Source organism: Scleropages formosus, chromosome 21, assembly GCF_900964775.1.
Source record: "Scleropages formosus chromosome 21, fSclFor1.1, whole genome shotgun sequence".
NCBI lineage: Eukaryota > Metazoa > Chordata > Actinopteri > Osteoglossiformes > Osteoglossidae > Scleropages > Scleropages formosus.
The window spans coordinates 4892187-5033666 of record NC_041826.1 but is presented as its reverse complement, the minus strand read 5'-3'; the positions used below and the strand labels follow the sequence as shown (position 1 = coordinate 5033666).

General features: G+C 43.7%; 10 protein-coding genes across 17 annotated transcripts in view; 5 read left to right on the top strand and 5 right to left on the bottom strand.

Annotated features, from left to right (window-relative positions):
- The window catches only part of LOC108924267 (ORM1-like protein 1), a 4307-nt gene extending 3592 nt beyond the window's left edge, over positions 1–715 (top strand). Inside the window, exons 3-4 of the mRNA XM_018735518.1 lie at positions 54–205; positions 326–715. Coding sequence (XP_018591034.1) covers positions 54–205; positions 326–461 — 288 coding nt within the window. The 3' untranslated portion in view covers positions 462–715. The remainder of the gene's footprint in view (positions 1–53; positions 206–325) is intronic.
- A 121-nt stretch (positions 716–836) lies between these two features.
- adat3 (adenosine deaminase tRNA specific 3) lies at positions 837–4068 on the bottom strand. Its single transcript, XM_018735511.2, has one exon. The coding sequence runs from the start codon at positions 3678–3680 to the stop codon at positions 2598–2600; it is 1083 nt and encodes a 360-aa protein (XP_018591027.2). The 5' UTR covers positions 3681–4068; the 3' UTR covers positions 837–2597.
- A 255-nt stretch (positions 4069–4323) lies between these two features.
- Positions 4324–7037, top strand: LOC108924215 (uncharacterized). 2 transcript variants are annotated; one of them, XM_018735436.2, is made up of 9 exons: positions 4324–4360; positions 4556–4722; positions 4828–4917; positions 5506–5585; positions 5860–5975; positions 6133–6230; positions 6401–6469; positions 6555–6613; positions 6701–7037. In XM_018735436.2, exons 1-9 carry the CDS (start codon positions 4351–4353, stop codon positions 6819–6821), a joined length of 810 nt encoding a protein of 269 aa, XP_018590952.1. In that variant the 5' UTR covers positions 4324–4350; the 3' UTR covers positions 6822–7037. The 2 variants fall into 2 exon arrangements, with proteins under 2 accessions (XP_018590952.1, XP_018590951.1); XM_018735435.2 differs by lacking the exon at positions 4324–4360 and having other exon boundaries at positions 4367–4722.
- On the bottom strand, positions 7009–9142 carry asnsd1 (asparagine synthetase domain containing 1). The gene is made up of 3 exons (XM_029247600.1): positions 7732–9142; positions 7412–7593; positions 7009–7304 (listed from the first exon to the last, which is right to left on the bottom strand). The coding sequence occupies exons 1-3, from the start codon at positions 9127–9129 to the stop codon at positions 7058–7060; spliced, it is 1827 nt and encodes a 608-aa protein (XP_029103433.1). The 5' UTR covers positions 9130–9142; the 3' UTR covers positions 7009–7057.
- On the bottom strand, positions 9110–10015 carry asdurf (ASNSD1 upstream open reading frame). The gene is made up of 4 exons (XM_029247601.1): positions 9870–10015; positions 9625–9678; positions 9383–9458; positions 9110–9227 (listed from the first exon to the last, which is right to left on the bottom strand). Exons 1-4 carry the CDS (start codon positions 9942–9944, stop codon positions 9187–9189), a joined length of 246 nt encoding a protein of 81 aa, XP_029103434.1. The 5' UTR covers positions 9945–10015; the 3' UTR covers positions 9110–9186.
- Positions 10016–23685: 13670 nt separating this feature from the next.
- Positions 23686–33218, top strand: slc40a1 (solute carrier family 40 member 1). Its single transcript, XM_018735430.2, has 8 exons — positions 23686–24012; positions 24121–24188; positions 26375–26534; positions 26678–26793; positions 27309–27435; positions 29246–29491; positions 29699–30352; positions 30654–33218. Exons 1-8 carry the CDS (start codon positions 23979–23981, stop codon positions 30965–30967), a joined length of 1719 nt encoding a protein of 572 aa, XP_018590946.2. The 5' UTR covers positions 23686–23978; the 3' UTR covers positions 30968–33218.
- Positions 33219–34654: 1436 nt separating this feature from the next.
- On the bottom strand, positions 34655–46022 carry wdr75 (WD repeat domain 75). Its single transcript, XM_018735448.2, has 21 exons — positions 45929–46022; positions 44581–44710; positions 41758–41823; positions 41554–41653; positions 41171–41295; positions 40768–40838; positions 40371–40487; positions 40194–40282; positions 39920–40078; positions 39733–39792; positions 39531–39646; positions 38358–38533; positions 38054–38205; positions 37737–37917; positions 36983–37077; positions 36797–36892; positions 36209–36378; positions 35895–35954; positions 35602–35748; positions 35298–35389; positions 34655–35027 (listed from the first exon to the last, which is right to left on the bottom strand). The coding sequence occupies exons 1-21, from the start codon at positions 46012–46014 to the stop codon at positions 34802–34804; spliced, it is 2514 nt and encodes an 837-aa protein (XP_018590964.2). The 5' UTR covers positions 46015–46022; the 3' UTR covers positions 34655–34801.
- Positions 46023–47784: 1762 nt separating this feature from the next.
- stat4 (signal transducer and activator of transcription 4) lies at positions 47785–67797 on the top strand. Of its 2 annotated transcripts, none has more exons than XM_018735563.1 (23): positions 47785–47980; positions 48656–48784; positions 49056–49191; positions 50359–50457; positions 50545–50637; positions 50745–50823; positions 50957–51042; positions 56743–56894; positions 57404–57562; positions 58963–59055; positions 59220–59279; positions 60040–60060; positions 61234–61327; positions 61498–61539; positions 62035–62118; positions 62219–62317; positions 62874–63009; positions 63373–63425; positions 63780–63874; positions 64576–64712; positions 66566–66757; positions 66952–66997; positions 67096–67797. In XM_018735563.1, exons 2-23 carry the CDS (start codon positions 48657–48659, stop codon positions 67250–67252), a joined length of 2241 nt encoding a protein of 746 aa, XP_018591079.1. In that variant the 5' UTR covers positions 47785–47980; position 48656; the 3' UTR covers positions 67253–67797. The 2 variants fall into 2 exon arrangements, with proteins under 2 accessions (XP_018591079.1, XP_018591080.1); XM_018735564.1 differs by having other exon boundaries at positions 47969–48041.
- Positions 67798–70540: 2743 nt separating this feature from the next.
- Positions 70541–90237, top strand: LOC108924273 (signal transducer and activator of transcription 1-alpha/beta-like). Of its 2 annotated transcripts, none has more exons than XM_018735524.2 (24): positions 70541–70560; positions 73101–73232; positions 76413–76557; positions 76877–76972; positions 78675–78764; positions 78877–78955; positions 79681–79772; positions 80382–80533; positions 80752–80910; positions 81603–81695; positions 81924–81983; positions 82113–82142; positions 82224–82314; positions 82453–82494; positions 82705–82788; positions 82892–82990; positions 84382–84517; positions 85429–85484; positions 85845–85936; positions 87102–87241; positions 87333–87521; positions 87666–87741; positions 87909–88005; positions 89329–90237. In XM_018735524.2, the coding sequence occupies exons 2-24, from the start codon at positions 73105–73107 to the stop codon at positions 89350–89352; spliced, it is 2250 nt and encodes a 749-aa protein (XP_018591040.1). In that variant the 5' UTR covers positions 70541–70560; positions 73101–73104; the 3' UTR covers positions 89353–90237. The 2 variants fall into 2 exon arrangements, with proteins under 2 accessions (XP_018591040.1, XP_018591038.1); XM_018735522.2 differs by lacking the exon at positions 70541–70560 and adding an exon at positions 70826–70970.
- Positions 90238–90617: 380 nt separating this feature from the next.
- Positions 90618–131612, bottom strand: LOC108924274 (glutaminase kidney isoform, mitochondrial). Of its 5 annotated transcripts, XM_018735525.2 has the most exons (18): positions 131141–131612; positions 120921–121017; positions 119948–120069; positions 117616–117745; positions 117387–117466; positions 115207–115370; positions 111313–111371; positions 106259–106291; positions 106097–106155; positions 105798–105864; positions 105449–105499; positions 105095–105271; positions 104110–104241; positions 103054–103146; positions 97571–97632; positions 95229–95305; positions 92806–92869; positions 90618–92458 (listed from the first exon to the last, which is right to left on the bottom strand). In XM_018735525.2, exons 1-18 carry the CDS (start codon positions 131431–131433, stop codon positions 92311–92313), a joined length of 1908 nt encoding a protein of 635 aa, XP_018591041.2. In that variant the 5' UTR covers positions 131434–131612; the 3' UTR covers positions 90618–92310. The 5 variants fall into 5 exon arrangements, with proteins under 5 accessions (XP_018591041.2, XP_029103054.1, XP_029103051.1 ...); XM_029247218.1 differs by lacking the exons at positions 90618–92458; positions 92806–92869; positions 95229–95305 and adding an exon at positions 96174–96600; XM_029247219.1 differs by lacking the exons at positions 90618–92458; positions 92806–92869; positions 95229–95305; positions 97571–97632 and adding an exon at positions 100389–101613 and having other exon boundaries at positions 131141–131611.
- Between the last annotated feature and the right edge of the window lie 9868 nt (positions 131613–141480).

The window sequence follows — 141480 nt, the reverse complement described above, 5'->3', positions numbered from 1 at the left end:
CCAATAGCTGCACCAATGTGTTTTTTCCAGTTTCCTGTGTATTTTACCTGCAGGGCATGTATGTGTTCCTGCACGCAGTAAAAGGAACTCCTTTCGAGACACCTGATCAGGGAAAAGCCAGGCTGCTGACACACTGGGAGCAGTTGGACTATGGTGTGCAGTTTACATCTTCCAGAAAGTTCTTCACCATCTCGCCAATAATCCTGTACGATTTTCTTCTCTTTTAGCAGATTTTATTTCACATACACACATATATGGGTGTAGTTATTGAAACTGTTCATTGTTTTATTGTCGCTTTTAATGATTTTTCTTTTTCCTCTTGCAGATACTTTCTTGCAAGTTTCTACACAAAGTATAACATGGTGCACTTTGTAATAAACACCTGTTCTCTTCTGACCGTGCTCATCCCCAAATTACCGCAGCTGCATGGAGTTCGGGTCTTAGGCATTAACAAGTATTGAAACTGAAGAGCAGCCACCAGTGCCATAAATTACCATAAATCACTTTACGTAAAGCGAGGTAAACCGATAACTTGCTGACCTTTGTACCCTAGTAGTGTGTGCAAATCAGATTTGTAAAGAATGCACAATTGTCACTTTCATCATGGAAATGGTATTTTAAGAAAGACCACGTGTGCATTAACTTTTGTAACTATTTGATGTTTGGCGAGTGAGGTGTGTTGGTGCAGTGGGTTTGACTGGGTCCTGCTCTCCGGTGGGTCTGGGGTTTGAGTCCTGCTTGGGGTGCCTTGTGATGGACTGGCGTCCCATCCTGGGTGTGTCCCCTCCCCCTCCATCCTTGTGCCCTCTGTTGCTGGGATAGGCTCCTGTTTGCCGTGACCCTGCTCGGGACAACCGCTTTCATACTGTGTGTGTGTAATGTCTGGCGTACTCCTCTTGTTGGAACTGGGCAGGCCCAAGGCTAACGTGAAGTTTTTTGACATTCATATAACTGTTTGAAACTATTTCAGTTTTGAATTCTGTACTTAAAATGGCACAAATAAAATACTTATTCGAGGAATACAATGTAATGAAAATAGTTTTTTGCTGACTGAGTAAACAGTAAGGGCCTACCAATAAACCTATTCCTATTTCACTGACCGCCGAATCGGTTTAGGGTGTCATTACTGAAACGATCCGTGTAGAAAACGACTCCTTTGGTGCAACGTCCAAGGTGAAATTGATCATTTTGTATTACTCAGTCAAGTAGGACTTATCCTTACAGTGTAAGTGTTGTTAGATATGCAGTGCATCTGTTTTTCTTCTTTAAAATGTTTACTGTTTGTATTTGTAAAATAATATTAACTAAAAAGCCTGAAGATATGAATTCGTCTTACTTCAGCATTACTAGTGAGATCTCCTCATTGACAGTATTATTAGCTTATGTACCTAATGTAATATAAATATTTTGTGCCACTCAATACAATCTGCTATTTTCATTATAAGCATAGTCAGTATTGTTACATTTTCAGAGCCTGCAGTGATTCGGAGTATTTGTTTATCTCTCAACCGGCAAATGATTTAAAACCTCCAGAACAGAGAAGGTATTTCCCGTCATATTAATTAACCTGTTAAAGGAACGTTTAAATCCTGTGGAGGAGTCACAAAATTGTTTTTTTTTTTTTTGTTTTTAATTATTGTTGGAAAAAAGAACAGTGTATATGTTTGCTTGCTCTGAGCTGTACAGTGATTGAACTGTTAACTGAATTCCAGCTGGTCTGATCCTGCCTTGAGATCTGGAATTAATAGAGTTACAGCACAATGGCACAATTTTGATGTGTCTGCATTTATAAAAGGAAGTGTGAACTGGAAAAACAAGAGTGGAACAGGATACAGTGACACTTCAGTGATTCCATGTATTTGTGTTTCCCTTTGGTATAATTCTTCCATCCACAGAGCAAGTTTTTCCAATTTTCATGGTTACTGTGGTACTAAACAGCATCCAGAAATGGCTAAATCAGATGTCTGTTCATTTCCCCGCCATCAGACTTAATGACTGTTGGAATATTGTCTTTTTTTAAATTGCCTTCAATAAAATATTTATATTACAAAATATTAATAGTCTGTATGTTTCCTTCCTCCTGTCCTTGAGAGGCTCGCAGTAAATACGACATATCAGCCAGTAGCTATAAAAGTTTAGATGGTGAACAGTTTTAGATTTCAAATGTATGACTTGCAAATACAGTACTCCATTGTCACAAAAAGGGAAAGTTTACTGAATTTTCTGCTCAGGCTGCAGTGGAGCTGTAGAGCCAATAATGCATGCTGAATTTTATGTACACCTAGAAATTTGTTCTTTAATAGCAGTTCAGGTCTGGTGGTTTGAAGCAGTGTTACAAAGAAATTATAACGTCCAACAGTTGGTCAGGAACTGCTGTGTGGTAACAAATGTTACATCCCTGTAGTCAAACAGAAATACTGGCCCATAGCAGGAAACACTTGTAATAAGACACAGCATGTTAGTATCCAGGCAGTATACAAAAATAAGTAAATTTATTTTTAAAAATTCTAAGTGACTGGTCATCTGTGCATTTAATGACTATTTGGATTTGAGTCATGAAGTGAATCTTCACACTGTTAAATACCAAACAATCCATTTTAAGAAGGCTTGCTGATGAGATCCTCACATTCCTGCTCCATAACTCCTTTGAAAACGTCAAAGTGGTGGTTCAGTCCTTTCTGAGTGTGAATTTTGTATCTGCTGCCTAAAGCCCCGTCCAGCGAAGCTGCTCCATAGAACACCCTGCCAATCCTCGAGTGGACCAGCGCCATGGCGCACATCACGCATGGCTCCCGGGTTACGTACAGGTCGCAGCCCGTACAGATGTACGGCAGCGCGTTGGGCTCCAGCTCGTCCACGTTGCCCTTGACTTCCAGGCCGAGAGCACTGCCGTTCCTCAGGCGGGGTGGAGAACCGGCCTCTGAAAACTTACAGTGCGCATACTTGTACTGATGGGCCCCCCCACCATGGGCACGAGCAACCAGATCAATGCAGACCATAACGGCATGCTGCAGGGGATGGGCACCTTGACTGCAGTCATGGCCCACGGCGACGATTCTCTCCGTTTGTGGGTCAACGATGACGCCACCAACAGGCTGCATCCCTTCTCGCTGTCCTGCTCTTGCTGCTGCAATCGCAGTTTCCATGAATCCCTGCATTTTGGCTTTTTCGCCAGGGGTGAAGAGATCCCCCCGGAGGGCGACGGTAACCTGCTTGTCCTCGTGGAAGGAAGTGGGCCAGTGCTTACTGGCCAGTTCAAACTGAGGTCTCGTGAGCGGGGGGGACGCTGGGATTTTCACCAAGAAGGGTTCCCCCAAAGCGCTCGTGTCCACGTCGGCGGAGGACAGAAGCTCGGCGATGGATTTCCCCCGCTCGTCGCCCGTGGCGGGCAGATCTCTGACGAGACAGACGATGATCTCTAAAGGATGCGGGCTGCCGGGGTCCTTGCGCGCCCTCACCCTCTTGATGTGCTGGAGGCCAGCCATGGGGTACACCGTGGCCAGAGCCCTCACGAGGCGGGAGGTCTGCCTCTTATCGGCGATGGGGGCGGCGTAGGCGTCCAGGAGCTGCGTGTCCTGGCACTGCTCATCCGAGAGCACTGGGAGGACACGCCAGGACACGGGCTCGGTGTCTGCGCTTCTCCTCCTTTTGCACCGCGGCTCCATCATGGCATGGATCATGGCAGGGATACACGTCACGTGGTCTGGGCACCAAACACCACAGCCTCTCTCTCATTTGAGCACTTGCATGTTTCCCAAGCCAACAAATTCCATTTTAAAATGCTTGATATCAAGCTGCGGAACGCTTTTACTATTTATATTTCACGTATAAAAGGTGAAAGTGAATAAATTGTGCCGTTACAGTCCAGTTTGCTTTCAAGTTTTCCGTTCTAGACAAGCGTAGCCATAGGAAGCATCAGCAAAGCCACTTCCCATTATGGGATGTAGCACGAGCCTTTGAGTCGTGGAGGAAAACGAAATAAAAATGTCCAATAAAACATAAAAGCAAATGAAAACGAAACCTCACAACACGAAAGAGTTCTCCGAGGTACCACGCCGACACCTCTGCTCCGACGATGAAAAGAGTTCCGCGAGAAACGAGGACTCACTGCGCATGGTTCTCACTTTATTTTGTTCTTTTTGTACGTTGAAATAGAGTAACGCCGTGTAAATCTCAACTAAGAAATGATCAATTATAAATATGAAATTGCATTCGTATTTTTATTCCTAGAAAAATTTATTCGTGTAGCTATAAGTAAAAAACGCGGAACTCTTTATGGGCATTGCAGTTGCATGAAGGGATTGTTTATGTGTTGCACTCTATCAAACCAGGAAGTGGGAGGGGAAAGACATGGAAATGAGTATGAAGTCGCCCTTCTTCACTGAAAAGTACATTTGCTGAGAAAGACGAGACTTTCTTGTGCTTGCTTAACAACAATCTGTTTTAAGGATTAGTTTTTCTGCTCCTTCACAGTTTTAAAACACTTTTATATCAGAAGAGCCTGGGTTAGGGGTGCTCTTGCATGCAACCATGAAGGCCATCATCCTGGCTGCAGGTTATGGAACCAGGCTCCGGAGGGATATAGAGAATGACCCCACAGGACGCTTCTCGCACCTCAGCGGGATCCCCAAGCCACTCCTCCCAGTGGGGCCCACGGCCCTCATTTCGCACTGGGTCCGGGCCCTTGGGGCCACTCAATATGTGGACACGGTCCTTGTGGTTGTGAGTTTCCTCCAATACTTCGTGCAACAGCCTGGTTGAGTTAAACCCAACACACACTGTCAGAATTCACACTTCAGACTTAATGCTTTTTTTTTTTTTTTGCAGACTAACAGCCATTACCTTGAAGCTTTTGAGAAGTGGGCGGCGCAGTTTCCAAATGTCAAGGTTCTCAGTGACGGGACCACAAGTAATGAGGTAAGTCATCATTAACTATTACACAACTGTCTCCTTCGTCCTTCACCTAAGCAACCTTGCAATGATTTACCCTGTGTGACGTGGGGTATTCTTACAGGAGCAGCTCCGATTAAGTGCCTTGGTGAAGCGGTGAACTGCAAGCTCTGTACGGTGTTTGCAGCACTTCTGCTGCTGAGAAAAAACATTGTACAAACTATTAATGGAAGCTCTGTTGGTCTGTTACTGAACCAGATGCCGATATCTTACCACGCAGGTGGCATGTCCAAGATACCCAGCCACCAGGCATGGCTTCAGGGGTCCCAGTAACCCCAAACAACCCTCTTTTGACCTTTATTTTGTGAATTGCATTTTATCTGACCCTTTGTAAGTTTTAAAAGGTGTTTCCCAGAGGGTGATCCCATCAGGAGCACAAAGTTCCACGTGACATAGCACTTAGTATCCCCAGAGCACTCAAACTTCATCACCACAGCATAGTTGTGATTGTGAGAGGGGACGATGTGTGAAATTTGTTTTTTTTTTTTTTTTTATACTCTATAGACAAGAATTTGATTCTCTTGCTTTGGTTACAAACACAGCATTGTCTTTCAGGAACGTCTTGGTGCTATTGCTTGCCTTCAGCTTGTAATCAAACATTTCAAAATAGAAGACCATGTAATAGTTATTGGAGGGTATGTATTTAAAAATTTGTACTTAACTCACTGTTCCACTGTGGTTAACCGCTTGTCCAAGTCAGGGCTGTAGAGCCTATCCCAAAAGTGCAGGGTGCAGGGCTCAGCAGCATACACCCTGCAGAGTATGCAGATCCATCACAGAACTCTAATTTAGATTTCTCTAATACAACTGAAACATAGTATATGTGTACTAGGTATACCAGTGTTCAAATAATTACGATGAGTGTTAAGAACATTTTTTATGCATGGTAACATTTTTCTGTTCCATCAGGGACACTTTGTTTAAGGAAGATTTCAGTCTTGCCACAGTCATTACTGAGTTTTCAGATCTGCAGGCAAAGTGCAATGAAAGTAATTTGGTGCTTTCCTATGAGTGCAAAGATGATGGTGAGTGTTCATATATATTATGCCAAGTCCTTCACCATTGCTGGTTTGATCGTTTATCCTCACTAAGTCATCCAGTGTAATGAAAACAATCAAAACCTCTAACTCAGTGTTTTCCTTAGGTCATTTAATGTGTTATGTTCCCATTGCCTCCACTCAGAGACATCCAAGTATGGCATTCTGGAGGTGGATGCAGACCTGCGGGTGCGCTGCATGAAAGAGAAGCCACTTCCTTCTCAGACTAACTCACGGAGAGCAGTAAGCTCCCTCGCTCCCTCCCCCCCCCGCATCACATCGGTAACACACAGTTTAAGACTACAGGCTTGTCATTGACAGGCAACACTAACTCATCAACGTGAGAGGAGTAACGTTCACATTCACCAGTCCGCAACAACCTATTAAGTCCATTCTGCCCATTATTCCTGCAGTGTCCCTGCTTCTATTTGCTGTCAGAGAGCACTATTCCCCTCCTGGATAAATTCCTTGAAGAAAAGAAGGTAAACAGGTTGTTCAACACTGATATAGATCTTGTCTATTGCGTCACACTGCTACTGAACACACCCTGGGGTTTATTTTCATTAGGCTGCACCTATTGAAGAAAGAGATGCACCAGGAAACTTCCTTTCATGGCTTATATTAAGGTACATATTCAAGTAATCCAGTACTTGTCATTTAAAATGGGAACAGTATGAGCTTTTTCTCAAATTTTGTATCATTTACCTTTTCAGAAAGCCTGTCTACATCCACCAAGTGTCTGGCCGTTTTGACGTGGGAAACCTCGCTGCTTACATTGAATGTGACAATTTTTTCAAGGAGAACTTTTTGCAGTTGAAGTCTTACTTAGTGTAGTATGCACCTGTGACTAGTATATATGTATATTAATCTTAATTTTGCATAAATCAAGACCTCATAAGCCAAAATTAACCCTCTAAATATTACATTTTTCCTGAAGAAAAGAGAAAGTGAGCTGTTAATTTGTCTTTGATTTGTAAAGAAACTGTCTGTGCAAAGGAGCTGAATAAACATTGCATCATTCATAATAAAAAAAGGGTTTATTGGAAAGGGCGTACATGTCTAAGTGTGGATTATGCCATGTACAGCCTGCTGCACTTGTCGGAGGCCTTTTCCTGATGGTTCTCAAGCTTGGCAATCCTGGAGCCGAACTGCATGGCTCTCTTGGGCAGCATAGCCGAGGGTCCCAGGCCCAGCTCTCGGGCAGCCAACCGCAGCAGTAGCTTCTCCCCCAGCCCCCGTGGCAAGGAGAGCTCGGCCTTCTCCCAGACTGGTATGCTGTTCAGGAAACTGACCACCTCTTCATCTAGATAAGGGAACCTGGAACAGCACCGTGTTCGCTGCATTACTGTTACTGTAAGGTGAGTGAAGTGAGATACAAGAGATGTTTGGGCTTTTGGTGTATAAAAGAACAATTTCCCACTTGCCTGGCTTCTTTCCCATGGTCTGTGATGACTCTGTCATCCCTGCCAAGGTTTCGGGAGGAAATCCTTTCCAGTTCCATGCCTAACTCCTGGACCAGACCCTCAATCCCAGAGGTTCTGTAGCGGACTCTATGTCGGGAGTACCCCGCCAGTTGCTCATCTGCCCCAATACCTGTCAGAACCACCTAAGCAAACGCATTCTCGATGAGTATTTCGTGTAATTCTGTGCTGTGGCAACCAACATAACCACAGTACTATGCATCACTTTATATTTTTAAAAATGGCTAAGAAATGGCTATGCTTGCCTAGATATAATGTCATACCTTTGCAGGTGAGGTGAACGGACTGCGCTCTGTGCCATCTTGTACCAGGCCAACTCCCCGGGCAGCAAACCACACCGCACAGCCAATGCTGTCATCTAACACAGTGTCCAAAGGATGTACCAAATGGCAAATGTGTTTTTGTCTCATATCATGAAGCTCTTCTTGGGTGACATTGATTTCAACAAAGTTCCACTTTCGCTCTGGGTTTAACACTTTCAACTCCTGTAAGCCAGCTCTGCCAGTTATTCTGTCAGGTACATCAAATCTGCTTAATTCAAGGGACTCTTCTGGACAACTGTTGATGGAACCAGTTTTCTTCTTATGCATCTTTTTTGATTCTTTCTGCCTCTTTGGATCTTGCAGTTTGAAGGCTACATTTAGAAGGTCTATTGGCTTTCCAAGGGGAACATGACTATCTGCTAATGCTGCTAGAATCATGGAGTCAATCCCACCAGAGAAAAGAATCGCAATGTCAGCTTCCTCCTTGTGTGGTTGCAGTGAAGGGATGTCGCATGGAAGACACTGCACACGTTTCTGCACTGCATTGCTCAGAACATCTAGGAATCGGTTAGCCAGTTTCTTCTTGTGATCACACTTCAGCAGTAAATCCAAATCTTCAACAGATGGCTGTGAGCCAAAGGTGTGTGCTGTCTCTTGGACAGTCCTAGCAATAGTTTTGTTCAGGGGACAAACGGGAGTCGTCAGACAAAGCCCAGAACCATTCATTACTACAGACATACAGCTGGAAAGATTCTCCTCACTAAACTGATTTATAAGTGGTGGAGCATCACCTGGATGAAGCCATGGGTACAATTCCAGTTTCAGAAAATCCAGATGAAAACATGCCTCCAGATCAAGTCTGTAAACCCCAAGTGCTGGCAGTTCCTGCCATTGCGGGTGATCTGTGCCTGGTAGATAGGTGGCTACTGACGTTAAAGCCAGCGATTTCTTCTCAGCACCACATCGCCACAGCAAACTACGCCGACCAAAGAAGTCTCTGCCGAACCAGAGCCAGTGCTTAGCTGCCTGGTAGTAAATAAAAGCCCAGGGACCTCGAATGCAGGACATGACAGACAGAACATGTTCAGGGCTGTCCTGTGTGGAGAGATGCTGAAATAGACACCGAGTGTCGTTTTCCTGGCAGCCCACATCCAGACCACCGAACACCTCGCCATTCCAGAGGAAAACATTTCCATTTGCATCTTCCAGCGGCTGTGGGGTGAGATGACCCCTCATATGAAGGACATGGGCTGAGAAAAGGCACTCGTAGCTCAGGTGTGTCACCGTTTTCTTAATTTCCCGACTTGAATTGGGTCCTCGTCTTTTCAAATTTTCAGCCACACCTGTCTCAAACAGCTTTGAGGGGGAAAAATTCAGCACGCAGCAGATGCCACACATTTTTTGATATATAGCTAATATTGATCTTACTGCTAGTGCACTGTCATTCAGACAATTTTACAGGTCCTGGTACTCCTTCTTCATGTTGTCCAAAGTTCCTGGTGGGAAGAAAAACTGATTTTAAAAGATCTGGAATTAAGATCCAGTGCCAATGGCAACCAAACTGAACACTACTAATAAATAACTGTACATAAAATAAGCAAGCAGATTTGATGACACTGACAAAGTAACCCCATTGAGAAGATGTACTTACTCCTGCATGAACCTAAAGTCTCTGCTTTGTCTGCCAAAAAGAAGATGTTGCTGTTGGGCTGCTGCACGTAAACCCTCTAGGAAGGAAACATTAAACATGACACACACAAGGTCAGTGAACACAAATCCTAACCCACATAACAATTCAAACAAACACCCTGTCAAAAACTCTGACGCACGTGACGTCCTGGTTCCTTTAATTTAAGCATTCATGCTCTCAGCAGCCCATAAAGTTTCACCCACCCTGTTTTTCTTCAGGTTGCTCAGCTCGTCCACCACCACCTTCTGCTCCTTGATCTGCACGAACAGACTTATTATTGTCAATACCGCAAAATGATGCCACCGGGCCGTTACACATTCACTCCGCGTGGCTTCCGGTGTCCACGAGACCAGGCTGAAGTCGAACGAGCCCGGAACCGCTCTTCGCGAGGACTCACCCGCACAGGGTCGCATTCTACACAAAACACAACGTAGTGAATGTCGTTTACCTTCTTATTGAGCTCCTCTTTAAGAGAAGTGTCTCCCAGAGAGGCGCCTTCCTTCTCTTGCTCCCTCACAGACATGTCAGACGTCTACGAACACACACCGGTCGCCCGCAAACCAGCAGTGCTCGTGGAAGAACAAATTGTCGAGTGATGATGACGTAACGCGCTTTAAAAAAAAAAAAAAAAAAAAAAAAAAAAAAATCTGTCGTGCGGACATGGTAACACGAACACTGGCGACAACGTCATGTTTCCACTTTGTCGCAATATGATGACGTGCGCAGGGGAGGGAGGGGTTTGCAATAAAAACAAGTAAATTTTAGTAAAAAAAAAATCTGCAGTTGACTTCATTATCATATTAGTGCGTTACTACAGGCACAAAACAAAAAGTTCAGAGAAAAGTCCTACCTTAAATTACACATAAAGGCCTATTAGCAAGTCATTTAGCAAAAATATGAAAGTGAGGCATACACATACATACCTTATCCTTATTTACTCAGTTTAATTTTTTTCATCTTTGGTTTTGTTCTAATATGTACCCCTGATTTTATTACTTTTTATTTTTTTCACACAGTTGTGGAATGCTATATGTACTCTTGTTTGTATTGTGTTCTCGATTTGTTTTTTTTAAAAAGTTAAACATAAATACACTTTAGAGTGTGCATTGCTGTTCTCTGAGAAAAGCGCAGCCTGAAAGGCTACCAAGTTACTTGGAAATACAGTATTCGCCGAGGACTGAAGTAGTAAACAGCTGCCTCAAAACACTTCTGGATCCCGGTGGACACATGGTGGCCGTGTGCACAGCAGATCTTAGAAAATTGGAAATGAAACCCAGGAGATATCATGTGGCTCTCAGGTTCACTGCAAATTCATTAATGAGTCTGTGTGTGTGTGTGTGTGTGTGTGTGTGTGTGTGTGTGTGTGTGTGAGACAGAGAGCGAGGGTGGGGGGAGGGCGAGCTCATTGCTGACTAACATTTCCCATTGTTTTGGAGCATCATGACTCAGCAGTTAAGTGTCAGTCCCCTTCAGGCTCCTGTGCGGTAAAAACTGAACTGAACTGGTTTTACGCCTCAGCAGAGTTAAGAAAAGTTGACATTGCCTGCCTTTACATAGTAGGCAACTTCACTAACAGGCAGACGTAAGTTCAGTTCAGGTTTTGAGGGTTAGCAATGTCTCTGAGAACTATTCTGTGCAGACTCATTTACTCAGAGCGATAAAAACGGAACAATTTCCACGTCACTCAAAACAGTATCACGGACCGTTTGGATAATTCAGCCCAAGAACATTTTTCATAGTTACTTATATCGATTTTTGCATTGATGATGATTAGGTAAAGTTTACCGATTACAAAAATACCACCGGTTTTTCTAAAGTGTCACTTTTAGCCACAGATACTCGCTTTCACTATTTTTACGACATTTTTGAAGAATTTCTTTTTTTTTCACTCACACATATATGGAACACTTACTGATAGATATTCTGTACTGCAACATAACAGCCACTGGAAGATTCTAGAAGGCAGCACAACATCCTGCGAAGTACCAAAACATTCTAGACAGCCTCAGATCCAAAAAGGTACCGGAGTATTCGGTGCTTGGGACCCAGTGGTAAAATTCACCAAAATGTACAAATTTCAAGAGTGTGGAATATTTATCTGAAAACTGATGTACAGTATGATCTAATGCCAAAAGTATGTTTAATCCAACAAAAAATGTACAGAAAATGCAATAAAAAATCTACTTAATAACATTTCTGTTACAAAGACACCTGTTCTTGGGGTATTTTTTGAATTTAAATGTATCTTTTATACTTCTAAATGAATTATTTTTATGAAACCCATAAATTTAACGCAATACTTGGTGTGATTTCCTTTTTGAACAAAACAGATATTTATGTATGCATGATGATGCGCAGACTATGGTGTGATGCTTCCAGACTGCTGGAAGATCACTGTAATTTGGCCGCACTTCATGTACACCGACCCGTACTCAAGGTTTCTCGTACCCTTCTGGTTCGCTGCATAAATGGTGATCCCCACCCTTTCCAATACACTGTAATAGATTATACTCGCAGTCGAACCCCCAACCTGCCCTTCACGGTCATGAATAAATGAAAATCCTAGAGACTGATCCATTGCAATCATTTTGACAATTAGCCTCAGAATTTCTCAGGTTTCGGGGAAGCAAAATCTCAGCAATGGAGAGAATGAGTAGCAGCTGTCCACAATGTACAGGGTGTGAGATATTAGATTTGACTAAGTCTTGGAGGGGACACCGTCCTCACCACCCCTGTCATTCTGGCAATATTAGAGCCATCCTGGGTGCTGTAAAAGACAGCTTTTCTTGAGTCAGCTGTTCTCAGTCATGATGCTGGAAGAATGAAGAAACTCTATACGAAAAAAAACTGTACATACTTTAAAGTCAAAGTGGCTTCATTATCACTTTACCATACAAAGCTGGTACAATACACAGTGAAAAGAAACAACGTTCCTCCAGGACCACGGTGCTACATAAAAAAAAAACAACACAAAGCTACCTAAACTAAACAAAAAACAATAAACACAGTAAAAACAGATGATATTACAATTTAATAATAAATAGTATAGATGTAAACATACTAATTAGCAGCAAAAAACACAGTTGGTCAGTAAAGTAGAAGAACAGTGCAAAAAATTGTGAAGGGAGTGGAATGGTGTTCAGATGAGTATGAGTGTGTGTGTGTGTGTGTGTGTGTGTGTGTGTGTGTGTGTATGTCTGTGTATGTGTGTGTGGGTTGGTGTCAGTCCAGTCCCTGGGTACTGAGGAGTCTGATGGCTTGGGGGAAGAAACTGTTATACAGTCTGATTGTGAGGGCCCGAATGCTTCGGTACCTTTGCCAGACGGCAGGATGGTGAAGCGTCTGTGTGAGGGGTACGTGGGGTCATCGGTCATTCGATCTCCACTTTTTTAAGTACTTTTAGATGAGATTACTGGCACTGGGACTGGCACTACAAATTGCACTTTTTTGAAAAAGACTGCACGTGTAAAATTAAATATTGACAATGTTGTTTTAATGTTCATTCTTTTTCATAGGTTGTCAATTGTGTGTGAAAAAGCATCACTACGATCAATAATAATAACCCAGTTTTATCTGTCAATAGAATGGGTTTCACAAACAATCTACAGAAGCACCAAAAAGTTGACAAAATATCCATCCAGTTTCAGGAACCACTTATCATAAGCAGGGTCACAGTGACACACATACGTGCGCACACACACACACACACACACACACACACACAGAGTCACTCACTCATTCACGCACTGAAAGCAATTTAGTGTCACCAGTCCACCTGAACTGCATGTCTTTGGACTGTGGGAGGAAACCAGAGCACCTGGAGAAAACCCAAACAGACAGGGGAAGAAAACGTTAACAAAATACACACACACACACACACACACACACACACACACACACACACACACATTTTCAGAACTGCTTGTCCCATACGGGGTCGCGGGGAACCGGAGCCTACCCGGCAACACAGGCCGTAAGGCCGGAGGGGGAGGGGACACACTGAGGACGGGACGCCAGTCCGTCGCAAGGCACCCCAAGCGGGACTCGAACCCCAGACCCACTGAAGAGCAGGACCGTGGTCCAACCCACTGCGCCACCGCACCCCCCCACGTTAACAAAATAATTACACATTAATTACAGATGTTAAAGTTTGCAAAATATAAAATTCCTTTGCAGAACAAAATAAAAAGCACAAAGCAATGACATTCTTTCACAAATATAAGCAGTTACATTTACATTATATTTACATTCACATATTTAGCAGACGCTTTTCTCCAAAGCGACTCCAGTGAACTCTATGTAATGTTATCAGTTAATCTGGTTAAATGCAAAAATTGTATTTAAAAATCTTTATAACTTTTCACCCTTTAAAAGAGGATGCCGAGTCCCCGACACAAGGAAAGACTGCCCCAAAACAAAGAGAGACTGATCAATCAGATGCCAGGGACTTTTACAAAATGCACATTTTCAGCTACTGATATGCTGTTTTCTGCAGATGGTTATTATCACAAATGCTGAAAGGGTGGCAGGTCAGTCATAGCAGGAGTCTATGTGAAGGATCTCATTATCATGCTTTGTGGTGAAAAACAAAATCCTCTTAAGAAACATACCCTACCCACAGAGCAGAGGGTCACAGATGGGGCAACAGATCATACACAATAGGACAAGTCCTGAACTGAGGAATGACATTGTCTTAGTCGAGCTTTGTGAAGCTTTAGTTCACTGTATTCAGTTATATCCCAGGGTATGTGGGGTATATCCCAGTATTTCAGCGAACCTACGCTGGATCATGTGGGATGACCTCACATGTGTCGGTAAGAGCCAATCACAAACACACATTCCATTCAGGATGACGTAACCTTTCACACCAGCCGATGTTTTGGTTGTAGCACACACGCACATACACACACAACACCTCTTACCCAGGAATGCTGGCATGGTACCATTTTTTCAAACGGACTACTCACCAGGAAAAAAATAGTAGGTAACAGCTGCTGTATGGCAGTTTGAAGAGCTGGTGAGTGAATAGAGGCTCAGATTCACATAATGTAGTAAGTCATAAGTTTCTTACCTGTGTCTGCAACAGATTTGTTTCCTTTACATTTATTTATTTAGCAGACACTTTTCTCCAAAGCGACTTCCAATGAACTCTATGTAGTGTTATCAGCCCACACGCCTTATTCACCAAGGTGACTTTGCTAGATACACTACTTACACTGGGTAACTCATCCATACATCAGTGGAACACACACTCTCTCTCACTCACACACAATGGGGAACCTGCACATCATGTCTTTGGAGTGTGGGAGGAAACCAGAGCACCCAAAGGCTTACACTGCTAGATACACAACTTACAATGGGTCACTCATCCATACATCAGTGGAACACACTCTCTCTCTCACTCACACACTATGGGGAACCCTAACAGAATGTCTTTGGACTGTGGGAGGAAACCAGAGCACCCAGAGGGAACCCACACAGATACAGGGAGAACATCCAAACTCCACACAGACTGAGCAGGGATTGAACCCACGTCCTCTCGCAACACCCGGGCGCTGTGAGCCAGCAGCGCCGCTCACTGTGCCACCTTTAGAGCAGGCCACTTCTGTCCTATGAACACAGATTTTTTTTTTTAATGTGCAGTTTATTTGTTTGAAACTATGAAAAAGACTGCCACCTTGAATTCCTGCTATGCCAAGTTTCCATTCAATTCTCAGACACAGACAAAGTGTGATGGTGCAGCATGTAATGGCAGGTAATGTGCATTACTCTTCACTCTGTGGGACCTGCATTTATCAACCCAGATGGTCTTTCAGATGCCATTCCAGCTGCTGTGTCTTTCCGCTGCTGTGTTCTGAGTTGTCGTTAAGGGTCGATGTCCGAGAACTCGACCAGGAGAAGCTGTCAGCTGATCATAAGCAGATCCCCACTGAGGGCTGTCAGGACATGAGCTTTTTCCAGGGACAATCTGCCCAATATCTGGGCAATGAAAACACTCTAGTCTTCTGTAAATGTCAGTTGCTCATCTGCATTTGTGAAACAATGGCGCAATTATTACTATTGTGAAATGTCCCTGTTAAAACAACAAGGTGGTTTCCGATACCACGTGGCTCTTAAGATGCAATTTTGCAGCCATTTGCTGTAGCCAACTGTCCCGAAAAAAAAAAAAAAGCTTTCAAGGACCCCTTTTAAAAGTTGAATGTTTTTATTATTGCTGTTATTGCTGATATTATTATTCTCACATTTACAGCGGCATTTCAGTAAATGATTAATTGACCGTTATTTGGTTCAGAATGTGACATGAAGTAAAATATGCAAATAATGTCTTTTAAACATGTGAAAGCAGGTACTGCAGTGATCAGAGCTGTCGCCTTTGAGCTTGAAGAACTTGAAGGGTCAAATTCCACCTCCTGGTGTAGTAGCTCAGAGAAAGGTATTTACCCTAGGTATTTACTCTTGTGGAGAAAAAATAGCTCTGCACAGTAATTGGGGAAGTTGTGGTGAGTAGCTAAGCGTTACAAATTGCTTTGGAGGACAGAGTCAGTGAACTGAATTGATGTGATACATATCATGGAGAGCATCCTTTATTTCCAAATATGATATAATCAATATCATCTAGGCCAGGGGTGCCAGATCCTTGTTCTACTTGGTGGCTGTGTATGTGGGTTTTTCTATATCTGGTGTCTTTGTTATGTTCCTCTTTTGTCAGTTTTACTACAAACATTATCTTTGTACACACACACACACACACACACACACAAACCACCTGCCCTGAGTGGGGTCACGCTGAGCCGGAGCCTAACCCCACAGCACAGGGCATAAGATTGGAGGGGGAGGGGACACACCGAGGACAGGACACCAGTCCATCGCAAGGCACCCCAAGCGGGACTCGAACCCCCGACCTGCCAGAGCGCAGGACCCAGTCAAACCTGCTGCACTACCGCACCCCCCTTTACTACAAGCACTATTTTGAAATTGGGAAAAAAAAAAAAGTTGCAGACAGGACTGGCACAGTGGCACAGCAGGTACTACTGGTGCTTCACAGCTCCTGGCTTTGAGTTTAGATATGGAGTCAAATCCAGTGCGCTCTGTGTCGAGTTTTCCTCCGGGTTCTCTGCATTCCTCCCACAGTCCAAAGACATGTGTTTCATGTGCACCTGAGACTCAGAAAACTGCCTTTAATGTGTGGCTATGTGAGTGATTGTGCTTGTTTGCCCTCCAGTGGACTGGCATCCCATCCAGGGTGTTTTCTGCTTTCATGATAGGCTCCAGACCCCTGTGACCCTGCCCTGGACAAGTAGTTGCTATACCAGAAGGATATAGTCCACACACACATTCTCTGAAACTGCTTGTCCCAAGCAGGGTTGCAGCAAGCCGGAGCCTAACCCGACAACACAGGGCGCTGGGGGAATGGCCACACCCAGGACTGGACGCCACTCCATCACAAGGCACCCCAAGCAGGTCTCAAACCCAAAACCCACCAAAGAGAAGGCCCCAGCCAAACCTGCTGCGCCACCACGCCACCTAAGGATATAGTCCTATTGTCAAAATCTGTAGAAGAAAATCCCAGAAAGTAGTTTTTCTCAACTTCAACAAACATGCTTGAGTTTCACGTTATTTTGGCAAAATTTATCAGCCACTGATGTGATAAATGAAAAATGTGTTGTTACATAAAACAAGTAATAAGTGAAGTCAGCCAGTTCTCAGATCGCTGAATAGGAATAATTACGTATTTGAACCTGAATCCCTGACTGACACTTAGTGACCTGTTCTTTTATACTGTATAATCATCCCACAGCAATAAAATTTCATTTCCTGTAATAGAAATGGCTCTTTACGCCATGTTTTTATCACTTCCATAAACCAGCATATTGTTTGTCAAGTTTACATCTCATAGATAAGGTAAAGATTAAGAATGGCATGTAGTTTTTAATGGATGCTTTTAAATCAAAATGGCATGTAGCGGAGATGAGGGGTGTGATGGCGTGTAACTCAGCAAGTCACAATTTCATTTTTGTTTTCCCCATTTTCATGAAATAACACACATACTTTGCCTTTTTTTTGGGTTTGATGAAGCTGGTGGATGACGTTCAAAATAATATCTTTCACACAGCATATGATACAGCAATCCTGCACTAATAAAACATCAGCACCGTCTTAAGTCACTGCAACAATACTTGGGCCAGTCTACAATTCTCCCCTTAAGACAAAAAAAAAAAGCAGCAACAGGATGATATGTCTTTAATATTGAATGCTGAACCTGTTACGTGTGAAAAGCAATCAATGAAGTTTGCATCTCACCTTGTTGGTGCAAATTTTATCTGTTTTTCCTTGCAGGTACCTGTACGTTTATAGTGTTTTTGATTTTTAAAAAGGATTTATGAAGGTTGTTTCATAAGAGGTGACTGGTGGTGTGGTGGTTAGCATAGTTGCCTTGGGCTCTGGAGGTTGCAGGTTCAATCCCTGCCTCTGGCTGGTAATTGCTTTGGTAACTTAGCTCAGCTGTGTGGGTGGGTGCATAGTTATCACCTTTTGATGGACTGGCATCCTGTCCAGGCTGTATCCCCCCTCCCCTTGTTCCCAGTGTTTCTGGGATAGGCTCTGGCTTGCCCCAACCCTGCTTAGGACAGGTGGGTATTAAAACTAGTTGGTTGTTTAATAACAGAGCTATTGAAGAGATTTTGTTCATTGGGATTCATTGGCCTGGGACATCAGCTGTGACTTAGAGCTTGACTTTTGCAGAAACTTTATTTGTATTCAACCTTTGGCCAAAAATCCCACTCAGTTTCATGAAAAAATTAAATGAAATTATTCCTAAAATTCTCCTGGAAATCTTTGAATATATGGCAGGAGAACTTCCTCTCATTTAGTCGGACATGACTTGTAAAACTGAGTGTTAGGTGAAGGTCGGATCGGGGCTGTCTAAAGGTCAGGTTTGCACAGGTGTCGCTAGGTATCCATTGAACTTCGAAAGGCGATAATTTCCACCGTTGCAACATGAAGGGACTTTGAAACTAAATTTGCAGTTGTGAAGATTTGCTCGATGACGTATTCTCTTTCTCTTAAAATCTTCAATTTGAGCAACAAAACAGGACATAGTCTAACTTTGGAAAATCAGATCTCAAGTATTTCTAACAACAGATCTGAACTTCTTCACCTCCAGAAATAGCTGCACTACATATTCCACGTCCTCCAATATTTGTACGTTGTGTTGTACCGCCTTCCACCCCTCCTGGGGCATAGGCCGCTAAGAAGGGTTCTCCAGGCGTCTCTGTCAAGAGCTGAGATGTCTTGAAGTTTCCTTGTTGGCGTTTCTGTAGCCGGCAAGGTTTTTACAGTGTGGGGTAGCTAGCCCCACGCCCAACCCTCCTCCTTTCTCAGCCGGGCTTGGGACCGTCCATGGCGGAGTTCCTCCAATATTTACCACGCTATTAATTATATGTAAGTTCTTCCTGCGCGACACGAAATTTCCAGAAATTTTTTGATCGTACAATTTTTTACACCAACTTTTATCTGTGCTATTTATAAAGCAGGAAAAATTTGTCCAAAACAGGAAATAGGAAGGAAACTCCTTCCGGTTTTTAAGGATATCGTTGGAGACGTGAGACGAGACAGAGGGGCCGAGCGCTCTGTAAAGTGTAGACTTTTTAGACTGTTGTCAAGGCCTGCACACCGCTGCCCTATCACTTATATTTTAACGTGGCTTCTGACAGCTCAACTTTCCCCTCTGAGTTGTAAAGAGGCAGCACTGATCACCAGATCCCAGGGTTGGTCCCTAAGTCATTCACCCTGTTTGTGAGCACTGTCACATTGAGCCCCATTTCGGTGACTCGCTTGAGTTGTGCTGCCAGCAAACACAGTGAGTCAATGGGCTGTGACATTGATCTCAAACACCTGCTGCATGTTTGTCCCTTTCTCTCTAAGGATTATGTGCTGCCAGATGGGCTCCTGTGTTTACCACCAGCACCTATTCATCACGCTGCTCCATCACGAAGTTTTAACCTTAAAAAGGCCTATAAAGTCATATACATTCAAGTCATTTTTGAACCTGACGCATATGCCTGCTGCATCAGAAGATGTTCTGCAGGTAGCGTTATACACGTTCTGAATTATTTTGTATTACTCCAACATTAATAAGTAATGAAAAAGAGGAGGGAAAAAAACTGATTGACATTTTTTTAATTTGGAGTTGAGTTTCGCATCACTGTTAACCTTTTCCAGATGCTGGATACTTTCATCTTCGTTTGAATTTTGGAGCTACGATGAATGCTAAATAAATAGAGGTAATGTTCTACGGGAGACCGAGTGGAAAAGAATAGCCGGTCTCAGTTGAACCGCAGGTATGACACAGCATGAACACGACACCCACATAATCACATGACTTTAAGAGCTGAATACCGCAACCTCACCTGGAAAAAAAACACAAGCCACTAATAGCTAGGGGGTAGTCTGTTTTTACAACTCCAATAGCCAGAGGCTTATACTTGGGCCTTCAACAATGTGCTTGGTATTTTCCATAAATAGTTTCAAAATAGAACAGAGCTGCTAACATTTGTACAATAGCACATTGAATAATTGCACAGAAACAGAATATCCAATAGGCACCTGCAGAACCGCCTTACGAACCAGGACCGAGAGGCAGCTTGCTGTTTCTTGTTAGGTGGAACCACATCACGATGGATGCAAACAGCCTGGTCACCAACAAAACATAACACGGTAATGCTAAAACTCAGAAAAACCATTAATTATGTGACAAACTGGCATATTACATATGAGCACCTTAACACTTATTGCAGCGGTTCAACCCGAAAATGGGGGAAAGTTGCTAATTATTATCAGACTCAGAATTTTAATTCATGTTAAAGTTTTTTTCTTCAGCTCATGGGACCGACATGTTTCAAAAACATAAACGATGTCTATAGTAAAGGAATGTAAAAGGGAAAAGCAATGTTTACAAACGTGATCAAATGCACTAAATTTTACATTTACACTTAATACACGATACCGTCTCCTGCCAGTCTACTTTCTACACTGTATTATGGGTACTTAAAAATTGGCACTAATCATTTTAATTAATTGCTTATCCTGTCTTTACTCGACCTATTAAAAAAGTTAAAAGCAATAAAAGTACATCAGTAACATTAGAGAGCACAAAATAATCCTAAGGTCATTTATATGACGGTAAGGAGGTCCATGGTTCATACATAGTGATGTTACATGATGTGAATAAAATACAAGAAAAAATAAAAAAATAAGAAAACACTATATACAAGTATATTTCATACACACACCGAGGACGCTGGAATTTTTATTATAAAAATCATCAGCAATTGTGGGATGGAATTTAAGAAGCCAAAATAGTGTGGAAAAAAGAAAGGGATTTCTATTATATATATGTGTAGAAACACTTTTAAAATAACTTATTTATGTAACTTTTTTGTAATTTGCAGGTAGAAGACAAGCTGTGAATTTCTCTGTGGGTTCATACAATTTTACCACAGAAAGACAAATCATAACCTTTTTCTATGTGTTGCATGAATAACGCAAACTGCACCTTGTTACAAAGAAGAAATGAACTAAATGACATTTTGGTGAGATGCAAATAATAACCACATTAGGTCATATTAAACTGAAGAGTATAAAATCAACATTCAATGTCTATTTATCTGATGCTTTTCTCCAAAGTGACTTACAGCGTTGAGGTTACAATTATTTACCCATTTATACAGGTGGGTAATTTTACTGGAGCAATTTAGGGTAAATACCTTGCTCAAGGGTACTAGAGCCAGAGGCAAGGCTCAAACCTATGACCTTGGGGTTCAAAGGCAGTAGCTGTAACCACTACACTCTCAGCTGTCCAGTATCATGTTTTTCTAATTATATTCTCAAGATTACAATAATGGTTCGCTATTACAGTAGCTATTTCTTTATTGTATTGGCTGAAAACATTTTTTTTTATTATTATTCAACTTAGCAGTTAGACCAAAGAACCTAAAGTTGATCCATATATTTATTCATAAAATTATTTTAGTTACATCGCCTATCAATTAGTACCGTTAAAGTTATAATTTATGTTGCCTTTGACCTCTTGGCTGATTTTATTTTGATTATGAAGGTTACAGGGTATAAAATATAGAAAAATCTGTATGAAATTATTGTGTGATATTTAAATCAGGGAATCAGAGAATCGCCAAAAATAAGGAATGACCAACAAAACGATTTTGTACAGTATGTTTCTATAATTATGGGATGATATAAGTGTGGACAGAAGACAGCCAGCATGGGGTGTTAGTCAAAGCTTCGCCGGACAAGGTGTGTTTTGTGTCTTGTGAAATTATGTGGGCAATTTGGTACAGTATCTGACACACTGCTGACAGTTGCGACAGAACAAAGGCCTTCCTGGTAACCGAAATGTCTTTCAGAATTTCAGGAAAGGGAAAGTAAGCGTATACAGTCCTCTACGCCCGTAAAGATGCTGTTCGCTTCCAGTCCTGGAGAGTCTTGGATCATCACGTTCACAGTTGTGACACTGAGTATAACCCCTCATTGTTGTAACAGGGCAGGCAGTTTAGTCTCTCCTTCACCCCAAAGTCAACAATGTTTAAAAGTCTGACGAAAAGCAGATGTCTGAAGAAAACAGGTGTACGAAAAGATGAATACAATTCTTTGTGTGTGTTTTGTATTTAGCCTTAAAGAATCATTTGTGATGGAAAGAAACAAGGGCTTTGAATTCATCAGATGGTTGTGTTATATATTCGACCTTCTTGTGAGAGCGACGGGCCAAACGCAAGCCCTTCAGGCCAAACTTGAATTAAACATTTGGATTTGGCCAGTGACACAAATCTTGTCCTGGGACCAAACACAACACTGGCAGTATGACAAAGCAAAGTTTTGTCTGGCTGCTCTTTGTTGCGCTGAGAACTTGCTTCACGTTCATGTTTCTTTGAACGAGATAAGATGTCCCTGGGTAAATCACTGTCCAGGTAAAGAATCAATAAAATATGAAGAGGGGGCTGGATAACTGGGTGGGTGTGCTTTTGGGTTCTTTCCAGAGGGTATGGTGATTGCTAACATGGTCAATGAACTTCCAGACCCATGATTGCTTGCTGTCTGCAACATGCTGCTAGTAATCTCACAAGAAGCAATGAAAATAAAAAACACATCAACAGTGAAGAGCAGCTGCAGATGGCGTGGTGGTGGGTACAGCTGTTGCTTTGCACGTGAAGGACATGGGTTTGAATCCCCTCTCCTGCGGTAGTATCTTTGAACATGGTACTTATCCTAAATGAATAGAGTGATGATTATAAAGGTGTAAGAATGGATGAATCATCATAAGGTGCTTAAGACTGCATGTGTGAGGTGTCAGATAAATAAATTTAAAGTACATGTAATCAGATACTGACATGCACTTGTGCTGCTTCCCCAGAAGCACATATTTAGAGTGTACACATTTCTCACAAAGTCTCTTTTCCCGTTACCTTTACTAAATGAAGGAAGTCAGCTTAGATCTGATACAAACGTTAAGGTTGTGGCATTTTTGGCAGACTGTTGACCTTTGGTACTAAAACACAATGCTGCCCGTGGACACTCAGCAGTAGGCAAATACATGATAGGACATTTGACATGAGAGCTAGACTGCCACATCCTTAGTCACTGAAATGTCCTTCGCAGAGGCCATGGCTAAGGGGTTTAATTCATTTTTAAAAATTTTCCATGGCCTTGTGCTGTTTTCACCTACTCGGCGCCGACTTTAGGAATCTCGTGGCTGTAAATCACAACAGCGAAGCTACGAAAGGGGACCGGTCCTTGAAAACGTTTCAGACTGTGATAGACAACTCATCTGAAAGTTACGTTCCATCTTAAGCAGCATGATTCAGCAGCGTTTTTGGAACACTTCCACACACGATCCTTCAGGTCAAGACCTCTAGTGCACACACGACTGGAGCAACGTGATCCATCAGCAGATGATGTGAGTGTGGGACATGTGAGAGGTTCACACCGCACACATCAGACACTCTGGAGGACTGAACCCCGGGATATGGTTGTGGTAAAAACTGTTCCTCTGTAGTTGTCACTCTGCACAGCCGAAACACGAGCGTCGTTAATACGGTAAAATTCACCGCAACAAACGCCACACAGCGTCAACGCACTAACAGCGTCCTTAGCGGATAGGCGGACCACGTTCAGCGCCGGGCGCCAGGCGTGGGTCACGTGACCGTGTGACGTCACGCCCCTCTTTAATCCGTCCTGCACTTAATAACCCTGCTAGTCGCGCGGGGAGCAGGGGCTGCGCTGCGGCCGGTTACGTTCAGCGCTTTTTTTTTTTCTCTTTTGCATTTGGGTTTTAAAAAGGCCCTTTTTCATTTCAGTGACGCTTTCCGACTTCAGCTACAGTGATAGCTAAGTTTGGAAAGGAGGAAAAAAAGGGGCAGTTTGGTTCTTTTTGCAAAAAAATACATAATCATCGCGCGCATTCAGATACTATAGTAATCGGAAACGTTCAACGTTGTACACAAAAAAAGGATCAATACCGCAGACTGGAGGGCGGATCGCAAACATGGAAAGCTGCGCGTCAAAGAAGTCCTGTTGTGGTACGAATGCGTCATTTCATGTCCTCTGTCACGTTTTCAGAATGTCACCAGTACGTGTGTGTGTGGTTGTCAAACTGATCGAGCTCATTTGATTTGTTTACACTACAGAATCCATTCGCGATTTCTTCACTTCGTCCAAGTTTCTCATTTACCTGGGACACGCACTGTCCACATGGGTGAGTACGCCGTACCACCAGTTGTCTTCCTTCATTTATTCACTTGGATCCGCTACACACACACACACACACACACACGCTGTGACTGCGCGGTTTGTGTGTAAACAACAAAAGGGAAACGTGTCGCTGACAGCAGCTGTCACTGTGTATTTCTGCTCCGGCGGCTCGCTTTACACTTTGCGGGACACTCACTGCACGGTCACACTTTTAATTCACAGCAACTATTTAACTACACACAAAAAAAAAAAAAAAAACTGAAAGGACAGAAAAATCCGTATTGAAACGAGCCGCGGATACTGCGTTGCACTCGCGGAATATACTCGTGTTACGGTGAAACGACGTACCCGACTCGCTCTTCACGCGAAACGTAGTAAAATGTGGCTCTGATTTTATAGTTTTTAGCTTGGGGTATGTCTTTTAGTGCCTTTAGGTCCTCATGCAGTCTTATATTAATTGTTTTTATTGACTCTGTCGTTTTATTTCTCGTTTTTTATTCATGATCGACATCAACATCATGCCGCGACGAATAAGAATTCAAAACTTTCTTCAGTAAATAAATCCTAAAAACTGTCATGCCGGGCATGACAGTTTTTAGGATTTATTTATTGAAGAAAGTTTTTAATTGTCGGAAATGAGAAAATGGAGAAATTTTTACCTGTCGAGATGGAGGGTATGGAACCAAGCAACAATCCATTCTGATCCGAAAAAAAGAGAAGAAACAAATGTGGCTCCGGTGTCCTTATATCCCCCCTCTCCAGCGCTACCCCAAGACCGCAGAGCGCTGCGGTAACGATACCCCAGAGCTCCAGTTTGTGAGCGTTCACCATGATCCTTAGAGTAAAAACGTACCAGCTTTGTGGTACCGACAAATGATGACTTCGTTCATCTGACGCTTTCAGCGACTTTTACTGTTAACTACCTACACAGCTCGATATACTTCATGGTAAATACCTTGTTCAAAGGGTAGGGGAGGTGGGACTCGAACCTGCCACTTTTGCATTTAAAGACAACAGCTCTGCCCACTATACTACTAGCTCAACAGCTTTGGAGAAGGGATTCGAACCCTCGATCAGAGGCAGCGAGGGCTCTAACCACTGCGCTAAACGTTTATTGTAATGATTTTATACATACATATATATATATATATATATATTATATATATATACACACTATATATATATAAAATGTTTAATTTAATGTCATTAATTTGTTTACAAACGGTCCCTCATTAGACATAACAGAATGCTGTGCTTTAAAATCTGTACTGTGCAGCATTTCCTTAAAAAGATTATTATTATAATTATTGAGAGAATATTAAAACGTGGATGGGGGGCGCGGTGGCGCAGTGGGTTGGACCGCAGTCCTGCTCTCCGGTGGGTCTGGGGTTCGAATCCCGCTTGGGGTGCCTTACGACGGACTGGCGTCCCGTCCTGGGTGTGTCCCCTCCCCCTCCGGCCTTACGCCCTGTGTTGCCGGGTTAGGCTCCAGTTCCCCGTGACCCTGTATAGGACTAGTGGTTCTGAAAATGTGTGTGTGTGTGTGTGTGTGTGTGTGTGTATTAAAACGTGCTTTTTATTATAAGGTTTAGGGTAAAAGTAAATAAGCACAGCTGATAATGCAATGGTTAGAGCTGCTGTCTTTGGCTTGAGGGGTTGCAGGTTCGAATCCATTTTCTGGTTCTAGTACCCTTGAGTAAAGCACTTCCCCTAAATTGCTCTACTAAAAATACCCAACTATGTAAATAATTATATACGACTTTGGAAAAAAGTGTCTTATAGCGATATGCATATTTACATCACATAGCGGTGCTCTCTGTATTACATTTGTACCCTTAGTTTCATCCGCTGAACCTGTTAGGGCTTTAATTAGATACTAAACCACTGTCATTCTTTGTATTTCAGTTTTTTCCCCCCTTCTGCTTTATTAACTAGTGCTGTTAATCCAACAAAGAAGGCTGTGTTCCCCTTTTTCGCCAACAGCCCTTCATTTGTAATGCCTCATTACTTAGTGTTGTAGAAAGGCCCAGCGCATTATTTCATTTGTCCTGCTGGAAATGACTGCACACTTTGTCCTTGATTGTCTTTGTCACTTTAGAGGCCAAAGAGAGTATCTGAGTGATCTGAGGATGGATGGAAGGGTGGGTGGGTGGATGGATGGATGATGAGATGCTGCGTTGTGCCTTGCAGGGGGACCGTATGTGGAACTTTGCCGTGGCTGTCTTTCTGGTGGAGCTGTATGGGAACAGCCTGCTCCTCACCGCTGTGTACGGCCTGGTTGTGGCTGGTTCCGTTCTGCTGCTGGGAGCCATCATCGGAGACTGGGTCGACAAAAACCCCAGGCTTAAAGGTCTGCTGGACGTGTGTTCTCATCACATTTATATAGCTATATTTTATAATTCCATGTGCTCCTGTTTCATTTATTTTTGCACTTAATTTATATATTTTTTACTCATCATTTTCAAAATATTTATCTGTTCTCTTTTTGTACAGTTGCGCAGACGTCTCTGATTGTCCAGAACTCTTCCGTAATTCTTTGTGGCATTCTTTTGATGGTGGTTTTCCAGTTCAAAGAACATCTTCAACAATTCTACAATGGTTGGTTACTTGTAAGTTCCGGATGTTTTTGCTTTTTTCTTTCCGCGGGGGGGACGGGAATATAACTTGCATTTATAAATAAACGTTTGAGATGTTCCGTTGTTTCAGGATGGCTGTAGAAAGTTTCAGGAGGTGTCAGTTTTACATTGTAAGTAGTTGGATGCTTTGTGCCCCCTGTGGGAGTGAAATTTGATCCCCGCTGATGTGCTTAGTGACTCTTTTGCACTCACGGAAATCTCAGCCAAATTCCAGCGAATGCCAAATTCCAGATCTTTTCCTCGGAGCAACAGCTGTAACACAGCATATATGAAGAACAAACACGCTACCGGTGCCAAATGTACCAAAGAGTGAAACATGGAATGTTATTTTACTGAATTTCTAAAACCATCATAATAATTTATATTATATATTATTAATTGTACATTTATAGCTTTCAGAATGTGTCAGCCAGTGAAATGTTTTAATCTGTGCAGGGTACTTTTCTGCTACCTAACTTTCTTTTTTTTTTTTTTTTTAATGTCTGCAGACTGTCTGCTATATCATGGTGATCACCATTGCAAACATTGCCAACCTGGCAAGTACAGCTATGTCTATCACAATCCAGAGAGACTGGGTGGTGGTGGTAGCAGGGGACGACAGGAGCAAACTGGCCGGTAAGTTGGGTCATCGAGCATCTTCGCGCCCCAAGTGCGTGCGGCCGTCAGAATGAGCAGTTCAGCCTTGATGGTCCTATTTCTGGAATCTTAGAGACAGTGATAACCATAACGCACATGCACATGCACATCATCGACTTGACCTCCATGAACCCGTGCTTGTTTGTCATTTATCAGCTCCATTTTACCTAGAAAGCGGTGGGAAAAAAACACCTAAATAGGGGAAAAAGTGCAGGCAACATTCAACAATCAGCTAGTTTCCTATCTTGATACGGGTTTTACTGGTCATAAAGTTCAGCTGCATGGAGAGCTGACTTGGTTGTAAACTGTCTCCCGGTGGAAATGAATCTTTATGGCAGCGGTTTCAAACTCAGCCCACTGAGTGCTATCTGCTTGAGGGTTTTTGTTGAAGTTGATCTTCTAAATTACCACAATCACTGTTTAAAATATTGTAAGTGATGAAATGCATATGGTTTTGGTCATAGTGCCTCTTACCTTATTATACTGTATTTATTTCTGGAATCTTAGAGACAGTGATAACCATAACGCACGTGCACATCATCTGAAACCACTTACCCCATGCGGGGTTGCAGGGAGCCAGAGCCTAACCCAGCAGCACAGGGTGCAGGGCCAGAGGGGGAGGGGACACATCCAGGACAGGACGTCAGTCCGTTGCAAGGCACCCCAAGCGGGACTCGAACCCCAGACCCACCGGAGAGCAGGACCCAGTCAAACCCACTGTACCACGGCACCCCCCTTTGATAACCATAATTGATAAGCAAATATGATTATATGGAGAATCTGCTAATTGCACCAGTTATCCTGGGTGAAAGTGTTGCGGTGAAAACCATTATACAAACAGCTCTCTATGGACTGTGTTTGGGACCCCAGCCCCGTAATCTTTACAGCTATATGGACGCTTGTGCCAGAAGTGTGAAATCCCTTACTACACACATTTGAAGAAAGGAGGAACTGTACTGTCTAATCTGCTTAGCTTTAATCTTTTCTCACCCATTTGCCACAAAATGCCCCCCCGAGGAATTTCCCATTTGTGATTCTAACGCAGATTTAGTGTCTGTAACATGCAGGTAAAACTCATGTTACAGACACAGCAGATCTTCAGTCATAACTGCATGGTTGCACACATGGGCATTATACTGGTCCCTTTTATCTTGTAATTGCTCAGGTTACTGCACCATTTTTCAAGAAATTTGGGGGTGTTACAAATGTGATCGACATATGGACACTCGTTGCTATGTATTTACATTTATTCATTTAGCGGACGCTTTTCTCCGAAACAACTTACAGTGAATACCGGCGTAGTGTTCAGCTGGTGCATTTTCCATCCAAGCTGACTTCCAGTGTTACAGTACCTACTGCCAATCACTCCTCCATACACCAACGCAGTGTAACGCAATCAGAGATATCTGAAATGAACAAGATGGGATGGGATTATAGTACCAGGAAGGAGTTTTCTTCAGCGTGGATTACCTTACAGGAAGGTTCATTGAGGATCTTTAGTGGTTTCGCATATACAGCTTTCTTGGAACATGATCCCAGCACAGAACGGCTTCTGATCCGTAGGTCAAACATCATGTTAAACATAGCTCCTTTCAGACTGCTGAACAAGCAAAGAATGTCTATCCTCAGGAACTAGAAGTAATAGTTTCCTAAGCCATACAGCTTCGCAGCGAACAGAATTAAGCATGTGCCTCTACGCGGATATAATTGAAATGCTGAATCTTTGTTTATTTGTAAATATATTTTCCACACAGTTTATTAATACTTATCTTCTCGCTTTGTCCTTCAGACATGAATGCCACAGTGAGGATAATAGATCAGCTGACCAACATCCTGGCCCCCATGCTGGTCGGGCAGATCATGGCTTTCGGTTCCCACTTTGTTGGCTGCGGGTTCATTTCCGGCTGGAACCTCTGCTCCATGTGTCTGGAGTACTACCTGCTCTGGAAAGTTTACCAGAAGACTCCGGCGCTGGCCATCAAGGCTGGCCAGAAAGAGGAGGATCAAGAGCTCAAGCATCTTAATGTCCAGCAAGGTATCGCAATGCTTGAAATCATGAATACGAGCTAAGCATAGCAGGTCCCCTAAACTATTCTACTGTGCATGCTGCTGAGGCGATAGTCACTTTAGAACCCTTGCATGCGGTAATGACTTCTTGAGATCTAGCAGAATGTGTAAGTGCTGAGCCGAGGCTTGCGATTTGTAGCCTCACTGCGTACCCCTTGCTTCTGTTCCTCTGCAGAGGCTGAAAATGGCCTGAAGCTACTTGATGGTTCCCAGTCCATGGGCAATTCAGTGGTGGCACAGGCAGACGCTCCAAAGAAGGAAGGTTTCTGCTACCAGATCTCAGAGCCCTTCCGCACCTTCAGGGATGGGTGGGTGGCCTACTACAACCAGTCCATCTTCTTTGCCGGCATGGCACTTGCCTTCCTCTACATGACCGTGCTGGGCTTCGACTGCATCACCACTGGGTATGCCTACACTCAGGGCCTGAACGGCTCCATCCTCAGCCTCCTCATGGGCGCGTCAGCCATCTCGGGCATCTTCGGCACCGTGGGCTTCACCTGGCTCCGCAAGCGTTGCGGCCTGATCCGCACAGGCTTTATTTCAGGCATAGCCCAGCTTTCCTGCCTCCTGCTCTGCGTGGCTTCTGTCTTTGCACCTGGCAGCCCCTTGGACCTGACAGTCTCTCCATTCCAAGAAATGATCCGGCACCTGATGGGTGAGCCCAGCACCCTGCCAGAGGCCGGCCCCACCCCAGTGAGTACGCTCAGCACTGCCATGCAAAGTCTGGTCAACAGCTCCACTTTGGTGCAGGAGATGGAGCAGGAACCACAGGTGGAGTCCTATTTGTCTGTCAGCCTTCTCTTCGCTGGCGTCATTGCTGCTAGGGTTGGTAAGTCTGCCGAGGAATTCAAATGCAAAACATGGGTTCAATAGTTATAGAGGGATTGCACAAAAAAGTATGGTGAAAGTTGTCCCATTTTATTGTCTTAGAAGGGTAAGTCAAAAGGTATTCACAATAATGTTTCAACTTTTTAAAAAAATGTAATTGCATACATGGACACGTTTTCGACTTACCCTTGTTTTTTAGCTCCGAATGTTGGGAGGACGTTAACAATAGCATTGCGAACATGAATGATCCCTTTTGTTAAGCAATAAAAATGAATAGTTTCTCTTGTGTTTTTGCTCTTCAGGTCTTTGGTCCTTCGACTTAACTGTGACCCAGCTGATCCAAGAAAATGTGATTGAGTCCGAAAGGGGCATCATTAATGGCGTCCAGAACTCCATGAATTACCTCCTCGACTTGCTGCACTTCATCATGGTCATTCTGGCACCCAACCCAGAGGCCTTTGGCCTGCTGGTCATTATCTCCTTTGCCTTCGTGGCCATGGGCCATGCCATGTACTTCAAGTTTGCCTACAAGAGCCTGAGGAGCCGGCTTTTCCTTTGCTGCTCTCCGGAGCAGAAAATGGAGGCGAGAGTTCCTTCACTTCCTAGCGTTGTTTAGGCTGTTAAAGAGCCCCCTTTATTCATGCCATTCGCTAACTGCTATGCGCCTTGACTTCAGAAGTTAGCTTTAGGATCGCGCCCACAGCATCACGATATATGCACGTATAGGTGACATTAGTTGCTCATGTCAGGGAATGCGACACTGCAAGGGTGAGTAAAACCGTCCTGAAGCGCACAGCCATTAGCATTAACTTAGCAAAGCAGGAGCGAAATCTCAGCTCCAGCCTCCGTTTTGAACCCGAGCCTGTGCTGTGCTGGTCCATCATGTTCATACCTAAAGGGGAAATCGCTCGTGGTGCTGGCAGTCTCTGCCGAAATTTCTGTTCTCTACATACACATATCTCCTGAAAGCTGTGAAAGCCGTCATTTCCCAAAGCCAAAAATTTCCAAAGCCATTAGCATTAGCGGTTTGCACATGGCGAGTGCAGAGTGACTCACGCTCAGGCTGTACTCCATACATTTTAACTGCTATAGCGGATGTGTTTTTACCGTACGTAACATACTATATAGCCACGTACTTTATTTAGCATGACATAAGCTTAGCTCAAAGTTCAATAAAAGTAGTAGTTACAAGCTTACACGAGCTTTAAGCGTATTCACATATAGGAGTAGATATAAGCTTGTACTGTGAACCTGTAGTCAGTATTGTCTAATTTTTGTTCTTAAACATAACTAATCTCCTGAAAAGCTATGCATAAAGACACTTCATACTACCAAATTGGGAACTGCTCTTTATAATGCCTAAAACGATGTAAGGATGTAAGGGAATATCCATTTTCTGCCCATGCAGTCGTTGCACTGTGCTTGGAGAAATATTGTTATACGTAGCATTGTTTGTGGTTTTTTTTACAACATGCGCACCAAAACGTGAAACAGCCAACTGTCTAGTGATGACTGTACAGGCTCCTCAACAAACTTTGACGTTGCCAGAAATTCTCATTGACTTTTAAGTGGGTTTTTGGGGTGTACCTCTCATGATTGTTTCAAAGCACTTTAATTGTACTTTCACTATTATGGTAAAAGTATGGACACTTTTCACTTTAAATAGACAGCATGGAAGGCTAAGACTCTTCATAGAGTTTTTCTTTTTTTTGTTGCAGTGTACGCTGATGTACGAGAACCTATCTGTCCAGTTCAGTGCAGTTTTAAATTCACCTTTTGGCATATATTTGTGCACAGCATATTAAAACCCAGAAACCCACTTCTTTCCCCCTCTACTTTTTCCAAAGGATGTGGTTTGAGGTCCATTGTCACTTTAGGTCAGTTTCTCAAAACTGGGATTTCAAGCCTTTCCCGGTGTGAGAAAGCTCACAAAGACAGGCTGTCATATTTAATACCTCACAGGTGTAGGAATGTGACGTGATTGTTTTATTTTTCCTCAGTGTCTATGTACATATTTGCTTAAGAGCCATAACTACGGTTGGCCCAGACTGGAAGACCTCAGAGCTCCCACATCCAGTGGTCAGGTGTTGGTGCATTTTAGAGCAATATTGGGACTGGCCAGCTGTCAACCCACAGGGAACACGAAGGCCTTACTGGGCAATTTCTCCAAACAGGTGGCACATGAACTCGAGCTGGTTATTTTATACAGTTGTGCTGATTCTACAAATTCACATTCCAAGTCTTCAAAAATATGTTCCATGGGCAAGCACAAAGTTCGAAGTAAGCAGGATTGTGAGGGAAAAGGACAAAGAACACTTTCTAGACTACTGGGGCCGTTTGGGTAATTCAGATTCATAGCCGTTTCTGTTACGATAATACTAACAAAACAATACAATTCAAACATAACAGCAACAGTGCAAATAATTGTGTAGGCATCGTTAAAAATTCAGTTTTAGGACTTTTCTACTTTTTGTATTTTGAAGGTGAGCGTTTGTATTGTGTGATGAACTTACATATTTGTAATCAAGCCAGTTAATGCATTGCATGCGTTTGTTTATAAGTAGTTTGTATCCCCAGCTGGTTCCAGTCCAAAGAAAATCTACTTAAATTCAGACTTACTTATGGTGGAATCTGAAAAAAAAACTATAAAATGGAAAACTATATAAGAACAACTTGGAATATATTTCTTAGTGTGTTTTGCAGTATTTTGAAGTGCATTTTGCAGTACTTTAATGTACTGGACTATGCGACGACCAGTTTATACATTACTTGTTTTATATCGACTGTAAGCACTCCATGGACCATTGGAGAAGTACAGAGGGGTTATTGTGTTTGTATTCTGTTTCATCTTTGAAATAAAATTATTCCTCCAATATGCATTCCATCACTTTGTTAATAGGGTTGTGTACAGGAAGACTCGTATCGCTCCTCTAGCACGTTTGAACCTCCCGACTGCTAAAATGGGTTGGCTCAGATTGGAACTGAACCACCTGAACAAGCTGAAGCACAACTAAGAGACATGATGTTGGGTGACATAGTGAAATGGACACGAGAGTGACACGGTCTGTGTTCTATGTGACCAGCCAGCTCCCCAGAGCACATGTGCAACTTACACAATCGCATCAATGCACGAGGACTGCCACACCACAAGTACGACCTAAAAACATATAAAGCATCCAATTACTTTTGCTTTCTAGACATTTCATTAGTTAAGGCAACCTAATAAGAGGACCTAGTAGAACTGGTTTCCTCTTCCAACTTCTGCACAGAAGCTAAACCACAGCAACTTTACTCCAATCACACATTTAAAAACTACACATATTCTACTTCTAAGCAATATCAACCATTATTTAGCAGATAACCTTGTCGTAAGGCAACTCACAATGTTTTATTGCTTTGTATACCAAATAAAATTTATGCATTCAAACAGCCACTTTTTTTTTTTTTTAAACTCTTGTGTGGTTTTAACCATTTTAGGTACCCATGGTGTAAAAGAAATTAAGAAAGCACAACAGGTCACAAAGACATCTGCATTCTGCATCTTTGTCCAACAAGTTTAAGTATAGGACAGAAATACTTTACCAAGGTGGCCCAGTCCCAGTACATTTTTTTAGGTTCATGCTGGACGGACAACTCATGATATCCCATTTGACCCACAAAACCGTAAAGATGCAATAACCAGTTTCCTATGGGAATGTGTTTGGGACATGAAACATGACAGGATTTATTATGATAAAACATTAAAATATATAAAATGACTCAAAATGTAATAGGACGAGTCAAGAGAGGGAAAATGTACAAAAGCAGTTCTTGAAATGGATGCTTTTTAAACAGCATAAGTGAACCAACGTCAATGCAACAGTAAAATCAACAGCACTTTTATAAACTTCATTGACAAGTAGTAAGCATATTTTCGGTACCCCCCCCCCAGTTCATTACACTATAGTCAAAGAATGCAGAAGAAAATGTATATGCATCTCAAAATTTGCACAGTATGGCAAGAAACTAGTAAAATATTTTCATATTTTAGGTTGTGTCAGCCCCCCAGAGATGGATATCTGGCACTGAAGTAACAGAGTCATGTTTGACCTTTCCTGCAGTTTCACAGCGGAAAAAGGGTCAAAAATATCAGAGGGAAAAAAACAAGCCGTTTCCTGTTTCATTTGTACAATTTAAAAGTTTCTCAAGAGAAAATGCTTACTAAGAATTTTAAAGTCATGATAGTTGGCAAATATTGCCAAGCATGCAAATTAATTACAAATAAGAAAAGTTAAAGAAAAAGCCTAAAAAAAAAAAAAAAAAAAAACCTATAAACCCTTGCAAAAGAAATGCACTCATAACTCTGAAATGTCCAGAATGTGGAGATTTCTTTAGAAAAAACATTACACTTTATTGCTGCAAAAAGCAACACAGGAACGAGTGTACCCTAAAACCCCTTCGCGGTCACATTTCAAGAGTCCAGTAGTGAGCTGAGCCAGCTGAAGTCTGCTTTTTGAAGTTTTCTTAGTTCTCTTTCCTGGGCCTTTGACAGCTGCGGTGTGGGCTCTGTCTGGAAGCCCTGAACCGCAGGACCCTGTGCAGAGACAGAGGCTTCCATTTCCCCCTCAGACTCCTGCTCCTCGGCCTCCTCCTCCTCCTCACTGCCCATCTCCTCCTCTCGGCACCTGCCATCCTCTCTAAAGACAAAAAGACTTTTAAGAAGCAAGTTCTGTGGAATTCTCACAAAGGGAGGCTCAATAGGGCTTTCCATAAAACATGACGAAGCCGTGGTAAAGCCCACAGGCATGTTCCAACTCTTAAAGCACATCTTAGAAGAGGGCCAAATTTTAAGGTGCCCTACATAACGCACAATCAAGTGAAAACGATGTCAAACTCACTGAAGTCACCATCTCTTTAAAGCCATAAGACAGACTGATCCATTGACTCATTGAGCAGCTGTCACTTACCTGACTCCAGACTTCGAGATGAGAAGAGAGTTGACAAACATGTTGCACAGGAAGGACGCAGATGGAAGGACATGTGCTGGAGTGTGCAGCAACTGAAGGACAAAGTGTTTAACAATCAGCTATACCACACCACACAGGAAATCCATGGTCCAACCAATGCTTAAAAATCTGGCACATGGCCATTAAGCAACATGGGGTAAATCAATGCCAGGAGGCATTAAGAAGGTCAAAACCAGGCATTTAACAGGTCGGTGCATTGCTGAACTATGTGTCATGCAAAGAAAATAAAAAAAAAAAAATCCACCTCTCTAATTGCTGGTGACCCTTGTGGGAGCTGGATTCTTGCTGCAGTGTGGCTCGAGACAGAGTCTTGTGTCTCTCGTTGAGACTTTCTGTGTTTGCCCAGCAACAGGTAGAAGGGTGTCACGGCAACGCTGTCGTCAATGACGAGCTGAAGCAGAGAGGCAGAGTCAGGTGAACTGGGACAGGCAGGTGAAGGCAGAAACAAAACAGTGTTATAGCATCGTTTCCTTCTCCTCATGTCATCGAGAAAACAAGACAGAAGGGGTGTTTAAATGGGGGTGATTAAAGTCATACCTGTTTACTTGAAGCAATAATTTGGTCTTCCTCTGACTTGGTACTAAATGTCATCAACTCCTAAAAAAAAAAAAAAGAGAAGAGCTTTTTACAGTTTCCCTTAGATACATATGATAAGCAGAAGGACCAGTTCCCTTAAAGGACTACGAAAAGAAAGTGCATATCAGAACACAGCACACGGAAACCTCAAAAAAAGGCATACATGACTGCCATGTGATGTTCCTGCTGGTTGTTCAAGCACAAATTTGAAGTTACACAACATGTGTCACGATACAGAGGAACACGTGGGGCCAGATGATGAGACCAGGACTCACCATGTGCTCCGTTAGAAAGTAGAGCCGTGAGCAGCTCAGCCACTGGGTACTCTCATCGCAGCCCTCCAGCACTTCCTCTCGAGGTGCAAAGACAGCACGCCTAACTGTCCCGGAGCACACGGCCTTCTGGGAGAACAGCGGTCGAGGCTCACTGGGCTTGAACACAAACACTGGAATTTTGGGGGAGGGTCGGTGCCAGGCAGGAGAGTGGAGAAAGCAACATTCCATTAAAATCACCATATAAAAGTTCATACACCACTATACGAACGGGATAACATTCAAAATAATGTTGCAACAGAGGCAGACGAGATGGATAAAAACTGGGTAATGTGCTGACAAATCGACAAAACGGGCCTTCAAAACAAACAGAAAAACAGAAAAAGAAGCCTGGGCATGTCAAGGTTTGAAGAGTGAACACTCCTGCACTGTGCTGCGCTGTTGTGAAACAAACATTTTGTAGACTACTCCAGCTGGATGACCTCACCAACCCTGCGGCACCACCGAGCCTCTGAGAGGTTTGAAAGCACATGCCACCCTGCGGGCCCCAAAGCTGTGGGTCTACGTGTCCTGAGCGCCCCTTTCACTCACAGTCGGTGCTGCCTGACGCACGAGAAAAAGCAGCCATGTTCTCAGACAGGGGGTCGGGCTGGAGGAGGATCACATCCACTGTGGAACTCCACTCCACTGTGAAAGAGTGAGCAAAGAGAGGGAATGAGAGATGGCAGCCCCATGCCAGGCCAACCAAGGTTGTGCCGAGCAGTGACTACACCGTACAAGAGCAGGTCAGCAGGTTCCAGCAGCAGAGCAGGTTCTTGGTGGTTGTGCCAAGGAGGTACTTGGAACAGCTTAGCCTCCCGAAACAAAGGTCCCTGTAGGAGAAAAGCAGCCACTTGTGGTTCAAAGTCCTTCAGCATCATTTGAACAGCAACTCGTTTCCGTTGTCACATATTTCTCAGGATTAGCAGCAAGACCCCATTAGTGCCCAAAATTCTGCTAAAATTCATGTTACACATAAATTAGAGAAGAGAGGGTTGGCCATGATTAACTTATAGGGAAGAATCAAAGTAACTTCCTTTCAAAGAGGCACTAAAGACATGCTTGCCTCATAATATGTGTGATAATTCTTTGCAGCACGCATTAATAGCTTACTAATAGATACAAAATGCATGTTTTAGCATGGCTGTCACGGTAAGGGAGGGTATAGAATTGGTTTACTAGTGTCTTCAGATCTGCAAACATTAATTTATTCATTCATTCATGTAACTGACATTTTTCACGAAAGTGACTTAAAACGTTAAACTACTTATGATTTATCCATTTAGACACTTTTTACTGGAGCAGCTGAGGGCAGGTACCTTGCTCCAATGACTAGTGCGCTCTGCCAGAAATGCTCCCGTGTGCATTTCCACGTGCGACTACGGGGGCGTTACTTTCACAATACATATTGGACTCATCCTGTTCATCCATTTGGGGATTGCACAACTCACTAGGACTCATGGGAGAGGTGGTCTAGGTCTGCTATTCCTACCTGATGTCTCCAGGTGGCTGGCTGAAAGTCACCAGCAGCTCCCAGGTGCTGGGGCTCCACACGGTGACCACCTCTCCGAAGCCGACAGCCAACAGGGACCCGTCTGCTGAGAAGCAGCATCGGGTGGGCTCTCGGCGGTGGTAGCTACCCACGTAGTCACAGGACCAAGAAGCACCCTCACCTGGAGGTGGCACCAACACAGAAGAGGGTCACGGGGGTTATCAGCACAGAATGGGGTAAGGAGCAGAAGGTTACTGCGCAGGTGCTCTGTGGCCAGAGCGGTTTGGAACAGGACTAGAAGCAGGAAGCTGGCCTACCTTGAGCATCGGGGTGGTCAGCCAGCAACCAGGCCTTGAAGTGGCCGTCCCGCCCTGTGGTCACGAGCATGGTGGCCTCAGCGTCGCCGGAGAAGCACATGGCACTAATCTGACCCTCGTGGGCCATAGAAATGGAGGTGTTCAGATGGAAGCTGTGAGTGGGAGGAACCAACAGACATTAAAGGAATTATAATTCACTGGCACACAATTATAAGACTGTATTTCTAAGAAGATTACAGAGCTGCCGTGTCCTTAGACAAGCACCGCCCATACGGAGCACCACAGAGCGCGCGCGCACACACACCTTTGCGTTGACTCATCGTAGGCCCACAGTTTTAGAATGATGTCCAGCTCTTCGGGGTTCTCCTGTCTTTCTTCGACTGTGGCCAGCCAGGACCCCTGGGCGTCGATGGCAGCCTTTGTCACCTCGCACTGATGCAGGCCCGCCTCGTGGATGTACTCCTGCTGCACAATGTCCAACTGCAGAAAGGTGTTAGGAGAGATTACTGAAAGAACCAGGAAACTGCAAAAAGCAAATGCATCAGTACACAGGGTTCCACATCACAGGCTGTCAGCTCTCCCGGGCAGGATATTTGCTTACATGCCCATAGTCAGACAGGCAGGAAAACTCTGACAGCAGTCCGGTGAACAGGCGGACAAGAAAGTAAGGTGAAATATTGAGAAATCTGATGGAAAATGGCAACTGCAATCACAAAGAAACTGACATCACAGACTGCATCCTCTGCATTTTCATTCAGAAATCATTTTATTAGGGAGGTGTGGTGGCACAGTAGGTTGGACCAGGTCCTGCTCTCCGGTGGGTCTGGGGTTCGAGTCCCGCTTGGGGTGCCTTGCGATGGACTGGTGTCCCGTCCTGGGTGTGTCCTCTCCACCTCCGGCTTTACGCCGTGTTGCCGGGTTAGGCTCCGGTTCCCCGAGACCCCGTATGGGACAAGCGGTTCAGAATTGTGTGTGTGAGAGAATCATTTTATTACAAGGAAGTACCCAAATTTGTAAAATATAAAGCAAAATAACCCAAGAACCCTGCTATTATGGGGACTGTATGTTGGAGCAGCTTTGTAAGCATGCTTCCATTTATGCGAAACCCTGATGGCCTCACCTTTACTACAATTTAAAGGACGCTTTAAATCATTACATTTACTTATTTTTGTCTTTCCAACATGTTCCATATGCTATGCTAGACAGATGCATTAGTTGATGGGACAGGCAAAACATACAATGTACTTGTCCTGTGAACAACCAAATAAAACTCAAACTGATGCGGTGCCCTGGTATAACAGCCACAGCTCCAACCGGCTGCCCAGCAGCCGCGCATCAAAAAGCGTGAGCCACCACCGGACTCTTACTTTGGGTTAGGTTACAGCTTCCACATCTTCAGCAGCAGTCCGAACAACTGGTACAGAGGAGTAACTGACTACACACAGCGTCCTGGCCAGTGAAGTGCGTGCTAACTTACGTTGTAGAGCTGCTTGTCATGGCGGAGAGAGAAGAACTGCAGGTGGCCAGGCTTCCCGTTACACACCAGAGCTTTCGTACGTGGGTCTATGAGCAGGTCAGTCCTGATGGTCTCACCTGCAGGAGAAGGGACCAACTACATTAGCAGCTTCCAAATACACCAATGCTCACCACGCATACATGGAGACAAACACCCTACACACCTTTCACCAATCCCTGGATGATGGCAGAGATATCCCGACTGCTTTTCATGACCACAATCTCTAAAGGAATTAAAGGGGTGGAAAAACAGTCAACCAAAAATCGAACAAGGAATCACTGCCGTGCATAATTCACACGCAGAGAATTTCGGCAACCCGCCGAGCGGTTACACCTGGAGATGGTCCTTACTGTTGTCTTTGTGAGACGTGCAGTACAACGATCCATCTGGCGACACAGAGATGTGTTCGATAGCGCTGCCCAGACGAGGCACAAAGTCCTTTTTGGACCCGGCCCCATAGCGCCATAGCACAAGCACTGACTCAACCCCCCCGCTGAGCAGTTCTGTTCCTGCAGGAAAAGGACCGGAAGACATATGGCTCAGCACAAATAAAGAGCAGGCAGGAGTACTGGAATGCACAGAAAGCTATTCTGAGCATCAGTCTTTGAAGGTCTGGACTCTCACCTTCTGGGGTGAAGTGCAGGGCGTTTACAGCGCTGTGGTGCCAGTGCTCCGTCGAGTATGTGTACTCCTTCTTCTGACTGAAGTTTCTCCTGGAAGCAAAACGTGTCATGGTCAGGAATCTCGACCAAAACACAGAGACACGCGAGTTCTGGCCGAGCTCTGTTTAGCTGAACTTGCCACAGGCGGATCTTGCCATCCTCGTGTCCGGTGGCAATGCAGTCGTCGTTTGGGTGGCTTGCAACGCAGGTGAACCTGTTCCTGGCTCCCTTCTTGTCGTTGGCTTTTAGAGAAAACCTAAACGAAAGCACGGAATTCAGCGTCACCTTTCGTGTATAACCTGGCATGTAATAAAAGCGAAGACGACTCGGGTAAACGCTCCACTGTACACAAAATCGCTCTAGAAAGGCAACACGTTTGAGCCTCACTTGTGCCCCCGAAGAAACAGAAAGTAGAGAGAAACAAAGTAACTGGTACAGCGTGAGCAAAGACAATGTCATCCACACCTATCCAGCACCACACCTTAGATGCTGAATCACACCATGAGAGCAAGTTTTAGTCAGAACGGCCAACTTGCCTGTATGTTTTTTGTTTTCTGAAGAAATATACAGAGAGCTGGAGACCGCTGGCAGAGGCCACAAATTCCCCCTGTAAGGACAGGCAACAAAACAGCATATGAAGTGCACGAGGGCTACCAGGAGTGATCATATCTAGTTATAGAAACCCAGTGCACTGTATGAAAAGACCCTAAATGCAAATTATTTTAACACAGAAGACTCACCTATGGCATTTTCATAGCTGGATATTCCCTGACACATTCTTTATTTACTGTGCACATCCTTAATTACCGTTAAATATCATCCAGTGCAAGTACAAAATTAATTTTTATGTTCACCTATCACAATGAGGGGAAAACACCAGGCTGTCTTATTAAGAGGTTTGCACTTAGACTTGACAGACTGTGGGAACTGTGTTCTTACCCCTCTGCCGAAGGAGGTGGCCTTGGGGATAGGGCTGACATCGCGCAGCACCGATAAGATGTCCCTGGCCTCCACTTCTGGCCCTGTGGTCTTGGGCAAATGCAAAGCCACCAGCTGGAAGGCCTCTGGGAAATGGAGACGGTGTTTTAAACAGCAGCCAACACAGGCTCATTTTGTTTGGGTTCTAAGAAACAACCGCAGCATCATCTAATAAAAACTCTCCATGTGGTGCACGGGGAGGGGTCAAGACAACACAGCAACCTCAGTGCATTCAAAGTGACAAAAATCAAGTTGAAACGGAGCGCTTCAAGGGATGAGTGTTGACAATGATTTAAAAAACAAACCGGGACCCTTCCGAGCCACATCCTTCGCTTTGCACTGACCAGTATTAGCGCTGCTCTCCATCGGCAGGATGATGAATACAGTCCCCTCGTGGAACTTCGAAACATACAGAGAGAATATCTTGTGTCCCACGATGTACGTCTGCAACAAAGCAGGGAAGCCCATCACTCTCCTTAAACACTGAAAACGTATACATGTAACATGTATGCAAATACATAGACCGGGTTGTGGTGCAAAATTCACACCTTGATGAGGATGCCGTCTGTGAAGTCCCAGAGTTTAACAGTGCCATCCAGTGAGCAGGAGTACACCTGCAACGGGGAAAGCGGGAGTGAAAGGTCACAAGAGGAACAGAAGAGCCTAACTGATTATCAATTTTATTTGGCAACACTTTTTTTTGCAAGTTTTTTAATAATTCAACGGTTCATTATCAATGGAAATATATAGTGTATTTATTCTAAACTCCTATAGCACTGCTACGAATGTCACTGAGAAGCTGAGGAATAGGAAAGGTTATTAAAAACCTTTAAAAGAAGAAGATGTATAAACTTCCAAATACTGTGGTGAAGGCCTACGTTTCCCTGGTAAATACATGTGCCATCTGTGCACCGACTGCGAACTAATCCAAAGCTATTATAGTTAATATTCTTTGTTTAGTTGATATGTTTTGTTTTCATGTCTCAGTTCTGGTTCTGAAAAGCCCTACATGCTAAGCATGCAATAACAGCTTTAAAATAATTTTAAAAGTATTAAATTAAAACTAACTTTTCATATTTCTACCTTCATACAGCCAGAAAAAAAACTGATGAAAAATACAAAAAAAAAAAAAAAACTGAAAATATGCACTAAAAAGCAGGTGGAGGTTATGCATAAGTGGTTGATCAGACTGAGTTAAGGACTTACTGGTCATCTGAACGGCTAAATACTGTAACAATACCATCAGTATCCCTTGGAAGGTTATCGGACTGGTCCAGTACATCACTCTGATAGTCGTTTATATTTGGTCATTTACTAGATGCTAACCAGTATACATTACACAAGTAGCTGGATATGAGATTTACATTATTAAATAAAAATTAAAAAATAAACACGTTTATCACATAGTTACAAGATAAGGGGAGAAGTGAGTCTGAAAAGTGAGTTTTGAGACCCTTCTTAGATATTGAGAAAGATTCAGCAGTTCTGAATGGGGGGGGGGGGGGGACACACATCCACCACACATTGCACCACAAGAAAACTTTTGTGCTTTTGGACATTTTGGCGGGGCCAGTGTGGTAGGGGTGTAGCAAGTGATTGGGTCTTGTAGATATTGAGGAGCAGATCTCTTGGTTTTGTAGGCTGTAACTAGAGTCTTGAATTTTATCCAGCCAGCTATAGGGGGAAATGGGAAATGCTTTTACAAGTCAAACACAACTCGTGCAGCAGCATTCTGTATCAGCTGTAGAGGTCTGACGGTAGAGGCCAGAAGGCCATACAGGAAAGAGTTGCAGTAGTTCAGGGGGTATATCACCACTGTCTGGGGGTTTGGGTCAGGTGTTGCATAAAGTTTGTTGTGAGATAAGGGCAGATCCTGTGGATGCAGGAGGAAACCAGAGCACCCAGAGGAAATCCACACAGGGAAAACATGCACTCTCCACACAGACTGAGCAGGGATTGAACCCACATCCTCCCACACTACCCAGGTATTGTGAGACAGCAGCACTACTCACTGCGCCACCGTACAGCTCATTCTGCTTCAGGTCATTCAGCCAAATATGCACCTTTTTTAATACAACAGGTTTATTACGCCACAGGACAGCCTTTCCCCCCCCGTTACTCAGTCATTCTGCTTCAGGTATTTTAACCGTACAAGAGGATCGCAGCTCGTACCAGATGTTTTGGGACAGAAACACCCATGTTTTTGTTCATCAGTAAGGTCTACCTATTTATTTTCTTGTTAAATTTATTGTAAATTACCATGGTAACAATGGCTACTAGTGTAAATAAAGCCAAACGAAGATCTCACACACACACACATTTTTAGAACCGCTTGTCCCTTACGGGGTCACGGGGAACCGGAGCCTACCCGGCAACACAGGGCGTAAGGCCAGAGGGGGAGGGGACACACCCAGGACGGGACGCCAGTCCGTCGCAAGGCACCCCAAGCGGGACTCGAACCCCAGACCCGCTGGAGAGCAGGACCCGGTCCAACCCACTGCGCCACCGCGCCCCCAAACGGAGATCATCTAACATCAAATACTTAACTCTACACAGCAATTCCAATACCAACAGTGTCAGTAAGGTTTGGAGAGTGAAAGACAGTGGGAGTGACATTATAAACTTCATTTATTTGTATCATAAATAACTGCAGGCCAAATGATCAAAATGCTGACATCCAGGGTATACCATGTCTTACACCCTATGCTTCCCAGAGAGACCCCAGACCTTTGCGACTCTGTATTAGGACAAGTGGTTATTGATGGATGAACTAAAATATAACATTAAAAGACCAACAAGAAAAAGTACATTTCGTTATAAATATAAGATATGTTGACGTTACTGTGCACAAAAAGACCTTTTATTTAGGTATTGTAATGAATTTTAGGCTACTTTTTTGGTCCGGGAATAACATTTTTTCTCACAATTAGACATAAAGGGAATTCATCACAATTCTGTGAAGAATGGATGGACAGCTCATGCGTTAATCAATACAAAAACACTAACTGGAGAAACATTAAACCAGACCAGGTGAAAGGTTCCTTAAAGTCATTACCTTTTCACAGCCTGGTGGACAGATCAGAGAAACAAACCTACAACGATCAAATCCCAAACATCATGGGTTGGACAGAACCCAACATGCATCTTTTAAGTCTCTTCCCCCTGGAAACCAACTTTGCAAACAAACAGAACTCATCCCACTTCTAAACCCCAACACTGATGACATTTTACAGCTCTTTGTATTTTAAAACAGACAAATACACAGGTAACACAAATGGAAGGAACTTGCACAGACAGAGCAAATGTGGGCATTCTGTAACTGTAGAGCAATGCAGTGTGAACTGGTGAGGTGGTATGAGGAAACCACTGACCTGCAGGTGGTTGGATGAGTTCAGTCTGAGGCCCGTGACCAAGTCCACGTGTCCCTGCAGCACATGGACACGCTCCTCTGTGCTTGTGCTGTATACGTGAACCGCATCGCCCGACGCACACAGTAGGAACCTGTGACACACAGCAGCAATACAACAGTAAATGCACAACGGTACTGTGTCTATATAAACAAACAGGAGTCAGATTCCCTGTCCCACTGGGCCAACTCTGAATCTTAAACACTCTTCAGCAATTTCCAGAAAAGACAAATCATCTCCACGTAAAAATGATGGCCGCAATCTTATTCCAGACCGATATCTGATCAGAGACATCAATGCAAACTTATTACTGACAGAACTGGCAGTAAGTAAATGTTAGTAGATGTATTACTCACTAATTTTCTTAAACCTTGACATGCACCTGGCTACATTATCACATTAGGGACAGCTGGTGGTTGTGTAGTGGTTAAAGTTGCTACCTTTGGACCCAAAGGTTGCAGGTTTGAGTCTCACCTCTGGCTGTAGTACCCTGGAGCAAGGTACTTACCCTAAATTGCTCTAGTAAAATTACCCAGCTGTATAAATGAGTAAATAATTGTAAGCAGATCAGCTGGACGAATAAATGTATCAGTGATGCGAACTGGGTGTTTTGGGACTTCCAGCATCAGGCAATCCAACCAGGTCCAGGGTCGATCAGCCTCCATAACCCTGACTGCCAGCGATACATACCTAACATATGATGATATGGGCTCTATTTTATACAACTTCCTGCAAAGCCCCTGCAGCCTACATCCATGGACACACCCCATGCCCGCTGCTGCTCCACCAGATCCTCACACTTCACCTTCTGGGCTCCTCCAACTATCTCTGATTGTTAGTACAAATACCTGTCTGTTAGTACTGAATTCTTCTAGCTCATCATCCCAGCTCAGCTGATGTTTCCCCAACGACCAATGCTTACAGAAACACTACTGACAGTACACTCGGTCTCAGTTCTGAGGAATATATTATATATTTACTCGGAGGCGAATCAATGTTTAAGTAGAAACCGAACAGAGACGTCGTGTCATGATGATGATTCATGTCAATCATCATGATCAGCTACGCATCTCGCCCCCAGTCTACAAGCATGTTCGTTTTTAGATGGTGCCTGCTGGCAATAAGGACCGAAACGGAGATATGTACTCCACAACAGAGTGGACATTCATTGTTGTGGCAATTTTTAAATATTTACGCCAGCCCAGAATCATGATGAAAACTGACGTCAGAACTTAACCTGAAAATATTAATCTTTTTCAGAATCGGAACAAAAATAATCAGAACTTATTTAACACAATAAAAACAAACTTACCTAGAATCTAACGTAATAATCGGTTCGATAAAATTTATTCTGCTACCGCCACAGCGAGCCACGCGGACCTCCGCGGACGCCACCATTTTGCCGGGCTGACCTCTGAACTTCGCTCCTTGACCTGTGTTCTCACGTGGGCACTCCCGACACGCATGCGCAATGGAGCCCGCTTCCTCCTCTCAGCACTTACTTGACCGTGGTCGTTCTCCGACTTGCGATAATTACGGTCGCGGAAATTCGACTCGTTTAATACCGAGTTTTGATTTCGTGTGGCACGAGACATTTACATTCATAATATTTTATGTACTTATCCCCTGAAGTAGCTGTTCAGCTGTGCTGATTTTCAGCTCGGACAAACATATGAAAACAATGCAAATGAATTCGTACCCAGTGGTGAACAGTGTTTCGCTGTGCCTGGGCTGTGGGGTTGGACGTGGGGTCGAATCCCCCAGTCTGCAGGGACCATCAGAATCCAATTTATTTGGATAAAGTACTACTACCAATAATAATACTAAGCAATACAGTGTTATACAATAATTAATAAAAATGGGGCTGCTGCTATCACTTGTGTTACAATGACTATATTTACATAATGCATTTAGTTGACACGTTTCTCCAAAGCAAGTTATGATTTTAAGGCACTTACAGTTATTTACCCATTTGTTAAATTTTTATTGAAGCAATTTAGGGTACATACAGCTCGAAGTAAGGCTTGAAACTGTGATCTTGGGGTCCAAAGGGAGTAACTCTTATCACTACACTGCCACATGATGGCTAATACTAAGAAATTGTAATAAATGTATAGACAAATGTAATGATGTAATACATTTAGCAATTGTTTCCATTTTGATGAGATTTGGTGATTTTTTTTCTCATAAATTGGTGTCATTATTGGGGGCTCAGGGATGCATAGAAACTTTTAACATTAACAGGCAATTATGTCCTTGAGTCTTTTGGAAGGGTTTTTTTAGGAAGGAATTTCCTTTGAAAGGTGGGGAAGGGTGTAATTTCCAGTAAAATATCAATAAATACAATAATGCTAAATTGAATGGATATATTTTAGTTAACTTTACAGTATTTGTGTTCTGTGTATAGTAAATCTTGTTGAAATATATAACACAGACTATTTTAAGATTGGCTGAGTTACAAACTTTGTCATTTCCTATTTTTTTATTTCTGCTCCACGTTTTTAGATAAATCTTCATTGTATATAGGTTGTGGCGATATCTATTTATTTTCATTACTTTCATTTTAAATCTGTTGTAATTTTAATGCTAATCAAAGTATTACAGCAAAAAAAGCTTCAACATGTATTGTTTTGTTATATTTTCATACTACATTTTAACTTAAAAGCGAAAAAATTTAATGACCTCGGAAAATTCTCTTTGATTCTGTTCTGTGTCGCTGTTTTACTCACACAGTGTAGGAATACTGTAAATACCACAGTAAACATCCAGTAAAACCCAGTAAACGGAGGACATAAAATGCGACGCAATAACAACAACAGTAATATGAATGATGTTAATAAAAAAGTACAGTTACTGCGTGTATTTTATTATAACATTGTTTTGGAAAGAGAAGGTTGTGCAGACACACCCTTTGTGTATTTTCAAGCGCAACTGGTGAAAAAGGGCAATTTCTACACATTATTGCCACTACTAAATATATATTCCGCTGTTGTTATTTGTCTTTTACCATAGTGATATGCTTTCATCTGAAAGGTTTTATGCTAGTATTATTTTGTAGTTCAGAAACTGGATAATTCTGGGTTTTCGATAAGGAAACTGGCACTGAAAAATAGCTTGGCACCTCCCAGGAAACAGATACCAGTGAAAGATAGATACCTGTATAAAAAAGGGCAACGATGACGTGAATTTGAAAACATGGCTGTAGAAACAGATGGAAAATGTACACTGAAAGGTTGAGGGGCTGTTAACTGTGCATAGTCAAAGCTCGGGCAACAACAGGCGAAGAAATATAGAGGTGAAAAGCTCAGTTGAAGAGTTTCACCAGCTGCTCGTTCGCGGCACGAGCGCGCGACCAAAAGTGAAGGTAGGTGGGCGCGCGGCAGCCTCGCGGAGGGACACCGGAGCGGAGGCGCCTGGTAGAGCAAGTGAGACTTCGGGCGTCCTTCTCGTCACTCTTTCTATTAAAAATATTACTCGTGAAAACGAAACGTTTTCATTTCTGCCAAACACGCCGCCTTTCTTTCTCTATACTTTTCCTTTTTAAAAATTGGAACTATGGCATAAAACCCGTGGCCGCTCTAGTCTAAGTGTCGCTAAATGTTTGGTGGAGTTCTGTACCAGTCCTCTTCTGTCTTTCAGTCAATTGCTCATTTTCTACTTTAAAATAATCATTTGCTTTGCTTTCATTTAATTTCTGGGCGTTAATTTTTTTTCGGCTCTAATTTGTTCAGAATTTAATTAACCCAACTCGTTGGAGTCTGCTTCTGGACGTACTTTCTTTTCTGGCTTTTTGCCAGCGTTTTTACCATGTTACAGTACAGTTTGGACTGCGAGAGATAAGGCAGTAAACTTTGCTGTCTTTGGACTTGAAGGACCCACACTGAAATCCCGCATCCTGCTGTTGGACCCGCAATTGCGCTAGTAAAAATTACCCACCTCTGTAAATGAAGGGAAAACATATAAGTTGTCCTGAAGAAAAGGCTCATAACTGCACACATAGAGAAAGAAGGTGATGCTCTGTGATGTCCTGAACACACAGAATGAGCCAGTGGCACCAGGTGCAGCAGTTACAGGGCAGGCTGCTGGAGCAGGTGAGCGGCCTCTACGATGACAACTTCCCCATGGAGATCCGACACACGTTCGCACCGTGGATCGAGAGCCAGGACTGGTGAGTGACACCAAAGGAGAAACCCTTCTTCCTTCACCTCTGCCCTTCTGTGTTTACTTCCTTTCACATGGAGATTATCATGTGAGAAAACAGCCCTGAGCTTTTTGGGTCCCTAAGAATAACAAATGTTACACTTGGTTGTTTCCATGGTATTATTTACATACTTTTACTTTAAAATAGTGACTGTTTTTCCATGTAAACAACCTGTGTCAAAATTTTCAGCTCCCACTTCGGAGGTGGGAGCTTTATAATCGGTTTTGCCCATGTTCAGGGACACGGCCATGGGCCACGAGTCGATGGCTGCCGTTCTGCTCAGCATCCTCCTGTCACAGGTTGACGACTGCTGCAGCCAGGAGCAGAACTTCCTGCAGAAGCACAGCCTGAAGAGGATACACCAGCAGCTGCAGGTTGGTACCCTCAGCATCCTTGGGCAAGGAGACCAGCAAGGCTTTTCAGGGTTCTGACCTGTGCCGCTCTTTGCCCGTGCGTTCAGTGGGGGGTCAGTGGAATTCAACAAAATTTGTCAAAGCCAAATTATTCATTGTTTCAAAGACCAAATTGACTGAACGAGATCATGTTTATGTCAAGAGTTCTACAATTTTTGTTTTTTCCTGTGTTCTTTAAACAGTTGTGCTTTTAACACTTTGGTTATTTTAAAGGGAAGTTTATTTCTTACCATGCTGTTGTGTTGGTGTTGCCAGCGGGTTAAATGGCAGTACATTTAGTCATTGTTAATACATGCTGTTGGTGACCTTACTGGTCTTTTTCAGTGTTGTTACTTGAGGCTTTCGGGGCGGCTGGAGGGTGACATGGGCACCCAATCTTTAAGCAAGCCTCATCAGTCCCCCTCATATTTCCTGAGCTCCACTCAGTTGTATAGCTAATATTTTTGTATTCTCCTCAATACTTTATAAGTTGTTATTCTGCTGGTTACGACAGTGACTGATACATTTCAGCATTACTGACCTCCTTATTTCGTATAATTTTTAATTTTGGTGAAATATGCATTTTTGTTGTATCTCCAAATCTGAATGTAGAAAACTAGAAATAATACACAATGTAAAAAATAATTCAGTGAAATGGAAGGAGAATCATAACAGTCTAAGGGTTATGAAGCTCTCATCTCTTTACTCTCTTAATATACAGTTTTCAACAATTGTATATTTCAGCTCTTTTACATTATTCTAGCAATAGGCAGACAGATACTAGATGGATAATTTCCTGCTAGTCGTAAAAGCAAGGTAACATGAAACCGCATAGCAGAACAAAATTGAGTTACACAAGATGTATACTCGTCGACGAAGGGTTACATGGAGGAAGTTGTTTAAAAAAAAAAAAAAAAAAAAAAAAAAACCTTTTAAAACTCCCATAAAATGGCTTTTTAAAGCAATGAAAATGCTGCGAAAGACTTGTTCAGTCAGGTTATGCAGGAACTGTCTTAACAGGCCTTGCCGGCATTCTGTGAAAAGAAAATACCTATAGACATTACCTATATATGTGATAGTCATCGCTGTTGTTGTCGAGTTCTGTGAAAAAGGCGGAGTTAACTATAGCTCAACTCTTCTGGATCTCAGGGGAAGTTCCAAGCCAACCCGCTGCACATGGCTGGCGTCATCGCCGACTGCCTGAGAGAGGAGAGACGCATTCTTTCCTCCGCCAGCTTCCTGGAGCAGGTGAGCTCTCAGCTTTCTGGTGGTGGCTGATATCAGAGATCCTTGTCTTCCCTGAACCTACGACTCATGGGCTGTTCTGGTTCTCAGGAGCCGACTGAGGAGTCCATGGAGAGCTTTGCGAGCTCAGAGAGTCACAGGAACATGGACGCCAGGGTGTCAGCCATCAGGGGTCGTGTGCAGGTGAGCACAGCTGGCCTGGACAGATCTAACCAGCCAGCATCATCCTGAATGAAGCACATCATGCAGATCAATCCCCCTCCCCTTACCGACTTTATTCTCTCCTGCAGGTGATTGATCAGATGGTGAAGGACCTGGAGCACATGCAGGAAGACTTTGAATACCGATACAAAACCCTTAAGTCTTACAGTTGGGCACTTCTCACTTTCTCCAATGTGACATTTTTCGTTTTGAGGAAATGTGTGAAATTCATGCATTTTAATTTTATATATGTATATGGTAATGGAAGGCTCTGCTCACAAGGTATTTGTGTTGTCTTTAGGTCCCTCTGCATCCACCGATGAGTTTGTCAAGCGTGAAGTCGAGACGTTCAACTATATACTCAAAGTTCTGGACTTCAAGCGCAAGGTACACGTGTACTGTTCCAGATAAAATTTGCTGGTGGTTGTGTAAATAGCTAGTACTTTAAAGCAATGACTGAGCAATTTATTTGCAGTGATGCAATGTCAGAATTATTAAAATGATTTGAACAGTGTCAGAATTCAGTTTTTTTAAAAAAATATTTTCCAGAAAAAATAGCAGATAAAGCACTATTGTCTTTAAATAAATTATGTAACCTGATAAGGTAACAGCACCAAAAGCGAACATCAGGTAGTGTTGTGGACAGAGCTGCTGCCCTTTACTTGAAGGACACGGGTTTGAATCAAACCTCTTGCTATAATACCCTTGAGCAAGGCACTGCTGTGAAAATGGTCCAGTAAAAATTGTACTGTTATATAAATGGGTAAATCATAGTAAGTAGCTTAGGATTGAAGGTTACTTTGGCAAAAATGCTTCAGCTAAATTGTTGAATGAATTGTTGAACCATCCTCTGCTACCACCCCTCCGCGAACCGCCACCTTACCGAGGTGAAAGGGTTTGAGTGCCTGAATGATCTCAGGAGCTAAGTTGCCTGGGGCTATATGCCCCTGGTTAGGGTCTCCCAAGGCAAACAGGTCCTGGGTGACAGACGAGACAAAGCGCGGTTCAAAATCCCCTTATGACTATTAAATCAAGAATCTCCTTCACCCCGCCCGGTATGGGGTCACCGGGGCCCCACCCTGGAGCCAGGCCTGGGGGGGGGGCTCGCATGCGAGGTCTATGCCCAGGGGGCCTGGCCGGGCTCAGCCCGAAGCCAAGACGTGGAGCTGCTCTTCGGTGGGCTCACCACCTGCTGGAGAGGACATAAGGGGCCGGTGCGTTGTGATTTGGGCAGTGGTCGGGGCCGAGTGCCTGGCCGACCCAAACCTCGGGCGCCAACTCTGGCCTTTGGGACTTGGAATGTCACCTCACTGGCGGGGAAGGAGCCTGTGCTAGTGCAGGAGGTTGAGAGATACCGTCTAGATATAGTCGGGCTCACTTCCAGTCACAGCTTGGGTTCTGGAACCACTCTTCTTGACCAAGGGTGGACTCTCCACTATTCTGGCGTTGCCCAGGGTGAGAGGCGGCGGGCGGGTGTGGGCTTATTAACAGCCCCCCAGTTCAGCCGCCATGTGTTGGAGTCTACCCCGGTGAATGAGAGGGTCATCTCCCTACGCCTTCGGGTCAGGGAACGGTCTCTCACTGTCGTTTGTGCTTATGCGCCTAGCGGCAGTGTAGAGTACCCGGCCTTTTTAGAGTCCCTGGGGGGCATGCTGGAAAGCGCTCCCACTGGGGACTCTGTCGTTCTACTGGGGGACTTTAACACCCACGTGGGCAGCGACAGTGATACCTGGAGGGGTGTGATTGGGAGGAACGGCCTCCCTGATCTGAACCTGAGTGGTGAGTTGTTATTGGATTTCTGTGCTAGTCACGGTTTGTCCATAACAAACACCATGTTCATGCATAAGGGTGTCCATCAGTGCACTTGGCACCAGGACACCCTAGGTCGGAGGTCGATGATCGACTTTGTAGTCGTTTCTTCTGACCTTCGGCCATATGTCTTGGACACTCGGGTGAAGAGAGGGGCTGAGCTGTCAACTGATCACCACCTGGTGGTGAGTTGGATTCGATGGCGGGGGAAAAAAGCTGGACAGACCTGGCAGGCCCAAACGCATAGTGAGGGTCTGTTGGGAACGTTTGGCGGAGGCCGCTGTCAGAGAGGTCTTCAACTCCCACCTCTGACAGAGCTTCAACCAGGTCCCGAGGGAGACTGGGGACATTGAGTCCGAATGGACTATGTTCCACACCTCCATTGTCGGGGCGGCGGTTTGGAGCTGCGGCCATAAAGTCTCCGGTGCCTGTCGCGGCGGCAATCCCTGAACACGGTGGTGGACACCGGAAGTAAGGGATGCCGTCAAGCTGAAGAAGGAGTTCTATCGGGCCTGGCTGGCTCATGGGACTCCTGAAGCAGCTGACGGGTACCGGCAGGCCAGACGGAGCGCGGCTCTGGCAGTCGCCGCGGCAAAAACTCGGGCCTGGGAGGAGTTCGGTGAGGCCATGGAGGAAGACTTTCGGTCAGCCTCAAAGAGATTCTGGCAAACCGTCCGGCGACTCAGAGGGGGGAAGCAGTGTTCCGCCAGCACTGTTTACAATGGAAGTGGTGCGCTGCTGACCTCCACTGAGCATGTTCTCGGGCGGTGGAAGGAGTACTTTGAAGATCTCCTCAATCCCTCCAACATGCCTTCCGTAGAGGGGGACTCGTCCATTACCCTGGCAGAAGTTGCTGAGGTAGTCAAAAAACTCCTCGGTGGCAAGGCTCCGGGGGTGGATGAGATCCGCCCCGAGTTTCTCAAGTGTCTGGATGTTGTGGGGCTGTCTTGGCTGACACTCCTCTGCAGCATCGCGTGGAGTTCGGGGACGGTGCCTCTGGACTGGCAGACTGGCGTGGTGGTCCCTCTTTTTAAGAAGGAGTACAGAAGATTGTACTCCAACTATAGGGGGATCACACTCCTTAGCCTCCCTGGGAAAGTCTATGCAGGGGTACTGGAGAGGAGAATCCGACCGATAGTCGAACCTCGGATCCAGGAGGAGCAATGCGGTTTTCGCCCTGGCCGTGGAACACTGGACCAGCTCTATACCCTCTCTAGGGTGTTGGAGGGTTCATGGGAGTTTGCCCAACCAGTCCATATGTGTTTTGTGGACCTGGAGAAGGCATTTGACCGTGTCCCTCGTGGCATCCTGTGGGGGGTACTTCGGGATTATGGGGTTCGGGGCTCGTTGCTACGGGCTGTTCGTTCCCTGTATGACCGGAGCAGGAGCTTGGTTCGCATTGCCGGCAGTAAGTCAGACCTGTTCCCGGTGCATGTTGGACTCCGCCAGGGCTGCCCTTTGTCACCGATTCTGTTCATTATCTTTATGGACAGAATTTCTAGGCGCAACCAGGGAACGGAGGGTGTCTGTTTTGGTGGCCGCAGGATCTCGTCTCTGCTTTTTGCGGACGATGTGGTCCTGTTGGCTTCATCGAATCATGACTTACAGCGTGCACTGGAGAGGTTTGCAGCCGAGTGCGAAGCGGCGGGGATGAGAATCAGCACCTCCAAATCCGAGACCATGGTTCTCAGTCGGAAAAAGGTGGATTGCCCCCTCCGGGTTAGGGGGGAGCTCCTCCCTCAAGTGGAGGAGTTTAAGTATCTCGGGGTCTTGTTCACGAGTGAGGGAAAAATGGAGAGCCAGGTTGACAGACGGATCGGTGCGGCGTCCGCGGTAATGCGGTCATTGTACCGGTCTGTTGTGGTGAAGAAGGAGCTGAGTCGTAAGGCAAAGCTCTCAATTTACTAGTCGATCTACGTTCCTACCCTCACCTATGGTCATCTGAATCATGACCGAAAGAATGAGATCGTGGATACAAAGAATGAGTTTCCTCCGCAGAGTGGCTGGGCGCACCCTTAGGGATAGGGTGAGGAGCTCAGTCACCTGGGAGGAGCTCGGAGTAGAGCCACTGCTCCTCCACATCGAGAGGAGCCAGTTGAGGTGGCTCGGGCATCTGTTCCGGATGCCTCCTGGACGCCTCCCTGGGGAGGTGTTCCGGGCATGTCCCACTGGGAGGAGGCCTCGGGGCAGACCCAGGACACGTTGGAGAGACTACGTCTCCCAGCTGGCCTGGGAACGCCTTGGGGTTCCCCCAGAGGAGCTGGAGGAGGTTTGCGGGGAGAGGGAAGTCTGGGGGGCTCTGCTTAGACTACTGCTCCCGCGACCCGGTCCCGGATAAGCGGAGGAAGATGGATGGATGGATGGATGGATAAATTTTTGAATGTATAAGCAATGTTTATTATGGAGAATTTATGTTGTTCCAGAGTACAGCTGAGTTAAATCATTCCAAATTCATCTTTGTTTTCCCTCTAGCAAGACATGTAACCAAGAAAACAGGAAAAAAATCAGTTTTTCTTTATTAATAACCACCCTGCCCCCAAAGACAATGCAAATCATTCTGGATGTGCATTGAACTGGTTGTCATATAACAAAAGTGAAACCAAAATTCATCTAAACAAAATTCCACAAAAGTAAATTTCTAAATACTCAGAAACAAGTGAACCATTCAGTTATTCCTTTTGTGAAACTTGAAAAACAGCTTACTGCTTCCCACACATTTAACATTCCTAAATATAAAAATAAAAGTCAGTTGTAGGGGGTGTGGTGGCACAGCAGGCTTGGCCAGGTCCTGCTCTCTGGTGGGTCTGGAGTTTGAGTCCTCCTTGCAGTGCTTTGCGATGTTCTGGCGTCCTGTCCTGGGTGTGACCCCTCCCCCCTTCAGCCCTGTAACCCTGTGTTGCCGGGTTAGGCTCTGCGACCCCAATTGGGACAAGCGGTTTCAGTCGTGTTTGTATGTGTGTCAGTTGTGATTAATTTGGAGGAGTACGGATCATTAGTTTCACATGCATTATTCCAATGAAATGCTATCAGCATGCAAACAGAACCTTTCAGCTTCATCTGCATATCATTGCCTTTCAGTTTTTACATTACTGTTATTTAAAATGATGGAAATTTGGTTTGCAATAATGCAAAATTTGATTTAATACAACATCAAAATTGATGTTGTTCTTTATTTTGTGTTTGGCTGTACAATCATGAAATCATGGCTTGACTTTGCAAACAAAGATTTAGGAAGGGAGCTGCTCACGTCTGCTGCAGGCTCGCCAGTGGCTGGCGAGGCCAATACGGGGCACGCAGGGCCAGCCGCAGCAGCTGCAAGGGAAAGTCTGTTGTAGATGTGGGCATGCCCATCGAGCCTGCGCAGTGGGATTTTTTTAGGTGGAGTGCAGTGTGTGCAGTACTGGCCCCACTCCTTATACCTGGGGTTTGTCTGCCATGGCCTAGCAAGCTGGGACGGTGATAGCGAGGTCCCCAGGTCATAGGTGTTATGTCGGAGTGTCCTTGTCCTAGGTGGATAGCCTGATAGGGGTAACGAGCTTCATCTGTCTGGGTTTGGAGTCAGAGTTGTCCTTCTCTTAAGCTAGCTGCCAACCAAGGCTAACGAGTCCAGCCTATTCATCCGGTTATACTGCCAGACACTTGGTCGCGCCATGATGTAGCAAGCTCTGTGGAAACGGGGGGACCGACAAGAAAGTGTTGCTACGGACGCTGTAATGTAGGAGAGGTTATTTGCAATGACCTCCTGCCTGCCAAGCCAGATAGTGACCATGCGGCAATCACTACACCAAGAGGGAGAGGTGATGTATTGCATGTGCACTTTTCCCTGGGTGAGCGGGACGTCCGGTCCAGACCAAACCCCCCCGATTTGAAATATAAAAAAAAGTATCTTACACATTTTTCATGTACTCTCTCCAAATAATAAGGGGGTGCGGTGGCGCAGTGGGTTGGACCGCAGTCCTGCTCTCCGGTGGGTCTGGGGTTCAAGTCCCGCTTGGGGTGCCTTGCGGCGGACTGGCGTCCCGTCCTGGGTGTGTCCCCTTCCCCCTCCGGCCTTACGCCCTGTGTTGCCGGGTAGGCTCCGGTTCCCCGTGACCCCATAAGGGACAAGCGGTTCTGAAAATGTGTGTGTGTGTGTGTGTGTCTCTCCAAATACTAGGAGGTGCTTTGGCAGTTCAAGATGCTGTGTGAGAATACGAGGGTCATAGGGAATGGAAAATCATGATCCTGCATCAGTAACCATCACAACTGCAATGCATTCAACACACTTGTGCTGTGCAGGAGATCCTGACCACTGTGGGAGAAGTGATCACCGAGGTTGACATGCTGATGGGGTCCCAGCTGGAGCCTGAGCTCAAGGCCTGGAAGCGACGACAACAGATTGCCTGCATTGGCGGCCCGGAGCTGACCAGTGTGGACCAGCTACAGTGCTGGTACTGATTATTCCACTCTCCTGTTGCACTGGAATGTCGTACACCTCCTCAGTGACCTAAGTTCTCTGGCAGAGAACTTGGGGCAGTAGGGAGTGTAGTGGTTAGAGCTGCTCCCTTTGAAATGGGAGGCTGCAGGTTCAAGTCCTGTTTGCTGTAATACCTTCAGTTAAAGTTTGCTGCTGTGAGAGTTACTTAGATGTATAAATGGGGGTGTGATTATAGGTAGATTAGCATTATAAGATCAGTTTGGGGGGGGGAGTGTCAGTTGTATCTTAACATATTGGCACAGGTACCATTACAAACCAGCTGGCAAAGAAATGTGCCTTCTAACTGTTCAAATTATTAATGTATGGTGGCATGTGGCTCACATGTAAATGGATGGGGAACCGCAAGGCAGTTTTGCATTTTAAACTATTTTATCAGTTTTTTCTCAGTCCTGTAAAAAGAAATTTGCTTCTGTGGGGGATATTGAACCACTGACAGTTTATAGTGCTTTCTGTATTCCTCAGGTTCACATTGACAGTGCAGAGTCTCTTTCTGATCAAGAGACAGTTGGACAAGCTGGAGCAGCTCTTCCTGATAGTTACATACGAGACTGACCCCATCCCTCAGCAGAAACCTCTCTTGGAAGATCATATGAAACGCCTTATCTCTCACCTGGTGAAAATGTACCATAAACCCACTGACAAATATTTTAGATAGGCAGCAGTTTTAATATTATCTTCAAGTCAATTTTCTGCATAAGACTCTGCTATTGTTTTAGTTTGACTGTAAGTTGGACAGAAGCAGAAATTATATTCATATGTAATTATTTTTGTCTAATATTTTAAAAATAAGCAATTAAAAAGGTTGGTTGGTAAGTTGGTTAATTGTTTTGTCTTTCAGGTGGCTGTTGATGGCATTAACTCTATATAAAGAATAGTTTATCAAACATCATTCAGGCTTTAGTGAGGCTTAAAGGGTTATTTTAAAATAGCTGGTCCTCAACTTACAACAGGGTGACTTTGTCCTAAGTTAGGAATCCCTTCAAGCAATATTACATAATCCCTAAGGATATGTATGAATGCTGTGTTGTATAATAGGGCATTGTCATATTTATCACTAATTTCACACATTATTTGTTAAAATTATGGGTGGCATGGTGGCACAGTGAGTAGCACTGCTGTCTCACAGTGCCTTGGTGATGTGAGAGAATGTGGGTCCTGCTCAGTTTATGAAGTTTGCATGTTCTCTCTATGTCTGTGGGTTTCCTCCCACAGTCCAAAGACATGCTGCTCATGTTCACCCATAGTGTGTGAGTGACAAAGAGAGTGTGTTCTACTGATGTATAGATGAGTGACCCATTGTAAGGAGTGTATCTAGCAGTGTAAGTTACCCTGATGAATAAGGTGTGTGGGCTGGTAACACCATGTAGAATTCATTGGAAGTTGCTTTGGAGGAAAGTGTCTGCTAGATAAATTAATATTCCATAATAATATAAACATGATTTGGTTTTTATATATTTTTGTACTGCTCTTATTTTCTTTTTAATTTCTAAATCTGTTTTGTTTTACTTTTTTCTTACTGCACCACCAGAACTCTACCTATTGTAAGTAACTGCTGATACATGCTGTGACTGAGTCAGTAGTAAATATGGTACCATGCTGTGCTGCCAGCTAATGCCATTGTACAGCAGAGGAGAGGTAATCGGTAGATGTTGCAACCAAACTTTGAGACTTTAAACATCAGGAAAATAATGCAGTGAACTTGGTGGTAGAGCTGTCATAAATCCATGCACTCCTAAGTTGCGTAAGATAGAAATTGAAGAGTACCTGCAAAACTGCAGTTCACACTGTCCAGGTAGTGCTCATGCAGTTCCTTACTTAACGGAAACCCAACTACTCGGGTCTTTATCAGAATTTCATGATTAACTCCTGCATTAAAGGCTGTCATCGTAAAGGCGCATTTAAAATCCTGCCCTTTCTCAAAGTGTTCTCCTTCGCTTGGCGTGAGTATATGATCCACAGTGTCCCTGTGACATTATGCAAAGGCTCACGTGTTCTGTGTTATTCCTGTGTTCTGTGTGCAGGTCCTTTGTGGTGGAGAAACAGCCTTGCACACTGAACTATCCTCATAAGCCTCTTGTGATAAAAACTGGGATATACTTCAGCACCAGACTCAGGTACGACAGCTCATGGTTTCACCGCTGCTACTGTTAAATTGCCAGTTCAACACTGGCAATTCAACATCGACACATAGCCTGAAAATGCAAAGCAGCGTGGCAATGCTTGTCTTTCGTCCTGAATGATTCGTCACCACTATCACACGGAAAACTTCTGTTCTTAGATTGCTGCTTAAACTTCCAGAGGTGGACTATCAGCTTAAAGTGAAGACAGCCTTTGACAAGTAAGTCAATTTAAAGGTAAAATCCAGAGACATATTCTGTTGAACAATGTCGTCATCATCATCATCATCAACTGAACAATGTGAACTGAGGTTATTGAGCATTAACTCAGTGCAGGAAGTTGTTCATGTGAGACTATAAATAATGTCCTGGTTTTCATGTAGATCAAACATGTAGCAGAATAAAATTAAAATTAAATTTAACACATTACAGAAGCAGGTGGCATAGGGGTTAGGGATGTGATCTTGTAATCTGAAGACCCAGGTTCAAATTCTATTGTCATACCCTTGAGCAAGGTTCTTACCCTGAATGTCCCCTGGAAGAAATACCCTGCCTATAAATGGGGGTGAAAATTGTAAGCCAAGCATTGCAAGACAGCTTGGACCAAGGCAGTAACTAAATAATGGTCAATAATAATAGCACTAACAATGACAACAGTAGGGGGCAGCAGGTAGCATAGAGATGCTGCCTTTGAACCGAAAGGTCACAGGTTTAAATCCCCCTATCAGCTGCAGTACCCTTGAGCAAGGGACTTACCCTAAATTACTCACCTGCACAAATGGATAAATAATTGTAAGTAGCTTAACATTATAAGTTTTTTTGGAGGAAAAAGGTCAGCTAAACATATAAACTCATACATAATAATATTAATGTCCTAGTTTTTCGATCAAATGGTGCTGTGGCTGAAAAGTGTCATATATTAAGTATAACTCTGAATATCGTGTTCTTGTCTTTTTTTTTTCTTTGTGTTGCTTTCTTCAGGAATGTGTCAGGTGGCACACTGTGAGTATAGTTCATCTTTGTATTACTGTTCCATTTCTCCCAAATTCTCCCTGTAGTTTCTCTCGCATTCCCCAGGGAGAAGAAGCTATAACATGGAACTACTCATATTACATTATGTAAATACATCTTCACAATAAAAGCTTTTATTTCTAACAGTTTCATCTGATAATCACCTCATTCTGGTAGCCTTCTGTGATTTTACTTTATTATTACTTAATCAATTTTTTTCGTTATGGAAAGAGTTAATAAATGTCATATGATCTGTGTTCAAATAGTGCAAAACTGGCATGTCATGCTAATAAAAGAATTAATTTTTCATGTTAAAATTCCTACTACTAGGGTATACATGTGAGGCCAGCTATGGCAACCTACTGACAGCATCACCGCAATACTGGCTGATGTGTTGGGGATGCATGCAAGCTTTCGATTTCCATTATTATTAAATCAGATGTCTATCAGAATTTAAATGACATTTGAAAAGCTTCACATAAATTTTGTGAATTTGTCTGGTTAAGCTTTGATAAACCAGTAAGTCTATCTAAGTGGCATAGTGGTTAGTGCTGCTGCCTCTGAACTTGGAGGTTACAGGTTTGAATTCCACCTGCTGCTGTGGTACCCTTGATCAAGGTGCTTACTCTAAATTGATATGCTATAAAGGGGTAAATCATTGTAAATAGTGCCCATTGTAAACTGTGTTGTACTTTGAATAAAAACATCTGTTAAATTAATGTAAATGCATAAGTGTCACAGAGCCCTTGTCCCCCTCCCGATGTGAGTTTGCCTTGGAGATATGATGCAAAGTAATGTCTGACATAATAAGTTTCCTTGGAAGTGTGTCCCTGTTTTTGTTTATCATCATTAGTTATTTAATACTGTTCACATCTGACATCAGCAGTTCCCTAGTGTAAAACAGATGGTTTCCTTGACTGCTTTGTAGATTCTGCAAAGAATGTACCAGTTACTCTGCCTGTTCACCTTGCTTTGTTGATCTAGTCCAGTTATGTCAAGAAGTTTATTAAATAGCTTTTGTTTTGATATTCATAGCCAGTGTTCAAGTGTTTCCATTAAACTCTGCACCTGAGTCCATCAGACCTGTATCTATATTTTCCACGCATGACAATGAAAATTTTTTTCTGTAGTCCAGACCATGCAACTTGCCTGTTGTCCCTTTAGGCATCGGCAATTTGAGATATTAAACAACAATCCCAAACAGATGGACATTGATGAGTCATCCAATGGCTGCCTTGCAGTGGAGTTCAGACACCTGGTAATATATCTGCTCTTTGTACCTCTGACCTGGTGCTGAACTGTAAAACCCATAATGCAGGGACCTCAAACCAAAACCTAGGACTGGGTCAGGAAATGGGACTTGATTAATAGCACAGTGATTTAAGGGTTTTTTTGTGAGCTGATGTATTCATTGCTTGCGTCTTGCAGCAATTAAAGGACAAGAAAGGCAGCAGCACTTCAAAGAACGAGGTGAGACAGTACAAACATCTGTATTTTACATTTACATACCTTGCTCTGGTAGGACCCAGATTCAAATTGCACTGCTGTTGTAATACCCTTGATCAAGGTACTGACACTGTATTGATACAGTAAAACTTGCAAGGCTGTAAAAGTGGGTAAATCACTGTAAGTCAACTAAATAAGTAATATAAACCTTACAGTTGCATTTTATGGACACTAGAGGGAAGTGTTACTGCCAGGATAGTGAGTAAGATACATTACTTATGGTACACTACTATGGTTTTTAAACTTATAGTTGCTATTCTATTCTTTTCCCTTTTTGGGAATTTAAAAAGTAAGTTTTATCAGAGGGACTGCCTGCTCTATCGTCATTTCCCTGATCCTCCATTTGTACAGAAGTGGAAACACGGTTTTGCTTCTTTCCAGGTTTTTTTGGTCAGTTTGGTAATGGTGAAAACCCCTGAGGTGCCATGCTGACAGATTTTTGAATGTGTGTTCTTTCAGGGCTCTCTTACAGTAACGGAGGATCTCCACATCCTCACGTTCCAGGCCAGGCTCTGTCTTCAGGGCCTTAGCATCGACCTGGAGGTGAGTCACTCGGGGCAGTTTGACCGTCCTTTCTCTCCGGTCCTCTTGTGAGCCGTGCTGCTTTTGCACTGGACAGTGATTGTCACACCTTTGTCTTTAGACCTCCACCTTGCCCTTGGTGGTCATCTCAAACATCATCCAGCTCCCTGCAGGCTGGGCCTCAGTTATGTGGTACAACCTTCTGACAGATGAGCCCAAGGTGAATCAACTGTCATGTTTTTATTACATCTAGAGAACAGCCTAATTATACTACTGTTGTTTTTCATGATTTTGGCTAAAGACAGCAGTCAGTATACATAGACAGACATAAAACTAGAATGATTACATTTTATGATTGATACACTCCTTGTTTTTATTCCTGTAAACAAGTTCTGAAAAACTGCATTAAATATGTATTTAAACATTGCAAACACTGGAGTTTGAGATCACAGCCATCACTGGTGTGAAACCAAAGTGTGAAGTGCTCCTTGCACTGTTCTACTGCCACTGCCCGGAAAACAAAAACATGTCAATACACCCGGAACACAAAAGCTTGTATCCTAATATGAAAGATTGACAAGTGTTTCCTGTTTCTCATTTATGTAAACAAGTAATGTTGATCTAGAAAATGTGAAAATGAAAGTGTTGGTGCAGGAGCTGAAATGAACGGGGAAGGGGTATGTGGGCAAAGAAACTGTGCTGCAGTGTATTTCAGACACAGGTCCATTCAGGTTTGCATGTTTAAGTGGCTTAATAACCTTCCGTTCCGGTTTCAGAACCTGTCCTTTTTCAACAACCCTCCATGTGCCAATTGGTCCCAGCTGGCCAAGATGCTGAGCTGGCAGTTCTCTACAATTACTGGCCGCAGTCTCACCACGGAACAGCTTGAAATGCTGGGAGAAAAACTCTTGGGTGAGGAGACGACGTTGGTCTAGTCCTGCTCAAAGTGGCCCTTTTTTTTGGATTCCGTAAGCTTCGAGCATCAGGCAGGGGCTCTGTATTGTTTTCAGATACTGAAGTCAGGAACATAGCTAGGAACTCTGGGCCCCCTTAAAGAATATTGCTCTACCCCCTCCAAAAAAATTTTGTTTACTGTCAAAAATAAAATAATTTAAAAACAATTTCTGCCCTGTATCAGACATCGCTGGAAAAATTGTACTAAAATTAAACCTGATCGTCGCGTTGCTTTAAACCTTACTTTCTCAGTCATAGGAAGCAGATTAGTTATTTTCAAAATGCATTGTGGATCTGTGAACTTTTCAATCCTCACTTTAGGTGATCACGCCCTCCAGAGTGAGAGCCAGGTGTATTGGTCCAGGTTCTGCAAGGTAGGATTTCAGGATAACTTCAGGGAAGCTGCAGATTTCCATTAAAAGGAGCTTCTGATCCACAGAGAGAAACTTTGCGAGCAGCTGTTATGAAAGCCACGGAGCGTGTCATATACTGTATGTTGTACCACTATTGATGACATCATAACATGATCTTTTTTACACCTGTACAAAGTTCATAATAAAGAGTACAGTGACAGTAGAAACATGGCAACCCTCTCATTCTTCCTGATGCACTCAAGTATCGTGCAGAACCTTGTCTGCTTCTCCAGCTGCAGTGTTTAGTGATGATAGGCTTGTCCCCCCCCCCCCCCCCCCCCCCCCCCCCATGACCATCTACTCCCCTCATCCCAGGAAAACATTCCTGGAAAGACCTTCAGTTTCTGGCTGTGGCTGGACTCCATCCTGGAACTCATCAAGAAATGCCTACAGCCTGTGTGGATCGATGGGTGAGACACATACACATGCATTGACACAGACCAGCTGGCGTCCATGTACAGTACAAGCACACGGACAGTGTTCAAGTGCTGAACAAATTATACACACACATATATATATATAGTACATTATATATAGTATGCTATATATTGTTATATACTGTATACAAAAAATATTGAATGCATTGCTTAGCTCTGTTTATGAGCATAAATAAATAATAATATGTATATTACATGTATTCATTTAGCTGATGCTTTTCTCCAAAGCAGCTTACAATTGTTCACTCATTTATACAGCTGGGTAATTTTACTGGAGCAATTTAGGGTAAATGCCCTGCTCAAGGGTGCTAAAGGTAGAAGTGGGATCTGAACCTACAACCTTTGGGTCCAAAGCTAGCAGCTCAAATCATTACACTAACAACTACCTCTTTGTTTTTGCTTTTAAGTACAGGACAGCAACACATTCAGTATAAAGAACAGGCCATATAAGCTATACATAAGGTTGCTGTACAGTTTGGAATGTGCAGCTCTGTGATTTTAAAAAGAACTTTTAACTATATTGACTATTTGAGGTGCTATACATATTAGTCTGCTCTTAAAAATATTTTTATTAGGCTAGTTGTGACAGACATAAATTATAATTGCTGCCCAGTTCTTCTCCTGTAAACACAAGCATAACTGTTCCTGGCTGGTGCTTTATGCTGCTGTGGCAGGTGCATCCTGGGCTTCGTGAGCAAGGCCCGTGAACGGGCTCTACTGAAGGACAAGGCCCCGGGCACCTTCTTGTTGCGCTTCAGCGAGAGCCATCTAGGGGGGATCACTTTCACCTGGGTGGAGCAGGACTATAACGGTGAGCCAACCAGCTGCTCCCTGTATGACCCTCCACACATCTGTTATGTGGTACCCTAAACTGCAAGGTGCCACTAAACACTGAACTCCACATACATTGCACAACTCATGGTCGATAAATACACATTTCATAGTTTGCAAAGAGCTGATGAAGGAGACGCATGACAATGGAAACGTAGTTGTTAGTTTAATCTGATGCCACCGGTTTTGCTGGGGCACATTAAATGAGCAGCTGCCTATAGAACTGATAGGAAATACAGGACAAAGGTGATCATGGCAGATTGATTGATTGTGTGGTGTACGTGAAAATTTATACAGCTGTTAGGAGATCAAAGGAGCAGTGGATCCGATGCATTTTGAGACCCTTTATGAATTCTGAAATGGATTCAGTAGCTCTGATTGATGGAGGGATCTTACTCACTGCATCAGAGCTAAACTGAGAACCTACAGATTTTTGATTTTGGAGCCCTAGTGAGCAGGACCACCAAGTGGCCAGAGGCCAGAGGTAGAGGAGCACAGCGCCCTTGCTGGTAGTGACTGATCAATCCCTGTAAGTATTGGGATACCAATCCTTTGACTGCCTTGTAGGCTATAACTAGAGTATTGAGTTTGACAAGGCAGCTTGAGGAAGACAGTGTCCCATTCTGTCAAAATTACAAATGAATGGTGAAGGAAGCACCAAGAAAAAAAAAAAAAAAAAAAGATAATGGAATGAGCAGTAATTAAATTTTCAGTATTAGCTACGTCAGTGACTCAGCAAACATTCTTTCCAGCATTTTCCAGGAAAATCTACATAAATTGGCCCAGTATTGCCAGTGCCCTCGTACACATTAGTGAAAGTGGTCAGCACAGTGGAGCAATGTTCTTGTCCAATCAGTCATTGGCTCCTGAGGAACATTATTTCATTAGGACACCAACAGTGTCAGTAAGCAGGGATTAATGTTGAAATGTCCTCAGTGTCCTCCCTGCCTTTTTAACCCTTGGCTTACATTTTGGTGCTCCCTTCCAAAATTGGTTTTTAATTCTGTATCACTGTGTCATATTTAGGTTGTGGCTCAGCCAAAGGTGAAGAAGAGGAGAGGTGGGAGGATGGGAGACTGAGGGCAGCTCTGTCTCTACAATATGTGACAGACAGACAGTCAGCTTGTCTCATTATGCTTGTCCCACCACCTTCAGAAAGTGTACACAGGCCATATTGCATGACAGAGACATTAGTAAAATCTGGACAGATGACATTGATTTTTTTTTTTTTTTTTTTTTATACAAATCTACAGGTTTTTGAAGCACTCTGGAAAAAATATTGACTGTTGTTTAAGAATGCAGTACTTTACACGGTGGACAACACCAAGCAACAGTGGATGTTATCAGTAGAACACTTTGATGAATTACATGGTTATTTACATTGCTTTCTGGGCGTTTAATTTTACCACATGAAGTGAGCATGTAGAATATTCCATAATATAAAAATCTCATTGCAGCTATGGCAGAAAATAATTATGTGTTATGACACACTCAAATAATGGCTTTCCTTGTCCTTTAGAAGTACGTTTATGTAGGTGGAGAGTGCTTTGTAGAAAAGTGACACCTAAATATATAAATTAAAATTATTCCAGTTCTTGGATATAGGGGGTGAGTAGCCAAATGGGGGATCAAACCTTTCCCCACAGTGAAGGCAACTGGAAAGATGAGATTTTAGGTATGAAACGTTATCTCAGCAAAGTACTAAAGTCAACCTTTTGGATGCATTTTGACTTTTTAATGTTCTATTAGTAAATGTCCTGACCACAGCCATGTTCATCATGAGGGCTCTGAGGCTTTGTTGATGTAATCAGTTAGAGCTGCGCCTTTACACAGGGGAAAAAAGTTTTAGCTCTGTGGAGCCCTACACCAAGAACCATCTCAACATGCTGCCTTTTGCCGACATCATTCGCGACTACAAGGTTCTCACTGATGGCAACGTGCCAGAAAGTCCATTGAAGTTTCTCTACCCGGACATCCCCAAGGACAAAGCATTTGGGAAGCATTACAATCGTCTGCATACAAAAGGCAAGCTCTTATGTCCGATACGGTACTTCTGATGAAAGCTGCCATAACAAAGCAACCTTTCCCCTTGATTCTATTATTTCTGGAACAAAATCACAAGGTTTGCACTCTATTATTCTTCACAGCCCTAAACTGAGGTTTAATATAATTAATATAAAAAAACATTATTGCATCTTATCACCTTTTCTTTCCCGCAGCCTTTCCGTACATCCCTCTGCACTTTCTTCCCATCTCTATGCGGCAGTGAGTATTCCCTCTTTTGCTCCATTAGCATTTGTTTTGAACGCTTATCAACATGAAACCACGTGAACAACATGATTCTGTTGATGAATCGTTTGCAGGCTCTCCGCTGCATCTCCCCAGACACCCCCAAAGATACCCCTGTTCGACCTGCCCTTCAGCCCAAACCCGAGTGACCTTGAAGAGACTTTTGATCCTCAAATTTTAGAGGAAATCCTGTACTCGATCTCCGTTCCAAACAGTTTGAATGCCACTTAAGTGAGTAGAGCTTTGCGTGCTGTGTGAACCAAGAACAGCTGCTACTGTAAAACCTGCCCATCTTCAGTGTGGAATTAAGCCACTGCTGGAGTTAGTTCCTAACAAATGTATTTCTGCTATTATGATTTCAAATACATAACTTCAGAACAGTACATAAGTTGCTAAAAACTGTGAAACCTCAAAAAAAGTGGATGTATTAAGTAACCGTTTCACAGAGATCAGCATTAGATTAGAATAATTACCATTCTATATATATATGGGCATATATTTATATATATCTGTATAAACACAGGTTTTGATTCAGTTTTTTTGTTGGGTAGCGAATGGGATTTTTAATCTACCTGAAGAGTGAATACCAGTTCTATTAAGACTTTATGCAGAAAACCAGTTTTAGCTGATGCCTTTATCTAAGGCATCTTACAGTTATTCACCCATTTATACAGCAGGGTATTCATAAGTATTATGCTCAAAAGCAAAGCGCACACACTGTCTAAACCGCTTGTCCCATATGGGGCGCGGGGAGCTGGAGCCTAACCCAGCAACACAGGGCGCAAGACTGGAGGGGGTGGGGACACACACCCAGGATGGGACGCCAGTGCGTCGTAAGGCACCCCAAGCGGGGCTCGAACCCCAGACCCAACGGAGAGCAGGACCCGGTCCAACCCACTGCGCCCCCCTCAAAAGCAAAGCAGTTCCATACAATTTATTTTCAAATTCAGATTACAGGTCAATGACCCTCACAGGTAAACTGTGTCATGTTTTTTTCCAAAGGGTCTAATTATTAGTCACATATATTTAAATCAAATCCCACTACAGCTGTAGTACACTACAAGTCACTTTGGGGTAAAGCATCAGCAAAATAAATAATGTGAGGAAAAAAAAAATCTGTTGTGCAAAATTTGTTGATTATGTAATCAAATCTTTGACAATGGTGTCTTTTTAAATAAAGTATAATAATCATAATAATAATGTGTTCATTCAACCTTACTTGCTGTTTGACCATTGGAAAATGTTTCATTATTTGGTTGTTCTCTGTTCTAATTTTTCTGTTCTTCGACACAGAAAATATTTAAAAAAGAAATAAAAATTGTTATAAACACCTTTCTTTATGAATCAATTCTGTGTAAATAGGGAAAGAGGAAATATTCAGACAAAGTCAATTTCGTCAAATATTTTCCTGCTATTTTAATAAAGAGAAATGCAACATTAGCAGAAGTGTAAATGACAATGGGGGGTGTGGTGGCGCAGTGGGTTGGACCGCGGTCCTGCTCTCCGGTGGGTCTGGGGTTCGAGTCCCGCTTGGGGTGCCTTGCGACGGACTGGCGTCCCGTCCTAGGTGTGTCCCCTCCCCTTCCGGCCCTACGCCCTGTGTTACCGGGTAGGCTCCAGTTCCCCGTGACCCTGTAAGGGACGAGCGGTTCTGAAAGTGTGTGTGTGTAAATGACAATGGAAAGAAAACCCATTGAGATTAGACAATTAGTCAGTGCTGTTGGTCACTGCAAGGAGACATATTCATGGTCTAAATAAGGTGCCAGACTTTCACCATAGACTGTCACGTCATCAGTGCATTACTCACATGCACTTCATCAGAGGTGTTTAAAGGTAATCCTTTTCAGTGCACATGGTCACTTTTGCAGGCCAGTACAACACACTCATTTCCTTTGTGTTCAGGTTTTTAATATGAAGGACACAATGATGCGGCAAGTAATGCTATTGCATCGCAGTTCCTGAGCTGCTTGACGGGCGTGCGAAGTTTGCATGTTTGTACCTCACAAACGTGCATGGAAAAAGGTAATGGCAAACCACTTCCGCTCCTTGCCTTGCCCCTAAAATCACACGAGTGGTCGCTGTGAATCAAGATATCCATCAAGGTTAACATTTACAATGTTTTCGAAGTCCGCTCAGCTAGGAAACTGTCAAAGCATGTAATATATCTTAATACACACATTCTCCTACCAATAATAATACTGTAATAGTCATTATTGTAACTTAATATGCTCTTAACGACATTCGTTATTTAAACAGAAATTATTGTACTAGAATTGTAATGTAAATTCAGTGGAGAGACATTTTTCCCAGCCTGGAAAAACTGGACAGAGACTACTGATATTTTCTAAATTGCATAATTTAACATCTGAAATCATTTAACATTCCTATCCGAAGTACAAAACATAGAATAAATAAACAAAATAAATCTATTTGCTGTTTTTGGGACAAGCCGTTGTAGATGTGTGGGTGTATACACATACTGTATGCAGTATAAATGTAAAGCATATTACAGTATACTGTATATGTAAAGCAGGTTTATATATGTAAACCTGTTAGGGGTTTTGAGTAAGTGAAGTAAGCTCTGTGTCTGAAAGAAGGACACACTATTCCTGGGATTCTGTCTTGGTTTCCATGACACCAAAACCAAGCGCAAACAATTTTAAGATGAAATGATATGTAGTGTAAAGAAACTGAGATTATGCCTATAAATGGTTGAAGCAGGTAATAGAAAGGGATCCTTGTGCTGTACCCTTGAAAAAACATTGGCCCGGCCCTGACTTCGACAAGTGGCTCAGGAAAGCGAGTGAGCAACTGTATACAATTAAAAATATGGTACATGTTGTCGGCTTTGTACCACATAACTCTGCCTCATTTTTACAACTTTGTGAGTAATAGTTTTAGTAAGTATTTAAAAATAACTTCTTTAGGAATGCTGATTTACCTATTAACACAGAAGGGCAATTTTCACAGCATCACAAGGGCTTTGTTCAAGGGCTTAAGTTTTACAAGGAAAGCGGGATTCGAACCCAACACATTCAGAGTGCAAGGAGGCGACCTGCTTAAACACTGCATGGGAGGTGCTGCTTTCTTTGATCGACCTCAGTGTGTTTGACCCTTCAAGGGCAGCATCCCAAAACCCGCTACACAATGGACCGCCGTGGACCCCAGAGAGGAGAAGTTCAAGTTTCGCTTCTCTCCCCCTCTACACTTTCAATACGCTCGGCCACGGAACCGTTCTGATTTCTCGGAAACCTCGTGCTTCACTCGGCACTTCCCTCGGGCGCGCACCCTCCCCCGGCGGCCCGCGCCTGCTCCGCGACACAGCGCCAGCTGCACTCATTCCTTTTCACAACCCGTACGCGTTTACTGTGCAGGTCCATTATTATTAAACTAAATGTTATTATTTCATTTTAAAATCATGCAGTCTACAGCCCCAGGCAGTTAGAAGGCAGAATGGCAGCTCCTATCATCTGTGCAAATACATAAGAAAAAACTCTGAATTAATTAAGAAAAGGAGATAATTGAAGCGCTTTCAGCCTGTGAGTATTGCTCACGAGTATGAATTTACGAATTCCTGCATTTTTTCAATAGGTTGTCTTTCCCTTAAGTTTCTGTTTACAACTGCATACAGCTTCCTAGTTTCGGTTTCTTTCTTGGTCCCAACGCGGGAGGGGGTGCTTTCGCTGGAACAGCGTGCGACCAATACCTGCCTGTGATTGGTCTCCATTCATAGGTCAAGTGGGATTAATAAATCCGGGCACTGTGATTGGACAGAACGCGTGTCAATCAGAGGAGGCGAGGTCGTTTTCCTGTACACTTAATGTACGGACGACGAGCTCGGTTTCATATGGTGCTGTGGCAGCGCGCGGACGTACGCCGTAGATTCAGTGCTTTCTACCTGAAGCCAAAATTGATATTTCTCTTCTTGTACTGCAAACAGACATTAAAGGTAGGAGAATCTCGTGCTGCCGTGTTTGCTGACAGGTATAGAAGTTTGTGACGCGTGTTACTGAGCCTGAGTGACAGAGTGAGGATTCGACAAAAAAAATCCACAGAAAAATTCGCCACACGACACGGACGACGTCGTAAATCATTCAGTCAGTCAGTGCTGCGTTTCTTGGGATAAATAAGGGTATTTTTATCCTTTTGCATAACTCCTAGTATAATATTGTGCAAATGTACGTGAATGTGAATGTTTCAGTAAAACGAAGAACGTGCTGTTTGTTTGTTTTGCTTCGGTTCTCTAAGACCGGCATAAATATAAAGTTGTACATGACAGGACATAGTGACATCACGTTTGCTTGGTTCGTGTTACATTATTGCATTTTTAATGTAGACACTTATGAGTTTCGGCTGTTTCACTGTCATTTTATGAAACTGGTTCTAGTATGAAAATAAATAATTCCACTATATTTACTAATAACTTAGAAGATGAGATCACATCGGATCTGAATAATTATTATTATTATTATTATTATTTTTATTATTATTATTATTATTATGCCTTTGTCCAGGATGACTTGCAGTGTCAGATAATCAACTTTACAGTGGTTAAATACTTATACAGCAGGGTATTTATTTTTATTATTATCATCATCATCATCATCAGGACATTATTGGGTATTATTATTATTATTATTATTATTATTATTATTACTGTATCAATTCAGGGCTGCTACAGCAAGTGTGGGATATGAACCGTAGGTGTTCAAATTAAAAGCCTGCAGCCCTGACAAGTTGCCCACCCTGTGCTCCAGTAATGCTTCTTGATTGGGATTAGAATAAATCTCTGTGATCAGGGAATTATTACAACCTAAGAAAAGTGTTTTCGCATATTTAATGGTTTATAGCCCGTGGTCAGTAGACACATTCAGTAGCGAGAACACTGAATCGAATCGCACCCACTTTGAGTTTGAAAGTGCCAATTAAATTAGAACACTTTTTAGAATAAGAGACGCACTATGGAAACGTGGCAGCTCGCTTATACCCCAGAAAATACATGCCCTGACTTATATTTTTCTCAGTGCTTTTTAAACATATAACTTACATAAAAATTAAAAAATGAACCCACTTTTTCAGTTCGCAAATTGTAACCGAAACAGATGAAAACATGATCTGTACTATATTTTAATTGAATCTGTTACTGACATTTATTGTTTACTGTACATTTTCCACTAGTTTGGGTCACTTGAATGTTTTTGTGAAAATGTGTAACACAGAATTCTGATGTTCCATCTTCTAAAACGGGAGCTTTATGGCAAATTAATTTTAAGCAAATCTTCAGTTCCTGAGAGGATAGGAGCTAATCTACGTTCAAAGAATAGTTAAACTGCTCCTGAATGCTGCAGTTCATCTTTTAAATGATGATATGTATGGCAATCATACAGTTAATTTAATCATACAGATCAGTTTTAGAATCGGGGTGTCTGAGGAACTAACCGGACGGTGTGTCATAAGGTAGAAGGGAAGAGTACCTCTAAAAATGCATTACAGTATGTGCTCCTTGTCACCAGTGTATTAATCCTGTCATTCATGAATTGCAGCATCACAAATATTTGTTATACAATTTGCTGACTCTCCAAACGTTTTTGTTCTTTTGCAATGTGCGTGTGACCCTAACATCTCTGTATAGACTACACAGCATGCAGTATTTTTCTATGAAGATACATATCACTGGATCCTGCAACTGTAGATATTTTAGGTATCATATGGAATTCAGGCATTTAATGTCAGGAAAGAGCCAATTTAAAAAAATCCGAAATATGACAGAGTAGTTAAATCAACAGGGTTATACACACTCTGAGAGTCTTGTGATTTTGTGTAATCCGTTTGACAGCTGAGGCACAGTTGACCCCCGTGGGTCCCTATGGTCCTGAGTTGTTGAAACTTTGCCATTTTTACCGTTTCTTGCTGTTTTGTGCTGTTATCAGTGCTGCTGTCAGGACTTCGTCATCATGGTTTGCTTCCAGATTGAGGTCACAGCTGATGTGAGCAAGAGCTTTGAGTAACCAGCTGAATATGTGGACTTTCCAGATGGTTCTCTAATAATATGTCACTGATCCCGTGTCTCCCTTCCCAGGTAGATGGCCCAGTGGTATCAGCTGCAGCAGCTGGACTCCAAGTACCTGGAGCAGGTGGACCAGCTGTATGATGACACCTTCCCCATGGAGATCCGCCAGTACCTCAGCCAGTGGATTGAGAGCCACGACTGGTAAGCTGCTGTTTGATGACTGGCATGACATAATGTACTCATTTTACTGTTGTCGTACACTGGTTTCTCACCACATGAACACAGCTGGAACCGGGATTGTGTTTGTAAGCTTATTTTTTCTTAAGTCCAAAGTCAGGTTTACCACAATCAATCAATAAAAGCTTAACAATATAGTTTTCCCTCTGTTTATTTATAAAAATGTGTTCAATAAAATTTATTTTATTCTGTAAAAATCTTAGATGTAGGCATCGAAGAGATGTTTTGCGGGACATTTTAACAGTTTTAACTTCAAGCAGTTTTAAAATTAAAACTAGTGTAAAATGACTGGAAATAAAAATACATTCTCTCCACAAACTCCTGTTTAATGGTGATTTTCGACCAGTTCGGTCCGTAGAGAAGTGCAACCTTCCTCATCTTGTTACTGATCACCAACACTCAGGAACATGAGACCGAGCTGTAAGCACCATGGAAATGAGTCAATTGAAGGCAGTCCCACAGGTCACTTTTTTTTTTTGCGGCAAACTGAAATTTTAGAAAATTGATAAGTGAAGAAAATATAATTAAAATGCATTTATTCGTTTACCTGCTTTCCAAAGCGACGTAGAGCCTCAAGCTCCCTAGAAATATTTACCCATTTATAGAGCCAGATAATTTAAGGTCAATACCATGATCAAGGATACTACAGCTGGAGATGGGATTCAAACCTGCATCCTTTGGGTACAAAGGCAGGAGCTCTGACCACCACACTATCAGTGGTCTCAGTAAATATATGCAAAAATACATGAATGGGAAAACATTCATATGTTCAAAACTCAGTAAGTCCAATGTTTGTAGTAGGAATATCCGTAGTACCGTTACTTTTGGTACTCGTGTTTAGCATCACTCACTCACTCACTCACTCACTCACTCACTCACTCACTCTTAATATTTGCATTTAAATGCTGTTCATGTGCAAAAAATTGTGGAGTTTACAGTACAAAAACCAAAGGTGAAATTGTCAGCACGTTTTGAAGACTAATTTAAATATTAGCCCAAGCCAAGTTTGAACGGATGCATGGGGTCCAGTAGCAGTACTCTGCCTCTCTGTTGTTTCAGCACTGTTGCAGTATGATGTGTGTTCTTTAAAATAACATCACAGGATTGCCTTCTGGGAACTTTTTCGCTCAATGTTGCAATAGCCAAATTTCCCCGTGACATGACAAAATGTGTTCTGGAGACGATTATTAATGCTATGCCTCAAAAGAATGTGGCGCCGCAGTGGCTGTGCTGCACTGTACTGTAAGTAATGAAAACACTATTTTCTGCGAGATGTACGTCGCTTTGGAGAAAAGCGTCTGCTGAATGAATGAATATAAATGTAAGTATGTGGAACAGGCTGTTTTCTAATGCTTCTCCACTGAATCGCTTTAAATGGTTGTTTTTCATATTTACCTGTTTACACATTATAGCCACAAACTATCTGCAGAGGTTTGGGAAGGACGCAACATGACAATGCATGCCCGCAGAAGTAACAGCAGTATGCTTTTACAGTCATCATTTACTCTTACTATGTCTCCTAGAAGTTTACCCTGGCATGACGGTAAAACATCAACGGACAAATTACCTTGCTCTTACTGCAAATGAAGACTTTTAAAATGACTTTCACCCAGCACTCTCAGAACAGGACTACATACCACTTTATCCTGTATTATAAACAGTAACTGATTAGGCTTCTCCAGAACTGCATTATAAAAATCTTTTCTTCTCATTTTTAAATCAGACTTTTTTCCCCTGTTTTCTAAACCTTATTTAATTAGCTTTAAAAAGTGTCCTTTGTGAAACTTCACAACTGGAGTTCTTCGGGAATTTACAAACCTTTGAGTTATGCGCCAGTTTAGTGGCAAACTGACAGGACTCACACACACATTGTCTGAAACTGCTTATCCCAAGCGTGGTCGCGGCGAACCCGGGGCGCAAGGCTGGAGGGGGAGGGGACACACCCGGAACGGGATGCCAATCCGTTGTAAGACGCCCGAAGCAGGACTCGAACCCCAGGCCTGCCGGAGAGCAGGATCTGGCCAAGCCCGCTGCACCACTATGCTCCTGATGGGACTTTATGAATAATTTTATTCTGTATTTTGTAGTGTTGGCACAGTGGTGCAGTAAGTAGTGCTGCTCTCTTACAGTGCCTAAGTGGTGCAAGAGGATGTGGGTTCGATCCCTGCTCAGTCTGTGTGGAGTTTGCATGTTCTCCTGGTATCTGTGTGGGGTTGCTCTGGTTTTCTCCCACAGTCCACAGACATGGTGTTCAGGTTTCCCCATAGTGTGTGAGTGACAGAGAGAGAGTGTGTTCCACTGATGTATGGATCAGTGTAAGTCACCGCGGTGAATAAGGCATGTGGGCTCATAACACTACACAGTATCTGCCGGAAGTGGCTTTGGAGAAGAGTGTCTGATAAATAAATAAATTTAATAATAAACCCTGTTTGCTGAGATAAGAAAAAGGGCACCTTATCATCAGAGAAACAGGTTATTGAACAAATAATAGATTTCTTATGTTCTGTGTTGACACATCATACATTATATCATTTTAACAGATCTTTTTGTAAAGTTTCTTTCTTCATTTTATGCTGCCGTGTTAGTAATATGAGATTTTTGGCTGGTAAATGAGTGTCATTTCCCTTACTTTTAAAAGGGCTTTAAATCACTGTGACTTAGGACTATTAGTGACATTCCTGGAGTGTCTTGTTCTGAAAGTGACCAGACATTCGAGAGCAACTGGTAAATGTAAGGGATTTAGTTTATTTGAGACCCACAGTTACTGAGAAATTAAACACAGGTCAATGTCATCCAAATTACTGTACAGAAAATCAGCTCAAACGATAAGAAAAAGCAAAAAAAAAAAAGTGATGAGGTACCTACAAAACAAAAACTGAAAAGCACTGTGCAATTTTCAAAACTTCTGTAAAGCTCAAAAAAAAAAGAAAGAAGGAAAAGAAATGTGCAACCATTCCCAGCGGCTCTGCTGTAAAAGAGTCTTGACTTGGATGGCCATGCATTGTCCTCGTCTCCTTACGGATCCTTACCACAGATTTTACCATTTCTCTGCAGGATAAGGGTGTTGCCTCACCTCATTTCTGCTTGTTGGTTTGTTTGTTTGTTTGTTTTTAGATGCAACAACTTGTTTGTTCCTTTGTGCAGGGAGCAGGTGGCTACCAATGAATCTCTGGCTACTGTTCGTTTCCATGACCTGCTGGCCCAGCTCGATGACCAGTATAGCCGCTTCACCCTTGAGAACAACTTCCTTATGCAGCACAACATCCGTAAGATCAAGCGCAACCTGCAGGTGCGGCTCCGGCTCGGCTGGTTCATGGTACAGCCGTATGGATAGAGGATGCGCCTGTCCCAGAATCCCTGGGAGTAAGGCTGGGAGGGGTACACCCTGGACGGACGCTAGTCCATCGCAGGACTAGAATTTTTCAAATGAAATATAGACCTCTTCACTACACTGGCAGAATCTGCTTGCAATCCGCTTGTATCCTTCTTGTAGTAACCTGAGAAGGTCCAGCGAAGCGTGATGACTAAATATCAGCGGTGTGGGAATGCGGATGTGTGTGCCGTGTGCTGCCAGGCTTACAGGCATGTGGCTGTTTGGGTCTGCATAGGACTGCTTCCAGGCGGATCCCGTGCACATGGCCATGATCATCGGGAGCAGCCTGAATGAGGAAAAGAAGATCCTCGCTGTGGCCATGAAAAGAGAGGTACTTGTACCATTTACACTGAAATTCCTTTAGTGTGCTGATACTTTCCATCAACAGACAGAGACATAGAGATGCAGACACACCATGCACAAAGTAGTCAGTTAGTCCAACCAGCATTCGTTACACCAAGAGCTGCACCTAGAGTAGTGGGAGCGAGCACTTTTTAAACACATAATGTAGTGCAAACTAATAGAGTATTCAGGAGATCCACAGTGAAGTGAGTCTGAAAGACGTTTTTTTTTAATACCCTTCTTGGACAATGAGAGAGGAGATTCAGCAGTTCTGAGGGACAGAGGGAGTTCATTCCGCTACATTGGAGCCTGAGCTGAGAATGTTTGGGTTTTCAGTTTTGGACCTCTTGTGCAGTCAGAGGTGGAGGAGCGTCCTGTAGGTACAGGGAAGCAGATCCACCGAGGGTCTTGTAGGCCATAATCAGAGTTTTGAACTTGATAAGGGCGGCTACGGGCAGTACGAGAGAGAAACGAGGAGAGGTAATGCATGAGAACTTGGCCATGCTCACATGGTCAGTGCTGAGTCTGAAGGAGCTCACACATGGCTGTGTGCAGTGGTAGTCCCATAGGATGTGCACACCCTGCAATTCAGAAATGGTGAGTAGTAAAAAAGTAACTGCAACAGACGGAGGCGAACCCAGGGCGGTGTTTGGCTATCACCACTCTTTATTCACGATAGCGCAGGTGGAGAGGTAAAGGGGGGGGAACCGGGGGAACCGGGAACAGATGTGTCGGGGCAGCGCTTTGGGGACGGCTGTTATGTCCGGGGACTCGAGACCAGGGGCAGGGTCATGATCTGGGGCTGGGATAGGTTCTGGGAATGTCCTAGTTGCTTTCCGTCTCTCTGTCTCTCTCCTCCTTCTCTCTCTTCACTGGCGGACCCGGGGGAAGAAATAGAGGCAGCAATTAGTCCCAGCTGCAGCTGTCTTACCTCGGACTCCGCCCCCCTTCCTCGCCACCTCGGCGTGCTACAGTCTAATGGCTTGTTCCAAATACCACTGGGATCAAGGCACCATCATTATTTAAACTTTTCTGACAGCTAATTGTAGCGAATCAGCTTTGTTAAATTTACACCTACAGTGCTGCTTGAAAACATGGTAACCCCTTGCGTCCCTTAGTTTTGCCACAAAATTTACCACGGTTCTTTAATGAGAATCAGTGTTTCTCATGTGACATAATAGGTGTGTAATGACCCTATTCCGTATGTTACTTTAGAGGAAATCGTGCGTGTAGTAGAAACACACAAGTAGTGCAGGTGTAAAAAATAAGTGAAGCCCAAGTTGTACTGGTTAAACTACGTAGGTGAGTAGAATCAGGTATGTAAATCATAGTCATTTATTCATTTTTATAAGTTTAAGATTCAGCATTTAGATTTGAGTTTAACATCTTGTACAAGAATAATGACCATCCCTATACTCTGAAGCAGCACTGTATAAAACTGCCTGTTACTGAATGAATCCAGATTTACCAACATTATGTATATTGTTATGAAATGTTTTATTTGTACAGTTTAATAGCTTTTTTGAAAAATTTTGAATTTTAAGTCAGTGTTTATTTTTACAATTAATTTCTTTTATAAAGAAATTATATATTTTATATAATATATATATTTTAAATATATATTTTTTATAAAGAATATTCAAAACTGTATTTCTTAAAAATTGAGGATTGTTTTTTTTTTTTTTTGCCAGGAAAACGTGGGTAACACACAGAGCAACATGGTGGTGGAGAAACAGAAGGAGCTCGATAACAGAGTTAAAGAGCTTAAAAACAAAGTGCAGGTAAAAGCGGAGCCCTAAAAAATATTGCCAACCACCACATTTCCTGTTTACTGCTCAGTATGTAAACTAGTGCAGTTTATTTACATGGGATGCACATCACTTCTCTTTTAAGGACACAGAGCAAAAAGTAAAATCCCTGGAGGACCTGCAAGATGAGCACGACTTCAAGTACAAAACTTTACACAACCGAGGTAAGATTCCGGGAGCGCTGGCAAACGGTTTCCGACGGCAGCGGAGCAAAGGAGCACGGGTTCGAAAGTCAGTGCTTCTGAGAAACTGAAAAGGTGTGAACCAACACCTGTGCTTGGCTCAGCCTTTGTGGAGTGTTGTCACAAACAGCCAAGAGCGCGGCCGCCTGCTCTTAGAAGGAAGTACCACTAACTGATGGTTCCTACACAGCACTAATAAACTGCTGTGCTGTTTATTCTTTTATCTTGTAATTTTGCTCAGGGTGACTTACATTTATTCATTGAGCTGACGCTTTTCTCCAAAGCGACTTACAAATGTTAAGGTTACCATAATTTACCTATTTATTCAGCTAGGTGACTGGAGCAATTTAGAGTGAGTACCAGTACTCAACAGTACTACAGCTGGAGGTGGAGATCAAACCTGCAGCATTTGGGTCCAAAGACAGCAATTCTAACCACTACGCTACCAGATGTCCCCTGTCCGGCTTTCCCTGTCAGTATAAGATGACTTAATACTGTTAAGCTCCTTAGAATGATTTGGCAATTGATGTGGCAGGGTAAATTTTGCTGAGCAATTCAGAGTAACCTTGATGGAGGGGTACTGCATCAGGAGCGGGGACTCAAAGCAGCAACCTTCAGATCGGACAGCGATGGCGCGGACCGCTGTGCTACCTACACCAGTGACAGTGCAACGGCCTCCTGTTGTTTCTCTCCGTTTCCCTCATCAGAGCACGAAGCAAATGGGATGTCCCAGAAGGAGATTCAGAAAGAGAAGATGGTTATCCAGGGGATGTTCCTGAAGCTGAACGTGAACCGGGAGGTATGACTGCTGTCCCAGTCCGGCACATTCTCTCACCCGATTGCCCAAAAAAAAGAAATTCAACGAAAGCTGCTTTATTAAAGCTCTTACATGATGCCCAATTGGGCTAAAGCATTATGTTACTGGTTAAATCATCATTTTCATATATACACATGCATAATATATGTTTCCCTGCGATGGCCTGGCGTCCCATCCAGGACATAGAATTTAAAGAAAGTGAATAGGCTCCGGACCACCATGACCCTCACCAGGATAAGCAGTTAGTGAAAAAGGATGGATAAATGTGTGGATACAGCTTAATGACTAGATGAGATTACATAGCAGGAATTTTTTATAGAATGAGTTAAAATGGAAATACATCTAGAAGATGCGAGTGATGTATCAAGGAACAGTGGTGAAAAATGCTCTTTTGATGAGAACATTTCCATTTATTCATTTCCAGAAAGAAATGTAAGATTTGCGATGAATGAGACATTATTACTTTAGACGACTGTTTACAGTTGAAAGCTGCTGTGGTTTGCATTCATGTGGGCTTGTGGTCTGTGTGCGGTGCCGGCTCCGGTGGTTCGGGAATGTGGGTTTGACGTTGCTTATTACGTGATGCAATAGGAAGTGGTGCGGCAGATGGCAGATGCCCTCAATATGGCGGAGAAAATTGAAATCACGCTCATCTCGGAGGAGCTGCCTGAGTGGAAGCGGCGGCAGCAGATCGCCTGCATCGGAGGGCCACCCAACGCTTGCTTGGACCAGCTGCAGACTTGGTGAGGTCCTGACAGAGGGCACCACCGCTGTCTTCGCAATGAGGCGTGTCCCTCGACCCGGGTGGGGGTCCTTTCTCATGTGCTTTTGAAAGCCATTGTGGCTGTCCCAGTGACCCTGCCGAAGACACTCCATCAGGCGAGCTCTGCGTCTGTCCCAAGTCCGACGGGATGCGAAACGCTCTCCGCACCAACGGGACGGTTCTTCTCGCCGCCCACAGGTTCACAGCCGTGGCGGAGTGTCTGCAGCAGGTGCGGCAGCAGCTGAACAAGCTGCAGGAGCTGGAGCAGAAGTACACGTACGAGAATGACCCCATCACGCTGAAGAAGCAGTTCCTGGAGGACCGTTCCATGATGCTCTTCAAGAACCTCATCGTCAAGTGAGATGTCGCTGACAGCTGAATACAGCACCTTTCCCTCCTTCCCCAGTGCAGCCGAATGCAAGGGTTCGCTGTCCGTTGGGCTGTCCAGTCTGTCAGAGTCTTCTGTTTCCCTTCTACCTGCGCACACAGGCTGCTTTCAGTCCACCTTCCCTTTTCTTCTACTCTTACCGCAGTAAAAGAAATCAGAGCCGCTCTGGCCTGCTCTAGTTTGGCTGGTGTTAGCGGCATTTTCCATGTTTGGTTTTCCGCAGGACAGCTACAGTTTACATCTTAGCTGTTCTGTAAAGTTTTGTCCAATTTTTGAACATCTCAGAAAGATGAAAATAAGTAAATGACTGTTTTAAAATAATCATTTTAAATTGTAATCAAGCTGAGGTGAAAGGAAGCGTACGAACAGAAATGCTCAAACATAAACAAATGGCCCATAATAGCACGATATTGGGGCTACTGTGTTATAGTTTCATATTTTTGAACTTATCCTGCTTTCTATCGCATCAAATTTATTCTTAATATTTTACTGTAACCTCCACCTGTCCACTAGACAAGTATCAGAATGGTTCTGTTAAAGCCAATTACGTGTCCTGGACGACCGGACAACCGTTATCGTGAGGTCCGGCTCGCCAGTCCGGGTTCGATGATGTGCGCAGGAGGCGAGCTCTAGGCACTCAAGCTGTCTGGCTCCCTTTCAGCTCCTTGGTGGTGGAGAGACAGCCCTGTATGCCCACACACCCACAGAGACCCCTGGTGCTGAAGACAGGGGTCCAGTTCACCGTCAAACTCAGGTAGGTGCTGCCTCCCCGTCAGGGACGGTTAGTCACTGAACTGCACCAGAGGGAGAAAGGACAGTTAGTGGCAGTTTGCTTTGACCGTGCTTGTTTTCACTGTTACATCTGAGACTGACATTTATACCGATTTAATGCAGACATCAGAAACACGGTGTGTTTGGATGTTTTAGTTAATGGTTGTAGCATTTATTAAATTGCAGTAAATGTTCCTCTTCTCCTTCCCAGACTGCTGGTAAAACTCCAGGAATTTAATTACCAACTCAAAGTCAAGGCTTCCTTTGACAAGTAAGTGAATTTGAGCTATTTTCTGCGAGGCGCAAGAGGGTGATTTAATCGGTTCTAGAACGTTCTGAAGCGCACGTGACTGCGTGGTGTTGAGGCTCCTTTCAACAGTTCACAATGCTCCTTTTTCAGGGATGTCCCAGAGAAGAACACTCTGAAAGGGTAAGGATGCACGTCGAAGCCCCTTTCTGCTGAACAGACACGTGGACAGAGAGACCTTTTAATCACGACGGTCACTTGTAGTTTCCGCAGGTTCAACATCTTGGGGACAAACACAAAGGTCATGAACATGGAGGAGTCCAACGGAAGTCTGGCTGCAGAGTTCCGACATTTGGTACAAATTTTACGCTATATAATTGCATTCGAGCTCTTGAGTGATGGAAGACTTATAAGAGAGTCATTGTAATGGAGTCTTTTCAAGAAACCTGGAAAATCGGGACTGATGTGTCCTTATTTCCCCTTCTCGTGACAGCAACTGAAAGAGCAGAAAGCCGCTGGCTCCCGGACGAACGAGGTGAGGGATTTTACCGAGAATGGTTCACGTGCTTTGTGGCCTTACAATTGCATGCAAAAACTCACTTTTGATGATGTGGTCCAATGAGCGCGCTCTCCCTCATGACTGCTGAATCCCTCTCACCACTCCAGAGGGGTCTCTGCAACGTCAGTGAGTACGTTTTCAGATGTTTTTAGTTCTGTGAGCCGAGAATCGGTTCTGTTGTTTCAGGGTCCACTCATTGTGACAGAGGAGCTGCACTCCATCAGCTTCGAGACGCAGCTGTGTCAGCCAGGAATTGTCATTGACCTTGAGGTAATGGTCAGCGTGGCGACGCAAACAGCTGGGAGAGGCCAGCATGGTAATGGAAAGCACTCCTTCACACCCTTGTCCGCTGTTCGTACCTTCCTGATGGCAGACGAGCTCCCTGCCCATTGTCGTGATCTCCAACGTGAGCCAACTGCCCGCTGGCTGGGCCTCCATCCTGTGGTACAACATGCTGAGCAACGAGCCCAAGGTATGTCGTCATGGCTGCCCCCCCCCGTCATAAAGGTGGGTTTGGCGTGTGTTGTAAGTGTTGGCATGGCCAGAGTAGCCAAGCACAGTACTCTAGTTAAAGTACTTATTCAAAAATTTACTAGAGTAGAAGTAAAAAAAGTATCAGGTGAAAGTACTGAAGCTACTTTGATTCAGTTGAAGCTTTTTACTGCTCTTAATCACTTGCAATGTTGACATCTACAATATGCAGTTTGAACTCATCTCTTCAGTACATTAAATCTGCAGTGCAAATAAAATTAGCCAATTACACTAATCAAATAAATGGAAAACTAAGCACAGTCTGCTAGGTATTGTTTTGTTTTTTTTTTTTTTTTTTACTTACTGCGTTTTAGCCCCCTCTTTTCCTGAGATGACAATTTTAAGTCTGTATAGGTATAAGTGTTACGACCCCAAGGCTGTAAAGGAGTGTGGTGGAGTGTAATGTAAAAATTTTACTAGGTTATTTGTCATGAACAGGTAGAGACACAAAAATTGTGTGACATAATTAACCTCCACTGGTTTACCAGGCATGTGCAATTAGGGTATTAACGTAATAATGAACATTGGTTAACTAACTAGTTAACAGATGTTTCCCACTTCATGGTGTGAGTGAGTTGGCTTCCGGGATAGGCTGCAGATCACCGCGACCCTGATCAGCCCAAACAGTTGCTGATATCGGATGGATAATTGTCAACTTTGCAGAATTTATTTTTACAGTTAAATGTTCGCTTATGGTAATAAGTTCCATTGCTCTAAGTACATTAAATGCTGCATGCCAGTTAATTTTTTTTGGAAGTAAATAACACATTTTTTTAACTTGTAAATTTTTTTTTTCACATTCAGTCACTCACTCATTTTGATAACCACTTGGTTACCCCTGGTCAGGGTCACGGTTGTCCGGAGCCCATCCTGGAATCATGGGCTGGGGGGTACAACCTGGTGGGGAAACCAGTTAATTGTTCATTGAAGATAATTTTTTTACAATGTTTTTCAAACCTTTGACTCAAGTCAACCTGTAATGTAACTGTTATACTGTTAAATTTCAAATATTATAACTTTGAAGAATTCATTTCAAAAACTCACAATATTGGGGCTGGAAATTGGAATATTAAATGTGAAAATTGTCAACGAAAAGAGAGTAACAGAAATGTAATGGAGCAAAGTCCCTTTTTTTTTAAGTAAGTGTAAATTGCACTAATTTTTACCTTGAAAAGCACATTTTCTCCATAAATATACTTGTGAGTAAAATGAACTTGTTACTCCTGACCTTTGCTTAAGTGTCTGTGTACCAAGCAGCGCAGCGGAGAGCGACGGCATCGACCCCTATTACTGACATCTTCCTGACGGCCTTGTTGCTCCTCTGTACCGCAGAACCTGTCCTTCTTCCTGAGTCCCCCCCAGGCCTGCTGGAGTCAGCTTTCTGAGGTGCTCAGCTGGCAGTTCTCCTCCGTTACCAAGCGTGGCCTCAACACGGAGCAGCTGAACATGTTAGGAGACAAACTCCTGGGTGCGTCTGGGACGTTCACTTGTTTTCTTCATTAACATAAATGCAGTCATTAGTCGCATACTTTTCATCACTTAGCTGGAGCTTTTCTCCAAAATCAACTGACAGGGTTAAACATCTTACAACTATTTACCTGTCTATACAGCTGGGTAATTTTTACCGTGTCAGTTTCAGGGTAAGTATTGTGATCAAGAGTGCTACAGCAGGAGGTGGGGTTTGAACCCGCAACCTCCATATCTAGAGGCAGTAGAGCTTTTTTTTTTTTTTCCTTCCCCCATCATGTCTCACTCTTGTAGTATCATTACTATTACTCTTTATTTAGCTGCCGCCTTGTCCAAAGTGAGTCACCGTTATACTAGTAATCAGCAACTCGTGGTACTAGTAGTAAAAAAAAAAAAAAAAAAAAAAACATTCAATTCACATTGAAATTTACAATCAACTGCCTGCTTCGGGGGGGTGCGTGGTGGCGCAGTGGGTTGGACCGCAGTCCTGCTCTCCGGTGGGTCTGGGGTTTGAGTCCCGCTTGGGGTGCCTTGCGACGGACTGGCGTCCCGTCCTGGGTGTGTCCCCTCCCCCTCCAGCCTCGCGCCCTGTGTTGCCGGGTTGGGCTCCGGTACCCCGTATGGGACAAGCGGTTCTCAAAGTGTGTGTGTGCGTGCGTGCCTGCTTCTGAATGAAAGCATATATGAGTCGCTTGTCAGAACGAAAGAGGAAATAGTTTAGGGCTCAGCTCATCGCTGAGCTTGGGTTTCGGGTGTGAAAAATGAGGCCGAGGGTTCCAAGTCAGAGGGAAAAAAGTGAAAGTATGTATGGTTTTTCACCGGCCGTGCGCTCGCGACGTTTGCCGACTGGTAGCAAAGCACCGAAGCTCAGAAAAGAACTGAACGTATGACTCGCTTGTCGTGAAACCTCAGGTCCCGATGCTGCTGGAAACCCCGAAGGCCTCATTCCCTGGACCAAGTTCTGTAAGGTGCGTTATTTCATATTTCCTTTCTTCTTTGCCGTTTCACGTGTCTTTCGCACCTTTCCTTTTGCAGTTTAGCATTTTGAAACCACTGAACTTTAACCCTTTAAAGTGTTTGGGGGAATTTCAGTTAAGAGACCTCATGGTGATTCCTATATTTATTTTTCCCAAAATACAACTGTTTCCCAGTTTATAGAGCTGGGTAATTTTACTGGAGCAGTTTAGGGTACGTACCTTGCTCAAGAGTACTACAGCAGTATCTGAGATGTGAACCAGCAACCTATGCCACCAGCTGCACCGCCTAGTTAACGTATATTATTGACACTGCTTTTAAGGAGTGTAGTGAGCATGTGTCTGTCCAAACAGAATGTCAATGACAAGAGCTTTCCCTTCTGGCTGTGGATCGAGAGCATCCTGGAGCTCATCAAGAGGCATCTGCTTCCACTATGGAATGATGGGTAATTCACATATACTTACCGTTGTTGTATACAGATTCTGGGCCCATGGTGACTGTTGAGTACGTAGTTGTCTTGTCCTTCATTGTCCGTTAGGTGGTTACAGTGTGTTTCATGTTTGGTGCCGAACCACAGCCATATGTGATATACTGACAATTAATATATTTACTCTGAGTTCTTACTGTAGCACTTCAAGTAAAGTGTGTTGCTACAGCAGATCTGAATCCAGGGCACCGGTGTAATCCCAGTTCCTTACTTGGCTTGGGGAAGGATCAGCATGGCCATGAAACAAATAAGTGTTTGGAGGGTCAAACTTTGAATGAAAATAAGAATGAAGCACAACTGTTTCAATTTGTTAAAGGGAAACATTGCCTATTTGTACTTTCAGCACAAGTTGCATCTTTTTGTGTTTCCTCTAAATATGACTTCTAGAAGAAGCTCTTGATATCCCTACTGTGGGACAGTACGTGTATGTGGAAGTCACGGCCTGTCAAATGCAGATCCTGGCAGCTTTTGTGTGCCTCTCAAGGGTGTAAACAGGGAGACAAACATGCGAACGGAGCAACTTGGAGCTGGGAGGCATTTGCTCTGTTCCCTGTACCACCGTCCCGCTAGGGGATAATAGCAGATCGTAATTTCAGTGAAAACCAGCACTGCTGTATGGAGTCTGCCTCCAGTCCTCTGTTCTCAATAACTGAATTATTAAAGCTGTTCTTCATCTCAGGGTAGTGTCATTATATTAGTACAGCCCTTAACTCTAACTCAAGGTATGAGTATAATGAAATTCAGCGTCTACGTACAAATACACAATGCGCAGTACTGCAGCGTAAAGAAATAAATAGTATAGTAAAGTACACAACTGAATATATAGTAGCAGCACGTATAAGAGGAGGTGAAAGGTAGATCCTGACTGCACGTCCTGCACATTGCCGATGCACAAAGGGTTCGGTTAAAAAGACGATACACAAACGTGATGCGAAAGAAACAAAATGGTAAGAGCAACTGGGGAACACAGTAAAACGACTAGTGACATTGCACACGTAGGCAATGCTGGTGGGGGACTATAAGGCACCTGGGCTGAACAAAGTCCAGCGGCATTTTTGAGGGACCTGGGAGCATGTTCCAGGGGTTGCTAGATTCCAAGTATGTGTTTGTGTGTGGCTTGCAGGTGCATCATGGGATTTGTGAGCAAGGAGCGCGAGCGGACCCTGCTGAAGGACAAGGCGCCGGGAACCTTCCTGCTGCGCTTCAGCGAGAGCAGCCGTGATGGTGCCATCACCTTCACCTGGGTGGAGCGCTCCCAAAACGGTGAGAAACCCGGCGGTGGGTGCAGGGACACGGTGCTCCCGCTGGGGGTGCAAGCCCGTCTTCTCATGTCTCTGTCCCCGTTCGTGTTCAGATGAGATCCAGTTCCACGCAGTGGAGCCCTATACTAAGAAGGAGCTGACAGCCGTCAGCTTCCCAGACATAATCCGGAACTACAAGGTTATGGCTGCCGAGAACATCCCCGAAAACCCTCTACGATACCTGTACCCCGACATTTCCAAGGACAACGCCTTCGGGAAGTACTACAGCAGACCCACCGAGAGTAAGCCTGCGTCCCTGCCAGACGCTGCATTCGCCTCCGATCACAAACGCAGACTGAGAACAGAAGGTCGCGGCCTGCATGAGCATTAAGTTCTAGTCGGACAGTAGAACTGACCTCACCCCTTTGCTCGCACCCTGTGTTTAGCATCGGAGCCCATGGATGTGGAGAGTCCCAGTGGGGGAGGATACATAAGGACAGAGCTCATCTCTGTCTCAGAAGTGTAAGTGCACTGCTCCTTGGTCCTTTGCCTTAATGTCCACGGTCGTGCTTCCTTCAGTAACGTTCATTCAGAGGCGTCTGATAACTGACGCACAGGATGCGATCTGTTGTTTGCTTTGATCCGTGACCACACCAGATCTCAGTTTCACTGTCCCTGGGCGTTTTCAGACACCCCTCTAGACTGCAAGACACCATGCTGCCCATGTCTCCGGAGGTGTACGGCGCCCTATCGCAGCTAATAAACCCTGCAGAGATCGACACTGTGGTAGGTGCTGCCCCTTGCGCCTGTGCTGTCTCTCAAACTGCTTCCTCCAGTGCATAACTCTCTGTCAGCTTGCTGCCTGCTCTTCTACTCTCTCATTAGCTTATCTGTGCACCGTGGGTGGAAGAGGACTGTTGGTAAAATGCAGAACTGTAGAGAACAGTACCTGCAGAACCCCTGCAGCTCTATCCATGAGTAGAGAGGGTAAACAGGTACTGTTTATCAGTCCAGGTTTACTCTCTCCAAAGCCAGCTGGGTTATTTTACTGGACAATACTAGGGTAAGTACCTTGCTTAAAGGTACTGCAGCAGTAGGTGAGATTCGAACCGGCAACCTTCAGACCCAAAGGCCGCAACTCGACACCACTATGCCAGCAGCTGAATAAAAATGCACTGTAGCCGTTAGTGCACTTTTATGGGTGCGTTATGAAATTATAGCAAAGCACTGATGTTTGGAGCACCGCTCTTTGCATTGAGCTGCACGGCCTGCTTTTGGTAATCTTGTTCTCTGCTTTCCTGCTGAGTTACCTTTTCATCTTCTCTTCTTTGCTTCTTCCACGGCTTCCTTCAGGCCAGTTCTTACTTCGATTTTGAGCAAGACATCTAGCTGCTCACGGGTACAGTAAACGGAGGTGATCCTAACGGCATGCTGCATGTACGTGTGTGATGCTCTCTGGGCCTGGGCCTCACGTCTCCCCGGGCTGCTTCGCACGGCTCAAGAGTCTCATCGCAGTCGTGGTGGTTGGATGTCTCTGCTAAGATCATCAAGCGTACTTTTCAGCACTAACATGTCTCTTTGGTATCCACTGGAACGCTCGTTGACAAAAAGAGTGCAGGACTTCAAGCTTTTAAAGCACAGCCTAGGTGAGATGCTTGGATGCAGAGGTCTTAAGAGATGGACACATTTGTGTAATGGTTGCCTGTTAAATCAGTGTATTCTCCACGGTAATTTACGGGCTCTTCAGTTTGTAGGGGCACTTTACGTACATGCAAGACGATGACAAAAATGACTGAGGAAAGGGCAAAGACCACAGCAGATGGGGCTCCCATGCATCCGTTACTGCCTTTTGCAACATGCGTAGTAAATACTAACTGCACTTCCATCACCCTGTACACTAAGTATTGTGTGTTTGTACTCTGCAGCAGCATGTCTACAGGTATAGAGCCAAGTGCCTTCAGATGGTGTTCAGGAGGTGTAACTCAGTCAGCCATATCCTCAAATGGAGAAACGCTGCACTTTACCACCTTCGGTCACAGCAGTCTGCATCTGTCTGGTAGAGCTGGTATTGAAATCAAATTAATGGCTTTTCTCATGTGCTCCCCACAGATGTGTTCACCATTCCCAAACTAAACCAGGATGCCTGTGAGAACGGCAGAGGCAGAAGATATGGAGGATTGCATGCGTCTTTTCTGAAGAATTTTCCTCAATTTTTATGATACCTGCGTGTTGACTGTAACTCATTACCTTTTCGTTATGAGTCTGAACTGGGTTTATCGTACAAAGAATTACCTAAAAGTGCTTTGCCGTTTGAAACGTTAAATGGTAAAAAGTGTACACTAGGAATTTTGCTTGGTGCAATACTTCAAAAAAAATACTTTGACGTATGACTTTCATTTTTTGTCCTCTCGGGGGAGACAGTAATTCTTTTTCAGTTCTGCAGTTTTTTAGCCATAAAACATTGCTTTATTTAAGATATGCTGGAATAAACATTTCCACTGCCCATAACAATACACGCTGGTATGGTTATCTGTGTGAACTGAAAAACCTTACAGATCATTGATATTCTGGTTTCTACCTTCACCCCATGTTCTCCGGCAGATCCAGCAACCTCAAAAGAGCCGACAGTATTAACCTGACAAATGTCCCATTCTGAAAACAAACGTGCATCAAACTACACTCACAGGACATGAGCCCCCCTGCATGGCTCTCGAAAGGTCTTTCATACTAAAGGAGCAAAAGAAAATCCCAATAATCATAAATGTGATAAAAGCACTGGCACAAAGAGCCCTTAACAGGCCACTGTGTAGCCAGAAACGCCACAGAGAAGTTCAAATGCACGACATAAAATTGTTCTCAAAGGCAAAAACTTGCTAAGACACACACGTAGACACTCAAGGTTGGAATACCTGCTTGGAAAAAGAAAAGAGGGAAGAAAAAAAAAAAATTGTTGGAGCCCAGTAAACGGTAGTGTTTAGTATAGATGCTCACCAAAAAAATGGGTAAATAATGAGAGCAACTTTGTTTGCTAGTGTAACACTATCACTTGATGTGTCACTGGGAGGACTGGCTGTTCCCTGGTGCCCCTGCTGTGGAAAATGGTTATGGTGTCAAGCCCTACAAGCATCCCCTTGAAAAGGGCACTATACAGAAAAGAAATAACCACATTAAAGTAAAATTCCCAGGTCAAGACCCCAATAACCTTTATCAAGGATTAGTGTTAACCATTAACCATAGTAAGGGCTCATTATGTTTATGAACAATCTCACTTTTTCATTGTGTTAATGATCCATGTCGCAACACCCGCTTTACTTCCAACTGTTGTCCAAATGTCTCTATATGACATGGTGAGATTTCAACAAAACTCTTTCATACTGTACCGCGAACATGTGTTGTTCATTGTTTTTTTTTTTTTAGGTGCTCTTCGCTTCCTCGGTAACACCTGTTGTGCACTTAGTGTAAACATTTAAATACATCTTATGCAAAAAAAACAGACAAATGTGCAAAAATAAGCAACAAAATATTTTAAATATTGCCCTTTCCCATTATAAATGAGTGCCAGATTATCAATGATCCATTGATTTAAGAAAAAAAAAGCAGGAAACATTAACATAATACAGTGAGAATTTCTGTAAAATGTAGGTTTACACTATTCTACTCATACTGCTCTAGGATATCAAGGTTACAACGGTGGATTCCATATGTCCAGAAGCAAATGCGAGGGCCACAGAATAGGGGCCTGGCTGAGGAATTACCCAGCAGTCCTGGCTCTACTGTACATACAGGACAAGCTTGTAGAGCAGCAGTTACCGCATTGCCAGAAAGAACACGGTAACTTCAACGCAGAACGATGCTGAAGAAAAGGTGAGATTCTGAGCTCCGTAACATTACGAGGCGATAAGGAGCGGACGCCCGCCGCGAGATGCACCGTAGCTGGACGCTCAAGAGCGTGTACCTTGTGTGGTCAAGGCCACTCACCTCAACACCGGTCCATGTGACCCGCGTGACAAAAAAGGTGGGCAATTCAGCTCTCCACTGCACTACACACAGACTGTGTTTTCTTCCAGGGGAAGAGTGCTTGTACCTCGTTCACTTACCAAGGGGACGTCGCACAGCACGCATCTGTTCGGGAAGACGGAGCTCAAGGACAAAAGACATTTCATCCCCGGAAGCCTATTCGATATTCTCAAAGAAGGTGTCTCTGAACACAGGGTACACGTGAAGTCTGGTGGTGAGAGTCGCACCCAGGCCAGGTGTGCTGGACAGCGACGGAGATCCAACTTGGGGTCTCAACTCTGGGCCTTCCGAGGGTCTCCCTGGACACGTGGGGACGGCAGACATTTAGCGCCACCTTGGACACGCACCTTTTGCTTCCTCCAACACCACCAGCGAGAAAACAAGTGCACGACGGTTTGACAGCTGCACGCATACAGTAAAGAAAGAGGACTCTACTGTGCAATTACCACGTTTGGTTGGGGGGGGTGAAGAAGTTAGAAAATAAAAATAGCGACGGGAAAGTGTCACGTGCCTTAGTGTAAAAGAAACACAGACGTGCATCACAGGTAACGAACGGGCTAAGTGGTTTACAGCCTCTAGGCTGCCCGGTTTTCGGTTAATTTCATAACATACAAACTCTGCAGCTCACATCACCACAGAAACAAGATACGGTACAGCAAAGGCTTTTCACACCGGGATACCACACTGGTGCCACAGCACGGTCAGCATACAGTTTACACCGATACGCACACGCAGGTCGGTAAATAGTTTATACACCGATAACAACACGGGAAGGGCAATGAACCACGGCTTCAGCGGAGCTCGTGTGCGTCACACGCGCGTGGCTGCTGCGGGAAGGAGGAGGACCGCTCGAAACCGCTTCCGAACGGCCAAGCGCAAACCTAGAGAAGCTGAAGATCGTGAAGAAGCAGGGAGGGGAAAAGTCTCTCAAAAAAAAAAAAAAAATAAATAAATAAATAAAATAAATCTGCGCGATTACAACCAAGGATAAGATAACAGCCCCAGCGAAGAGAGGCAGATGCCACAACACCGTCTTTGTGATTGTTAAAAAGGGGGCGGCCTGGACCCCACCCCCTACAGCATGCCATCAAAGTTCTTCTGCGCCGTCTCGGAGTCGGCGCCGCTCTCCGGCGGGCTGTACTTGCTTTGGTAGTCCTTCAGCAAAGTGACCACATCGTGGTGGCCAAAGTGCACGGCCTCGTCCATCGGCGTGTTTCCCCACCTGCGCAGACGCACACAAATGCAGAGATGACCACCCGTCCACATTTACGCTTGTTCGGTCAGTCGACGCGTTTCTCCGCAGCAGCTCACAATGATTTACCCATTTCTACACCCAGGTAATTCTTAACTGTATCAATTCAGGGTAAGCGCCTTGACCGAGGGCACTGCAGCACGTGGAGGGATTAGAAATTCCATCTCCGCGTCCAGAGGCAGCAACCTTAACCGCCTACGCCACCTGCTGCTCAGGAAAAGGGATTGAACCCAGAGAGACACAAAAGGCAAACTAGGAAGGAACTCCAGACGACCGGAAGGGCCGATGACCTCGATCACAACCTTGCGGGGACTGACCTGTCCTTCGGCTCGGGGTTCACCTTGCAGGCCTCCAGGAGGAAACGAACCACCTCCGCGTGCCCTGAAACGAGGACCACCGTCAAAACATTCGCGCACGCGCGCACGCACACACGGGACACGATGCGGCGAGTAACCGTCCTCAGCTCAGCCGCAGAACAACGGCACATTTCGGTGAAAAAGCGGCAAAGCCGGAGTCAGCGATTCTCCATATAAATCCTCCGTTAAAGAAATTCACATGAGATGTACATTCTGGAGGGGGTGCGGTGGTGCAGTGGGTTGGACCGCAGTCCTGCTCTCCGGCGGGTCTGGGGTTCGAGTCCCACTTGGGGTGCCTTGCGGCGGACTGGCGTCCCGTCCTGGGTGTGTCCCCTTCCCCCTCCGGCCTTACGCCATGTGTTACCGGGTAGGCTCCGGTTCCCCGTGACCCCGTAAGGGACGAGCGGTTCTGAAAATGTGTGTGTACATTCCGGTACGTGTGGCAGTTAAGGAAACCATTAAGAAACATTTTAACCGAGCACCTAGCGCTCGTGACGGCACAGTGACAATCGTGTTACTTCTCACCCCCTCTGTCGTTCAGCACTAGGGAAGTTACCTTCGTGATCCACATCTACTTACAACTGCTCAACTGTAGCCATTCACACACTGCTCATGTGCACATATTTATACACCTTCTGCGTTCTTATATTTTCTCATTATCTATAAACATTTGATTTTCTGCAGCGCAACACAAATAAAGCAATATTCTGAATGACTGGATATTAGTAATCTCAAAAAAGAAAAACCAAGATGTTCCAACGCTCCTCCCCAAGGTGATTTCGAATTTACGGTAAAGGAAGACTAAATATGTTTTACCGCATTTATTCGTTCGGCTGATGCTTTTGTCCAAAGCGACTTACCATTTTACTAACCCTTACTGGAGCAATTCAGGGTAAGTACCTCGCTCAAGGGTACTACAGCAGGAGGTGAGACTCGAACCTGCGGGTCCAAAGGCGGCAGCTCTACCCGCTACGCTACCAGCCGTTATCTGAGACCTAACATATTTTAGCAAATAAAGATGATTTTAAAGAAATAATACTATAACGAGTTGCGGGAGTGGAGGTACGGACACAAACCGATATTATCGTGGAGCTGCCGGGAAAACGTGCAGCCCCCACGTGCCACCGCTCCGCTCTTCCCTACTGATTATAATATTCCATAACATACTGAATGCAACGTTTCATAACACGTACTGGCCAAGCAGCCCTGACCCTGCCGTTGCAGATGAGGCCAGTACCGGGGTAAACCGCAACATCTGAGCATCCTTCTTTCAAGGTGATGCATGAATCCACGTGAGAGAAAGATATTTTTGCAGAGCAATCCAAGTACCTTGAACAAAGGCAGCACCGTGGTACTGTACCAGGCTTCAGTGTAAACCGCAGCCTTCCACAATAGAACCGTGAAGGACTCCGCAGCTCTTTTTAAGCAGCGAGAGAATTTACCCGCCTTCTACAAACTTACCCACCGAACACTGCTTCTCTGCTTGGCAAATCTACATCCTTATTAAATATCAATCTCCTGTTTCGGGGTAAAAAAAAAGCTTCATTAAGTTTTTAAAAATTTCACTACTAAGCGTGATGTTATTTATAGTGGAACGACTGCTTTCGTACGATACTTGGCAGCAGGATAGCTGTTGCACGTCCGAAAAATGTGATAAATTAAGTTGGGTCTCCTACAAATTCCTAAAGAAAGTTCAGAAGCAGAAAAGTCACTTTCTGTTGTTCAGATTATGGAAGGATCTTCTGGAACGCACATTTTTACACTGGCTTTTATGCTATGTACTAGTTTTATTCTGTTTTTATTCGAATATTTACTTACATTCTTTATCAAAAGGAAAGTTTGACACTCGCTGGAAGCTTTTTTTTTTTTTTTTTTTTTTTAGATAATTGATGATGTAGGTTTTTGTAAATACTTGATCACCGATAAACTTAGGACTCCACAGCCACCCTTTCCCTTAACAGCTTCACAAACACAAGTTCAGTAGTTGCACCCAACACATTTTAATATTCTTAAATCTCGTTTTTACACGTAATCTTTTGCTGATTCGTTTAAGGGTTTACAAATACTTGCACAATATCTCTTCAATTTCAGAGCCGCTGATGCTAAATTTTATGCTTTGTATAATTTTTGCTTATTTCTGCATTTTATGTCTTAACCACTGACCTTGCTCTTTATTTCATCTTACCATATACTTGCCATGCTTAGTAATGTTAGACGCTCTGGGATTGAATTTACCCTGATTTTATGAAAGGTGCTTTATAAAGAGAGATTAAACGGCACATAAATTTAAACATTTCCTCTTGCACGCAGCAAATAACAGGAAGAAATCGGGTAATTGGATACCTGCGGAGGTTTGTGTTTCAAACTGTTTGTCGAGACCGTACCTTCAGCGGCCGCCACGTGCAACGCCGTCCTGGAGTCGTAGTCCCTCTGCTCCATGTCCATGGAGGACAAGGCAAACCTGCAGGACGAAGACAGGCTCTGAGAAGCGTCTGCGGACCACCGGGCCGTCGCCGGCGGGCTGTTCGGCACGATCGACTCCGTCACCCTGATTTAAGTCGCACCGCGAACGCAGCGAGCTCTCCGAGCGCGGGCCGAAGCCACGGTGTCGGCCCCAAGCCTCTGACCGACCCCCGACCGGGGCCTTGGTCCTGGAACCTCAACGAGGCACAACAGACCATCTTTAGGCTCCTCAAACAGCGAAAGGTGGCCGAGTTTCACCGCGGTCCAGGCACAAGCGGGCAGTACGCCGTCTCACTGCGGCAGAACGAGACATCGACGTAAAAGCGCCTCGTGGAAAGCGTTGCTCAAAGCACAGTCTTTAGTTAACTCCTACAAAGTTGTCTCAACAGCGAACGACCCTTTGAGCTTATTTATATTCATCATTTTCAATTTCACCCCTCCAGGCAGGTCCCTGCTTCGTCACACACGTTTACGACAGGCCGTTCAACTGATGTTAACTATGTTTCCTATGTACCTATGAGCTCTTTCTCTATAGCTAGCACTTTTAAAAACTATTTTGTGGAATAACAAACGATATTAAATAAAGCTAAATAACTCCACCTTTTTATTCAAACCAGCAGAAAACAACCAAGTACACAGGCGGTGAAGAACGTACCGTTCTTCACATTAAAATAACTTGAATATTGAATAATGGCTTTTGCTGAAACAGTGGTCATGTCCTTTGCACGCACTACTCTCACACGGTATTACATCAGTGTGACCTTATCTTTCATCAGTGAAAGTGCAGATTGTCCTAGACTTGCGACATTTACATTTAGCTAAAGCAACTTACAATTTGATTATACTTACAACTATTTACACGGCTGGGTAATATCACTGGAGAAATTTAGGGTTACGACCTTGCTCAAGGGTACTACAACTGGATGGGGGGGATCGAACCTCCATCCTTTGGGTCAAAAGGCAGTTGCTCTAACCACTACGCTACCAGCTGACCCTATAAGCTGCGACAGATTCAGCTTACAAGCACCTGGACTTACGACGGTCATCCCCTCAACCTTATTCGTTGTACTGGACTCCCATTGTTTGGTCGTGATATCTATGGGTGACTGGTCTGTCTGCTCTACGATAACATCAGATTGCAGTGCAGCCCTAAGACACCATATTTATTACCGACTCAGTGCGTCTATCAGCGACTGTGTTTTAGTTACAAAAACGTCGTTTTGTTTACAGAACGTTTCCTTCGCGGTTCCATTCAAGTTGCTTTTTTCGCCAGCAAGCGAAAGCACAAGAATTCTGGTGGCACAGAAAAGAAAAAGTGGAACAAAAAAAAAAAAAAAAAACACTTAGAAATGAAAGTGAAAACAGTGCTACATAAAAATATAACACTGTACTTACATTTACATTTATTCATTTACATGTATTCATTTAGCAGACGCTTTTCTCCAAAGCGACGTACATCTCATGGAAAATGCAATTTGTGCATTACATTAGGATAAAGACACACAAGTACAGTTAGTTTATTTCCTTCACCATATGCACTGACGTTCATCACACAAGTAGCCGCATAAAACTTTACCAGAATATCGCCGATTCCTATCCACCTTCCTATTGTATTTTTTTTTTTTTTTTTTTGGAGATACATATAAACATTCACGTTACCTTGCAGGAGTAGCTCTGTAAAGGATTGATCTGAGGTTGATCATGAACATTTATACCTTACATGATCTTAAGAGATCATGGGTGAAGTGAGTCTGGAAAAGATGAGTTTCAAGACCCTTTTTAAATGCGGACGGAGATTCAGCAGTTTTGAGTGTGAGGGGAAGGTCGTTCCCCCGCGACGGAGCCGGAACCGAGAACCTCCGTGCTTTACCTTTCGTGCGTGGGACCACCTAGTGGGCAGATGTGGAAGAGTGTAGCAGTCTGGTTGGGGTGTAGTGAAAGAGTACTTAAAATGAATAATTTACGAAATTAGTGGAAAATATAAAACAAGGCCCCATTATACAAAGCAGCAGCATTCAACATCCATACATGCTGATCGTTTATATATCCCTCTGCCTCATGTACTAGAGGGGGATTCGGAACTTGTGACGGTTGTCGGAACAGAGCACAAGTGCAGCACCGTTGTCTGTTCAGTCCACGAATCACACAACCAGTGGTCACTTTGTTTTGCTGTTGACTGTCCTCACCTGCCAGGCGGCACTGTTTAAAACCTGACATGACAAAGAGAACGGCACGAAAAGGCCAAGAAGGAAAAGCTCAGTACCTCCTCAACGCCGACACGTCACCTGTGTACGCGGCAAACAGGAGGTTGATGACGGACTTCACCTGCGGGAAGACAGAAGAGCCGTTTGTGGAAGGGAAGGGAGACGAGGCGGAGAGACTCGGCGGAGCACGGCCGCTGCCCAGGGACAGCCGCGGCTCCCAGGGTCGATGACCGCTGCTCTCCGGCTCGCCTACAGCACATACGATGACAGTGCGTCTAGATGCGTTTCCTGTTATGAAACAAACCAACAAAAGTGTCCAAGAACGAACGGGACCCACAAAGGGCGAGTTCAGCTGGAGAATCGGGTGGAAGCGGACCGGAACGATTACGGCGGCTTCTCCGGGAGTTTTACAGCTCTTAACCAGCAAGAGGGCGGAGCAGAAGTCATTCGAGCATCGGGAGAGTTTTTCCTGAAGGTTCAAGGACGGCTGTTAATGTTGGGATGCGACCAGCTACAGTCAATATATTAAGCAACTCACATTCAGTAAGGGACTCTAAGGCTTGTTTGGAACGGAAAAAAAATGTTTTAAGAGTCTGAGTTTGGAGAACAGTCTATGAGACACTTCTCAGGCTGAAATTTGAACTTCAATGCAGTTGGTAAAACAGAGACTAACAGTTAAGATTTGTTGCTCTGTTTTAAGGAGTCATTACTGACTGAACATGTGTTTGGGGAATTTATGTAGCGGAAGCATATTTCGAAGGGGGAAAAACAGTGGGAAGATCACTTTCCGGGGAGAGAGAGTCGGTCAGTAGAGGGCAGCGGGAGTCACACTTTTAGCATTGATCCACTATACTTTGCGCACACACATTGTCACATGGACCGCATTTTTTTTCTCCTAGCTACGACAGTGTGTGCATTTAAATTGTAAACCCATTCCCTCCCCCAAACCGGAACAATGGAGCAGCAGGTGTGTGACACAGAAAAACAGGCAAGCTTACGCAAGCATGTCGCTCACACAAACACACACACACACACATGCGTGCAGCAGCACAAACACACTTGTTAACAGTATAATAAGCAGGAGGGCAGGTTGAAAGGCCAGGATGCGTATCAGGAGCTTAACCAGCGAGCGCGAGCACATCGTCATGTGGCTGAACACTCCCATCCTCCCCGCCAGGGCAGAGTCACAGCACCGTTCACTCGGAACAAAAGGCTAACAATAATCAAGCTCATAACACATTGCCAAGAGACGGCATTATTATTGCAGTGCAAATGTTGGAAACGCTTCCCCGCGGGATTTCTTAATGGATCCATAAAAGAGCTCATGAGATAAGTGAAGCATCAGCGGCCATGACAGGCTGGAGGATGCTACGCAAAGCAGGGACATAAGCAGGCTTGGCACACAGCAACAGACTTTAGGATAAAGCGCGAACACGAAACGGCACAAGCAGCCAGTAGGGAAAACTGGATACACACAGCTGACCTGCTTGGGGACACAACACACTCCTGCTGATGGCCTCAACCCCTCTGCTCTAGCTGAACACACACCACCTAGTACTAAAGATTTATTGTTTTTCTACTAGTTGTCTCAGCACTTCACTGAGACAGGGACCCACATCCAGCACATGAGCCATTTCACAATTATAAACAAACAGCGCATATTAGAAATGATTGCACTTTTCTGAGCTACTAAATAAAAGAAAAATTGGTGACAGAAATGCCTCTGCACAGAAATTTATTGGTTACGTCTTCATCGGTGTGTTACACTGGCAGCAAGGCAACATAGATTTTAAACAACATCTGCCTGCAAAGGTTATCATTCACACAAACAAAGTGTCTTAAAAAGAAATCATATAATACTGATCATACAAGCTACATGGCAACAAAAAATAACATTCCAGAAACACATGTTGATGTCTATCACACAAAAGGGGGGTGGGGGGGGGGGGGGGGGGGGGGGGAAAGAGAAAAAAAAAAAAAAAAAAACAAAAAACAACCGGTGCCTTCAAATCCTAAATGATTGGATTAACTGCTGTGGACTTCGCTTGAATTCTTAAAAAGGAGTGACAATACGTCCAACATACAGCAAAGAAAGTGTCCTTTGTTTTCGGCTGTGGATTCAACAGGCCACGGTTGTTTTAATTAAACACAAAATGTTTGTAGAGAAACAAAAGTAGCAAAGGGAGGCGGCATTCAAAATAGACTTATTAAATGATACAAAAAGACATGGATGCAGAAAGGAAAACCACCAAAAAAAAAAAAAAAAAAAAACATTTGCACAAGACCAGGTGTGTGAGGGACACACAATCAGGTACAACATGTGGTGTTTGAAGGTTTTCTACATAAATACTGGTACTGCATTCAGAAAGCATATTCTATAAATAAGATTCAATTTCGTCACATTGCGGGACACTGGAAGGCTTGGATCCCCATTAAGTTCAAGTACAGGCTACTCTTCTCCTGAATCATACAAAAGCAAGCAGACCTTTCCCACCAGGACACAGTTGAATGAAAAGAAGGACATGTATGCAGTACACAGCACAGGAATGACATACACATGTTGATTGGTCATGTGAATATTAGTGCCCCATTAAAAAGCAAGGGTTCAACATAACCAACGTGAAAGCCTTAGGCCACAGCAGTACCGAGAACTGCGAGGAGAACATATACTAATATGTATTTAATGCTTTCACGTGTGTTGGATCGGACCCTCCGCAGTAAGGCATCTGAATGCACTGCATTATAAAGTTGAATGACATTATAACAGAACAATTTCTAGAGTGCTAAGATCTTTTTTGAAACTACAAACAAAACCATACTTTTCCCAAATGCATCAGCCTGTTGCAAACATACATTTCAAAAGCAATCAACAAAATAGGGGGGAAGGAAAAAAAAAAAAAAAAAAAAAAAGCATTCATGTTAATACAACATACAGGCTATTAACAGAAGCACAACACACATCGGTTAAGACAATTAGAGTTCCAGTCTAGACCCTGCAGGTGCGACATGTATAAAACACTGGGAAACAGTTCATGCATATCATGTGAACACCTATGGCCCCCCCGATGGAATACAATCTCCACATTCAGGAATGCCCCATAAAACAGCAGCTGACATCGAATGAACGTTTATGAAGATCTAATTCCCTTAGACAGCTTCTGCCCTGCTGTTGAGAGTATTCCCCAGTACCTCTGTACTGACTCCTCACATGAAAGCAGATCGCAATAAAGCAAGGAACAAGCTGCCAACTAAGACAGGCAAATTTCCAATTGAAAGCTTGAAAATAAAATAATTTTAAAAAACAATATAGTATAAATAAAATCTTGCATGATTATAAAGTAAGATCCATTTCCACTACACATTAACTGCTCTAATCAAAACAAGCCCAAACATTTAATCTCAAACTCAAAACTATCCAGTACATAAAAATAAGTTAATAGCAAAAAATAAAGCAAAATCGCAGCACCTCCTTGCTTCAAATATGAGCAGGTGCAGGGAAACCCATGAGCTCAACAGCAAATCAGAAACCCAGAGGCATGAAGGCACCTAATATTAAACTGCCTGGTACAGTATTTGACTTGTGATGTTTAAGGGAGCGTGAATGTGTTCCAGGCTCACCTCCCTGCTCTTTGGTTCAAGGCACACGGCAAACAGCAAACACACACATCACGCAAGAGCTTCAGCTCGCCGTTGAGCTTAAGCGAGCTTTGCACATCTCGGGTGTTAACACACGTCTGATGGGTCGACATTCAAAATCAACTAAAGTACAATAATTCAGATACAGTGAGGAAATGACAGGCTGCCACATTTACAATCCACCAACCACACTGTAACAAACAATCTGGTTGAGAATTTATATTAATTGTGAATCCGGCGAGCTGTCAAGGGCGTGCGTGTCTCTTCTCCACACCCCCGTCCCCCTCCCACAGAGCATGAGCAGGTCCGTCTTTTAGTTGCGGTCCCCGACACCCTCCATCCTATAGACTACAGTGGTGGAGCTGTCCTCATTGGACTCTGTGGGGGACACCTTTTTCCACAGAGTATCTTTGAGAGCTAGCTCTTGCTGAAGGCTCTCATAATCCATCGGTCCGAAGGTGTGCTGCTGTTTTCAGGCAATACGGATAACAAATTAGTATTTTTGTGGTCTTCGGAAGAGACCAAAATGTGCATGCCAAAAATCGGAGGTAAAACGTTGTCTGTGGACTCCTGCATAGCTACCCCTGGTGGCGGAGCGTTTGTGCAGGGGCCTGCTTAACTTCTGCCGGCCATCATTCACTTCAACAAACCTGCCTGACATGCCGTTAAGTCTTCAGATCAGCATTCAGTGTTATTACTGTTAAATCACTTCACTGCTTTGCCAATGCTTTTATCCACAGTGAAGTGCATTCTTACCCCCTTTATACTGTTGTGTACTATTGTGGAACAACTGAGGTTCAACTCAGTACTGCGCAGGGACCTTTGGGTTAGAATGTGTCCTTGATCATGTAAGCAGCTGGTCACAAAAGGTATGGTGTGTGACCGATGCAAACCACTGAAAACTCATTTTTAAATTCTTTCAATGTACAAGATTCGTTTGAGCAATTGAACAAGACATGTCAAAGCTTGCTGAGAAGAACGAGGCCTCTTATTACACAGTAGGTACTGATATCGGCATCGGGGCTCAGTAACCCGGCTCCCTGTGTGCCACAGATTACGCTGTAGACCTTAAAGCCCATTGCCGGCTGGGATTTTGACTGAATGCATCACATAATTTAAATAAGATTAAACAATGTGCAAGATGAGAACTTGCTATCATTTCAAAACAAATTAAAAACTTAAGACTTGGGTTAATAAAATTCTCTTTAAGGATACTTTCAAGAATCTAAAAGAACAGAATAAATGAGTGCTTTATTTCGCTTTTACCAATCCTCAGTTGTTCAAAGAACATGGGCAAATCACCTCTCATGGTGCTAGTAAAATTAAAATAAAACTCATTTACAGATGTAACATTACATTCAAAATACTTGTCATCATGACTTTCCAGATTCCTAAAACTCAAAGGCATTTTGAAGTCACTAACAATATGAGAACAAATTCTAAACTAATGCTTTCAGTTTAATCTGATTGTATGAGGCTTTCCATCTAAACCCCAGTCAAGGTCCAGTAATTAAAAGCTCTTTGGTAACGAAGTAGTAAACCACAGAGCCTGCAGGGACCAAGGTTGTCAAACCCTGAGCAGATGCTACTTCCGAAGACAAACTGAGCACTACTTATTTTTGAACTCAGAAATGTCCTCGTCTCCTCCAAAAGTGTGCAAAAATGCAGTGTATTACAAGACGTGAGGATGCATTCTGTGAACAGTAAGTGATGAAAGAGTGATGCCACCGGTAAAGTCCTCCTCACTGTGTGGTTCCCTCCTACTGCTCAGCTTCTTCTACAGCTTCTATGTTATAGCTTGTGGATGATTGGCAAGTGCCCACTGTCCTCACTGACCTACAGGGCAGGGGCTGGTTGGGGTGATGGGAAGGGTGGGTCTGCAGGGGTGGAAAGGCCGTGTGCTTACCCGCTGGTCACCTCCCTCTCTGCGAGGATCCATCTTCTTGGCAAAGTGTCTCAGGTTGTCATAGTTGTGGAAGTTGTACAGACCAACAAGGTCCTGAAATACAAGAGGGACCCAGGTGAGATGCAGTGCCACTGTATTGCAATATCTCTGCTCTTCTCCCTCATCACAGAACAGACAGCTATAGATTAATGGAGGGAGAAAAGAAAAACGTCTCCTCTCTGTGTAACCTAGCAACCACTGTGCCACACTGCACTCATACTGCGGCTTCTGTGACAAATACCTCAGGGGTTTACAGTTCAGTGTGACTTTCCCTTTACGACCGCAGCGCTCGCTCTGCTAATGCTGTCAAAGCTATGGTACAATCCATCCTTTAAAAAGGAGGCACTTCCCACTTTATTCAAAGCATCAGCTAAATAAATAAATGAGAAATGAACTTTTAGCCTTGGTGACATTACACAAACAGTACCCAGGATCTTGCCATGGGGTGGCTCCTCCCACACACCTAAATTATTTCACAGACGTATACATCTTGGAAAGCATCTCTTTAGAATCTAATATTTTATAATGTAAAATCATCTTTTAAGGGGGGCGCAGCGGGTTGGACCGGGTCCTGCTCTCCGGTGGGTCTGGGGTTCGAGTCCCACTTGGGGTGCCTTGCGACTGACTGGCATCCCGCCCTGGGTGTGTCCCCTCCCCCTCCAGCCTTACGCCGAGTTGCCGGGTTAGGCTCCAGTTCCCTGCGACCCCGTATTGAACAAGCGGTTCAGAAAATGTGTGTGTGTGTGTGTGTGAGAAATCACCTTTCATCGTAATGAGGAACCATGAAGAAAAAAAAATTTCCTCTATGTTTAAAAGATAAGGGAAGAACTTTGGTTCCCAAAAATTGGATGAATGGCTCAGAAACGCATTATTTTTCTCCTTTTAAATTAATGGTATATAAGAATTAATTTTACAAATTGTAAAATTAATCAAAGAGATTTTCACTAACAAATTACAGGTGCTATGCAAGGGAAGCCAGAGCTGGCACTGCACCAGCAGTCGACAACCTTGACCTACCGTACAGAACTGGATTCCCCGCACACTGTTGCCTAGCTTGTCCAGCGGTGGGGACCAGCACATGACACCCATGACATTGGGCACCACCAGCAGGATGCCTCCTGACACACCTGACTTGGCTGGAAGGCCCACCTGCAAGAGAGCATGAAGGACATGAGGGCATCAACCCAAGGACATGCAGTGTAAATCTGAGGACTGATCCTGGCTGAAACTAGAGACAGACAATTCAGTGACACACAAATGTCACTTCTGCCATTCATTCTGGCTTTTAATGTTTCTTTTTCTATGTTTATCCTTTAATAGCACAAGGGATTTGTCTGCATCTATAACCACCTTTTTTATGTTTGTTTTGTTTATTGCATTATTTGCTTTTAATTTCTAAATCCTCTTACTTTAATTCCATTTCTGTTTAAAAGGGTGCCTTTAAGAGCGGCAATGGTTGCTGGAACACAAAAAGGCTTTACCTTACAAAATGTACGATTGTACCTGAGTATGTTTCCATACAGGTGGCAGAAGAAACCGAGAAGGAAAAGAGAGCAGGATAGATGCAGACACAAATAACACAGCGTGTGCCTGACATTATAACTATCATAAAATAGCAAATGCTGGTAACGTTAACCTATTTTTGTAAAGAAGCGAAGAGCACCAGCTCACTTTTTTCAAGGAATTTGGGATTATTTCCGTAAATAATTTATAGTCTCTTAGTAGGTGCATTTCAATGAGTTGGTAACCCACTCTTCACGTTCAGTACAAATAACCAAGGTAAACAGAAACACTGGTCCCCTTTTCTAATGCATGGCCACACTTTCAACTTTGAATGGATTCACATGATGCCTGGTGCGTGATGCGTGTGCTTGTATAAACCCGTACGTCCCTTTGTGGGGTCAGTGAGGGCTGGGAGTGCTGCACTGAGAGCCAATCTGATCTTTAGGCAAGAGGAAGGATTTGGGATGGCGAGTTGAGGTACAGGTATGGTTTTACTCACGTGGAAAGCAAACTGGCCCGAGAAGTCGTACATTCCACATGAGTGCATGAGACTCAGTGTGTCACGCACTGCCTCAGGGCTAAGCACGCGTTCCCCCGTGATGGGGCAGAAGCCACCATTGGCCAAGGTGGCAGCCATGACACTGGCGCTCTCACATGTCACCTCGATGGAGCACAGCTGTAGGGGAGTGAACAAGCAAACCATACATAGTCATTATAAAAACTTTTCAATCAACACCCTTTAAAAAAAAAAAAAAAAAAAAAAACACTTAAGTTAGAATAGTCCTGATAATGAACTGAAAATTCCAAGCAAATCCTAAAAGGTATATGATTGAGCAAGGTAGTTCTCTCTTACCTGGAAGTAGAAGTCAAGGATGGAGGTCATGTCTGTACCCTCAGGGAAACACTGCATGGGAAAGCGGGAGGATAAGGCCACTGACAGAGCACCAATACTTCGTTGCAAAGCTCCAGACCTCCACTGAACGCATTTGTGATCCTGTCTCCGTGGCCACACCGCCCCAAGAAGCAGGCTACATTTACAGACCTACTGCCAGTACTACTGCTTAACTCTTTCCCCAAAAGCCTGGCGCTCATCAGATGAGAACTGAAACAGCCGTACATCATTTGCGGCAGGGATGAAGGTGCCAGTGCAGAACATCTTTTCTCTTTCCCCAGTAACAACGCCCCGGGTCTTGGTCACTGACCTTCTTTTCCTTCAGGTAGTAGCCTATGGCAAAATTTCTGTCTCCTGACTCGCGCTCTGACTGGAATCTGGGTCAGAAACACACGAGAAACCACTTTCACAGTCCGCCCTGCTAAATTTCAATAGAAAGAAACGTAGGAGACAGCATCGAGGGTTGCTAAAAACTGTTACTATAAATATTAACAACACTGTCATTTCTTTTGCTCACAGCTTTTACTGAGTTATTAAAAGTTAAGCCAGAAACACACTGTGCACTGCCAAGGAACTGTACTCCTTCACATGTACAAAACGCGCACTTACGTGGCATTGCTGAAACCAACATACTCATTCCCTGCCATTTTATTCAGGAAATTCATGACCTGCAAGATAAGTGCTGACATTTACCGGAGTGCATTTAAACCCAGTTACATCCAATTGAGAGCTCAAAAGAAAGTACTGCAAACCCGAAGTTTAACTACTCACATAGTCAAACTTTTCTGCGTTGCTTGCTCCTTGCTGAAAGATAAAAAGAACAAAATTAGTATTACTGCGTTTGCACAAGTTAATAAAACAGTACGTTGCCAAATAAACTACGGGTACATTTATCTCAAGACTAATAGAACAGTACATACAATGACTAAATGAATCGTTACAATATCTATATTTTGATGCATATTTATAGTGAACTACTTAAATCTCAGAAAAAAAGGTGAAACTCAAGAATACACTAAAACATTTAAACAATATTCCAGTATAAACAAAATGTTTAAAAAAAATCCTTTAACTGTTAAAAGCAGCCTTGATATGTACAACAGTTTAGGGATAGTTAATGAACTTATGTTGCAAAAACAACTAATGAAAACCTAAGCTGCATTAAAAAAAAAAAAAAAAAAAAACTGGTCATTTTCTCAAGTTGTATGATCTGTACATATTTCATTTATTGCATTTAAAACTGTTTCGCATCTTTAAAAATTCAGCTAGACTTAAATTCCAGAACAAAGTAAAAGAAGAACATAAACAAGTAAGGAAACTAAATTTAAAAACCTCTGTATTGTACATGGGGTATGATTTAGTGCTTGTGTGGATGTATGTATACAGAGGTCCGAATGTGTGTGCATCTCAGAGAATAACTGCTCTTTGTGGCTAAGTGTTAAAATGGGATGGACCCATACCTCCATATATATAGCATGTTGACTGCTGAGGTACAGGGGAGGTGTACATAGTGAGGGGCCCCATCCAAGGGCAACACCTAGAGTGGAGGGGTGCAAGGAATCATGGGAATGCATGTGTGCGCGCAGAGGTGGCTAGCCTCCAGCTCGAATTTCCAGAGAACGCCCTCTCTGCTCTTTGTGTCACGTGACATGCCAAGAAACATGTGACGTTGTGGTACTGGCATAATCTTCCTTCAGAGAAAATGAAGTTAACCATTAAAGAGAGTTTAAGAAACAGTAACCATTCAAATATAAAAACACAATGGGCTAACTTCATTTCAAATTGTTGTAACCAGGTTTAGTACCCAAACAGTTCATTATCGTACACTTTACTGTATCCAAATAGTAAACAGAGTATAAGACACAAACATAATACTAACGATCAAATTTAGGCTATAGATTAGTTTGGACCCAGGTCTGTTCAATGGGGGGGAAAAAAATTGAAAGAAAAAATTACCAACGTCATTGAACTGTTGCAGTAGTCAAAAAATCCCATAGATCCTAATGCTGTAAAATATGTAACAACATATAAACCACAAAAAAGCCTTCAGAAAGACATTACACAGTTCCATACTCTCCGCCCAGTCCCAGTCACGGGGGAAAGACATCATGCTTTGTTTCCCCATTGTGCTATCCAAACCCCTCTACACACAACGCTATACTACACTTAGTACATGGCACAGGGAGGGTACATTTAATACGGGGCGCCAGACGGAGGGGTCATCTGTCAATAAAATGCAGCTTAAAATGTAAACATTCATTGGATCGTCTGCGCACGAGAGAAAAGAAAGGCACTGCAACATCACCCTGTCAAGCACACTGAGAGCAACGTCAACGTTCTGAGACGCCGTCCAGCATTACTTGTTTTTTACTGACTTCTCAATACCTCTTCTGTCGCTGTACACGTTATGAATGTGTGCAGATACACATATGGCTTTGGAGGCACAAGCAATGCAAAAGGGTGTACTTTTACTAAGAGCAATATCTGTAACGCTGATACTGCCCTCTTCGGCCATTAAAAGAGACGTTCGAATGAATATCTGCATGATTGTGGAAAGGTTAACGCCGAACCCCTGACAGGATAATAGCGCAGCGCCTTTCTGTCGGAACGGAATGGCTACGAGGGGACAGAACAGTAATGGAGAGGAACTATCTGTGCCACAGGGAGCAGATTACGGGTACGGGCCTCCAGAGAGGAGGTGCCAATAAGAAGAGAACCTAACGGAGGGGCGAGGGGGGCTGCTCACAGAGGGCAGTGAGGTACAGAGAGGAGGGGGTGACTCAGAAGGGCAAGGCACAACCACAAGGGGTTTACAGGCTCCTCTAGCACAGGGCCTCCCACATGACCCCTCTGCTCACCAGTAGCTCCTCACATCACTATTTTAAGCTCATTTACGGGGATGGATCCAGGATCTGCGTCAGCGCGTCGCTGTGGTACAGCTGGGGGAGGGGGGGCGGGGGGGCAGTGCTACAACGTAAAAAACGCATTTATCAGCGAGGGTAATCGACTCCCTGTAGCAGCCAATTATAGAAGACTTCGTATGGGTTTCATTCCATTCATATCTTAGTCCTTCATGAAACAGCACATGTAGAAATGGAATAAATGATTTATTTCCCCCAAATAAGTGCACTGAAGGAAAAAAAAAACTGTTTAAAGAATTTTTACTTTAAACAATAATCAACTGCTCCCATCCTAAGCACTGTAATTCATAAGACATTTCATATTATAAACCATGTCAGGTAACCTCATAAGAAGAAAAGCACTGTCCAAGTTCAAAAAAAGCAGCACGGAACACAAGCTTCCCTTGCATAATACGTAATTTGCTCCTGAAGATATGCTCGTGTAACAAATTCTCAAAAACCCAACTAACTCAACACTGACTCCTAAGAACTCCTCATTAATTTAAACGGAAAAATAAATAATGGATTCCTGAGCCCCAAATGGTTCACTCAATTTTCCCACCAAAGTGAAAAGTCCCACTTCATCCTTTCAACCCAAGTCCTGCCGTAGTATGTATGGAGTTTGCGTGTTCTCCCCATGGTGACGTGGTCTCCGCCAGGTGCTCCTAATTCCTTCCACAGTCCAAAGACATGCTGCCTACGGTGTGTGTATATGTGAACGACTGCATATGTGAGATTCACATCCCACCCAGGGTGTAGACTATCGCATGCCCTACGCTTCTGTGACAGGCTGCAAACCACCATGACCCTGCACTAGACAAGCAGTTACCAGTAAAGAATGGATTCTTTGGTTCTTGTATTGTAGTAAATTTTTAAATGCTTTTTTATCATGACTCATTTCTTCTCCAGTGTACTGCTACTTTCAAAAGCTCTGTATAGACTATTTTTCAAATGCTGCTATTGTATTGTATTACTCTGTTCTTTTATTATTGCATTTTTGTAAAAGCTTATATTTATTCTAAATTTCTCTGTTTAAAGTTGTGTTCCAGGTGCTTTCAAATGCACATTAAAATAAAGAACTTATTATTCATGCTCACCTGATGCCTTTTTACAATGCGACAACTATTACTGGAAAACCAGCTATCAAGGCAGTTCTTAATGCAATTACTGCATTCATGTGCAATGCTCATAACTGCTCTGTTCATATACAGTAGTATCATGTGCAATACACAAATGATAAATCAAATCACAGTTCACTCCTAATGATATTGCTGTTCATGAGGATTTTATGCACATGGAAACTTCAGATTTTAAAAACATAGGTAAGGCTTTCATTTGCTTTTTACTACTTTCTTTCAAATGTATTTGCTGTAGGGCTAACTATTATGATGATGACCTTACACTATGAGGAAAAGTCATGAGATTTCTGAGAGATCCTTGTCAGCAGGCACTTGGTTCCAAGAAAACTGAAAAGCGGGTGGGGCTGCTTACTTCTATGGTATTTCGCGTTACAAAATCAATGTTTTCATAAAGCAATTCTCTTAAGTTTCAGTTGAAAGCTCCTTACGTAAATTTTAGGACACAAATTACATGTGCTCATAAGACCGAATTCTAGTAATATGAGCAATCGTTATGCAAGGGAAGCCTGTATTTTGAAATACCTTTTCCCTAACTTGCCTGACCATGGTATAAGGACCAGTGTGTTACTCCAAGGGCAAAATGCACAGACACTTTACAGCATAAAAATAACAAAAAAGATACTTAAAGCACAAATGCCTTGGATGGCAATTATTTTGAGTTCTGTTTTTTGATTTGATGCACGCCAAAATTCACTCACCAAATTTGATGCACACTTTAACACTATCGGTTACAGGTCCCTATACCACAGTCAAACAAAACACTTTACCCATGATTTTAGTCAAGGTTACATGGCTGCTAGTCAGAGGGAATAGAGGGATGTTTTGAAGTGTGAATTTCAGAATGATTTTACAGGTAATACATTCTGCTAACACATTTTTTTTTCTCCAAAGGATTACATTAAGGTTTATTATGGAACATGTCCTCAGATGAGCATTACATTCACTTGCAGTTAGCCAGTGATGTAACTCGTGTTACCCAGAAAAAAACCCAGTGCACACAACATACGTGTCCCTTGAGTGTTTCTCTTCAATGATTGCTCTACAACGTACGAGAGGCAAATCCCAAACCGTTCACTAAAAAAATACCCCACATTCAAGATACTCAAGTACACAGTTAAGCACAACAAGGGAATGTAACAGTTGAAATGTAGTGATTTTAGCACCCCTGAAAAAAGGGCTCCCTGATACACTGTACTAAGTCACATTTTGCATAGGTTTCTCTAAGGCTGAATAACAAAACACTGCATATCAACTCAGTAAAAATACAGTGGGGGTATTTGGCATAAAGGATAAGCCATTAACTTAAGGCTCTCATTGGTTGGAATTAATCTTTAGACAACAGTAAATTGTCTCAGATTCAGAGAATTTTTGGCCACTGTAATGAGATGGCATGACTGATTAACTTTGTGGCTCAAAATAATATACTGCATGGCGCGAACCCTACTCCAACAGCCGTGTTATCGCTGAGGGCTTTGGCAAAGTGTTGCTTTTCAAAAGACAAGACCCTTTGGAAAAAGGGTATTCATACTTTCATCAATGACCACTGTAAAATGCAGTTTTCGCTCACGGCAAAATGTACTGAAAGGTGGCAACAGGTGGAACAAGGTGATTTTGGCATTTCATACATTTTGAGTGACATCTGGGTTGTCAGTACTGACACCACATATGCTGACAGCGCTCTACGTCATGTAGTTCAGATGAGGGAGCAAATGTCATACATGTTCACAAGGAGGCATCAATAGCCTTCTTTAAATGGACAGATGAATAAGATTAAAACATTATTTACCTTTATCAGGGAAGTACACACGATTGCGCCGGCGTTAACCATGGGATTGTGGGGTTTATCTGTGGGGGAAAAAGCCAGGTGTCAGCAGACATCCCAGTATAAAATTTAGCCGTTCATCCTATAAGTTTTTTAAATGTCAAAAGTCCTATTTTTTGTTATTTAATAATCAGAATTTTAAGAAGTCCTTGTAAAGTATGCTGTTTGGATTACTATGAATAGTCATATGTTGACAAATTCCTTCTCCTTGACACGGCACACACATTTACATTTATTTATTTAGCAGATGCTTTTCTCCAAAGCGACTTACAATGGGTCACTCATCTATAAATCAGTGGAACGCACTCTCTCTGTCGCTCACACACTATGGGGGAACCTGAACAGCGTGTCTTTTGGACTGTGGAAGGAAACCAGAGCACCCGGAGGAAACCCACGCAGACACGGGGAGAACAAGAAAGAGAGACAGTTGTTCAGCAGTGAATGTAAAGGTTCAACAGAAGATGGCACCAAAAGACCAAAGTTAAAGAAACCTGGCAATCTGGGACAACATGCACATGACGCAGCAACTCGCTCCCACAGGAAGATGAAAACATCGCCCAACTGGTGTGACATTTCCTCTCTTTCCACAATACAGACTCAAAAAGGTTTCTAGTACCAACAGGCTCCAAGACAACATGAGGTAAAACATGCCACAGCAGACTGGGCAGAGCGTGGCCAGGCCCAGAGCACACTGTGGGTTGCTGCTGAAAAATGCCCCTTGGCTGGAGCCAAAAAAAGGTGTAAATAAGACCGACGAGCTTACGCCGTTAGCCTGCAGGTTCCAGAATTTGCTGCCTAGTTAGTATCTGTACTGGTTACGGTTTTTATACATAAAAAAAAAAAAAAAACACACGTGTACAAACCCCATTTAGAAAAAAAAATTGGGATGTTACATTTATTCATTTAGCAGATGCTTTTCTCCAAAGTGATGTATTAAAAGGCAATATAAAGAAGAATCTGCAATTTAATTCTCTTGAACCTTTAACTGACAAAAGTACCAAGAAAAGATCTTCAATGTTTTCACTGAGCAACTTAATTGTATTTTGTATATTTAAACAATTTAGAATTTGATGCCTGCAACACTCAAAAGAAGTTGGGACAGAGGCACGTTTACCATCGTGTTGTATCACCTTTCCTTTTAATTACACTTTTTAATCATTTGGGAACTGAGAATACTAATTGTCGCAGTTTTGTAAGTGGAATTTTTGCCCCTTCTTGCTTGATATAAGACTTCAGCTGCTCAACAGTCTGTTGTCGCAGTCGTCCGATTCTCATCTTCACGGTGCGCCATACATTTTCAATAGGAGACAGATGTGGATTGCTGGCAGGCCAGTCGAGCAAACGCATTCCGTGTCTATGAAGCCACGCTGTTGTAGCACATGCGGAATGAGGCCTGGCATTGTCTTGCTGAAGCATAACCATGGACTTCCCAGGAAAAGACGCTGCCATATGTCTCTCGAAAATCCCAATACACACCTCTGCATCAATGGTACCTTTACACATATGCAAGTCACCCATTCCATGGGTACCGACACACCTCCACACCACCACAGATGCTGGCTTTTGCACCTTTCGCTGATAAGTCTGGATGGTCCTTTTCATCTTTGGCATGGAGAACTCAACGTCCATTTTCCCGAAAACGGGCTGAAAGGTAGACTCATCTGACCACAGCACACATTTCCATTGCCTTTCGGTACATCTCAAATGAGCACGGGCCCAGTGAACTCAGTTGCGTTTCTACATAGAACTGATGTGTACTTCTACCACACGTAAAAGTTTCAGGCTACATTTCTGCATGCAGCGGCGGACTATGTTAAGTGACAACAGTTTTCCAAAGCACTCCCAAACCCATGTGGCTATATGTGTCACAGTAGCATGATGGTTGTTTCTAGTGCAATGCTGTTTGAGGGTTCAAAAGATCATGCACATTCATAGTGGTTTCCGGCCTTACCCTTTACAGTCAGAATTCTCTGGAATCCCTTAATGTTTTCACAATATCATTTACACTGTAAATCGTGAAAGACCTAAATTTTTAGCAAGCTTGCGCTGAGAAATGTTCTTCTGAAACTGACTGTGTGTATACATATGTAGACACACACACTATAAAAGCTCAATACATATTGCTGAGATAACAATCTTCCGTTTTCTCTAACATTTTCTTTAGCTTAAACAAAAAAACTGTATATCTGATAAGTGGTTTTTGACTGCCTTCAATGCAGTACTGTAATTACCATCACAAAGTTTTTTTTAAATGTTCTGTTAACATTATTTGCATTACTTAGCACCAGTCATGTGGAAATAACTTCAGCGTAGCAGTCGGATGGAAAACAGCCAATATGGGCCAAATCTTTCCAACAGTGTAGTTCAAAGTGAAGAGGTCGAGGCTAAACGTTCACTTCTGGCCTGCAGCTCATTTTCCATTGCTTCCACTGCACAGACAAAGGGATACGAAAAGAGGCATGAGAGAAACTAGTGCTATGAAAAGGTTCAAGGCCAGCTCCGATGCACACATCCCATGTCAACAGCCTAGTACCAACCACACTTCAGTTCGCTCTTCCACATAAAGACAATTTTGTCAATAGCCACTTACAACATGGCCCAAAACCACTGTTCTCTCAGTGTTCAATTCCCTACTTTATCAGTTATACTCTTCTAATACCCACTCTGTACGTTTCTATAGCCCACTTACATGATATTTTTTTAACTTACAATTCTGTACATTATAACGCTTACTAAATTATGTTATTGTTAACGCATGGGGGGCACGGTGCTGTGGCTGACTTGGCCGGGTCTCACTCTCTGGCGGGTCGGGGGTTCGAGTTCTGCTTGGGGTCACTTGCGGTGGACTGGCATCCCACCCTGGGTGTGTCCCCTCCACCTCCAGCCTGGCACCCTGTGTTGCTAGGTTAGGCTCCAGTTCACAGCGACCCTGCTCAGGATAAGTGGTTTCAGACTCTCTCTCTGTGTGTGTGTGTGTGTGTGTGTGTGTGTGTGTGTGAGAACACACAGTGTACAAATGGACGCTTAGGTAGGTAGCATACAAATCTCTACACTACTCACTTGTACAGCCAAATATTCCGACAAAAAAGTTAAACAGGTACTAATCCTCAACCTATCTCTGTTGTCCACTTACATGTCCTGACTGTTGTCACCCACTACGAGGAAAGGATGTTAAAGACTAATTACTAGGCTAATACTAATGACTAATTTTACAGCCAGAACAAGTCTGCTCAGGATGCCACGTTACCCTGCTAGGATTGTTTTTTTTTTTTTTTTAATAAATAAGAAATCACCCCTAGGGCTGGGAAGTGCTCTATGCCAGCTGTGATACACAAAAAACCAGATGTAGCTCAGGCTCAGAGACATTACCAAGGCCATTTAGTCAAAGGTTTAGACAAGGCTCTCACATCACAGTGCAACTCATTTCAAGAACTGCTGGAAGAAGTGGGTAAATTTAATAATCCACGGTACAGCAAAGCCTGGCTGAGGTCAGAATTATGAGGTTCATCACTGAAAAGGCTTTGTCTTATGGAGCCAGAGCACAACAATCTGAAACAGCTGTCTAAAATTCACAGAAAACTTTTATACTATAGCTTAAGGAGCTTGGATACTCCTCACAGTAAAGGAGTTACTTATTAAATACATATCTAAAATGCTGAATACCGCTATAGAATTATTACTTGCAAATAGTAAATAGTAGTAGAAAATTTCCATGTTGATGTTGACTGGTTTTGCTTTAAAAAAGCATAAAGGCTTTTTTTGGTACTTTTTGAAAAGAAAAAAAAAGCAATGAGGATGAGCACAAAGAAGCCAATTTCTTTGACAAATGAGTCAATGCCGCTGGGGCCGAATCCTCACCGTCCTCATTGAGGAAGAGCTTGTTGAAGCGCAGACCACTGGGCTCCTTGCCGATGAAGCGGTGCACGTACTCGGTGCTGTGGTCGTGCACGGCGATGGCATACTTCAGCGGCTTCACACACGACTGCAGGCAGAAAGGGACCTTGGTGTCACCCACCGTGTGTCTGGGGGTGTGGAGGGACAGGCAAAGGACATAAGCTCAGTTCTCAAACATCAATCTTGTAGCAAGAGGCAGAGCTGTAACAAGGAAAAAAAAGATTACTGATTTTATTATAACATGGTGAAGTTTAGCTGAAAAGAAAAACCAAAACAAAGAATAAGCACACACAATTAAGAATGTGATGACACCATCGGTCTACTGTAATCAGTCACGAGGGGAGGGCTGGGTGACAGAGCTTGCCAGTATAATCACAGCGAAGTGTAACTGCGTAACATTCCTCAGTAGCAGGAAGAGCTTGCTAGTCACACCCATTAAACTGGAGCAGGGGCACCATCACATCACCACCACAGAGAAGCACTTCCTCCACATTATCCATATGGATACATTGTTCATCTTAAAATACTAATACTAAGCATTAACAGCATAAATACAGTAATTTAAAATTAAATACAGTATGGGCAAGTATCAGTACTATAAATACTGAAGTTTATTAATGAATAATTTCTCACTTGCTAGCCATTTTAAATAAAAACTAACCTGAAGGGAGTCACAGATGTGATGCATACAAAGTTGCGTAAATGAAACGCAAACGCTGCATAACATCGATGCGCTGACTGAGACAATAAAATACGGTGCCTTATGGCAGCGCTGCCAGCTAAACCAAACTGAGCAATCGTCGTTTGACGTTACGTCCAAACGTTAGGAATTGAAAATAATATAAGGTTGGGACCATTCTAAAGCCAGGTTGTTGTAAGTCATGTATGTTGTAACTAGAGGACCACCTGTTATCTGATGGCTGTTTTGAACACAAGCCAACAAATAACAATATTGGTCATTATTTAAGACAAAAGAAATGAAGCTCACTGCAGGTCCCCCACACGGGTAGAGTCTTGCTCCCTTAGGAAGCCCTGCCCACCCCTTAACCACCTAACCATGATTTGACCGTTTTGATAATACTGACCACACACAGAAGTCACTAACGGAAAGCCACAGAATCATATCTACGTTTATAAAATTTCAGCCAGACAGAACAGTTAACAGTAAGTTAAAGGGAAATACAATTAGGAAACAAAAAACTTCACATGAGCATATTAACTGGAAATTATTACAGATGGGTGCATTGTTGGCATTTCAGTCAAAAATTTATGCATGAGTATAGAACTGTGAACTTTTAGGAGAGATACTGTCCACACCACAAGCAGCTGGTTTCATAAGAAGCTCCCCCCTCAGTCAAACCTACAGTACTGTGCAAAAGTCTTAGAGCACTTAGATGTTTCACAAAAATATTTGTTTTAGACAGTTATTTAATGTCTTCTGTATTAGTGTCAATGGGAAAGAGCATATTTTGGATTTCCAAGCATTCCTTTAGCAAAAAGTTAAAGTATTACAATAAGGGTTTTGTAAGTCGTTAAAGAAAAAGCACACATACACACAAAGTCTGAGAACGCTTATCTCAAGCAGGGTTGCGGTGAACCGGAGCCTCACCCAGCAACACAGGGCATAAGGCTGGAGGGGGAAGGGACACACCCAGGACGGGATGCCAGTCCATCGCAAGGTACCTCAAACGGGACTCGAACCCCAGACCTGCCAGAGCCCACCGCAACCCCGCTCGGGACAAGCGGTTGACGACGTTGGGTGTTTACTAAGCTTTGTAGGAAGTTTATTAATAAAAAGCATTACTTTTGCAAGCATTCTCACTTTATAGCTTTTTTCCCCCAACCATGTGCCTAAAACTTTTGAACAGTACTGTACATTGATAAATATGTAGTGAATTATCACATCAATTACATCTAATGCAATCAGCAGCATAAAATACTAATGCTTATGGCCCTAGAAAGCAAATACTATCTTTGCAATACAGTATTTTTGATTAAGAAAAATGTCACTCAAATACTGTGAGTCTCAGTTTGAGGGGAACTGTTTATGCCAAACTTTTGTGAAGTGTTGCCTTGCAGGAAGGACTACAAGCCCTAATAAAAGAAAAACCACCATTATTCTGATTTCTACTGCTAGCACTTACCTTTGTCCATCCACCGTGCACAGAGCCACCGCCCACAGTTCAGGGCTGAATTTGGCCAGCTGGGGAATATAGTCAGCAACCTGCAGGACAGAAAGGATTGCAGTGGAACATCAACCACCTGTGCCTGTCAAAGGCTCTGAAGCAGAAGTTCCAGAGGAAAGCTCGGAGCGAGAAGTCAAAGATCAGAGGTGCTAAGTGTCATGACCTGGAATTGATGCTTTCCACTCACCTGACCTCCAGAGAGATTCTTGGCACTCTCGTACAGCTTATCGACGTGCGAGGCAAAGGACATGAAGTCGGGGATGACAAACTTCTTGCGGAACGCCTGAGTCAAGAGCACAATGTTGCTCTGGACACACCTGGGCAAGAAGAGACATGATGAGCAAAGGAAGAACGAGGGAGCACTGGAGCCAAACAGAAACAGACATGGAATGAAACTACTGAAACACAGCAGTGCATTCAATTAATACGACCCATGTTTCGTCTTCAGTCTATTTCAGAAAGACATCGCTTCCAATACGTTTCAAAATGATTTTTATTTTTACCAACTGCATTTCCAAGGCACATAAATTAATATGGTGCTGTATTGATGGGAATTAGGATCGGCGATATTTTCACAAAATATTCCACTATGGGGGGCAAGAAAAATAAGAAATAAAGCTGACAGAAAATTATACTGAATCAAAAACAGGGAGCTGAAAGTAACAATAAAATAGTCAAACAACACTAAACATGTTCTAATAGGTAACTTAACACGCTGCCCACTTGCATAGGGATACCTCTAACCACTATGCTACCAGTGGTACAGTTGAGAATTTAATGCAGCAAAACAAGTACTAATCTTAACTTTGCGATATGCTGCGGATTGAAGGGCAAGGATTCTGTACAAGGTGTTTAACCAGTCAGCCAGAGTGGATCTACTGTATATTGCTGCAAATGGACAGGACCACCTGCTGCTCTGCTTTCCCCCCTCTAAACAGTGCTACCCATCATCCTTAGGGAAGACGAAGCTCTGTCAAAACAAAGTAGATTCGCAAGGTTTTGGTAGCATGGGATAGTTCGGAAGCGGTCAGCTGTTCCCTTCTTTCGACCATTTCTTCGGACTGTAATGGAAACCCAGGCAAACACGAGAATGTGCAATTTCCGTACAGATAAAGCCAGATTTGAACCCCAGATGCAAAACCAGAGCCCAGAAGCTCTGAGGCACCAGCCTGACCTGCTGTGACAATGACTTACAAAGAAATTATCATGCAACACAGTTCCCAACACTCTTACATCATTCAGAAATTTCCTCAAATTAAATATCCAAATGATTTAAGAGTGACAGAAACACTGTTCAATAAAAAAAGAGGCAGAAATATATTGAGTTTGTATCATTGTACTTGAAGGACAAAAAAAAAAAATGATCAAGCTATGTATGGCTACACAGGCCACATACAACCATGTGAGACACTGCAGCAGTCTGCTTGCAAATACAATAAATGAACTATATATTGAGGCACCAGATGGCTGCCCACCAGGGACTGCAAACAGTGATGTCCAAAGTACTCAAGGTCATTTCAGCACACAATACCACAGGTCTCTAACACATGATCTAAGGACTGACACCATGACAGGTGCTTCCCAGACCTGCTCTGTGCATAAACCATGTCAACAACCCACATTTTGTTGTTGCTTTCTTTCCGAAAATAAACACCTAAAATGGTATCCCATGCAAAGCAACAAACTGCTGAATCCCTTTCAAAATTTAGGAAGGATCTCAAAAGAGCTGCATAAATTTGCATCACGCCATCTTGCCACAATAACTTTTATATTTTAGGTCATTTTTATGATCAGCTACTCCCGCAACAGCAAAAAATGTATCAGACAAACTGTGGTTTGACAGCTTCTAAACCTACTTGTTTGCTGAGAAATGCACCTTTGCTTCTACTGAATTTAATGTTACTTTGGAGAAGCATCTGCTAAATGAACAAATGTAAATGTAAATAGATCCCAATTGCATTTATGCCTTTAGCTGACGCTTTTCTCCAAAGCAACTTACAATGTTAAACTGCTTACAATTATTTACCCATTTATGCAGCTGGGTAATTTTACCGGAGCAATTTTAGGGTAAGTACCTTGCTCATGAGTACTACAACCAGAGGCGAGATTAAAGGTAGCAGCTCTAACCAGTATGCTACCAGCTGTTCTGGCTTGTGTCTTGCTTGTGTTTGGACAGTAATCTTATTCCTTATGCGTGTTGTTCGTTAAATCATGGGTTAAATGGTATTTTTCAAATAAATAGCCTGCAAAACCAGAAGAGTATGTCCTTCGACGGAAAGAGAGGTAATTGTTTCAGGTTGAAGCCAGAATTAACATGGCGCATGGCAATTTGCTATAAATTATAAAGTTGTGTAACACCGGTCTAAAGCCAGATCAAAGAAATATAATGCCCACACAATTTTCAACACACACACACACACACACACACACACACACACACACACACAGTAACAAGTACTGAAGGAAACATTGTAAAAATTGGGCAAAGCCTAACAACTCAAAGCAGGGTCTGTACTTACTTCTTGAAGAGGTGCCGGTCCAGCATAACTCCGTCGGAGGTGGACTTGAGCGTAACCTTCAGCATCTCCATGCATTCCTTCAGCCTGGGGTCCCCAGTGCGCAGCCCTGTGGCCTTCAGCGCCTGGTAAAACATGACTGTGTTTAGCAAGCTAGTGACAACACTCCCATCAAGAGACCTTCAGACCACACTGGACTGAAGTTGGCTGTACAGGAAAAGGTTCAGTGTTGCCTGATGGGACAGTATCTGAGGAGCATCTGTAGGTTTTGCTCAACAGGTATGGGACTGAGCATGAAGTTGTTCCTTCAGTTCAAGTCCGAAACACGCAACATCTTTTCGATCTCCATCCACGAGGATGGTGAGCTGATGAAACCACAGGGCTCAACCACCCTGGGCTAACCCGATGCACCTGTTGAGGATGCCGTCTACAAATTTTGCCTGAAGAGGCCAGCCACACCTGTTATTCTTTCATTTAACAAGAAGAGCAGCAGCCTGAAAAAAGAGTTATGATTAGGATTTGCCGTGAACTATGCAAACACAGCTGTGAGTCTGACCTGTGCCATCAAGTCATGACAATACAGTCTGCAGAGCTCCACAGCATCTTGGCCAATTAGAGAAAAAGAAACGCAACCACACTGGCCCCCAGCAGGGAGATGACATCATAATCGTATGCTAGACAATAGCATGCCACCAGTGTGCCGGGCTGCTGCGCCGAGTGTTGACATAGCCAGAGAGCAAACCACATTTTTCAGATGCCCTGTGCACACAGCTCAAGCCTGCCTTTGTGAAAATTCAGTTACGCTCCTCTGATTAATTTGCTTTCACTCTGCTCCTGTCCCCACCTATAAATGACTGGGAGAACTAGAGAGACTACTACCCCTGCCTTTTTGACACAAAGCACGCAGCCAAACCAGCATTGCAAAACCAAACAGTGGCAAACACTGTGTACAATCATGTGGGTGCCTGCCACTCACCGAGACAAACTTGTGTGCCGGGATCTTCTCCTGACCCTCAGCAATGGTGTAGAAGAGCAGGTCCTCCAGGCTGGGAAGGATGCCCGCTTTCCTTCTCCTGGGGAGCGGGTGTACTGTCATTAGTGACAATATCATGTTTCACGATGCATTAAAACACCCCAAGCCCAGTGGTAAGTGGAGGCAGCAAGATGAGCCAGTTCCAACTGCTGTTAGATGCTGTGCGGCAACAAAACACATTTCAACTCTGCTTCGTAATACCAGTGAGAAAATAACAGAGGCCCGAGTGCTAATTATAATTTCCTTTTTACCTAGAGACAGCCAGAAAAGCAAGCCCGTGGCATGCTGTGGTGCGTGCACTAGGGGAGGATGTGATTACGCAGCTCAAACAGTTAGGGGACCACATGGCCTTGAATTTGCCTGTCTGCTAGGACAACAGCAAGCAATATAAACGGCTGTACATTTTCCCAATAAGGGTTACCCTCCAAGGCTACAAGCTTACTGTAGTTTTGGTCCACTAGTATTTAGCAAACAGCTATTGTAGGAAGCAGGTTCAAATGTGGGCCCGTTCGAAACGAGTGTTAGTGCGTTAGCCATGGAGAAAGAATTGGGTAAATCTGAAATCATGTGTCCTTGGTGTATGAACACACAGACCAGGAGGAGGAGACATCGAAGGAAATTCACTCTGGGGCTTGGAGCTACACATCAGGATTTTCTTCAACACATAACAGCACGCGAGCAAATGTCTTTCCTTAATTTATTTATAGGCTCAGCAATCCTGTAATGACCCGGAGATATAGCCAGGGGAGATGTCACCAGGCTTTCACTATTTCTCTTAGTATTTATCTTTTTTATTTAATTATGCAAACATGGGCTACTACTATAAAGCAGCAGCAGACACAGTCCAGAGGGCAGCAGAGCAAAACTCATATACTGATATTAAGTTGAGAAAGTTGCCTCTAATGATAACAACCACTAATCCTTATCTTAAACTTTAAAAAAATGGTACGCATGGCTACTGCAACTGGGGATAGATGCTAACCACATGTGAGACTTAGGGTCAGCAGTGTGTTATTTGTCTCACGTCATGTGGTACTTGCACAGTTGGAACGGTGGACTATACAGCCACAAGGAAACTAAGCAATTGAGATGGCAAACCTCACAATTACCAAACACAAGAATGAGAGCAGATTATTTCAATGTAAAACATTTGTTTATCATAAACACCAGGGTCATTGTTGGATAGCTGTTTACAGCATAGAGCTTGTCTAAACTGTAGGTCAAACTCGCTTTTGGGACAAGGAGCTGGGCCGATTCAGGGAAAGGATTGCTCAGCAGCCAGCTGCCAAAAGCAGGGTTACAGGAGAAGTAGGTATACTTACACCAGCAAATGAAAAGCAAGTAGACAAAAAAATAGGAGAGAACATGCAGTGTGATTGAATAATTCAGGAAATCAATTTAAATGAATTCTAGGCCTAGGTAAAAAATTTTTATACCTTGGACAGTCACTACTGTATGCTATTTGCACTGTTTCTGACCATGCATTAACAACAATAAAATAAATTTTCTGTAAATTTGAATAGACTTGAATATCAGTTTTTTCGGTTTATGTTTCCCTAAGATCTACACTGTAACATTACATGGCACTACAAGACTTGCTGACATGTAAATTAAATGCTATTTATGTGAGCTTCAGTATCCTTCTCCTCTTCCAACCAGGAATGGGTGAGAATCAGAGCTCTCACCCATTGCGTTCCAAGAGGTCGGGGAGGGAGACATTGGTCCTTCAACAGCAGCACTGGGCTCTCCACAGAGGACAATCTCCAGTGAGCACCTTCATCATTTAGCAGCACAGCAGATGTTTTAATCCAAAGTGATTTATCATAACTCTCCAGTTCACATTTACAGTATGTACTGATAAATTTAGGGTACAATGGCAAAGGGTTTCTGAGGAAATCAATGTACAACCACTCTATTGTGAGTCCAGGTCCTTAGGCATGATGTGACCCATTGCTCTGTGTACCTCCGATTGCAAAGCCCACTTTTCTACCTGAGCCATGGGCTACTGACCACTCTGTTTGCTGTCTGCCTCAGATTTCAGGTATTAAACCACAGGCTCTGCCTTTGTCAACACAAAGGTCCAGAAAAATTGGATCCTGTACTAAACTGCAGAGTACAAGCCCATACTATAGGTTTTCTGTGTACTGTACATGAGTGCATGTGAAAGACACATAGTGAACAGAGCAACAAGTGACACAACCCTGTAAAGACATGGAACCTCAGAATGACCCATTCTTTCCCTTTTCACAGGTTCCACTGAAATGAGGACCTGACAAATCTAGCAAGAAAGGCAAGTTCCTCAAGAAGAGGAAGAAGGAAAAAGAAAAAAAAAAAAAAAAAAAGCAATGGCATCCTCAGAACTCTGGCTTCATTTTCCTTCTTACACAGAGGCTGAAAGTTTCACCACGTTTAGAGCTCAGCCAATATACAGTGTGTGCGTCCTTTCTCGTGACACTGCTGAAGACCCAGTTTCGGCCAAGTTATACATGAAGAAAGAGGAAGGAACACAGGGCTTCATTCAGAAGGTCTGCCAGGGAGAGCCAGAACGAGAGCGCCAAGACTCTGTGGAGGAGGCAGCCTAGAGCCCCAAAAAATAAAACAATCACACATATATGTCTCTCATTCCAGAAAGATCTTCTGGCGCTACAGAAGCTTCACATCTCATTGTCTCTTCAAACAGAGAAAGCAGAGCCTGAGAAGATCCTTAGTCTTGGCGTGGTCATTAACGCATTTCTTAAAAACGTCTATGTATAAATAACTTGTACATTTAGCTGCTCACTTAGAAGTTTTTACCCACTTGGACAACACACACACACACACACACACTCTGTCTGAACCACTTGTCCCATACGGGGTCGTGGGGAGCCGAAGCCTGACCCGGCAACACAGGGCAAAGGGCTGGAGGGGACACACCCAGGACGGGATGCCAGTCCGTCATAAGGCACCCCACCCCAAGCGGGACTCAAACCCCAGACCCACCGGAGAGCAGGACCCGGTCCAACCCACTGCACCACCGCGCCCCCCCGGACAACAAACAGATTTAGAGAACACCAGATCTATTCATACAGCCTGACATTTAACAGTACAATTCAAGTCAATTCGGACTAAATGCATCTTGTTTAGGATTTTTCAGTTAAAGCGCCATCTTTTTTGTCAATACACCACTTAGTGTTAAACACAGGCTTCAAGTGAATCTCACTCAGGAACAGACCACATCTTTCACTCTATGGGTGGCATTCTCAGCAGCCTGCTGGTATTTTCATTATGTTCTCAAATGACACACAGTAGTCCCCGTGCTGGTGATTTCACAGAATGAGTCCATACTGTAGCGACAGAGGACAGCTGATACCATAGTGGTTAGAACAACTGCCTCTGGACCCAAAAGATGCAGGTTCGAGCCTCACCTCTGGCTGTAGTACCCTTGAGCAAGGTACTTACCCTGAATTGCTCCAGTAAAAATTACCCAGCTGTATAAATGGGTAAATAATTGTAACCTTAATATTTTAAGTCACTTTGGTGAAAAGCGTCAGCTAAATGAATAAATGTAAATAAGAAGCATATTTTCAATGCCAAACAGAACATAAGCACCTTTTTATGGGGCTAAACTCATTATGCTAAGTAGTATGACCCACAGATGTTCTGTCTGGATTTTTAAATTGATGATATTCTGAGTGTGAAAAAGAAGAAAGTGGGAACATCATTACTTACAGGAACATGACAACTACACTAGACAGCTGACATTCAGTCTTGATTTTTTTAGTTTGCTATTTTACACAGATATATAAACTTATATAAGATATTATACACATTATTTTATATACATGTGTAAAATAAACAAACTGAAAGTATCAGGTGGCATCCTTTCTGCTGACAAAATAGTGCTTTCAGATGTCACATATGATTTGCATAAAAAAACGTGTACAAAGCAACTATTCATTTTTGTGCCTTTTAAACAGTAGCACGCGGACAGACGCCAATTTCAATATGGTTGAAATTCCTGTTACTTACGGCTCACAGGCCAGAAATGTTTGCTCGGGTATGGACGGAGCTGGCTGAAAGCAGGGCTCACTGTTTGTTCTGGCGGCGGGGAATCGGCGGGAACAGACTGTGTTGTTGCAGCAACTGGGATGAAACATATTCCCACAACAAATTTCAACCATCACACTTGTCTGGGAGCACAGACGCATGACTGTCCTTATCGGTTTCTAATTCTGGCCCCAGAAGCAAAGACAGACCAAACACTTCCCTATGTTATCCAATTACAACTTGCTGTAAAAAAAATAATCAGGGTAACTTCACTATGTGTTCCATTTATATATTTAGTTTTTGCAGAATTATATTAGGAGTGTTAATTTTGTTAGTTTTTTTTAATTTTAGTTTTGGAGAATGTATTAAGAGCCGAACCAAACATAGAAACATGCTGATGATTCCCTGAGTGTCATCACTTTCATAAAACAAAGTTCATCAACTTCCCCTGAAACCAAAATCTGGCCACCTGCTCTCACATCGAGGCACAACCTGCTCTTTTGATACCGTTCTTTCTGCTCGCTAACAGTTCATTTCACAAAAAATTATTCCTTTTACTTCACCTGACCTCCCTGCCTCACTCTCTTCTGTTTGCTTCCCATCTGCCTTCAAAACTGCACACATCTCACCAATTTTAATGAAAACTTGTCTGGATGCAGACTCAGCCAAGATCACTCACAATGATCGATTGAAGATTGGCCATTCCATCAAGACTGCTCACCCCATAGGTCAGAGCTGCCTCCCTCTTCTCATTCTTGACTGCTCTGTGTCATCTTACACGGTCAACCACCAGATCTTATGTTCTTCACTAGAACAACATGGGATCAAAGGATCATCACTGAAATAGTTTAAGTCTTATCAGAGCAGATCTTACTTGGTAAAGTGCTATGCCTCCTTCCCTGCCCCTCAGTCTCTCAACTGGGGCTCCACAGGGCTCAGTGCTGGGTCCCTTACTCTTCTCCATTTGTAATGCTCCCATTGACTAAGTAACTGCTTCTCAGTTTCTCCCACTACCACTATGCAGCTGACACACAGTACTTCTTTTTTCCACCAGCCAACTCAGATGTACAGTATTCTTTCACACTGCAGCATAACCTCTCTGACACCTGGATGACCAATCGGTATCTACAACGCGATGTGCAAGATCCTTCATCTCCGTGCTGGTTCTTTTATGTGTTTGGAACACTATCAAACTGGACAACTCACTCATCTTATCCACTTTGTCACTCAAAACTTGGGAGAAACAGCTGAGAAGTCTCTCCACACTGAATGCACTGAACGCATAACCCCATCCAGAAGACACTGCATAACATTTGTAGGAACCATCCATACCCAACAGCACGCCGTACACAGCTGCTGGTTCACGCCATGTTGAAATATGACGTTACCCTGAGCAACTTCCTCCAATCTGGTCTTTAGGCCTTTGCCATTAAACCTCTACAACAAGTCCTGGATGCCACTGTAAAAGTTGCGTTCAACTGCCAACCAGAGCTGATGGCTATACGCCAGCCCACTCATGCTCTCGGTCTTCCTCTAACACGTTTCCCTTCCTTCATTTGTCTTTTCTAAGGAGCAGCTTGTCTGCCATGCTATGTTCTCTTGTCTGTCTGGTACACCAGGTTCAAGCAGGAGATAAAGACAGAGCACCTCACTGCCACTGCTTGTCCTTGAGACACTTGCAGACACAGCCAAGGGGCTTGTGTCATTGAAAATATCACAGCTCAGCCTGTCATGTGGAGGTAAAAAGGAAGCTGGGGCAGCTTCCTGATGTCTACAAGGCCTTGCTCAACAGAGATTACTGATCTGCTGCTGCAGGAGAGGTTTCATCTCCTCATCATTTATTTAAAACCATTAAAATGACAGGTTCCTCTCACTGCACACATCTTCCAGCTTCCAAAGTAATCCTTTCCTCCAAAACAAATACCAGGGAACACATCAAGGAAACAGAAAGCATTTAAACAAGCTGAGCAACTATTAAGCTCTAATTATTCCGTGCCCATACCTGAGCTACAGAGCCACAGCGCAGGCTCCGCTTAGCTGTGACAGACAGGGGGTGAGGACGGCTGCTGGCGAAGCCAGTCTTCACGCTCGGCCAACCCAGACACCATTAGCGTTGTGTGTCTGCAGAGCAGAGCTAGTGGACTCCCTTGTGTGAATAAACTAGGGCCAGCTGCTGGGCCCCCTGCGGTACAACCGGGGTGATTTATACAGCTCTAATGAGCACAGCCTCCGAATGCAGGCTGGACACGGCAACGTGAGAAAGCACACGCAGTTAATGAGGCTTCCAACCCCGCATCACAACGCACCGAGAAATGTCACTCAGGATTTATGAACTACCAAGTTAGCACAGACCCTATTTTAAATTTTCCTATTTTTATGGAAAATAACTTAAGTAGGTTGTTGTGTTGGCAGCAAATTAAATTCTTACAGGCAAGAATTGGACGCGAGTTCAATTATTTCACCCACAGTGAGCAGGTAACAGGCACACTGGTATTAAATGTGGCTGCTCTGCTGTATTACACAGCTAGCTGACAGAACATCATTGAACCTCTTCACAGTGTGGATGAGAATGCAGCGTCTGCTTGACGGTCGCTCCAGATACCAAATCAGACGAACCAACAGCTGCCATAGAGCCATGAGTCATACTGTCTCCATGGAGATCCCTGTGTTTTACAGCACACAGGTGTGCAGCAGACCCTCAGAGGGGGCATGTATGAGCGCTCAATCAAACCATACCTGTCCCTCAGCTCTCCTGCATGAGAGAACGCGAGGAAAAACTTGGCATGAGGTACCAAAACCTTTATCTTATTCTCAACAAGATGACAAACATCCTGCGTGATAAGACTAGATTGGTCCATAATAACAGCTTGTCAAGCAGTATTAGAAGCAAGACACTTTACATCCACAATACAAAAATACTGAAAATTCTGAAAGCATATCGGATAATTATTATTTTGTAAATAATGTAATATTCTATCTCGGAAGGGGTGTGCACTGAAACAGTGCAACAGCAGTCAGCATTAAGGGGAAAAAAAAAAGTTCAGTGACCCTCAAGAAAGGACTATTTCATCGGTTGCCATAGAAACAACGGTGTAATCATTCTAGTCAAGATGAATAAGTTACGATGGAAAAATTCTGACCTTCAGGCAGACGGACCGAAAGGTTCGTCCGCAGAGGCAAGGATACGTGCAAAGATAGATGTCTCCAGCTGGAGAAATTAACTACTCTCCTCGAGGCTAGCATAACAGTGCAAGGGCGGGAAGGTCTCCATTGAGGAAACCCACAACAGTCACGTCCTGCAGGGCTCATTTATTTAAAAAAAAAAAAAAAAAAAAAAAAAAAACCCTAACCCGATGCATACATATTACAGGAAGTCTACTGGGATCCGGAGGAGCAGTGAACCAATGACAGAAGATGAGACAACATACATCAACACACACAGTTGATATTTGATCTGCAGAAATGGGGTGCGGGATGGTGCTCACAATGTCCCTTAGGAACCTGCTGACAAGCTGGTGCACTACGAACGCCACCGCTGACCTTCAGAAGTCACTGAAGGACACTGTCGCACTCGTACTATAGTCCAATTGGGTCAACGCTCCAGGTGATTTTGGAACAGAAAATTTCATTGCAACTATAATCATTTTAAACCTCACTAAACAAGAGTCTCCAAGTGAATGTTGTCCCTGTCAAGATAATGTTTTCTAACGCATTCCATAACCTACATACTGCAATATTTCCAGTCAGTTCAATTCAGCAGAAAATTTTTTACAGCGATAAAATCACTACCAAGTAAAGAGTATTTCCATGCCAGCACGAGTAATATTATGGAGCAATTCTAAATGTTTGTTAAACACTATACTGAAAAAGCACTCGTCTAATGAAGGTTGGCGACAGACAGAAATAAAAGCCTACGTGCTGACGCACGTAGATTCACACACCCTACTGTGAACCAAGGGGACAAGACGGTATAATGACAGCAGGCACACGTTGGATACACCTGCCTGAGAGGGGAACAAAAAGTGTGCTTGGCACAAAGCAGCTCCTGCTTTTCCCACTGGTCCCTTCCCCCCCATTTCTGGCACCAGTGGAATGGGCTCCAGAGACCCACCTGGCCATTAAGAGCTCCAACGAAATTTTGCTGCGTAATTCGACAGAAGTGCAGGTCAGAAATAACCTGCCTGTCTGCGAGGGGGAAGCAGGGTGTGAAGCTGAATCAAAGTTTCAGCTGGTTGCTATGGTAATTGTGGAGGTGGGAAGCTCCAGGAACGCATGCTTGCGGCCTTCTGCAACACTTACAGGCCCTAGGGATCGATCCCAGTTGGACTCTCGCTCCTGCCCCCGGGATTACGATTACCTTTAGGGTCTCTCCCACTGGCACGCCTCCTTATTAGCACACATCCAGCGGGAGGCTCGGTCGAACAACCTAAGCTCACCGGCTGCCGCAGGGCCCTGCCTACCGATGGACTCAAAAGTGAGCTGAAACCGAACTGAGGTCTGACCTTTCGATCGTTGTCAACCGGAGGCGGTGCAACGGAGACGTACAGCATTACCCCGGTTCAAAATGGCCAGCTATGATGCAATGAGCTGTTCGGCCCCGAAGGGACTGACTGGCAGTTTAAAAAAAGCACTCGACGCAGCGGGGGCTGGACCGTGAGATTAAACTAAACACACACTAAATGCCGGTCTGCTGCTGCTAACCACGGGCCAACACACTTTCCAGGTCCATGCCTAGGACAGCAAGCCCTAGCCAAACGGCACAGCAGTTGTACTGTTCTGAGTTTTATTCCTGTTGAGTAGCGTTGAGGTAGCCCTACTGAAGAATTAACAAGAACTAACACTATCCCGCACTATTATATGGGATAATTTTTGGCTGTTAAGAACCTACGTCGACTCTTAGCAACCACAAGCGTGCGCCTCCACGATGTTCCGTCCTCCACTTGAGTCTTTTGGCTCGAAACGGAAGCACCCAGAGATTCTGAGACCAAGCCCATCTGGTCACTAGTCATCTTTCTCGATTTTTCCTTCCAACTTCGCCAAGAACGGTTCATTTACACCACGGAATTAAACAGGCAGGAGGCGCACGTCTCACTGTGACATTTTCCCAACCCTCCATGGACTAAAACATTAAAAAACAGGAGGGAGAAGCGTGTTACACAACTTGTACCATCATACCGAAGGGCCGAAATTCGTGACATTTGCACTTCATTTTGACGCAGCACACTGAGATCCCTAATCGACGTTTGCTTTCTGGACATGAAAAATCCGTTTACTCAGTGCATGAGGGGTAGGGCCTTCGGTGCTGTCATACACACAGCAGACACCTCTTCTTCTGGGAGGCGCTCAGAAATACGGCAGCAGCATACACACACGTGTCCAAGCGTGATCCACGAACGCGCTCAACGAGCGACTCGGTGCATTGAAATACGGTGGACGGAAGAGGCCGCACGCGAGGCAACCGGCCGCATTTCCACTCCACCACGGTCGAGCTTCTAGGCGTTTCTTCTGCAGATCTTCGCTCACTTCTTTTCTGGCGAACAAGTGCGTGCAGCGTCTCAGCCGACCCATGGAGAACGGGGGGGGGGAGGCGAAAGAGGCGCAGAGCTACCGGAAGGAGGTCTCGCCACGTGTGTGACGCAGGACGACACGTACCGTAGCGTTCCTCGCGTGGCTCATCGCACCGTAAGGTACGGTAAAGCACGGTACAACACAGTATTCACCTGGACCAGCACAGGAGGAGGTACCAACCTCCTTCATCGAGCTCCTTATTCGTGTCCACCTTTTTTGGGAGAAGCCAGGGCTGTGCAATTCACACTACGAGCCGAGTTCTCCCAGAGCACGTGTCGTGTCCCTCCTCCTCCTGTGGAATTTTCACTGCAGTCAGTGTGTCCATTACTTACCATCATGTGTCCATCCGATTCTGCAGGGTAGGACATTTTTCACTGTCATTGACTCATTCTGTCTTCATTTCGACTCGGGTGTGATGAACTAAGGCCAATTTCACAGCAGTTTTGCCATTTTTTTTTCCCTTTTCTTTTCATGTGCACGTGTCGTGACGTGGAGAAAGAAACAACTGAATAATTTATGAGAATTTATTTATTACGTGTCCCCGGCGTCGCCCATCCCGACTGACTCACGTCTCCGTCGCCGGCTCCTTCCTGGGCTCCTTCCCCGGCCCGGCGGCGTCGCTGTCCACCACGGGCACCGCCGCGCCCTCGGTCTTGGTGCACAGGGTCCGGGCGGCGGGCGGGAGACGCAGGGGGCCGCGCGGGGAGCCCCCGGCCCTCAGTGCGGCGGGTGCCACTCCGGCATGGCGGGGACCAACGACGACGACCGCCGGTGACGCTCTCGTGGCAGCGCTCCCCAAAGGACGCGTGAGGCCGGGATGAAACAAGTCCTTCAGCACCGCCGAGAACCTGAACTGTAACATTTCAATCCCGTCAAGCTGTTTTCAGTGACGCGTTTCCGTCCAAATGGGTTCGCGAGGTAAGAATCAAGCATAAACGGTCGCTTCCACGTGAGACCGAAGACGTGGGGTGTCCTCGCGCGTCGTGCGTGCAATGACTCATTCTTCGCTGCATCGCAGCCGCTCGGTGGATGGAGCGCTGGCTGGACACACCCCCGAACAATGTTATTGGTGAAAGCACGGCAAGCGCGTTTTCAGCTCGCTCTCTGATTGGATCAACTTCCAATCATTCAGATTTAGCCTCCGCATCATTTCCCACAACGAATGTAATCTAATAAATATGTAATATAATAAATACGTTCTAATTTCCATAAATATTTTAGCTATACTACTACTACTAATAATAATAATAATAATAATCCCATAGGAATAATATATCATATAATAATATAACATATACTTATTTAGCAATATTAACAATACACAAATTGATTAATTTTGCATTCCTTTCACATTACATTTCACTATTAAAAATAAGTCATTAAGTACTAGTCATTGTGCAACCTGACAAAAGCACTATCTCAAAAACTTTAACCAGAGATTAATTCTGTATTATCCTGTGTATTTGAAAATTTAAATAATAATGAGACAAAAACTAACTGCGCTCAACAATCATGTTCCTGCATCTAAGTGTCTCTTTCTGCTAATATAATGCACACATTGTATGTCGCTTTGGAGAAAAGCGTCCGCTAAATGAATTCGTGTAAATGTAACCGCCTTACCACATGGTGTAATACCTGTTTTGTAGGAAACGCTGCTGTCTGCAGCAAACCTTTAAAGAAAAATGTGAGCGATAATTTTCCGGCGTGCGTTTCCGATGTAGAGGGGCCTCTTTGTGCCGATACAGTTGAAAAAGGAACGCTTCTTCTGGATGGCCCGTGGCCCCCCGTGGATCAGGGCCTTGGTTCTCAGATAGGACAGGTTCGCCCAGGTTCACACTCCTCCAGCTCCACAGACTCCCCGCAGGCCTGCGATGACGTGGCCTCTCTCTCAGAGCTCATTTGCAGAAGGGAGGCCCTGCAGGAGCAGCCCGTTTGAACGTCTTTTCCTTCACTGGGGGAAAGAGTGATGTTGGCGCAAAATCAGACCACATACTCTAGAGGCTTCGCACTACAGGAGCTCTACCTGGAAAAATTTCGGCTACACATGACTTCGTACCTTCACGATTCAGACTATCACCAAATCCTCGCACTGTCATTTTTGATCTGCCTCTATTTTGTGGCAGAATATTTATGAAGGGGGGGGGGGGGGCGGCGAAGAAAGTTGCTTATTTGGAAAATGGTAAGGAGCAGGTCTTTCACAAGTGAAGCGTGAGAACGTATTTCAGTGCTTTTCCTACTGTTCTTCCTTTGTTCAGACGGAACTTCCCGCAGGAAGAGCAGTTAGAGCCACCGGGGGGGAAGAGAGAACCGGGAGGGCTCGCGTTGCCGCACACCCTCCGCCTTAGCCCACGCTTTTGTGTCTCCTGGAGAAACACTTCCAAACAAAGCATAACAAAATAAATTCACCAAGATCAGCCATAACAATTGCAAATTGCAACAACTGAAAGTGTCTGATTTAAAAAAAAAAATGGTCCTGGGTTCGAATAAAAAGCAGTTCTCTCACATGTCCCTCGAGGAAGGGAAAGAGGAATGCGAACAACAGGCTTTTCCTGGAGCGAAATCAACATAACCCACACATTTTTTTATTCTGAGTAATAAGGGCGGGTCTAGCTGTGGCTCATAGATTGTTCTGGAAAGTTTCTGTTGGCTGCCTTCACTTTTTAAAGATGGTCCTGCCTACATTCGTTCCAGAGCTTTGAAATGAGAGAAAAACCATCCCTCTGTGGTCAGATGTTGGACACGGTGAGCAGAGGCCATCAGAGCTGGTGCAAAAAGGTAAAAACGTGGTGCACAAACGCTCCTCGCACCCTGAGAGCTCTGTGCTCATATCCTCAATTTTACCGTGGCTCGACACTCCTTTTTTCAGGGTATGTTTCAAGGCTCTGAAGTGTATCCTTCTGCATATGCTGACAGATTTCTGAAATGTACTTTATGCTTTTACAGCACAATACACTGTACAGTAAAGTGTGGTACGAGACCTTTTCACATTAAATCTGGTAAGTCCACAAAAGAGGCAGATCAGAGGTATACGGTTCAGTTTTTTTATAATTATTGTGAATACCTGACTTTTTTGTCTTTCTGAGACGGCTGGTAGGGTAGCTGTTGGAGCTGCTGTGCGGGGCTCTTAACCTGGGGTCCATGGGGGGTCTGTAGGTGTCCTTCAGTCTGCACAGGCTTAAATTAGAAATTAACTAAACGTTGCACAATTTCCAATAAAATAAATATATGTTGCTAAGTTGGGGCGTGCAATGGCGCAGTGGGTTTGACTGGGTCCTGCTCTCCAGTGGGTCTGGGGTTTGAGTCCCGCTTGCGGTGCCTTGTGACGGACTGGTGTCCCGTCCTGGGTGTGTCCCCTCCCCCTCCAGCCTTACGCCCTGTGTTGCTGAGTTAGGCTCTGGCTTGCTGTGACCCTGCTTGGGACAAGCAGCTTCAGACAGTGTGTGTGTGTGTGTGTGTGTGTGTGTATTACTAATGTAACATAATTCTGAGCAGTTTCCATCCAATAAATATTGGAATGCAATATTCCCTCCAAATTTGTCACAACCCCAGCAGGTAAAAGCCTGAGGTCCTGGGAATTAAACCAACACACCTGTCTTCAATGAACCTGATCAGTTCCCAGCCCTACAAAGTGGTTAAAGTCACACTACTGGTTTGTGGGTTCTTGATCAGTGCTTTCCTTGTCATTATGGAGGGACTCAGGTTCATTGGCTTGTTTCACTTACATTTATTCTCTTAGCAGACACTTTTCTCCAAAGCAACTTATGATGGATACTATGTAGTGTTATGAGCCCATACAGAGGTGACTTACACTAGGTCACTCATTCATACATCAGTGAAACACACACTCACACACATGCACGCACACAACAGGTGAACCTGAACAGCATGTCTTTGGACTGTGGGAGGAAACCAGAGCACCCAGAGGAAACCCACACAGACACAACATGCAAACTCCACACAGACTGAGCAGGGATTGAACCCACATTCTGTTGCACCACCCAAGTGCTGTAAGACAGCAGCGCTGCTCACTGTGCCACCAGTCCATTATGTCCCAGTCCTGTGTACCACCTTGTCTTTGTCACGCATCTTTGTATTAGTGAAAGTCAAAGTGGCTTTATTGTCATTTCCACCATATACAGCTGGTACAGTGTACAGTGAAAAGAAACAACGTTCCTCTGGGACCACGGTGCTACGTAAAACAATAGAGTTACCGAGACAAAACAAAAAAACAATAAACAGTAAAAAAAAAAAGAAAACAGAATATAATTTACATATAATAATACAATATAATACAATATAATAATAATTATGATAGATATACTAACTAGCAGGAAGAAATACAGTTGGTCTGTTCACCCAACATTATTTCACTTATTGTATAACACCCTGTGCGTCTTTAATCCGTCTCCATTGTATCACCCATGTACTTTAATTCCCGGTGAGCCCTGTACACTTGTATTTAAACTCTGTGGCTGAAATCATTACGCTTTACGGTGCATCCGTGTCCGGACGGTACCGTAAAACACGTCCGAGTTCGTTTTACGTCCAGACGTTATAGAATTTAATAATGGCCTTTTTTGTAGGAGTACTTCTTAGCTTTCTTAAAGCAGTTTGTGGCCTACCAAAGGGTGAGTGTGTGCCATAGAAGACCAAATGGTTTCCGAAATACAGTACAGTACTGCCATCCAGTGGACTCCTTAACATTATTTCCCAAGAGAAACAGCGAGCAAATTACTTTTTGTAATTGTAAGATCAATACATTAATGAGATACACATGCTGTCTGAAACCGCTTGTCCCAAGTGGGGTTGCAGCAAGCTGGAGCCCAGGGCTGGGGGACACATCCAGGACGGGATGCTAGTCCATCGCAGGGCACCCCAAGCGGGACTCGAACCCCACACCGACCGGAGAGTGGGACCCAGTCAAACCCGCTGCGCCACCATGCCCCCACACACACATAATTACATCATACTCAAACTCCCCTTTTTTGGACTCACTTCTCCCTCTATCTACCTCTAAATGTGTATATGTGTGCTGTGTGGTAAGAAAAAAATAACATTATTATAATATAATAAGTCTGTATGCAGCTACTCCTATGATGTACACTAGTTCATATGGTGGAATGTGACAAATGTATTGTGCTCTAGAATCATGTGTCTGCATACAAATGTCTCCTCCTGTCGATGTAATGAACAGTTTGTGTTGTTCTCAGATCTGTGTCGGTTTGGAGAAAAGTGTTTGCCAAATGAATAAATGTAAATGTAATTAAATATTGAAGAAATAAATTACAAAATAATAACAAGCTTGAAACAAGTCAGTAAATTGCACAGTTTTTTTTTCCAGAAATGTATTTCTTGAAATGTCTTTCAAAGCTATTAATAGGTCTATAACCTAATCAGAACTAATAATAACCTCATCAGAATCTAATCAGAGCTTTGTAGCTTATTTTTTTGTATTGATTACATTAATTCATTGTTAGTGATACTATCATCATATTTGTTGTTAATAGTTATTAAAATTGATGTCAATGTTGTTTGTTATCGTACTGGAATGTTAAAAGTTTTTCTTGAGAGCAGAACTGTACGTTTTTTAAGTCTAAAAAGTTTTTAGAAAAATGTATCATACAGATTGGAAAGCTGTAATACTTAAGAAATCAAGTTTTTTTTTCTTTCGTAGACATTAATTACAAAGTTATTTTCTATCACTCTTGAATTTAATAGCGATTAAAGCATTACACATCTGGGGAAGAATAATGTGTGAAGAGAGTTCGTACAGTAGTGGTTAGAGCTTCTGTCTTTTGACCTGAAGGTCATAGGTTCAATCCCCCCACTCTGGCTGTAGTACCCTAGAGCAAGGTACTTACACCAAATTGATCCAGTAAAAATACCCAGTTGTATAAATAGGTAAATAATTGTAAGTGTGTAACTGTAGTAATAATAATTGCGACCATTGTAAGCTGAATAAATGTACAGTAGTGTGTTAAGAACCCAGCAGCTGTTGGTGTGTGTGGTCACATCCCGAGACTGTGTTACCACTGAGCGCCAGCAGGGGGCGCGCCTGCAACACTGAAGGCCGACAAGTTCCCGGATAAAGGGAAGTCGGAGAAATTCAGACTGCGGAGTGTTGAACTCAACCCGTCCCCAGTTTCGCGTGTTTCTGGAAGTTTCCGCCTCAAGGTGTTTCCTCGTTCGCTCTGTCAGTTTCCTGGAGACAAAGTACCATCCTACCCTGCAGCGCTGCCTTTCATAAGCATCCCGAAACTGTTGACATAAAAACGCAGCGTTAACGCTTCCACAACACAATACGCATGGATTTCAGTGCGAAATAATTGTGCATAAAACCAAAATGTGCGCTACGTTTTAGCCACCATTTACTTTTAGATGAAACACTAGCCACCACAAAGAGTCATGAGAAAGTTTAGTGACCCTCCTCTCGTCCCCAACCGTCCTGACAAATCCAGCGTCGAGTTTAAACAACACGCAGCACATTTTTACTTTATATTTATTTATTATCCAAAACTAAGTGAACACGTAGAGCCCTGTGAAAGAGTAAGTGCACCGTCATTGTTCCCGGTAAGAAGGTGCTTGTTTGTCGACCAAAAGCACGTCGCTTGCTGACCGTGACAAAATGTCACCACCTGGATATAAAAGCGGACGCGAGCAGTTTGCTGAGAGCCCTCGGCCTTTTCTTTCACCACGTGTCGGGAACGGAGCGGAACGGGACGTATGCGTGGTGCTGGAGGAACGGCCGTCACTGTCGCGGCTCTTCAGCGTGGGAAGGCCTACAAAGCCACTGCCAAACGACGCGAAGTCCATCCTTCCTCTAGGAGAACGATCATTAACAAATAGAGAACATTCTAGAGAAGTGCCACTAATGGAAGTGTTGCACAATCACTGCAGGTTGATCAGCAGGAACATTTCGCTTTCAATAGAGGCAGCTGGGGGCGTAGAGCCGCTGCCTTTGGACCCAAAGGTCACAGGTTCGTATCTCCTCTCCAGCTGTAGTACCCTTGAGCAAGGTACTTACCCTAAATTGCTGCGGTAAAGTTGCCGAGCTGTATAAAAGGGAAAATAACTGTAAATGGATTAAAATTGCGAGTCGCTTTGGAGAAAAGTGTCAGCTAAATGAATAAATGTAAATTGGTGCTGGCTGCCATTGCAAGGAAGAAATTGAAGATGCACAGAAGAACCAGGGAGCTCTTGCAAAGGATCAAATGAAGAAGAAGCTCCAGCCTCAGAATGCTCAGAGATGCATATGGAGAGATAACAAATGATGCATTGAAAAGCCAGGGAGATGGTAAGAATAAACAGAAGCTCTGTATGGAGGTGATATATCAACACCCAACACACGCTAGAAGTCATCATTTTTGAGCTAGAAACTCCTGAAAGGGAAAATAAAGTCAAATTGGAACTGCAGGCAGCGCCGAGCGGAAAGGCCACGGAAGCAGATGGGATGACTGCAAACGTTGCGTTGAGATTCCAGTACCAACAACTGGAGGTGCATCGGGGTTTGGAAACTATCAGTGTTTCCCCGTTTCTAAACGTCAGCCAAGTTGTGGTCAAGGTCATTCAGTACAGACTGCAGCAATACATGGAAGGAGACTTTCCAAGATCGATAGGCGTTATTGCTCCTGCGCAACGGACAATCTCAGAAGTCAGATAATAATCAAAGAGCTATAAGTGTACATCTGTTTGCTACAGCAAAGCCTTTCATTGTATCACGCAGTCAACATTTACAATTCACTAAGAAAAATCAGTGCACCAGAAGATCTGACGATGAGCTTGATGACGCCGATCTTGCTCGTGCAGAACTTGTGCACCAGAAAAATGGGAGAAACAGATTGGGTTCCAGCTGCCATAGCATTAAGAAAAAGCTCCATGCTTAACTCCTTACTTTTTTCAACTTCTACACAGAACATATGAGAGCAACTGGACAAGACGATGAGGAATACACAGTGCTGCATGTAAGTATGTGACGGGACCTACAGGAACGTCATGATTCTCGTATAAAATATTAAAGTGAGCTTATGAAATCTAAATCTTAAATCAGAAACTTATAAAAAAGAATAACTGATTTACACACGTGATTCTACTTACCGACTTGGTTTGATCAATGCAATTTACATTTACATTTATTCATTTAGCAGACGCTTTTCTCCAAAGCGACGTACATCTCAGAGAAATACAATGTGTACATTACATTAGGAGAACGCAAGACATAGTTGCAGATGTGTGATTCTTAAGTAAAGTTTGTTTCTTTCCACTATATACACCGATGTTCATCTCACCAGTAGGTGTATAAAGCTCAGAAAAGACGATACCTGCTCACCTTCCTACAATTTTTTTCTACTACACACATGATTTCCTCTAAAGCAACATATGGAATTGGTCATTACACACCTATTATGTCACATGAAAAACACTGATTCTCATTAAATAACTATTTCATGGTAAAACTAAGGCAAACAAGGGCTTCACATATTTTCACGCAGCACTGTAGAATCAGAACTGGTAGAAGCAACGTCAGTGACGTGCTGCCCATATTGCGCTAGCAGGGAAGGAAGAAGGCCTAACAGAGTGTGAAACTGTGGTTAAATGTGAAAAACGCTAAAGTCGGGACAACTGACACAGCAGCGTATTGTAGATGTGCTGGTGAAGAGAGAAGCTGTTGACAATTTTTGCTTCTCGGTGTCAATAATTGACAACAAGGGATTTAGGAGTTCAGAGTTACCCCAGAAACCAGCACTTGGCACTTGAGCACTTTGGTCCTCAAATACGCCGATGTATCCGCAAATATGAAGATGGGAGTTATTCAAGTAAAGATCGGTTCGACACCCTGACAAATCCATGAACTGAGCAGCTTTAAGGGGAGGCCTATAGCACAGTTCTTGATTGAAAGATTGAAAGACTGGAAAAGTCATACCGAAAATGATTATCTCAAGGTTTGGCTTTGCTGGTCCACAAACTATTGAATCACACGGTCCATTTTGCTTTGTGCACATGTTCATTTATTTTTGGCTCAGTTAATAATGACGGACTAAAATCCGTTGTGTTCTTTTGTTCCGTGTTCCTCACATGGTTACGTTTATTTATTGCTAGATACTTGTGGGCTAGATGAGGGTTAATGATTCCCTACTATTTTAAACCATAAAACTGAAACCTGGGGTTATGGTACCTGGTTAACAGGCTGGTTTCCAGAGGATGGGGGTGGGGGTGCCTATAAATCCAAAGGAAAAAGGAGCCATGCCTGATTTTTGGTAGATTACATGTTGTGTCTTTAATATTTCTTTAGTCTGCACTATTGCATGAATAATAAGCAGGCTATCATCTGCATAAATGTGATATATAAAAGAGATCAATCATCCCACCTGCATGCCGACACAAATCCTGAAATATTCTTCTGCTATATATATATATTTAAATGCAGGGCCTTTTGGTGGACATGGAACTGAGGTCACATGTTTGTGCGCAGACACGTATGTTTATTTTAATAGTGAAAGTCCACTGCACTCTATCCACACGGGTAGGACCATCGCAGATGATGTTCCATGCCCTGTGGTCCACGACACCCCCACTGCGTGAGCGTTTCTGTGGGCTTCTTATCGGTACCGTTTTATGTGAGAGTGTGTGTCTGTGTCTGTGTGTGTGTGTGTACGCGACTGCGGGTGAGCGCGGAGAAAGAGGAGAGAAGTGCGTAAGAGTGAGTCATCGGCACTTTCAGAATGTGTAAATGTGATGCAGATGCTAATGAAGCACAAAGACTGGAGGTTCAACTTAAACCCTTCCATGTCTCCATCTCTACAGCACAGGTCACAAACACAGTGACCAGCAATAGGTCATCCTACTCCACTTTGAGCAGCAAAGCTCAAACTTCACTGGGCCACCATATCTCATCACTCACACAAAAACTAAGCTACGCACATTTGGGCCAGGAGGTGGTGTAGTACTTTGAGCTGTTTCCTTATGGTTGGAAGGTTCATGGTCCAAATAACACCCCTGGAGCAAGAGCCCCCCATCAGTTTCTTTTAATTGTTCCAGTAAGAAGACCCTGCAGTGTGAACAGGTAGCGCAGTGCAAAATACATCATTTAACACGGTAAATCCTTTTGGACAAAGGCAATATGTTTATTATTTTTCCCTCTATATGTAGTAGTCTCGATGAAGGTACTTACTCTGAATTGCTCCAGCAAATATTACCCAGCTCTATAAACTGGGTAAATAACTGTAATTAACAGTGTAAATTGCTTTGGAGAAACGCATCATATAAATGTAAGTATGTGGATTCAGAAGGTAAGATACATGTGCCACACTTTGAGAACTTACCCTGGTGGCAGAACTAGTGTAAAGCTGGTTTACACACACACACACACACACATTTTCAGAACCGCTTGTCCCATACGGGGTCACAGGGAACCGGAGCCTACCCGGCAACACAGGGCGTAAGGCCGGAGGGGGAGGGGACACACCCAGGACGGGACGCCAGTCCGTCGCAAGGCACCCCAAGCGGGACTCGAACCCCAGACCCACTGGAGAGCAGGACGGTGGTTCAACCCACTGCACCACCGCACCCCCCAAGCTGGTTTACATTATGGCTAATAAACTGACCTGTGCAACTACTTGTCCAGGCCATGGTGACGTCCCATCTGGACTACTGCATCTCTCTCTTGTGTGGCCTTCCTGCTACTGCCATCAGACCTCTGCAGCTGATACAGAACTCTGCTGCCCGAGCTGTATTTTACTTGCCTCAGCATTCCCACGTATCTCCCCTCCTCGTTTCTCTGCACTTGCTTCCCGTAGCTGCTGGGATTAAATCCAAGACCCTGGTTATTGCCTACAAATGCATCAATAGAACTGCTCCCAGATATCTACAATACTTGATCATCCGCTACACCCCAACCAGACTGCTTCGCTCT

Coding starts and splice junctions, on each gene's coding strand:
- adat3 (XM_018735511.2), bottom strand. CDS start 3,680: ATGATCCATGCCATGATGGAGCCGCGGTGCAAAAGGAGGAGAAGCGCA.
- LOC108924215 (XM_018735435.2), top strand. CDS start 4,531: ATGAAGGCCATCATCCTGGCTGCAGGTTATGGAACCAGGCTCCGGAGG. Junction 5,976..6,132: donor CTATGAGTGCAAAGATGATG/GTGAGTGTTCAT, acceptor GCCTCCACTCAG/AGACATCCAAGTATGGCATT. Junction 6,614..6,700: donor CTTTCATGGCTTATATTAAG/GTACATATTCAA, acceptor TTACCTTTTCAG/AAAGCCTGTCTACATCCACC.
- asnsd1 (XM_029247600.1), bottom strand. CDS start 9,129: ATGTGTGGCATCTGCTGCGTGCTGAATTTTTCCCCCTCAAAGCTGTTT. Junction 7,594..7,731: donor CGTTCACCTCACCTGCAAAG/GTATGACATTAT, acceptor GCGTTTGCTTAG/GTGGTTCTGACAGGTATTGG. Junction 7,305..7,411: donor GACCATGGGAAAGAAGCCAG/GCAAGTGGGAAA, acceptor GTGCTGTTCCAG/GTTCCCTTATCTAGATGAAG.
- asdurf (XM_029247601.1), bottom strand. CDS start 9,944: ATGTCTGTGAGGGAGCAAGAGAAGGAAGGCGCCTCTCTGGGAGACACT. Junction 9,679..9,869: donor AAGAGGAGCTCAATAAGAAG/GTAAACGACATT, acceptor CTGTTCGTGCAG/ATCAAGGAGCAGAAGGTGGT. Junction 9,459..9,624: donor GCAACCTGAAGAAAAACAGG/GTGGGTGAAACT, acceptor TTTCCTTCCTAG/AGGGTTTACGTGCAGCAGCC.
- slc40a1 (XM_018735430.2), top strand. CDS start 23,979: ATGGAAAGCTGCGCGTCAAAGAAGTCCTGTTGTG. Junction 24,013..24,120: donor GTCAAAGAAGTCCTGTTGTG/GTACGAATGCGT, acceptor TTTACACTACAG/AATCCATTCGCGATTTCTTC. Junction 24,189..26,374: donor GACACGCACTGTCCACATGG/GTGAGTACGCCG, acceptor TGTGCCTTGCAG/GGGGACCGTATGTGGAACTT.
- wdr75 (XM_018735448.2), bottom strand. CDS start 46,014: ATGGTGGCGTCCGCGGAGGTCCGCGTGGCTCGCTGTGGCGGTAGCAGA. Junction 40,079..40,193: donor CCTGCACTTCACCCCAGAAG/GTGAGAGTCCAG, acceptor CTTTTCCTGCAG/GAACAGAACTGCTCAGCGGG. Junction 35,390..35,601: donor GGTCACCAGCAATTAGAGAG/GTGGATTTTTTT, acceptor TTTGTCCTTCAG/TTGCTGCACACTCCAGCACA.
- stat4 (XM_018735563.1), top strand. CDS start 48,657: ATGAGCCAGTGGCACCAGGTGCAGCAGTTACAGGGCAGGCTGCTGGAG. Junction 57,563..58,962: donor ATCTCTCACCTGGTGAAAAT/GTACCATAAACC, acceptor TTCTGTGTGCAG/GTCCTTTGTGGTGGAGAAAC. Junction 60,061..61,233: donor AATGTGTCAGGTGGCACACT/GTGAGTATAGTT, acceptor TTGTCCCTTTAG/GCATCGGCAATTTGAGATAT.
- LOC108924273 (XM_018735524.2), top strand. CDS start 73,105: ATGGCCCAGTGGTATCAGCTGCAGCAGCTGGACTCCAAGTACCTGGAG. Junction 79,773..80,381: donor AGCTGAACGTGAACCGGGAG/GTATGACTGCTG, acceptor GTGATGCAATAG/GAAGTGGTGCGGCAGATGGC. Junction 85,937..87,101: donor CTTCCACTATGGAATGATGG/GTAATTCACATA, acceptor TGTGGCTTGCAG/GTGCATCATGGGATTTGTGA.
- LOC108924274 (XM_018735525.2), bottom strand. CDS start 131,433: ATGTTACAGTTCAGGTTCTCGGCGGTGCTGAAGGACTTGTTTCATCCC. Junction 106,292..111,312: donor TGTGTACTTCCCTGATAAAG/GTAAATAATGTT, acceptor TTTATCTTTCAG/CAAGGAGCAAGCAACGCAGA. Junction 92,870..95,228: donor GCACGTGGCGGCCGCTGAAG/GTACGGTCTCGA, acceptor TCCTCGTTTCAG/GGCACGCGGAGGTGGTTCGT.